Source organism: Chlorocebus sabaeus, chromosome 11 (assembly GCF_047675955.1).
Source record: "Chlorocebus sabaeus isolate Y175 chromosome 11, mChlSab1.0.hap1, whole genome shotgun sequence".
NCBI lineage: Eukaryota > Metazoa > Chordata > Mammalia > Primates > Cercopithecidae > Chlorocebus > Chlorocebus sabaeus.
This window is the reverse complement of record NC_132914.1, coordinates 34,847,517-34,991,695: the sequence shown is the minus strand read 5'-3', so window position 1 is coordinate 34,991,695 and position 144,179 is coordinate 34,847,517.

The following is a 144,179-nucleotide window of genomic DNA, read 5'->3' as shown; positions in this document are numbered from 1 at the left end:
CATTATGTAATGGCCTTCTTTGTCTCTTTTGATCTTTGATGGTTTAAAGTCTGTTTTATCAGGGACTAGTATTGCAACCCCTGCTTTTTTTTGTTCTCCATTTGCTTGGTAGATCTTCCTCCATCCCTTTATTTTGAGCCTATGTATGTCTCTGCATGTGAGATGGGTCTCCTCAATACAGCAAACTGTTGTGTCTTGACTCTTTATCCAGTTTGCCAGCCTGTGTCTTTTAATTGGAGCATTTAGTCCATTTACATTTAAGGTTAAGATTGTTATGTGTGAACTTGATCCTGCCATTATGATATTAACTGGTTATTTTGCTCGTTAGTTGATGCAGTTTCTTCCTAGCCTCAATGGTCTTTACATTTTGGCATGTTTTTGCAATGGCTGGTACCAGTTGTTCCTTTCCATGTTTAGTGCTTCCTTCAGGGTCTCTTGTAAGGCAGGCCTAGTGGTGACAAAATCTCTAAGCATTTGCTTATCTGTAAAGGATTTTATTTCTCCTTCACTTATGAAACTTATTTTGGCTGGAAATGAAATTCTGGGTTTAAAATTCTTTTCTTTAAGAATGTTGAATATTGGTTCCCACTCTCTTCTGGCTTGTAGAGTTTCTGCCGAGAGATCTGCTGTTAGTCTGATGGGCTTCCCTTTGTGGGTAACCCGACCTTTCTCTCTGGCTGCCCTTAAGATTTTTTTCTTCATTTCACCTTTGGTGAATCTGGCAATTATGTGTCTTGGAGTTGCTCTTCTCGAGGAGTATCTTTGTGGCTTTCTCTGTATTTCCTGAATTTGAATGTTGGCCTGCCCTACTAGGTTGGGGAAGTTCTCCTGGATGATATCCTGAAGAGTGTGGATGATATCCTGAAGAGTGTTTTCCAACTTGGTTCCATTTTCCCCTCACTTTCAGTCACCCCAATCAGATATAGATTTTGTCTTTTTACATAATCCTATACTTCTTGCAGGCTTTGTTCATTTCTTTTGCTTCTTTTTTCTTTTGGTTTCTCTTCTCACTTCATTTCATTCATTTGATCCTCAATTGCTGAAACTCTTTCTTCCAATTGATGGAGTCGGTTACTGAAGCTCGTGCATTTGTCACGTATTTTTTTGTGTCATGGTTTTCATCTCTGTCAGTTCGTTTATGGCCTTCTCTGCATTAATTATTCTAGTTATCAATTCTTCCACTCTTTTTTCAAGACTTTTAGTTTCTTTGCGCTGGGTATGAAATTCCTCCTTTAGCTCTGAGAAATTTGATGGACTGGAGCCTTCTTCTCTCATCTCGTCAAATTCATTCTCTGTCTAGCTTTGATCCGTTGCTGGCGATGAGCTGCGTTCCTTTGCAGGGGGAGATGCGCTCCTATTTTTTGAATTTCCAGCTTTTCTGCCCTGCTTTTTCCCCATCTTTGTGGTTTAATCTGGCTCTGGTCTTTGATGATGGTGACGTACTGATGGGGTTTTGGTGTGGGTGTCCTTCCTGTTTGTTAGTTTTCCTTCTAACAGTCAGGACCCTCAGCTGTAGGTCTGTTGGAGATTGCTTGAGGTCCACTCCAGACCCTGTTTGCCTGGGTATCAGCAGCAGAGGCTGCAGAAGATAGAATATTGCTGAACAGTGAGTGTACCTGTCTGATTCTTCCTTTGGAAGCTTCCTCTCAGGGATGTACTCCACCGTGTGAGGTGTGGGGTGTCAGTCTGCCCCTAGTGGGGGATGTCTCCCAGTTAGGCTACTCAGGGGTCAGGGACCCACATGAGTGGGCAGTCTGTCCGTTCTCAGATCTCAGCCTCCGTGTTGGGAGATCCACTGCTCACTTCAAAGCTGTCAGACAGAGTCATTTGCGTCTACAGAGGTTTCAGCTGCTTTATTTTTGTTGTTGTTGTTGTTTAGCTGTGCCCTGTCCCCAGAGGTGGAGTCTACAGAGACAGGCAGGATTCCTTGAGCTGCTGTGAGCTCCACCCAGTTCGAGCTTCCCAGCTGCTTTGTTTACCTACTTAAGCCTCAGCAATCGTGGGCACCCCTCCTCCAGCCTCGCTGCTGCCTTGCCTTTAGATCACAGACTGCTGTACTAGCAATGAGGGAGGCTCCGTGGGCGTGGGACCCTCCCAGCCAGGTGTGGGATATAATCTCCTGGTGTGCCCGTTTGCTAAGATCCTTGGTAAAGCATGGTATTGGGGTGGGAGTTACCGAATTTTCCAGGTAGTGTGTATCTCAGTTCCCCTGGCTAGGAAAAGAGATTCCCTTCCCCCTTGCACTTCCCAGGTGAGGCGATGCCTCGCCCTGCTTCAGCTCTTGCTGGTTGGGCTGCTGCAGCTGACCAGCACCAATTGTTCAGCACTCCCTAGTGGGATGAACCCAGTACCTCAGTTGAAAATGCAGAAATCACCTGTCTTCTGTGTGGCGCGCACTGGGAGTTGGAGACTGGAGTTATTTCTATTCGGCCATCTTCGCCAACATCTTTCTTAATGGGAAAACATTAAAATCAAAAAACAAAATATTTCTTATTATTGTTCTAAAGCTACTAACCAAAATGATTAGAAGAGAAGAATGTATCATTGGTACGAATTTTTGAAAAATATAATATTATTGCTAATATACAAATGATATGCTTTTGTTATTGGAAAATCACAAAGGAATCAAAACAATTTGTAAGTTTATTGCCAAAAACAAAACAATTACAAAAATTTAAGATACTTTCATAATAAGCCAACAAAAAATATACATAAATTTGTAGTTCAGATATGTAATTAATAGCTAAATAGAAGATGTAATGGAAGAAAAGATCACACATAATAGCAAATAAAAGATATAAAAGATAAAATAGAAATAAATATAAAATGGTTATGCATTATTTACATATAAAATAATAAACTCTCCAAGGTAGACATGAAATAAAATAGGAAGCATCCATGTTCTGGTACAGGCACATGATAAACATGTAATTATATCTAATTCATGTGTATATTAAATGCATTCTCATTAAAATATCAAGTGTGTTTTTAATTTCAATAGATGAGCTGATCTTACTTTAATATGGGAAAATAAATATGAATAACTATAAAACTTTTGACAAAAAGAAGAAGAAAGGAGTTTAGTCTAATTCATTAGATAATATTTTATTTTTGACTTTAAATTTTACATTTTTGTGGGTACATAATAGATATATATTTATGGGGTATGATGATTTGATACAAGCATGCAATGTGAAATAAACACATTATGGAGAATGGGGTATCCATCCCTCAAGCATTTAACCCTTGAGTTATAAACAATCCAATCACACTCCCTGAAGTTATTTTAAAATATGCAATTAAGTTATTATTGACTATAGTCATCCTGTTATGCTCTCAAATACTAGGTTTTATTCACTCTTGCATTTTTTGGTACCTGTAAACCATCCCCACCTCTCCCCACTTCACCCTCCCACTACCCTTCCCAGCCTCTGGTAACCATCCTACTACTCTCTATGTTTGTGAGTTCAATGTTTTAATTTTTAGATCCCACAAATAAGTGAGAACATGTGATGTTTGTCTTTCTGTTCCTGGCTTATTTCACTTTACATAATGATCTCCAGTTCCATCCCTGTTGCAAGTGACTAGATCTTATTCTTTTTTATGGCTGAATGGTCCTCCATTGTGTACATGTATCACATTTTCTTTATTCATCTGTTGACGGACACAGGTTGCTTTAAAATCTTAGCTATTGTAAACAGTGCTGCAACAAACATAGGAGTACAGACAGCTCTTTGATATGCTGATTTCCTTTCTTTTGGATATATACCCAGCAGTAGAATAGTTGGATCATATGGTAGCTCAATTTTTAGCTTTTTTAGGAACCTTCAAACTGTTCTCCATAACACTTGCACTAATTTAAATTACCACCAACAGTGCACAAGGGTTCCTTTTTCTTTATATCCTTGCCAGCAGTTGTTATTGCATGCCTTTTGCATGTAAGCCATTTTAAGTGGGATGAGATGATATCTCACTGTAGTTTTGATTTGCATTTCTCTGACTGAGCACCTTTTCTTGTGCCTGTTTGCCATTTGTATGTCTTCTTTTGAGAAATGTTTGCTCAAATCTTTTGCCCATTTTTCGTTGTTAGATTTTTTTCCCATAGAGTTGTTTGAGCTTATTATATATTCTGATTATTAATCTCTTGTCAGATGGGAGGTTTGCAAATATTCTCTCCCATTCTCTGGGTTGTCTCTTCACTTTGTTGACTATATCCTTTGCTGTGCAGAAGCTTTTTAACTTGATATGATCCTATTTCTCCATATTTGCTTTGGTTACCTGTACTTGTGGGGTGTTGCTCAAGAAATTTTTGCCCAGACCAGTGTCCTGGAGATTTTCTCCAGTGTTTTCTTCTAGTAGTTTCATAGTTTAAGTTATTAAAGTATTTAATCCATTTTGATTTGTTTTTTTCAATATGGTGAGAGATAGGGGTCTAGTTTCATTTTACTGCATATGGATATCCAGTTTTCCCAGTACCATTTATTGAAGAGGCTGTCCTTTCCCCACTGTATGTTCTTAGCAGTTGTGTCAAATATGAGCTCACTGTAGGTGTATGAATTTGTTCCTGGACTCTACATTCTGTTCCATTGGCCTATGTGTCTGTTTTTATGCTGGTACCAATATGTTATGATTACCATAGCTGTGTAGTATAATTTGAAGTAAGGTAATGTGATTCCTCCAGTTTTGTTCTTTTGGCTCAGGATAGCTTTGGCAACTCTGGGGTCTTTTGTGGTTCCATATCAATTTTAGAATTTTTTTTTTTCTATTTCTATGAAGAATGTCATTGGTATTTTGATAGGAATTGTATGGAATCTGTAAATTGCTTTATGTAGTATGGACATTTTACCAATATTGGTTATTCCAATCCATAAACATGGAGTTTTTTTCCATTTTTGGTGTTCTCTTGAATTTCCTTTATCAATGTTTTATAGTTTCCCTTATAGTGATCTTTCACTTTGACTAATGTCTAGGTATTAAATTTTACGTGTGGCTATTGCAAATCAGATTGTTTTAAAATTTCTTTTTCACATTGTTCACTGTTGGCGTATAGAAATGCTATTGATTTTTGTATGTTGATTTTGTATCCTGGAACTTCACAGGATTTGTTCATTACTTCAAATACATTTTTGGTGGAGTCTTTAGGTTTTTCCAAATATAAGATAATATTATCTGAAAACAAGAATAATTTGACTTCTTCCTTTCCAATTTAAATGCCATTTGTTTCTTTCTCTCATCTGATTGCTCTAGTTGGGACTTCCAGTACTATGTTGAATAACAGTGGTGGCAGTGGGCATCCTTATTGCATTCCAGATCTTAGAGAAAAGGCTTTCAGTTTTTGCCCATTCATTATGATACTAGCTGTGAGTCTGTAGTATATGGTTTTTATTATTTTGAGGTATGTTCCTTCTATTTCCAGTTATGTAGGGTTTTTATCATGAAGGAATATTTTATCAAATGTTTTTCCAGCATCCATCAAAATGATCATATGGCTTTTATCCTTCATTCTGTTGACATAATGTATCACATTGATTAATTTGTGTGTGTTGAACCATCCTTGCATCCCTGGAATAAATCCCATTGGGTCATGAAGGATGATCTTTCTATGTATTGTTGAACTCCGTTTGCTAGTATTTTGTTGATGATTTTTGCATTAATACTCATCAGAGATATTGGCCTGTAGTTGTGTGTTTGTGTGTGTGTGAATGTGTGTGCATGTGTCTTTGTCTGGTTTTCTTGTCAAGGTTAATACTGGCCTCATAGAACGAGTTTGAAAGTATTATCTCCTCTATTTTTCAGGATAGTTTGAGCAGGATTGGTATTAGTTCTTTAAATGTTTGGTATAATTTAATGTTTGGTAAAGCCATTGGGTCCCAGGCTTTTCTTTCCTGGGAGACTTTTTATTACAGCTTTGATCTCGTTACTTATTATTGGTCTGTTCAGGTTTTGGATTTCTTCTAGGTTCATTCTAAGTAGGTTGTATGTATGTAGGAATTTGTCTGTTTCTTCCTGATTTTCCAATTTATTGGCATGTAGTTGCTCATAGTAGCCACTAACAATACTTTGAATTTCTGTAGTATCAATTGTAATGTCTCCTTTTTTTTTATTTCTGATTTTATTTTACTTATTTGGATCTTCTGTATTTTTTTCTTAGTCTGGCTAAGGATTTTTCAATTTTATTTAATTTTACAAAACAAACAAAACTTTTTGTTTCATTGATCTTTTGTATTTTTAAAAATTTCTATTTATGTCTTCTTTGCTTTATTATTTATTTTCTTCTACTAATTTTGGGTTTGGTTTGCTCTTGTTTTTCTGGTTATTTAATCTGCATAATTAGATTGTTTATTTGAAGTTTCTGTTCTTTTTTGATGAAGGCACTTATAGCTATAAAATTCCTATTTAGTACTGCATTTGCTGTATTCCATAGGTTTTGATATGTTGTGTTTCTATTGTTATTTGTTTGAAGAAAATTTTCAATTTCCTTCTTAATTTCTTAATTGACTCACTGGTCATTCAGGAGCATATTGTTTAATTTCCATGTGTTTGTATAATATCCAAAATTCCTCTTGTCATTAATTTCTAGTCAGATAAGATGCTAGATATTATTTCTTTTTTTAATGTTTTAATATTTGTTTTGATACCTAACATATGATTTATCCCTGAGAATGATCCATATGTTGAAGAAAAGAATGTGTATTCTGCATATTCTGCAGCTCTTGGATCAAACTTTCTGTAAATATTTATTAGATCCATTTGGTCTATAGTACAGATTAAGTCTGATGTTCCTTTTTTCTTTTCTTTTCTTTTCTTTCTTTCTTTCTTTTTTTTTTTTTTTTTTTTGAGATAGAGTCTCACTCTGTTGCCCAGGCTGGAGTGCAATGGTGGGATCTTGGCTCACTGCAACCTCTGCCTTCCAGGTTCAAGTGATTCTTCTCCTCAGCCTCCTGAATAGCTGGTACTATAGGGGCGTGCCACCACACCTGGCTAACTTTTGTATTTTTAGTAGAGACAGGGGTTCACCATATTGGCCAGGCTGGTCTTGAACTCCTGACCTTGTGATCTGCCCACCTTGACCCCCCAAAGTGCTGGGATTACAGGCGTGAGCCACTGCACCCAGTTAAGTCTGATGTCTCTTTGTTGATTTTCTGTCTGGAAGATCTGTTCAATGCTGAAAGTGAGATGTTGAAGTCTTCAACTATTATTGTATTGGTGCTTATCTGTTTCTTTAGCTCTGATGATATTTCCTTCATATATCTGGGTGCTCCAGTGTTGGGTGCATATAGATTTAAAATTGTTATATCTTCTAATTGAATTGACCCTTTATCGTTATATAGTGTCGTTCTTTATCTCTTCTTATAGTTTTTGTCTTGAAATCTATTTTGTCTAATGTAAGTATAGCAACTCTTGCTCTTTTTGGCTTTTATTGGCATGGCATATCTTTTTCCATCCCTTTATTTTCAGTATGTGTCTTTATAGGTGATGTGTTTCTTATAGGCAACAGGTCAATGAGTCTTGTTTTATAATCCATTCAGCCAGTCCATGACATTTTATTGGAGCGTTTAGTCCATTTCTATTCAGTATTATTATTGATAAGTAAGAACTTACTCCTGCCATTTTGTTATTTGTTTTCTGGTTGTTTTACGGTCTTCTCTTCCTTTTTTCTTTCCTTTCTGTCTTCCTCTAGTGAAGGGGATTTTCTCTGGTGATATAATTTAGTTTCTTGTTTTTTATTTTTTATGTCCATTGTATGTTTTTTGGCTTGAGATTATCATGAGGTTTGCAATAATGGGTTATTTTATAACCCAGTATTTTAACCTGATAATAACTTAACATGATTTGCATACATAAACCAGCAAAAAGAAACCTAATAAAAACTCTATGCCTTACCTTCACCTGTCTGCTTTTTAACTTTTTGTTGTCTCTATTTATATCTTATTTTACTGGCTATGTCTTGAAAAGTTATTATTTTTGATTGGTTCATTGTTTAGTCTTTCTACTTAGAGAGTTTCGACACCACCATTACAGTGGCATAATATTCTGTGTTTTTCTGTGTACTTACTATTACCAGTGAGTTCGGAATCTTCAAGTGATTAATTATTACTCATCAGTGTCCTTTTCTTTCTGATTGAAGTACTCCCTTTAGCATTTCTTGAAGGACAGGCCTGGTATTGATGAAATCCCTTAACTTTTGTTTGTCTGAGAAAGTCTTTATTTCTCCTTCATATTTGAAGGATGTTTTCAACAGATATACTATTCTAGGGTGAAAGTTTTTTTCCTTCAGCACTTTAAACATGTCATGCAACTCTCTCCTGGCCTGTAAGGTTTCCACTGAAAAGCCTGCTGCCAGAATTATTAGAGCTCAATTGTATGTTATTTCTTCCTTTTCTCTTGCTGCTTTTAGGATAATTTCTTTATCCTTGACCTTTGAGAATTTGATTATTAAATGCCTTGAGGTAGTCTTCTTTGGGTTAAATCTGGTTGGTGTACTATAACCTTCTTGTACTTGGATATTGATATCTTTCTCTAGCTTTGGGAAGTTCTCTTTTATTATCCTTTTGAAAACTTTTTGCCCCTGTCTCTTTCTCTACCTTCTCTTTAAGGCCAATAACTCTTATATTTGCCCTTTGAGGCTATTTTCTAGATCCATTGTGTTTTATTTTCTTTTTTCTCCTCTGTGTACTTTTAGTTATCTTTAAGCTCACTAATTCTGCTTAATCTATTCTACTATTAAAGGACTATGACGCATTCTTCAGTAGGCCAATTGCATTTTTCAGTTCCACAATTTCCTCTTCATTCTTTTAAATTATTTCAATCTCTTCATTAAATTTATCTGATACAATTCTGAAGTCCTTCTCTGTGTTATCTTGAATTTCTTTGCGTTTCCACAACACAGCTATTTTGACTTCTCTGTCGGAACAGTCACACATCTTTTTCCCTAGGATTGATCCCTGATGTTTTACGTAGTTTACTTCATGAGGTCATGTTTTCCTGGTTAGTGTTGATGCCAGTATATATTCTTCAGTGTATGGGCATTAAAGATTCAGGTATTTATATTGAAATTGTCACTGTCTGGGCTTACTTGTAGCCATCCTTCTTGGGAAGGCTTTCCAGATATTTGAAAGGCCTTGGATATTGTAATCTAAGCTGTATCTATGTTTGGGGGCACCCCAAGCCCAGTAATGCAATGGTTCTTGCACACTCGTAGAGGTACCACCTTGATGATCTTGGACAAGATCTGGGAGAATTCTCTAGATTACCAGGCAGAGGCTCTTGTTGTGTCCCCTTACCTTTTCCCAAACAGAGAAGGGGTGGAGTGACACAAGCACTCTTCTGCCCACCACTAGTATAACTGGGCTGGGTCAGACCTGAAGCCAACACAGCTCTGGGTCTCACCCAAGGCCTGCTGTAACCACTCCCTGGCTACTGCCTATATTCACTCAAGACCCTGGGGATCTATAGTCAGCAGGTGGCAAATCTAGCCAGGGCTGTGTCCTTCCATTTAGTGTGGTGAGGTCACCAGGCCCTGGATGAATCCAGAGGTGCTGTCTAGGAGTCATGGCCTAGAGTCAAAACCTTAGAAGTCCAACTGGTGCTCTACATTTTGAAACTCAGCTGGTACTCAAACCACGAGACACAGTCCTTCCCCCTCTTCCTTGCCATTTCCAAAGGCAGAGAAGCCTCACCCTGTATCCACCTCCACCCCAGGCCACAAGGAATACTACCAGACCACCAGTCAATGTTCCCTTAAGGCCCTAGAGCTCTTAAATCAGCCTGTGGTGAATGCTGTCTGGCCTGAAACTTGCCCTTCAAGGAGATGGGCTCCCCTCTGGCTCAAGGCAGCTCCAGGAATGCTATCCAAGAGTTAAGCCCTAGAATTGGGGAACCCTAAAAGCCCACTAGGTGCTCTGTCTGTCTCCACCCTCCATAATCATGCTGGTACCTAAGGTTGAGGACAAAGTCTCCTTTATGTTTCCCTCTGCATTTCTCAAGCAGAAGGGGTTTTGTCCTACAGCCAACACAGCTAGTAATATACTAAATCTCTTCTGAAGCCAGCAAATCTTAGAGGCTCACTCAAGTCTCTTGATGTAGTACCTGGGTATCGCTGCTGGTTATTCAGTGCCCAAGGGCTCTTCAATTAGCAGGTGATGAATCCTGACAGTAATAGGTCCTTTCCTTCAAGGTAGTGGGTTCCCTTCTGGCCCAGGGTTTGTCTACAAATGTCATCTGGGAGCTAGGGCCTGGAAAGGGGGCCTCGCTGGCCTCTGTCTTGTGCTCTATCCTAATGTGGCTGAGCTGGTATCCAAGATGCAAGACAAAGTCCTCCCACTCTTCCCTCTCCTCTCCTTAAGTGGAAGGAAAGGGTCTCTTTTGGAGCCATGAGCTGGCTCTTCCAGGTCACTAGGGGTCCTTTGCAGTCAACTTGTTACAAAGTGCCTAGTGGGTCTTTGAAGTAGCATCATATTGGGGGCTCAGCAGTGGTCTCTGTTGCTGACAGGTTGGAAATTCAGAGACAGCAGTAGTTAGATCTGTAGTGGGAGTCCAAATTGTTGGGCCAAAAAGAGACTTCTTTTTCTATCACTGTGGTCATTCCACTTTAGTGCCCATCATGTCAGTAGTGGGGGTGACTAGTGATGCTGATGTTTTCATTTGGCTTGCTATAACAAAATACTATAGACAGGCTTATAAAACAGCAACAACAGCAACACTTATTTCTCTCAATTCTAAAACCTGGAAGTCTGAGACCAGAGTGGTTGGGTTCTGTAAAAGCCATCTTCTGGTTTGCAGATAGTTGTCTTTTCATGGTATCTTCACATAATAAGAGGACAAGAGAGTTCTCTGTGGTTCCTTTTATAAGTGCATTGATTCTGTTCATGAGGGCTCCACCCTTATGACTTAGTTACCTTCCAAAGGCCCCACCTCATAATACCTTTATATTGAAGGTTAGAATTTTAATATGTAAATTTGGGGTTGGAGGCACAAACATTCAGTCCCTTGAAGCTGGTTAATGTCAGTTGCCTGATTCATTTTGTTTACTGGGATGTTCTGTGCCACTTTAATGGTAGATGCTTTCTATGGGGCACTAACTTTAGTGCCCATTTAGAGACACAAGAATTGTCAGACTTTATGCCCACCCCCATATCACTATCCATATTCCTCTAACCAGACCTCCTTGTCCACCTTGTCTCATATTTTCCAGCCCTTGTCCTATCAGTCCCTTGATTAAAGGGCATGACCTTGCTTCAGGATTATAGGGACCTGAGTTGTCATTGACATCAATTAATACTACATCTTTTCTCACCATTGATATTTCCAACACCATGGGCTCTTCTAGATTGTATGACCCAAGTGGCAGGGCTGTTTGCACCACAGTATAGACTTGCTGAAGAACCCTGTTATGCTTTAAGCACCACTCAAAGCTGTCAGTTTTTGACATCACTTGGTATATGGGCTACAGAAATATTTCCTGCTGTCTCCATTTGTGTCTAGAACCCAAAGAGGCCTACTAAGAGCTGTTTCCATTTTTATGGTAGAATAGATGCAACATTTTTATTCACTTTGAAGGGGATAACCTTGTATGCTTCTGACTACTAGATCCCTAAAATTATCACTAAACTGGTAATTCCCTGAATCTTTGTAGTGATTACCTCTCATCTGTTGGAGTGTTTGTGTCATTCCAAGGTCTCAATCATACTAGTCACCTCTTGTCCATCCTGTCTGATCAGCATCATGTCTTCAGCATAATATACCCATGTGATGCTTGGTGAGATACCCATGAAGTTTAGATACCTTTGGACTATATTCCAAAGGAGATAGGAGAGTCAATATACTCTGAAGTAAAAAAAGAATTAAATATTTTTGCTTATTCTATTTTTTTTCTAATCACAATAGAAAAAAAATTCACCAAATGAATGACCACCTAACATATATTTGAGGCCTTATTAATCTCCTTCTGCAGTGTTACCACATTTGACAATGTAAGTGTGATCCATTCTACTATTGGTTGAGTTTGTGGTAGTCTTCAGTTATTTGCTCAGATCCATCTGGTGTCTGCAGAGGGCCAGACTTATTAATTAAACAGAAATATAGTAGGTATAGCTGCCTGTGTTTTTTTTTGTTTTGTTTTCATGGTGGCATGAACCTCTCCCATCCCCATGGGATACAATATTATTTTTAATTTACTATTTACACTAAAGAGAATGAGGAGCATTTGAGAGGTTTCTCTTTGGCCTTCTGAAAGGAGCTGGGCACATTCCTCAGCCCGGGGCTCAAGACTCCCTGAGCCTAGTACAAACACATTCCATCCTCCCATCCCACCACATATCGCCATATATCTCTCAAACTCCCTGAGCCCAGTATAAACACCACCTGGAAAGCCTCCGATAAGGAGACAGCCGTTCAAGGTTTTACTGAAAGCGCGGGAACCAAAAGAATTTCTTTGTTCCCCTGTAACTTTCGGGCTATAAAAAGCAAACGCTCGCATTGTTCGAGGCCCTCTCTTGTATGCTGTAGAATGGAGGGACCAGGTTCGAACTTGTAATAAAGATCCTTGCCGCTTGGCTTTGACACTGGACTCTGGTGGTCTTTGGGGAACAAACGGTCTGGGCATAACACTTCTCCATTACACTAGCTCTTATTCCACAAGCCAAGGACCCAAATGAGTTGCAACTTCATTATACACTCAGATGCTGGAAAAATAACCACTGTGTGGATCTACAGAAACAAATGGATTCAATATGAACTGGTAATGAATGGTCACAATGATGTTTTGGACTCCAGGTACCAACGTCAACCTAAGATTTGTACCCAACTGTCCTCTAAATATCTGTGTATTCCCCTTTCTCTTATATGCAGTTACCCAAGCAAATGGCTGTAGATCCCTTGTGGGATAAGGACCAAGGGAAAACATTGTCACATATACCTGCCAGAGGATTGCAGGGCCCTTCTTCCTAAGGGCTTAGGAACTGAGAAAGTTATTGTACCTTTTCTTGTTGTTGTTAGAGCAAATACACTCTGCCTCCTTCTCTTCTATTCTTGTCTTTTCTGGCTGTAGATATTAATCAGGATGCTGGTTGGCTGCCCATGCTCCAGTAATCAACTCCATGATTCCTTGATGGTCAATTCTCCTTGGATGTTGCTTCTACCTTGCTGGTCATTATGACAATTGTGTTATACTGGCTTCTGGAAGTTAAGAACTGCTACCTGGTCCCTATTACTTTATGGTCCTATCATCCACATGGATAGTAATGATCTCTGTGACCAACTCTCAGTCCTGGCTTACAAAGGACAGTCACCAATGAACTTCTGAGTGGTTCTGGTGGCAGTCTCACCAGTGCATTCCTGATGGCCCTGGTGAATGTGTATTCTCTGAGTCCTCTCATGGACCATGATCTTCTTGAAAAATCCTCTTCTGGCTTCACATAATGTATTTATCTCAACATTCTCTCTGCCATTAGCTTCATTATTTCTTTCTCTATTGTCTGTAAGTACAACTCAGACATTTCCACTTTACTCAGCATGAGTTGTTATTTTCTCTGTGCTTCTAGCAGTGACTTTGTCTTCCAGGACCCTCTGGCGTCTTTACCAGGATGTTAAATCATGTGTACCAAGTAAATGACCCCAACTTGACGAATTCTTTCTTATTCAGATTTGTGTTATTATCTCCTTGATTAAGCACCTTCAAAACTCAAACTAGCATTTGTGAACTCTCCTGGATCCTTGCAGATACATCTATTTAAATCTTGCAATCTCTTTGGCATATAATCTCCTTTCCCCCAATCAGGTCCAGCACACACTAAGCTAGGTTATGCTGAGATTTTTGCTGTGGTTGTTATACTCCTGGAAGTCAGAAAAGAAGGTGGAAATATAGGGGGATTGGCAACTTTTGGGGTGGTTGGAGGCTCTGCAGAATCTTCCAGCTTGAAGAAATGCAAGCTGTTACTAAGGAGAGGTGTTAGAGTTCTTATTAGATGCCTCAGAACCTGTGCAAGATGAGTGTATTTTGCAGAGCCAACATCTCCAGAGGCAGTCATCAAGATATTCCAGTTCCATATTTCAGGACTCATGATTGGGGCCCTGACCTGTCTTGGCCTAGAAGTCTCTGGAGCTCTGTGTCTCCATCAAACCCCAAGTGTGCTTTTTGGCCGTGGTCCCTCTTCTATCCTTTGTGGTGTTCCCCTACACTGGGATATTTTCCCAGATCACCATCTATGACATTCTTCAGGAATCAAGCTGCTGCCCTGAGCCAGGAGCCAGGTATACTCCCCTGACCACTCAGAACAGCTTTCATTTTGCACTGTGGGTGGTAAATGAGCCAGTCTCCAAATTTCATCTGACTGGCAGGCTTCTTGGACCACTCTTAGTACCGTATTGTAATTCAGGTTCTTTGCAAAGCAAATGCCAAATGGAATTGGATTGTGAGAGTTTCATTGGGAAAAACACCCGTTAACAATAAAAAGAAAGAATCAGGAATAGGCAGAGAGCACCTTCAGAGTGCACCACAAATCTGACACCTACTAAAGAAAAGGGGAAGGAAGAAATTGGGAGGAAGTGTCTCAGACTACAGGAAAGTTCAAATAAACTTTTCGCCGGAGGGAAGGTAGTTTTTGAGCCAGGATTGCTTGCACTAGTACTCCCCATTGTGTTCAGTCATTTACTGGGAAAAGCCCAGGAATAGCATGATCACTATGCAAATGAATTGGTAGATCCAGATGTGGGGGCTAGAGCTGTCAGTCAACTATTATTCCCAAGCTGAGAATCTGTGTGGCACATTTTCAAGGCTACCACATGCACCCAGTGTGACCAAGTATTCAACTGGGGTAAATACATAGTCTTAAAATTTGGATTAAAACAAAACAAATAATTCATTCATTTCTTACTAGGGTGAAAGACATAGTATGATAGAAGTTTATTTAATAAAAATCTCCTCAGATTTATTTATTCCTCAGGTTTATTGAAAACCTCAGGTTTCTTACTCCTCAGGTTTTCAATAATGCAACAATAGGGAGTAACTCCCTTAGACATGATTGGCATCTTACGCTGCCCTTGTTGGAATATTGCATCCAATTCCCAAAGAGTAATAGCCCTCCTGTTCCTCATACTCATGAGATGCCATCTCTGGTTTGTTACAAGTTCTGTGTGACAACTATATACAGAAGAAAACCAAGTGAAATTTTGTCAAACAAACAGTTGAAGGAAATGGAATGTTTGGTTGGCAGAAAAAAAACCACTGTCAAATATGTGAAGGCTGTCTTGTAGAATAAAGAAAAGACTTGTTTTGTTTTGCTCCAGGGAGCAGAATTAATAACAATGAGAGGTAATTACAGGAAGGCAGATGATAGCTCAGTAAAAGAAAAATCTCTGTAACAATTAGAGTTATCCAACATTTGAACAGGCACATCAATTGCATGCTAGGTTCCTGATCACTGCCTGGATGACCACTTCTCAGGGATGCCCTAGAATTGACTCATGCATTTGGAAGGCACTGAGTCTGATCTTTTTGTTCCCTTCCAACCCAAATGTTTTATGATTCACCAATTTAAATGGATAGAAAATCACAAAGCATTACTTGAATTTTCCTTTTTGGTCAACTGTAATCTCGGAAAATTTTGCTAATAGAAGAGGAGCTTGAAATATCTAGATCAAAAATTAGAGGTGAAACATTAGTTGTTGTGTGAACAGGTGGCATACACTTACTACTCTTGAAATATTAATGTTTTATGGTTTTAATAACATTTTTTCTGGAATAAACTTTAAAATCATTTGGTTCATTTTACAGATGAGAAAATAGGCTCTTACTTGATCATGTTCATGTATCAATTTAGTGGTTAACATCCTGAACATCAGATTTCAAATAAAAGTGAATATGTTCCCACAACACTGTGCTATTACTGTCACCTTTCTATAGAACAACGTTCTTGTTTGGATAGACCATTATGGGGCCAATAAATAAATAAATAATTTTTTTGAAAGAGATGAATGATGAATTCCTTATTAATTTAACTTAATACAATATGCATTTAATCAGCACCAATTTTGTGATCTAACATTATTCTTAGTATTGTGGGGGATATATTGCTTTATTTTTCTTCTTTAGAAAGACATTTAAGTGCATACAGTTTCTTGTTAGAGACATGGAACACACATAGAGGAATATTGAGAAAAACTTTCTACACTCTACTTTTACAAAATCTGTTAAGTAAATGTTTAAGTACTATTGAAGGTTTGGGAAAATTCATGTTGTGTATGTGTGCATGTGTGTGTGCAAAGCTTAAAATAAACATTCTGGCTAGGTGCAGTGGCTCATGCCTGTAATCCCAACTCTTTGGGAGGCTGATCTGGGAGGATTTCTTGAGCTCAGGAGATTGAAACCAGCCTGGGCAACATAGTGAGACTCTGTCTGTACAAAAAAAAAATTAACTAAACTGTGCCTTCGTTTTTGATCCAAACCCTTATTTTTCTGGGAACTGTTGCTTCTCCTCCCTCATGTCGTTTATCTGCTAGTTTCCTTTAAAGATGGGAGCAGCCATTTTTAAAAGAAGTGTTTTCTCTGGCCAAATTGATTCAGCCAGCACTTGCCACATAATCTATGCTTACCAAGTAGCTGTCTTTCCTGGCAATGTTGGTCTTGGGAAAGACAGAGTTAAATTAGATCAGTTTCTCTCATGTTGGTTGAAGTTGAAATTTGTAATTTGGAAATCCAATCTGGGCCAGGGTGTTTTCCACTATGTAGAAGGAATAGCAAAGAGAAAAGAAAAAAGGAACAGAGAGAAAGTCAGACAACAGAGAAAAGCCCTCAGCACTCAGACCCTGTGTTCCAACTGCTCCTCAGTGGCAACAGTCCTCCCCCTCTTTAGTCTGGTTGTTCATTTACTCTCTGGATTCTGGTTGTTCAATTACTCCTTGGATTCCCTTGAATTCTGCCAATAAATTATCTCTTTTTTCCCCTAAAGTTAGTTCAAGAGGAGTTTCTGAAATTCACCATAGTAAGGTCCTAAAAAAATAATAAACTATATCTTGAAAAACAAAGGTGGCCTGATGCGGTGGCTCATGCCTGTAAATCCCAGCACTTTGGGAGGCTGAGGTGGGTGGATCACCTGAGGTCAGGAGTTCGAGACCAGCCTGACCACTTGGAGAAACCCCGTCTCTACTAAAAATACAAAATAGCCGGGTGTGGTGGTGCATGCCCGTAATCCCAGATACACAGGAGGCTGAGGCAGGAGAGTTGCTTGAACCCAGGAGGCAGAGGTTGTGGTGAGCCAAGATCACACCACTGCATTCCAGCCTGGGCAACAAGAGTGCAACTCCATCTCAAAAAAAAAAAAAAAAAAAAAAAAATGACCCAATATATGTCACATAACCAAGTAGACACAATGCATCATAGTGGAAAGACTGCTGACTAGAAGTGAGAAGGTTTAGGTAATGGCTCCAGCTCTTCATTGACCAGGTAAGCTTTGATCCATTTTAAGATTCCTACTTGGCTAATCTGAAAAGTCAGAGGACAGGGTGGGGTTTTTAAAACTTTCTTAGTGGAAAACTCTCTTCAAATAAAATAAAACAGATAAATCAATGTATTAACCAGAGGGAGGATTCTCTGGTTTGAATGTTTTTCCCCTACAAAGCTCACATTGTAATTTAATCCCCAATGTAGCAGTATTGAGAGATGGGGCTTTTCAGAGGCAATTGAGTCATGAGAGCTCTGCACTCATGAATGGATTAATCCATTCACAGATTAATGGGCTAAATAGATTACTGGGTTATCATGGGACTGGGACTAGTGGCTTTATAAGAAGAGGTAGAGGGACAAGAGCTAACACACTCAACCCCCTTGGCATACAATGCCCTGTGCAGCTTTGGGACTCTGTAGAGAGTCCTCACCAGCAAGAAGGCCATCACCAGATGCAGTCCCTCGACCTTGGACTTTCCAGCCTCCATAATCATGAGAAATAAATTTCTTTGTAAGTTACCCAATTTCCAATATTCTGTTATAAACAACAAGAAATGGACTAAGAGGAGAACAGAATGGGGACAACGGGTCCAGGTCCTCTATCTTACTCCCCACAAAAAACTTCATGGAACAAATAGAAAAAAAGCACTAGACAATGTCTAAGTTCCAAATCATCCCTAACATACTGTGATTTAAAGAATTAAACAATGAGGAGTTTTAGTTAGGAAAGTTTTAGTTAGGAAAAACTATTCATAAATTCCAATGAGGAAAAGCAGGAAAAAAAATCCTGAGGTGGAACTAGTAGCTAATTATACTCAAAAGCTGCTTTTGAGAAGTGAAAGTTCCCAGGCAGGTTCTCTTGAAACAACCACAGGGAGAATGACTTCATTTTCTCACTGATGGCCTATTAGTTTTCCCTTTAGAGATCAGCTGAAGATTTTTCCCACCTGCCACTTGTAAAGAAAAGGCAAGTGATGCCTGATGACAATGTAGAAATGGGATCATCTAGACGAAAATAGAATGATTATTATGATCTGAATTCTCAGATCAAAAGTGGAAAGAAATTCTGAGGATTCAAAATAGTTAAAGGCATAAATAAAAAAAAAAATCCAACTTCAGGTCACTGAAGGCAAACGAATTGGTGCTCACCTGCTGATAATCGCTAATTGAATTTTTTGACCATAAATGTACATTGAGTTTTCTCCCACTTGTTTAAAGAACACCACATGTTATTTTAAAAATTATATGCTGTAAAGTGGCTTTAGTTCTCAGTTTATAAAAGCACACATCCTTTAGAGAAAATAGGTTTGCGATGCTTCCCCATTCTGACAGATTCATTTTCCTTCATGAGAGACGTTGTATCTAATTTTATTTTGTTTGAAACGCAATCTAATCCTTACATTTCAGTTAGTCTTACATTTCAGTCAGTCCTACAAGTCCTGAGCATATTTGGTTCTATTCAGGTAGCCTGAAAACCTCAATAGAATAGGCTCTTTCACGAGCTTAAAAATTTTTCGTATCTCATTGTTGAACTGGAAGAGTAATACCTTGTGTTTTCATTTTTTCCAACATCTTTTCTAAATGATGGTAGCCGTTTGTAGGTTTTTTGTCAGATATCCTGGAGATAGGAGAAAGTTTTAATGACCTTTTTAAAGCAATACCATAGGCAGCAATAGTCTTTTCATAGCAGATGGTAAAAACTGCTGCAAAAAAGAGAATGAGAACAATGCCTAAGGTTACACAGCAAAATCTGGGCCATGTTTAGGCTTATAATTTCTGTATCTGAATTTCTCATTAATAGTAAATGTGAGCTTCCATTGACTCTCAGAAAGATGGAAAGATCCAAGAAAACTGAATCTGTGTTAGATTTGGATCCTCAAAACTTAATTTTTTCCATATTCTACACCATGGTCTATGTTGTGATAAGAACTTATCATTCAATCTGTCAGTTAGTCAGTGTTTTTAATATTGTTGAAAATGTGTGCATAAAAATGCTCATAAAAATGAATGTGAATGTATAAGAATGAACTTTGTAGACGCATATATCGTGTGCACATATTACATACCTGCAATGTACAGAATATATTTCTTTGATTCTAAAATGAAACTTGTTTTTTGTTTCAAACATTTCCAAAATTTGAATGTACTTAAAATTGATGTTGTCCTAAAGTTGCTGTTAAGCAGGCAACAGTTGTGATTCATCAACGACTGATCCTGAGTAGAGAGCAGATCTAGTTTTCCATTCTACTATTCTTTGAACTTCTCTGTATCTTTAAAAATTTTCATAATAAATGCTTTGGGGAAATCTATTTAATTAAATAATGTAAATCAATCATTAATTAAATTAAGTAATTTAATTAAATAAACCTATTTAATTAAAATCTTTGTGGCACAGGGCATAATGTTTCATTGAAAAATGTGGACATCAATAGCTCTCACTATAAAAGTATTTTACAAAATTGAGACTCTGAATATGCAGAAATTTTAGGAATACCTTAACTATTTCTTTTTGCTTATCTGATATATGAGACATATAGTTTTAAAAATCTGAAAGAGTTCTTTTAAAAAACATAAAGTAACAATTCTCAGTGACAAGAAAGCATTATGTCAAAGGTTAACTGGCAGTGACTTTTTTCATCTTGGTGCTCCTGAAAATAAAGGTGAATTGCACAATATGAAATACTGTTAGGAATATTTCCAAAGCTACATGTCATAAAGAATTTATAGCCTTAACTTTCATATCTGAGTGTTAAATAAATATACTAGCTACTTAATAAACATCCATAATGTGCTAAGAAGTTTTTGTATATCATTTGACTTAATCCTTAAAAAATTATTTTCTTCATTTTACATATAAGGCAACTGAGTCAGAGAGACAGTTAGCTTGCCAGTTGTTCTATAGTTATGGAAGTAGTGGAGCCATTATTCAACACTCATGTCTACTTGGCCCAAAAAACTATCCCATTAAAAAAAAAAAAAAAAAAAAAAAAGACGTTCCTGCTGTCTGTGAAACAGGAAAAAAAAAAAAAAAAAAAAAAACTAAAAGAATATAAACAATAAAAATATTTTAAAACCCCCAAACAATTCAACTAATATTGCAGATAGTAGGTGGAACAGTCTTAAAAACAAACAAACAAATAAACAAAAAACTATGATGCAGGCAAATAAAACTTTCAACTTCCAAAGTTCCCTCTATTCCCTCTAGAGCAGTAAGTAGTTTACAAAACTGGCAACATATTAGAATTATCTTGTGTGCTTGTAAAAATACAGACTCCTGAGTTTTATATCTGTAGAGATCTCTGATTCAGATTATCTCTGAACCTCTGATTCGGTAACCTTGCACAAGGGACTCAAGGAATCTGTTTATCTCAATGTTTCCAGTGAAAATTTGGTACCTAGTCAGGTGTGAGTACCTCTGCTGTAGAAAAAAAGACATTTTGTAAATGTTAATACAGCTTAGGTTCAAATTCCAGCTCTACCACTAGCTGATGAGACCTTTGGCAAGTTACCTTGGTACTCTGTTTTGATGTATTCTTCTCTAAAATGGAGCTAATAATAGTAATACCTTATAGGGTCATTGTGAAGATTAAATAAATTAAATGTATGTGGCGTTCTTAGAACTGTTCTTGGCATAGAGTAACAACTGAATACTTGTTGGCTACTGGTAGGTGTTTGACATAGACTTTTTTCTTTGTGAACTCATGGCTATTACAAAGAAAGGCACATAATAGAACAAAATGAAATAAATACTGTGGAAATTTTTATGTGCACTCTGCATAATGAGAAGTTTATTTACCCTTCCAACTAAAATGTCTGAAAACTAGACAAAATATATGATGAAATATTTTTCTAAACACTGGAAAACAGAAAACAAATGACAGTGATCCCTGATTGATGGAGACAAAAATAAGGTGAGATCTATCATTGGTACTGTTTACTGCCTGAAAGAGCTTTCTAGACATGGCATAAGAAGGGGGGAATCTATGCAATGGAAGTAATTAGATCCTGGGGTGGCAGGGATCATGTGGCAACACTGAACCACTCAAGGAAAGGTGGGTGTGTTTACTATACAGGACAGCAGAGACAAAGCAGCAATTAGAATAGTCTGACTCATGCAAACCTATCACATTGGCTAATTGATGTTACAAGAAAAACTTTGGACTAACTAAATTTAGCAGAGTTGATCTGAGCAAAGAACTGCTCATGAATCCAACAGCCCTCAGAACGAGAAACGGTTCAGAGAGCCCCACCCAACAAAGTCGGCAGGCAGTATTTATGGACAGAAAAAGGAAGCGGCATACAGAAACAGCTTTGTTGGATACAACGGAGCATTTGCCTTGTTTGGTCATGATGTGATGAGATATTTGCTTTATATGAATGCGATCTGGTCAGTTGGTAGCCTGTGATTTGCTGAAGCTCAGCTGCTTTAATTGGCTAAGACTCAGCTACTTCTTAGGAGAAGATACTCTCAAGTTACATTGCAGTTTGTTTGCATAAAAATTAGGTTGTAGTTTGCTAGGCATTCCATGTAAACTAGCAGCTTTAGGACAAATGGATGTGGTATAATATATATGTAATTAGGAAGGCACTACCTGAAATTGGACAACTGAAGCACTATAGCCCCCTTTTGGGACATTTCTAAAGGACAGTGGTGAAAGGAATTTCAGTGGACAGAACTTCCAGCAGTGCACCTGGTTGTTTACTTTGCTTGGAAGAAGACATGACTACATGTGCAATTATATAACTATTGGCTAGGGGGTCAGTGACTTGGAAGAAGCATAATTGGAAAACTGGTATCAGGAAAGAAAAAGTGAAATTGTGTTATTTACAGATGACAGGATTGAGTATGTAGCAAATCTGATGGAATCCACAAAAAAGCTACTAGAACTTATAAGTGGTTTACCAAAGTTCCAGGATGGAGGATACATATGCAAATATAAATTGTATTTATATGTATGAAATGACAATTAAAACAAGTAAGTAAAACTGAATTTAAAATATCATTAAATAACAAATATTAAATGCTAAGAGATAATCTGAAAAGAGGTGTGAAAAATCTGTATACTGAAAGTTATACATATTAGTGAGATAAAAAAGACCCATTAAATGGAGAGATATATTATGTTCTGGATGAGAATATTATTAAGATGTTTATTCTCTATAAATGATCTATGTATTCACAAATCTCAATAAATACCAGTAGGCTTTTTGGAGTTAGAAATTGAAAAAGTAATTCTAAAATTTATTTGGAAATGTAAATGACAACAAATAGCGAAAACAATTTTTTTTTTTTTTGAGACAGAGTTTCACTCTGTTGTCCCGGCTGGAGTGCAGTGGTGCTATCTCAGCTCACTGCAACCTCCACCTCCTGGGTTCAAGCAATTCTCTGCCTCAGCCTCCTGAGTAGCTGGGATTACAGGCACCCACCACCACGCCCAGCTAATTTTTTGTATTTTTAGTAGAGGTGGGGTTTCACCATTTTGGTCAGGCTGATCTTGAACTCCTGACCTCATGATCCACGGGCCTTGGCCTCCCAAAGTGCTGGGATTACAGGCATGAGCCATCGTGCCCGCCAAAAACAATTGTTTTTAAAGAGGAACGAAACTGGAAACCTACTTCTACTTGATTTAGTCTTATTATAAGCGCATTATAAAGTTATAGTAACCAAATAGTGTTTTTTGGAGTGTTGATAGAAAACTTGATCAGCAGAACAGAATTAATGATTCCAAATATATACCCATAAATGTATGGATAACTGATGGACTCTGAAAAGATGCAGAAGCAATTCAGTGCATAAAAGATTGTCTTCTCATCAGAATGTGCTGGATAAACTAGATGTCCATGAACAAAACAAAGCAAAAGATTCTTACCTTGCAGGAAATACAAAAATACACTCAAAATACACCTATATGTACAAACTAAAAACCACACAAATTCTAGAGAAAACATAGAAAACCCTTTATGACCTTTGTTGAGTTAGGCAACAGTTTTTTAGATATGACACCAAAGCCATGATCCATAGAGGGAAAATGATAAATGGAATTTCAGCAAAATTTTTTCTCTTCGGAATAAGAGAAAGAAACTACTAAGAGAATGAAAATAAAGCCATAGACTAGAAGAAAATAGGTGCAAATCATATACATAATAAAGATTTTGTATCCAGAATATATAAAATGCTCTTAAATAATAGGGAAGCAAACAACCCAATAAAAAAGGAGCAAAGTATTTGAACAAACATCACTAAAGATATAAAAATGACAAATCAACACATGAAAAGATGCTCAATGCCATTAGTCTTTAGGGAAATGTAAATTAAATCATGTGATATCCTTACACTCGAATTAGAATGTCTAAAATTAAAGGACTGACCATAACAAGTTTTGGTGAGGATGTAGAGGAGCTGGAACCCTCAAGCACTGAAGGTGAAAATTTAAAATGATACAGCCACTTTGGGAAACAGTTTGGTAGTTTCAAAAAACTGAAACATACACCTACATATGATCTAGCCATTCTACTTCTAAATATTTAAAGGAAAGATATAAAAACATATGCCTGTACAAAACTTATATATGAATGTTTATGATAGCTTTATTTTGTAACAGTCCAAAACAAACAACTGAAATGTCCATCTATGGGTGAATATATAAACAATTATATTCCCACAATGAAATGCAATATATTCAATATATTCAATGAATATATATTCAATGTGCAATGGAATACTACTCTGCAATAAAAAAGTCTCACACTATCAACACAGGCAACTACATGGATAGATCTCAAAATAAATTGAGTGAAAGGTAGACAAAAAGACTAAATGTTGTGTGACTCCATACATATTCAATTCTAGAAATTGCAAGCTAATGCAAAGTGACAGAAATCAATTCATTGTTTGTTTAGATGAGAAAGAGAGGGATACAAAAAGTTACAAGGAAAAGTAGTACTTGTCACTGAAAATCTATATTGAAAGCCATAGGGACTGCTGTGTAAAATGGCTGATTGAAAACACACAAATCTAATTTTACTCCAAACCAAACTCCCACTGTTAGTTCAAAAGCATACTATTTTTTGAAAAATAAACCCATAGATAATGGGAAAACAGGAAAGGACAAAACATCACAAGAAAAATTTGGAAGCTGGGAAAACAGATGGGTAATTGGTAATTGACTAGCATGTTTGAGAAAGTTGACTCATTAATAGGGATTAATAAGGCTAAGATTCAGCATGGTTTATGCAGAGGATCACCTAAAGACAAAAAATGAGTAAGACCAGGTTTTACTGTGAGAGGAGATGAAGGGAAGGGGGATAAATAAAGGTGCATTACTTAAAAACATAATAAATGGTTGAACAGTCAGACCCCTTCTCTAACTCTTCACAGTCTAGAGATTTCTCACAATCCAGAAGAACATTTAATAATTTCCTTCTGCAGAAGGTAGAGGATCTTTTGTTTGCCATTTGTTTTTGGACTTAGTGACACCAAACACAATGGAAGTCCTAGGTTCTATCTTATAAATAGGGGGATTAGAAGAATGTGTACAGACTGGATTTTGAGACTCATAGATTTTTTCAACTTATTTGCCAGAACAATAGTAGCCATGCTTTCACTTGGCAGACAAAAAATTGAAAAAGTCTTGTTTACATAATATAATCATTCCAATGGAAAAAAGTTAAATATATTGACATCAAGATTTTATAAATAAACAGGCCAGTCTAATCTTCCATGATAAAACATATAGCTGACAAGCCCCAAACATGTATTACTCAATAGCTTTACAAACAGTATTTCATTCCCACATTCTTAAATATGAGCATATAACCAAGGATGGCCAGACATCTGAAGAAACCACTAATATGAAAGTTACGGCCTAAAGGAAATAAGTAGAAGCAAGCCACACAAGGATCAGGGGCTATTCTAAGAAAGTAAACTTCGGAGAGGTAAGAAAAGTTGTACTGTGAAACAAACAAATTGTTGAAATTGGGACCATTCAAGTTATTTTATGGGGAATGAACTGGAGATTTGATGGTTTCTGAAAATTTTAACCAATTAAAGTAGTTCCATCTTTAATTCACCCTTTAAAAATCCAGGTGCTGCTGATTCCTAAGATGACAGAGGGAGATTATTCAGTATAAATTGGGTTGGATTTGTCTTTTATCAATCCTTATTAATCAGATTTCTCAGATATGATAAGACAATTACTATTTGTTCACCATCTTTCAAGTTACCTCTTTTGATTTTTGTTTCTGTGTTTTCCCTTTCTCTTCTCTTTTTTGTTGTTAATGCATTTAAAAATGTAAATCTGGAAGTGAAAATCTCAATAGAAGTAAATTATAAAATTAACCCAGGATGTCCAATATTTGGATAATATGGGTTCCAAAAAGAGAGAGCAAAGGAAACCTAGAAGATATCACCTATGAAAGCATTTAAGGAAAAAATCACCAAAAAATAAGGGCATGATTTCCATATTTAAAGGGTCTATCAACACACACTGGTGAAAATAGACACATCCTATTATACATAATAGTGAAATTTCAAATGCTGGGGACAAATAGATACTGCTATATGGAAAAAAGTAATTAATATAAAACTAATTTGCAATCAGGATGACCTTGGAATTATTAATAGCATTAAGAAAAGCCAAAAGTAGATGAATTATTGCTTTTAGAATTGTGTAAAAAATAATTTTCAATCTAAAATTTTATATTCAGTCAAACCATCAAGAGTGAATGTAGAATAAAGCTATTTTTGTAGGTACCTATTATAAAAAAAAAAACCTCTCACAAACCTTTTTTAGTAAGTACTATCAGTCTGCTCCCATGGAGTAAACTGAAATTGAAAGACATGGCATACAGGAGAGTCATCACAAAAATTCCCATAATGAAAGCTGTGCACCAGAATAAGAATAATCAGTCAGGTTGACAGCTGCAATATGGTACTATTCAAGAGAGATGTTCTCAAGAAAAAAAATGGAACCAAAAGATTACCTTATGACTTCTATTTTATTGAAAGTTATGAATGAACATCCACAGATTGTTTGAGATCATTTGAGAAAATTCTAGGAATACAGAAAGCACCAAAATCAACAAATAGGAAAAATAATCTGAGAAAGAGAATGCATCAATGAAAATGGAACACAATTTTTTTTTTAAGAAAAATAGTAAGAGGAAGAGCAAAGGATAAGACAGAGGTCTAAGAACTTACAGAGAGGGAAATTTTTTTTTTTTAATTAAAATAAGGCTTTGATAAAACTGCTATGAATTTTTACAGACAATAGACTAAAAAAAGACCAAGATATTTGCTATGCACATACACACTCATATACATTCATATGTAGTAATTACCTTCATTAAGTGTGAGGATTATATGGCCATAAATAATGTGTGAACCCAGTGAGGTCAGCTGTAAACAATGTTTACACAGACAGCAATTTATATGCTGTATATTGAAATAACAGAAACTTTTGAAGAAATTTTCTAAAGAATATGGAGAGAGAGGAATAAAGTATAGATAGGACAGAAAAGTGCTAAATTCTTCTCTTCTGTGGTAGAATATAAATAGATTTGTCTAAAATTGAAGAAAAGGAATAGCTTACATTGAAAATGAATGCAAAAATCAGAAGAAAAAGCTAAAAATTAAGAATGATTTTCTCACAAAGTGGGGCTCAAGAATAGAGAAAGGTGCTTATTAGAAGCTTTATAGTAATAGTAATAAAACACAGATTAAATATACCTTGAAAATAAAAACAATAAGTATAATCCATAGTAGCCAAAAAGTGGAAACAACACGAATGTTAATCAATTAAGGAATAAACACAATGCTGGCCAGGCATGGTGGCTCACACCTGTAATCCCAGCACTTTGGGAGGCCAAGGCGGGTGGATCACAAGGTCAGGAGATTGAGACCACGGTGAAAATACAAAAATACAAAAAATTAGCTGGGTGTGGTGGCAGGTGCCTGTAGTCCCAGTTACTCAGGAGGCTGAGGCAGGAGAATAGTGTGAACCCGGGAGGCGGAGCTTGCAGTGAGCCGAGATTGTATCACTGCACTGCAGCCTGGGTGACAGAGAGAGACTCCATCTCCAAAAACAAAACAAAACAAAAAACAAAACAAAACAAAACAAAACAAAACAAAAAAACCCCACAATGCTGTATAGCTGTACAATAGATATTATTCAGCCATAAAAAGGAATGGAGTACTAATACATACTACAACATGAATGAACCTTAAACATGTTATGCTATGTAAGACACAAAGGCCATATTTGAAATGATTCCATTTATATAAAATGTCCAAAATAGGTCGATTCATAGAGACAGAAAGTAAATTCGTGTTTGGCCAGAGTTGACTGGTTGAATGGCAGTGACTATTAGTATGTATGGTGTTTCTTCTTGAGATGATGAGAATTTTCTGGAAAAAAATTCTGGTGATAGTTGCAGAAGTTAATGACTATGCTAAAAACCACTTGATATAGTTTGGTTGTATCCCCACTCAGATCTCATCTTGAATTCCCATGTGTTGTGGGAGGGACCTGGTGGGAGGAAAGTGAATCATGGGGGCAGGTCTTTCCTGTGCTGGTCTTGTGATAGTGAATAAGTCTCATGAGATCTCACGGTTTTAAAAATGTGAGTTTCCCCACACAAGCTCTCTCTCTCTGCTGCCATCCACGTAAGATGTGACTTGCTCTTCCTTGCCTCTGGCCATGATTGTGAGACTTACCCAGCCACATGAGTTCTCCATTAAACCTCTTTCATTAGTAAATTCCCCAGTCTTGGATATGTCTTTATCAGCAGCATGAAAATGAACTAATACCTTAAATTGGTACCAGTAGAGTGGGGCACTGCTGAAAAGATACCCAAAAACATAGAAGTGACTTTGGAACTGGGTAACGGGAAGGGGTTGGAACAGTTTGGAGGGCTCAGAAGAAAACAGGAAAATGTGGGACAGTTTGGAACTTCCTAGAGACTTGTCTAATGGCTTTGACCAAAATGCTGATAGCGATATGGATAATAGCGTCCAGGCTGAGGTGGTCTCAGATGGAAAGGAGGAACTTGTTGGGAACTGGAGCAAAGGTGATTTTTGTTATGTTTTAGCAAAGAGACTGGTAGCATTTTGTTCCTACCCTAGAGATTTGTGGAACTTTAAACTTGAGAGAGACAATTCAGGGTATCTGGCAGAAGAAATTTCTAAGCAGCAAAGCATTCAAGAGGTGACTTGGGTGCCATTAAAGGCATTCAGTTTTAAAAGGGAAACAGAGCATAAAAGTTCAGAAAATTTGCAGCCTGACAGTGCGATAGAAAAGAAAATCCATTTTCTAGGGAGAAATCCAAGCCAGCTGCAGAAATTTGCATAAGTAACGAGGAGCTGAAAGTTAATCACCAAGGCAATGGGAAAAATATCTTCAGGGCATGCCAGAGACCTTTGCATCAGGCCCTCTCATCACAGGCCTGGAAATTTAGGAGGAAAAGTATGGTTTTGTGGACCATGCCCAGGGTTCCTCCACTGTGTGCAGTCTAGAGAGTTGGTGCCCTGCATCCCAGCCACTCCAGCTGTGACTAAAAGGGGCCAAGGTACACAGTTAAGGGTGTTTCTTCAGAGGTTGGAAGCCCCAAGCCTTGGAAGCTTCCATGTGGTGTTGATCCTGCCAGGGCACAGAAGTCAAGAATTGAGGTTTGAGAACCTCTGCCTAGATTTCATAGGATGTATGGAAACGCCTGGATGCCCAGGCAAAAGTTTGCTTTAGGGGTGGGGCCCTCATGGAGACACTGCTAGGGCAGTGTGGAAGGGAAATGTGGGATTGGAGGCCCTACACAGAGTCCCTACTGGTGCACTATCTAATGGAGCTGTGAGAAGAGGGCCACTGTCCTCTAGACCCCAGAATGGTACATCTACCAACAGCCTGCACCGTGTACCTAGAAAAGCCACAGACACTCAATACCAGCCCATGAAAGCAACTGGGGAGGTCTGAGGGGCTATATCCTGCAAAGTCACAAAGGCAGAGCTTCCTGATGCCGTGGAAGCCCACCTCTTGCATCAGCATGACCTGGATGTGAGACATGGAGTCAAAGGAGATCATTTTGGAGTGTTAAAATTTGACTGCCTCGCTAGATTTTGGACTTGCAAGGGGCTGGTAACTGCTTGGTTTTGGCTAATTTCTCCCATTTGGGATGACTGTTGTTATCCAATTCCTGTACCCCATTGTATCTAGGAAGTAACTAACTTGCTTTTGATTTTACAGGTTCCTAGGTAGAAGGGATTTGCTTTGTCTTGGATGAAACTTTGGACTGTGGACTTTTGAGTTAATGCTTAAACGAGCTGACACTTTGCGGGACTGTTCAGGAGGCATGATTGGTTTTGAAATGTGACGATATGAGATTTGAGAGGGGCCAGGGGTGGAATAATACAGTTTGACTGTGGTCCCACCAAAATCTCACCTTGAATTTCCGCGTGTTGTGGGAGGGACCTGGTGGAAGGTAATTGAATCATAGAGGTGGGTCTTTCCCATGCTGTCCTTGTAATATTGAGTACGTCTGAGATCTGATGATTTTAAAAATGGGAATTTCCCTACACAACCTCTCGCTTTGCCGGCTGCCATCTACGTAATATATGACTTACTCCTCCTTGCCTTCTGCCATGATTGTGAGGCTTCCCTAGCCATGTGGAACTGTGAGTTCTCCATTAAACCTCCTTCCTTGGTAAATTGCCCAGTCTTGGGTATGTCTTTATCAACATCATGAAAACAAACTAATACAGTAAATTGGCACCCGTAGTATGAAGCACTAATATACCATTGATGTGTACACTTTAAAATGCTGAATTATGTATGTGAATTATATCTCAAGAAAGCTGCAATACAGAAAGAAAGGATAAAGAGCAATGATATAACTCAAGTTAAAGAATGAATAATGAGTCGGAAAAGTAAAGGGAAACTTTCCTGGACATTGAGGGCATGTACTGAGGCATGAGTCACGAAAAAATATGAAAGTTCAAGAATAATGAGAAATGTAGCAAGAGTTGTTCAGGGGATAAGGGAAAGGAAAGGAAAAGTGAGAAGATGAATGTAGGGGAGCTAAGTTCAGAAAAATATGTATGCTTTTACTGGTAAAGGCTCCTGAGATCATGAGAAAGTGTTTGGATTTTAATTTGTCATAGAGTACAATGGGAAATACACAATGATGAGGAAATGACTAGGGGTGAGAACCAGTTGAACCTCTTTAAAAGTTCTTTGATAAACTAAAGAGAGTGTGCATTGTGGCACGAGGTAAAGAGGTAAACGGGTGTCAGGGCATATAGTTTAGAGGACTATGTATTTATGACGTTAGAGTAAGAGATGGTTACAACGGAATTCCTGAAATAGAAATAGTATGATAGAAGAATAGTTAAAATTGGGAAATGAAGAGGGAAAGACAAAAGATGACGGAGGTTTCTAGCTAAAAAAAAGGAAATAAAATTTCAGATTATAGGAAGAAGAGAAGACTTAAGGATAACAAGTTTATTTTAGAGGATGTTAAGTTTGAGATTCTGTGAATTTTCCAATGGAGACTTTTCCTTCATGTCTTCAGCATATTTTGATTCACAAGTTTTTACTAAAATGAGGGAAGCTTTTCTTCAGAATATGAGTAAATGGGTATAAATGAGACAGAAATAAATGATCTTTCATTCTTCCGAATTCTCATGCACTTTAACACTTACTGTAGAACTCTTTACATCTGTATTGTAATTATGTATTGACGATTACAGGATGTCGGCTTGAAGTTTTGAAAATTTAGAATTCCTTGTGCAGAAAATCATCATATAAAAATGAATTTATGTCTCATTTAGTATTTTGCCACAGTAGGGATTCTACTTGTGCAAGGAAGCTGGAGTCCTGAAAATTCAAATGTATTTCCCAAGGTTATCCATTTAGTCAGGGAGAAAACCAAACTTCAAAACAAGCTGTTTTGTTTTGTTTGTTTAATCTGCTAGACTAGTGATATTTTTACTGTGTTCCTCTGCCTCTTTCAAAAGGCAAACTCCACTGGATAAAGAGTTGCAAAAGCGGTGGTATAAAATGTACATTTAATGCTGAGGTTTGATAATATGTGACTTTTGGTAACTGCTTCAGCCTTCTGAGCATCAGTTTTCTTCCATTAAAATGAGAATGTTTACCTAACCAATATTAACGTGGAACTCTGAGATTCTTCTTAATTAGCTTTTTAATTCGAGATCTCTTTTTTTTTCTAGTGAATGACTAGCAAAACAAGAACAAACCAAAATGAAACAAAATAAAAATTAGCAACTCATATCAAGCACACATGTGGCAGATATATTTTGTGATAGATGACCATTCTTATATAAAAACATACAGGTATGTATAGGTACTAAAATGTCCTGGACAGAAGCAAATCCCATCCCTTTCCCTCATGTCCTACCATCTTTATTACATGCATCTCTTTTTTACATTCATTTTTAAGATTTTGTCTTATTCATGCTGGCATTCTTTTCTTTAAGACAAAACATTTTTAAGCAAAAATGAGAGCATTTGTGCTTTTTCTTGTTTAGTTTTACAAATTCATATAATTAATATTTTTCAATATTAAAGACTTTTTTTGTATTTAAAAAGATTTTCATATTTCTTGTTATATAGTCAACGAGATATTCTGAAGCCATATTGTGGATCTGTTTGGCAACTGTGGAATGATACGTAAGCACTTTGGTGTTTGATAGCAACATTGACATCAGTACTTGGAAAATTATTTTTAGCTAGATCCTCTTCTTCAATATTTAGAACATTATGACAATGCAAGAAGCAGAACTACCATTATGACATCTCATTTCTCTAGTTCTAACATTTAGCATTTTCTTAGCACACAGGGCAAGTGAAACATGACATGGAGGTGGAACCTATATACAGATTGAAATGGAGAAATTGCCTCCAACCAAAGCAGAAACAGATGGGAAAGCCCCAGAGGAGCTGTATCCTAAAGGGAAAGGTACAACCTGCCATTCCCACTTACTGTTGCAAAATTGAACGCTAATTAGGATAGACTATTTTTTTTTGCAAAAGCTTTGTAACAAAAAATAACTATTTTGAGAAAATTATTTTCATGTCCTTTTTATAGCATTTTATTTTAAAAAAGTGTCTAAATTTGTTTATGACCATGTGAAAAGGATTCAATACCACCACACATAAAAATGGTTATTATTCTGATTCCTATAGATTTTAATTTTATATCTTGTTAGATTAGACAGATATATAATGAGAGCATTGTCTCAACTGATACCTTTTGACATGTTTTGGGACCCAGATTTCATAATTTATTTTCTGTATCTTCTGATCTGTTCTCCCCATTATTTTTATGTCTACCTCCTTCCAAATATCTTTCCCTTTTGCTAGAGTGATCTTTTAAAAACAAAAAGCTAGTCGTGGGCTTTTTATGTCTTGCTTTTATAAACCATCATAAATTTATTGAATCAATTATTTATTAAATGCCTCCAACTATTAGGATTCAGCTAGGCAATGTAGAAGACACAAATATTAGTAGAATACAGTATTTTTTTTTCCAAAAGATACAACATAGTAATAAACACACAAGAGATACCCAGGTCAACATTAACCTTTACATTATGTAGTACTTCATTATTACAAATGTCTCTTGTATATTATTATATGTGATGGTTACAATCTTTGAGGTAGGCAGGGCGAACAGATGTATTCATTTAGTTTTCCTGCCCACCGATATTGTGAGCACCCACAATGTGCCAGGAATTGATGGAGAAAAGGCAGAATCCACATTATTTATGAGTTTAGAGATTAGATGAGAGAAAGAAGAAAAGGACAATGACAGTCCTCCATGGCAAGGGCTCAACAGGGGGTGCAGCATCTTGTAGGAGCATGCAGAGGCTCTGAATTCTCATCCAGAGTTGAAACAGGGCTCTGCTCCTTAGGAATCACAAGACTTAAAACAGGACAGTTCACTTCCTCCAGTCTCAGTTTCTTATCTGTAAAATGCACCTATTTCATATAGCTACAATGAGGACTAAATAAGGTAATCTAGGCACAGTACCTGATATATGAGTTAGAACCAGCTCATCGCATCTCAAGGAACCTGTTGATCTACTTGAACTCTCTCTCTCTTTCTCCAGCTCCATCTAGTTCTAAGTGCTTTGTCTCTGCTCTCAATTGTCAGACATTTTGCAAGATAAACAGCAGCATGCAATGGGCTGGAGAAAGAAACAGCAGAAAGCAGAGTCGGAAGAGCCCAGGGAACCATCCATCACAAAGCCATCCTGCCTTAAAGTGAAAAGTGCAATTCCCTAAGACTCTGGTAACACCCATGACTGCACAGCCTGCTAATTTTAGCAAAATAATAAATATGAATAAGTCTTGTTTATGAAACTGACTGCAGCCAAATGAGAGTGGGAAACGTTAACTTGCAAAGAAATAATAACCGGAAACTCTTCCCTTTCAATTGAAACCATGATTAACAAACATTTGTGAAATCCAAGTTGCTCTCGAAAGATCAGAACTGGTGTGATTCAGTGATGGTAGCTTGCTATAAAATTTATTTTGTGCTTACAAAACCAGTGTCAACGAGGTAGGAGAGTTGAAAGAGGCAGAGAGGATTAGTGAAGGAGACAACTTGTTTAGGTTGGTATGGGCTAAAAACCCAATGAAATAAAAATTGTAACCAAGGAAGAACAACAGAATATTAAAGGAAAGCATTTTCTTCAATGTTACTGTCTGCTCAGCTTCTTGGAGAAAAAAAAATGAATATTTTTAGATCAGATTTAGAGAAATGAGTAATAAGAAAACGGATAACGATTTCTTTTTTAAGTGATTGTATCTTCTTTCTTCAACTGTGTTATAAGTTCCTGGAGGATAGGGTTTACAAATTTCTTTCTCTGTTCTTCTGTAGTGCCTGGAATAGGCCTGACATACAGTAGGGGTTCAACAATAAGTCCAGCTTGGCAGACAGCTATTAATAGAAGATAAGCAAAGCACTGGACATTGAATATTATCCTTTTATATGAATTTATATTGATGTTACTTTCTCTTCATTGAAAAGGATAGAGGACAAGAAATAGAAATGAAACTATGTCTTGTTACTTTATTTCACTTAGCACAGAGATCGGCCCACAGTGAATGTTGAGTAAACATTCATTGAAGGAGTTAATAAAGTAAACAATAGTATGCAGATAAACAGACATGAAACACTGCATTTCTGTTGCTTTGGTAAAAAGACAAATCCTCCTCTCATTTCAGCAGATGGACTGGCAGCAACAACAGCAGCAGAGGTAAATGCAGCTGCATATTCTTAAAATAGGACCATAGGTCTCCAGGTTAGAAACTGTGACCTCCTGAAGGGTGTGAGTCACCAGTTCTGCCAGTGGTTAGCACCTAGCTGGGTTCTTGACAACACCTGTGGAGTTGATTGAGTCATTTATTGTAGTTCACCTTTCCTCATCTCATTTCTTATCTGCCCATGTTCGTTCTCCAGGTTTACCTGAAAATTTCTCCATTTACTCCAGTAAAAGCAATCAAACAAAAATTTCAACTTTTTAAATATTATATCCTTGTAGATTTATTGTCTTTCTTTCCTGATCCTAATATGAGCTTTTGGAAAGGAAGCCTTTTGTGAGATACGGAACATGGACCTCCCATCCACTTTCAAAGCCTCACACAGCAAAAGCCTTGAATTTATGATGTGTTCACCCTGGATTTCAGGCATGTCTGGGAATGTCAGGAGAACTTTTTGTTTTGTTAAAAACAAAGATCTACTTACATGAGTTATCATGTCTCTCTGATCAGAGAGTTCATTCACTCAGTAAACAAGTATTTATTGAGTACCAACTAGGTAGCAATGTGCTAGGCTTAGAAAGCGATGACCTCTGCCCTCAGAGAAGATATACAATGAACGAGTAAAGTAAGTATTTCAAAGAATTATGAAATACTATGGAAGCATATTACAAGACAATCTAAGCTAGTTTAGGGCAGGGGATCTAAAATACTTTCCTAGGGAAATGATATTTATGCTGAAACCTGAAAAGTGAACTGAGTCTCACAAGTGTGGGTCAAAGAAAGGGCAGTGCGCCATGATTAAGAGATGAGATGTGGTTTTGAGGGCAGGATGATGTCTGTCATGTCGGTCCTATCCTGGATTAGTTTACTTCAATTGACACCTGAGACCAAGTGCAATGTCAAAATAAAGAGGGTGAGGGCAGGGAAGCTGGGGGCTGGGACTAAATCTGTAAAAACTAGAGACTCTCCTCTGAGTCCGGTGTCTATGGCTTCCATGTTGAAAAGAAATTATTGCAATGACTTTTGTAACTCAGAGACACAGTGCACATATTAGTGGGCAGGAGGGCTCACCTTTTGTAAGCACCAATTGTAATACATTTACCACAGCAGCAAGTCAAACAAGTGCAGGGAAACAGACAAGACGGTAGTGTGATGATCACATACTTCAAGGCGATCATTCTCACATGCTCCACATTGCAGTCACTGATATTTTAAAAGCACAGATGTGATAACAGATACATTGTCATGCACCTGCTTATTTGCCCTCTCTTTGCTCTAGGAATTAATTCCAAACATGGCTTATAGTTCTCTTTATAACTTGGTCCTTTGATACATTTATAAATTTGAATATATTTAATATATATTCATAATAATATAAATATATTCCTATTATTTATATATTAAATAGTATATTAATATATTCAAGTATGTAAATATCAAGATTTATTATTTATTAATTATCTTCCACTTTTCTATCCATCCACCCAACATACACACACACACACACACACACACACAAAGTATATCCTGTATTTCATTATTCATCCGTTTTTAACTCTGTTTACTTCTCTGGAATCACCATACTCTCTCAACTGCAGACTTGTATTTGTTGCCTCCTTTCCTTAGCGTTTCTCTGTCCCTCCTCCCTTCTGGCCCCTCTGGCTTGACAAACAACTACTTGTTCTTTAAAATCTCCTCCAGAAATCCTTTCCTTCAGCCCCAATATTAGATATGGTACCCTCTTCCTGCTTTCAAAGCACCCTGCACACGTTTCTCATAATGTGTATGCTACTTCATAGTAATTGTATGATTACTTGTCCATATCTCTTATAAGACTATAAGCTCCCAAAGGACAAAGGCAGTGTCTTATGATTCACAGCATCATTCCTGTCACATGTTAAGTGCTTCCTATATATTTGTTGGATACATGTCTGACTGACTCCCCCTACTTTTATGACAGTTACTGCCATGCCCCATATCTGACTTGATTCCATTTGTATCTGCTTGTATTTGCTGCCTGCTTGTCCATGTTGGAGAGAGGAAGCCCAGAGCTTTGTTTGCCTAACAGAAAGATGGGTATAGTTTTAGTTGTTTTTCTAAAAATGGCATCTAGTGCTGCCAAGTTATCTTAAACATTCTGTCAGTGCTTCAGAAAACATTTCTTTGTTGGAAATTTGATCTCATCATCAACAGATATATTTAGCTCTCAGATCTGATAGATGTCTTTTTGAAGGACTATTGAGCAAAGATAACTGAAATCTCCAGGTGTGCCTCTCCCAAAAAGACCTGCTAAATAAATCTGTTAGCTGGTGGAGCCTCTTCCACTTGTGCTTCCTAGGGGATGCTTCTTGCCTCTCTTTGTGGCCACCACCCCTGAGGAGCTGGGGTGACTCACTTAAGTGGTAAATTTGGGAAGAAAAACCAGGATACTTGGTTAACTGTGACTGTTTTCCTCTTGGGTGCAAGCTGCTCGTAAAGAACCAAATGCTCACAGGAAACAGAAGCTCTGTTTTTCATGGGGCCAGGCCCTGTCTCTGAGCTGGTGGTAGTAGAGTTGGCTTGGGTGAGAAGTCTGTTAAATTCTGAGATCTGCTATTAGAAAGGCCACTGGATGTCAAAGTCAGCTATGTGCTCCAACTTGGCCTTTACCAAGGTTGTGCTTCAGTTTCCCAGCTGCCGTTTGTCTTGTTTCTCAATTTGTTTAAAATATAAATGAGAAAGACACTTTCTCAAAGACCCCAAGTAAAGTCCAATCTTTAAAAAAAAGTGCTTGGGAACTCTGATGATTTTGCTCCTAAGCTGCACATCCTTTCTTCGGAAAGTTACTCATGAACAGACATTGGACTTCCTATATCTGGGGATTTATTCCAGCTTCAGCAAAAGGCAAAAATTTGGCTTATGGTGTATACAAAAGTAGGATTTAATTTCATTGACTCCAGCGTCTGCTGGCTTGATGGGTATCAGATTTTTTGCCTTTACTTAAACTTCAAGGTTTGTATGTACCTAGTACATGAACACTTGGCTGAGTTCTAACTCATTGCCCTGTCTTTATTACTGATCTCCCGGCAAGTCTCAGGTCCCGACCACCTCCGTATTTGCTCCAAACATTCGTTCTGAGTATTTTCCTAGTCCTCCTGGAACTGACTTTCCACATATCTGTATTCCATCACTCCCACACACCTGGCATAGTGAAATTAGAGACATCAGCTGTTATGTTGCTTTTTATAAAAGACAGCATGGCATAGAGAGAAATACCAGGGACTTCACCACCAGAAACATCTAGTTTGAATTATATTCCAACATTTACTTGTTCCACGATCTTACACAATGGTAATGGCAACCACCAATTACTGACTGCTTACTCTGTGCTGGGCATTTTCTGAGATATGTTATGTCTAATATCTGTCAATCAGATATGCCAGCTTTGCAATATATTTATATCATCACCATTTAAAAATGAGAAAGCCAGAGAGGCTATGGATTACATATACAAAGTGTTTTAGCATAGCTCCTGCCACATGATAGGCATTCAAAAGAACAGAAAAGATTGCTTAACTTTCCTTCTTGTTTTATTTCTATAATAGTTTTACATGTAGCAAATTCAAAAATCATAATGGTAAGCAATATATGTCCTAAGAAATTTTGATCCCTTCCCTGTCCTCATTTATCCTATTCTCTTTCATTCCCTGTACATAATCATTTTGTATTTTAACCATTTTGTGTTTTTTGTTTATACTTATACTATTTATTTATGCAATATAGGAAGATATATGTGCATACACATATATATTTTCCACCTTTGAAATAAGTTGCAGCATAATATGTTCTCTATAAAATATCACTGTTTTTTCATTGGAGAAGTCCAATATCTTTGTGTTAACCCTGATTTCTCTTTTCCCTCATTCCCAACATACAATCTTTTAAAAATCTTGTCTACCTTCAAAATGTAAATTCTATGACCATTTGTCACTTCCTCCACTCGGCCAAGTCACCACCCTCTCCATCCTGGATTGTTGCAGTAACATTCTCCTTCACTCTGGTCCAGTTCACTCCCATCTCTATCCTGGATTACTGCAGTAACATCCACAACAGTCGCCATGGGTGTGCTTGGTCTCCACAGTTATTCTCACAGTAGTCAGAACAACTGTTTCAAACTTAAAGTCAGATCATGTCACTATTCTCCTAAATCTGACAGTAAAATGTACCCCATTAAACTCAGAGTAAAATCTAAAGTTATTACGCTGGTATGCCTGTTAGTTATTGCTGTGCAAAAAACCACCCCAAAATTTAGTGGCTTTAAACAGCAACCATATGTTTCTTCATGATTCTTTAATTTGGGTTGGATTTAGCTGGGTTTAGTCTTCTGCTGGACTAACATAAGGGCCCCATGGGGCTGCCAGGAGTCACTTATCTAGGATTCACCTGGAGCTGATGACTTCAGAATAGTTTTATTCATACATATGGCAGTTCTCTAGGGTTGTTGGCTCAGATGCCTCAGTTCTTTCTTACATGGGCTTTCCAGTAGGATAATCTCTAGTAGGATCACTTCTTTGTATGGCCTTCTTAACTTCTTCATAACTTTTTTTCCCCATAACTTCTTCTTTCAGGAGTGAAAACATGAAATTAGCAAAGTCTTTTGAGCCTAGGCTTTGGAACTCAGATAACATCACATAGGCCACATTCTATTTGTAAAACCAAGTCCAAACTTCCAGCTACAGTCAAGGTTTGTATAAATATGCTTCATATCTCGAAGAGAAGTTTCAATCTACCACAACTAGCCTATGAGCACTTCATGATCTGCCCCCTGTGACCTCATCACATATTCTCAGCCACACTCACTCTGTGCTAGCCACACAACTAGCCTCACCGTTGTTCCTCATAATGACCAGGGCTACTCCAGCCTCAGGTAAGTTTCTTCTGCATGGGCCGGGGTTTGTCTGCACATGGCTAACTTCCTCATTTCCTTTAAGTCTCTGCTGATATGTCCCCATTCAATGAGGTAAACCGTTTTAAATCATAGGTGTCATTCATTGAACATCCTATATACATGTTCTTTACTTCTTTTTTATTCATAACACCTACTGTTTTCTTTTATGTAGGCTAATAGCTTACTTATTATGCCTACTTTTCATTTTTTCCTCTTCCTGGAGAGTGTGAATATTTTTTAAATTTTACTTTAAGTTCCAGGATACATGTGCAGAATGTGCAGGTTTGTAACATACACATACATGTGCCGTGGTGGTTTACTACACCTATTGACCCATTCTCTAAGTTCCCTCCCCTTACCCCCTACCTCCCAACAGGCCCTGGAGGGTGTTCCCCTCCCTGTGTCCATGTGTTCTCATTGTTCAACCCCCACTTATGAGTGAAAATGTGCAGTGTTTGGTTTTCTATTCCTGTGTTAGTTTGCTGAGGATGACAGCATCCAGGTTCATCTATGTCCCTGCAAAGGAGGTAATTTCATTCCTTTTTATGGGTGCATAGTATTCCATGCTGTCTATTTACCACATTTTCTTTATCCAGTCTATCATTGATGGGCATTTGGGTTGGTTCCATGGCTTTGCTATTGTGAACAGTGCTGCAATAAACATAAATGTGCATTGTCTTTATAGCGAATGATTTATATTCCTTTGGGTATATACCCCGTAATGGGATTTCTGGGTCAAATGGTATTTCTGGTTCTAGATCCTTGAGGAATCGCCATACTGTGTTCCAAAATGGTTGAACTAATTTACATTCCCACTAACAGTGTAAAGTGTTCCTATTTCTCTGCAACTTCACCGGCATCTGTTGTTTCTTGACTTTTTAATAATCACCATTCTGACTGGAATGAGATGGTATCTCATTGTAGTTTTGATTTACATTTCTCTAATGATGAGTGATGTTGACCTTCTTTTCGTATGTTTATTGGCTGCGTAAATGTCTTCATTTGAGTAGTGTCTGTTCATATCATTTCCCTGCTTTTTGATGGGGTTGTGTGTTTCTTTCTTGTAAATTTGTTTAAGTGTCTTGTAATTTCTGGATATTAGACGCTTGTTAGAAGGTTATGTTGCAAAAATCTTCTATTCTGTAGGTTGCCTGTTCACTCTGATGGTAGTTTCTTTTGCTGTGCAGAAGCTCTTTAATTAGATCCCATTTGTCAATTTTGGCTTCTGTTGCAATTGTTTTTGACTTTTTCATCATGAAGTGTTTGCCCATGTCTATGTCCTGAATAGTATTGCCTAGGTTTTCTTCAGGGTTTTTATGGTTTGGGGTTTTACATTTAAGTCTTTAATGCATCTTGAGTTAATTTTTGTATAAGGTTTAAGGAAGGGGTCTAGTTTCAGTTTTCTGCATATGGCTAACCAGTTTTCCCAGTACCATTAATTGAATAGGATATCCTTTCCCCATTGTTTGTTTTTGTCAGGTTTGTTGAAGATCAGAAGGTTGTAGATGTGTGGTCTTATTTCTGAAGTCTCTGTTCTGTTCCATCGGTCTGTATGTCTGTTTTGGCAGCAGAATCATGCTGTTTGGTTACTGTAGCCTTGTAGTATGGTTTGAAGTCAGGTAGCATGATGCCTTCAGCTTTGTTCTCTTTGTTTAGGATTGTCTTCTTTGATTCCATATGAAATTTAAAGTAGTTTCTTCTGATTCTGTGAAGAACGTCAATGGTAGTTTGATGGGAATAACACTGGATCTATAAATTACTTTGGGCAGTACGGCCACTTTCACGATATTGATTCTTCCTATCCATAATGATGGAATGGTTTTCCATTTGTTTGTGTCCTCTCTTATTTCCTTGAGTGGTGGTTTGTAGTTCCCCTTGAAGAGATCTGTCACATCCCTTGTTAGCTGTATTGCTATGTATTTTATTCTCTTTGTAGGAATTGTGATTGGGAGTTCATTCATGATTTGGTTCTCTGCTTCTCTACTGTTGGTGTATAGGAATGCTTGTGATTTTTGCACATTGATTTTGTATCCTGAGACTTTGCTGAAATTGCTTATCAACTTAAAGAGTTTTTGGGCTGTTTTGGGCTGATCGGATTTTCTAAATATAGAATCATGTCGTCTACAAACAGAGACAATTTGACTTGTGCTCTTTCTATTTGAATAGTCTTTATTTCTTTCTCTTGCCTGATTGCCCTGTCCAGAACTTCAAATACTATGTTGAATAGGAGTGGTGAGAGAGGGCATCCTTGTCTTGTGCCAGTTTTCAAAGGGAATGGTTCCGGCTTTTGCCCATTCAATATGATATTGGCTGTGGGTCTGTCATACTTAGCTCTTGTTATTTTGAGGTATGTTCCATCAACATCTAGTTTATTAAGATTTTACATGAAGGGCCGTTGAATTTTATCAAGGCCTTTTTTTTTCATCTATTGAGATAATCATGTGGTTTTCATTTTTGGTTCTGTTTATGTGATGGATTATGATTACTGATTTGCATCTGTTGAACAAGCCTTGCATCCCAGGGATGACTTGATTGTAGTAGATAAGTTTGTTGATGTGCTGCTGGATTCTATATGCCAGTATTTTATTGAGGATTTTCACATTGGTGTTCATCAAGGATATAGGTCTGAAGTTTTCTTTTTTTGTTGTGTCTCTGCCAAGTTTTGGTATAAGGATGACGCTGGCTTCATGAAATGATTTAGGGAGGAGTCCTTCCTTTTCAGTTGTTTGGAATAGTTTCAGAAGGAATGGTACCGGATCCTCTTTGTACCTCTGGTAGAATTTGGCTGTGAATTTGTCTGGTCCTGGGCCTCTTTTGGTTGGTAGGCTTTTAATTACTGCCTCAATTTCAGTACTTCTTATTGGTCTATTCAGGTCTTTGACTTCTTCCTGGTTTTGTATTGGGAGGGTGTATGTGTCCAGGAATTTATCAATTTCTTCTAGATTTTCTAGTTTATTTGCATAGAGGTGTTTATAGTATTCTGGTATGGTAGTTTGTATTACTGTGGGGTGAGTAGTGATATTGCCTTTATCATATTTCATTGTGTCTATTTGATTCTTCTCTCTTTTCTTCTTTATTCATCTAGCTAGTGGTCTATTTTGTTAATTTTTTCAAAAAACCATCTCTGGGATTCATTGATTTTTTTGGAGGGTTTTTCATGTTTCTGTCTCCTTTAATTCTGTTCTGATCTTAGTTATTTCTTGTCTTCTGCTAGTTTTTGGATTCATTGGCTTTTTCCTATCTCTTTTAGTTGTGATGTTAGGATGACGATTTGAGATCTTTCTGTCTTTCTGATGTGGGCATTCAGTGCTGTAAATTTCCCTCTTAACAATGCTTTAACTGTGTCCCAGAGATTCTGGTACATTGTCTCTTTGTTTTCATTGGTTTTAAATAACTTCGTGATTTCTGCCTTAATTTAGTTATTTTCCAGAAGTCATTCAGGAGCAGGTTGTTCAATTTCTATGCAATTGTTTGGTTTTGAGTGAATTTCTTAATTCTGAGTTCTAATTTGAATGCACTGTGGTCTGAGAGACTGTTCGTTATGGTTTCAGTTCTTCTGCATTTGCTGAGTGTTTTGGTCTGCATTTGCTCAGTGTTTTACTTCAAATTATGTGGTCAATTTTAGAATAAGTGCCACGTGGCACTGAGAAGAACATACTCTGTTGATTTGGGGTGGACAGTTCTGTAGATCTCCATTTGATCCAGAGCTGAGTTCAAGTCCTGAATATCCTTGTTAATTTTTCTGTCTAATATTAACAGTGGAGTGTTAATGTATTCCATTATTATTCTGTAGGAGTCTAAATCCCTTTGTAGGTCTCTAAGAACTTGTTTTATGAATCTGGGTGCTCCTGTATTGGGTGCATATATATTTAAGATAGCTCTTCTTGTTGAATTGTTCCCTTTACCATTATGTAATACCCTTCTTTATCTTTTTTTCATCTTTGTTGGTTTAATGTCTGTTTCATCAGAGACTAGGTTTGCAACCCCTGAGTTTTTTTTTGCTTTCCATTTGTTTAGTAAATGTTCCTCCATCCCTTTAATTTGAGCCTATGTGTGTCTTTGCATGTGAGATGGGTCTCCTGAATACTGCACACCAATGGTTCTTGACTGTTTATCCAATTTGCCAGTCTGTATCTTTTAATTGGGGCACTTAGCCCATTTACAATTAAGGTTAGTATTATTATGTGTGAATCTGATCCTGTCATCATGATGCTATCTGGTTATTTTGCACACTAGTTGATACAGTTTCTTTATAGTGACATTGGTCTTTATATTTTGATGTGTTTTTGCAGTAGCTGGTACTGGTTTTTCCTTTCCATATTTAGTGCTTCCTTCAGGAGCTCTTGCACGGCAGGCCTGGTGATGACAAAACCCCTCCACATTTGCTTGTCTGGAAAGGATTTTATTTCTCCTTTGCTTATGAAGCTTAGTTAGATAGTGAGGATGGGAGATTCCAGTTAAACTGAGTTAGCAGGATTCTTGCTAAAACTGGACAATAGAGAGACAAACACAGAAGCCCAAAAGCCAAGTCCTAGTTACAAAGATAACCCAGAAGAGCCTGATCAAAGTTTGATTTAGGGGAGAATCTTTGTTAGTAGTCAGAAACATTGAAGCTAAGTAAGATTTCCAAAATGCATATGCATACCTAGCCACCTAACTGAAATGATGTCATTTACTACAATATTTTCCACAATTCAGCTTTTAGAACATATTTGTTTAATTTGTGATGCTCTTCTTAAAGATTTAGGAAACTGAAGCCAAACAGTGTTTTTTGGGGGAGTGGGGGTCTTTCTAGCTGTGTTACTAGACAGAGGCTTTGTAAAACACTGATTATGTTTACAGTATTTTTACTGATTATTCTTTCGAAGACAGGAATATAGCATTTTCTATAGGTCGTAAATGCATGCACTTCAGAAAAAGCCAAGAAATAAATTTATATTGTATAAATGAGGTAGTCAAAGCCACTGTGCAGCCTACCCTGAAACTTGTGGAACAAAGAGCATAATTCAGGCCAGAGGTGATTCTAAAGGAGGCACCAGCCCCAGAATATTTCATCAAAGAGAATGCTATGTGAAAGACTAAGTACTCTGTTGAAAAAAGCACAACTGAAAATACTAATTAATTCACTCTAAGATTAAAAAGAATACTGATGATTTGTTGTTCAAATTGATTGAACTTAATACAGCTAGGACATTTTCAAGCCCTGGGAAACTAGCTTCATTTTTAAAAATTATTGTGCATGATTTTTTTTTTTTTTTTGGCCATTTCTTTAATGACTAAGAGCAAAGGGATTAGACTAGAGAGATTTAGAGAAAACAAGTTAATATCAGACTGAGAGGCACCACTTTTCTTCTGTACTTGTTCTACAGGTTTCTGGGAAATTAACTTCAGCAATTCACTAAAGCCATAAACACAGTAGGGTTTTTCACAAGAGCAACCATAAAGCCACACCTTAAAGAAGAAGGGAGTTAATAGGGCAGACTATTGAACATCTTAATTTACACTAAAGATTTCCCTTTGTGAATAAAAATGTACTGATTAACTAACTGGCTATGTTGAACAAAAAAGAAATAGAACCGAGTAAGAGAATTAGGTGTGGAGATACCAGATCAGAACAAATCCATAAGACAGTCACACAAGCACAAGCCTGCTAGTCACACATATCTAGCATATGAGTTCAAATAGATGTTATTATTTTCATATATATTAACATTACTAAGAAATAATTTATCTTTAACATTAAAAGTAAAACATTTTATAACACATTTTTGAGGATTCTGGGATTACTTAAAGTTGGATTCTGTTGTTTATGTTTTTTAAGTTGAAAGGTTCAATACAAGAGTCAATAAAATACATAAAATATAAAATAAAAACCACAACTCACCCATTTAGTGACTGTCATAGAAGTATACTACAACATTGAAATGTGTTACCAGTGTGGTGATCTAAGATGCCTACTTTTTGATACATGGATATAAACTATTTTAAAAATTAAGATATAAGAAACTGAAACAAAAAGAAGGCAGAAAATGAGCTTTTGAAATGAGAATTTTCAAATTGTAAAGACAGGTTCACTGTAGCCTCTCAATCAAACATGTATATTACCTAAATATTATGTTGTAAAGATAGATACATTTTATGTTCTGATGACTCCTGCTTATAAAATATGTATATAATAACAAAACAGAGCAGATCATCAAATTGAGGCATTAATTGACAAAGATACAGATTTTATTTCACTGTAATTTTAGGGTTTATAGCTACAAAGTTCATCAAGCCAATATTTTGAATGAATAACTTTCCTTCTGAAAGGCTAATAACATTTTCTGTTTAACAGTAATACTTCAAATTATACTATAAGACTACAGTATTCAAAATAGTATGGTGCAACTCTGGGCATATTGCCCACGGGTTAGCCTGCTCCACAAAGTGTAGTAAATAATAATAATAGTGAAACAGTATAAGAAACAGACACATAAACTAGTGGAATAGAATAGAAAATCTAGAAATAAATTTGCACACCTATAACCATCTGATATTCAACAAAATTAACAAAAATAAGCAAAATAAAAAGAACTTCCCATTCAATAAATGGTGCTGGAATAACTGGCTAGCCATACGCAGAAGATTAAAACTGGGCCCCAACTTCTCATCATATACAAAAATTAACTCAAGATGGATTAAAGATTTAAATATAAGGCTTCAAACAACAAAAATCCTAGAAGAAAACCTAGGAAATACCCTTCTCAACATAGGCTTTGGCAAAGAATTTATGGCTAAGTCCCCAAAAGCAATGCAACAAAACCAAAAATTGACAAGTGGAGGCTAATTAAACGGTAGAGCTTCTGCACAGCAAAATAAATTACCAACAGAGTAAACAGCCTACAGAATGGGAGAAAATACTGCAAACTTTGCATCTGACAAAGGTCTAATATCCAGAATCTACAAGGAACTTAAACAAATCAACAAGAAAAAGCAACAACAAAAATCTAGTTAAAAAGTGAGCAAAGGACATGAATCAGACATATCTCAAAAGAGGATGTGCAAGTGGCCAACAAATATACGAAAAAATAACTCATTATCACTAATCATTAGAAAAATGCAAATCAAAACCACAAAATAATCTCACACTAGTCATAATGGCTATTAAAAAGTCAAAAAAACAACAAATGTGGTTGAGACTATAGAGAAAAGGGAAGGCTTATACACTGTCAGAGGGAATTCAAACTAGTTCAGCTACTCTAGAAAGCTGTTTAGAGATTTCTTGAACTTAAAATAGAGCTACCATTAGACTCAGCCATCCCACTACTTTGGGTATACTGGTATATACCCAAAGGAAAATAATTCATTCTATCAAAGACCCACACACCTGTATGTTCATTGCAATGCTGTTCACAACAGCAAAGATATGGAATCAGCTTAGGTACCTATCAAAGGTGCATTGAATAAAGAAAATATACATATACACAATGGAATACTATGCAGCCATAAAAAAGAACAAAATCTTGTCCTCTGCAGCAACATGGGCGGAGCTGGAGGCCATTAACCTAAGTGAACTAATAATGCAAGAACAGAAAACCAAATAGTGCGTGTTCTCATTTATAAGCAAGAGATAAACAATAAACACACATGAACATAAACGTGGGAACAATAAACACTGGAGACCACTAGAAGGGGAGCAAGAGAGTGGGGCATGGGCTGGAGAACCACCTGTTTGGTACTATCTTACTGCCTAGGTGATGGAATCATTAGAACCCCAAGCCAGAATGTCACGCAATTTACCCATGTAACAAATGTGCATGTGTACTCTTTAATTGATAATAAAAGTTGAAATTTTAAAAAAATAAGTGGACCAAAAATGCCAAATAACCTTTCTCACTCAGCAATTAATTGTCCATTGCTAATCCAGTTGATAAATTCTCTCAGTCACTCCTACTACTGAGATAGAAGTTTAGTTACCTTTTTTTTTTTTTTATTGAAACTTTTTTTTAAGAGATAGAATCTCACTCTGTCACCCACGCTTGAATGTAGTAGAGCAATCATAGCTCACTGCTGCCTCGACCTCCTGGGCTCAAATGATCCTCCTGCCTTAGCCTCTCAAGTAGCTATGAAGTTAAGCAACTTTCAAAGACAGTCAAATTATAAAACTTTTCAGTTGTTTCTTGAGTCTGACCAAGGATTCTCACTCTTGCATCCTTTCAGTTTCCTTTTACCCGACTCCCCCCGCCCCCAACATTAGTAAGACAAATGGAGAAAGTTCTTTTAGAGTGGGACAGAGAGGAGACAGTTTTTGGCAACTCCACAGTACATAAAGGATTTGGATTACAGAATAAGGATAAGTATAGAGTCAAAAAAGTTCACGCTAGTGAAATTTCAAATGTGTAGCCAGAGGAATGTTACTGTCACATAGATGGAGTTTCAGACTTGGCTTTTTTGGTAAGGTTTATGTGCACTATCGACCTTTGAAATCTGCTTCTCTTTTTTAGGCAATTTTTATAATTCAAAGGAAATTAAAGCTAATCTCTAATGTATGCAGAAAGATTGACAGGCTTTCATGTTGAACCTATCCCTTAATTTTCCAGCTCATAAAAGTATGCCACCCATTTTATTATTTTAGGATGTTCATATTGTTGATTTACAAGATGTATGAGACTATAAAAAGGATTCAGTTCTGTTATCTGGCCATGGACTTGTCAAACTTCCCATGCAATCAAACAACTGCATAAACAGATGGGTATTGAGTTTTGTCAAAATAAAGTGGGAGGCTAGTTCTGGAGATAGAAATCATCCTTAGGGAAATACTACTCTACTGACAGTATTGTAGAATACAAACTTTGGTATGAGAAGTGTGTTTGTCTGGCTTCAACTCTTTAAGGTGTTATAGAGACAGCAATGTGACTTAGCCAGTTAGCAGCCCTGACCACAAACATGGAGAATTTAATGATGAAAATATGTATCTTACAGTACATTGAAATTAAGTCAATTTATACATTTTTTAAAAAGTGTAACAATCAACTTTGATTTAAATGCTCTGGTGGGTAGGTACAAAAATGATATGACAGTCTGTTTTTTATAGTTTGAAAAACATGTAAATCAAAGTATTAGGTTGGTGTAAAAGTTATTACGGGTTTTGCCAAAACATTGGCAAAAACCAATCTAATCTAATGCATAGTACGTAAGCTTAATTAAGGTGTGCAAAATGTGTCCAACATAGTGATTTAGAGAAAGCACAGAAAAAGCTCTTGCTCCAACCAGATGGGCCCTGTTCGCCCAAATCCACTCAAATTCTGAGGGACATTAGGTCTCTCTGTTTTTCTAACCTAAATTCTCTATTTTATCCCTCTCTCATTCAAAATTTCTGGCTTCTGATTTTTCAATATAAAATTCCAACCACTTCTAAGGCATATTACTTTAGCCCTCCATAGTCTCTCTCTCTTTAGAAACACTTAACATTGTACCAAAAAGAGGACTTGGTACTTAGAAGGCACTCAAGAAATATTTCCTGAATAAAAGAGTAAACATACATAGTGCTTTACAAAGTGGTCTTATACATAACTATGCTTTTGATACTAAGAGCAATCCCACATGCTGGGGATAAGACAGATATTATTCTTTTATTTTTATACTGGCTAACAAATTCAGATAGCTTTATGCCTTATCCTAGAAAGAGCACAGCCCAGGCTGGAACATAGTTTTTGTAAAACCTAATGTAGTTCTCTCACCCCTTCTACTGCTAGCCCTTCAACCTGGATTATTTGCATCCTGAAATTGCATGCAATAATGTATTCTTTTAAGAATGAAGTTATTCTGAGAGCATCCATTTTTTTCTATAATATTTTTAGAGACTAAATAATTTAAGACATTGCCTCATATGGAAGTAAAAATAGATATATTGAGGAGAAAAATTCACAAGTCACATTATTTGAAAAAAAGATATATCAAAGATTGACATGGGAGAAGCGTGTATCTTTTAGGGAGCTTTCCTCTTCATATCTGTTTGTGCTTTTCCAGAACAGGCAGACAGACAGACACACACACACACACAGAGTTGAAGACAGTATTCAGCCCAGAAGAGAACCCAAGAATTATGTACAAAAAATGTAAATACAGAAACAAGAAATGAAAATGAAAAACAATGAACCCTAACTGCATTCCAGGGAATGACTTCTACTCGGGTATAGAAAAAATGCAGAACATAATAGAGGGAATTTCAAGGTAACTCTAATGACCACGAAAGAAAATAAAAGTCAACAAAAAAAAATAATGGAAACATAATTTTATGCAAAGTGGAATGAACATAATAAAGCCTTCCTTATGCTAGCCATGAGTCAGAGAGGGCAACGTCTCATTCTGATTGTCTGCTCTACCCCATGTATACCAGAGGGAAGTCTTCCTTTGGACATAATCCATTCTTTATAGAGAAGCCCCAGTCAGTTCCCATTCAAAAGAGAGACCCATTTGGGAAACCCGTCTATATAAATATATGGGGATCCTTTCTAAGCTATGTAAATAATAAACCTGGTCTTCTATTTGTTAACATAAACACAAACCAAGAATAGCAGACTTGAGGAAAAACAAAAACCCAAAAGATGGTAGGGGATCCTAGGTTGAATCTGGGAATAGAAGAAGGACATTAGTGGAAACACTGGTGAAATCTGAACAAAATTTGTAGTTGAGTTAATAGTAATGTACCAATGTTTATTTCTTACTTTCGATAAATGCACTTTGGAATCTTAGAGGAAGATGAGTGAAGCATATAGGGGAAACTCTACTATATTTGTGATTTTTCTGTAAATCTAAAATCATTGCAAAAACAATTAAGGATTTAAAAAAATCTGAAAGAAAGGATTATGTGAACAAATGGCTGACAACGTTTATTAAAAATATAGATCCTAAATTAAAAATAAGTCTAACAGAATGATAACCATTCAAGTTTAAATTAGGGACTGAAAAATCAAAAGAAAGTCTCCCAAAATATAAAACAAGAAGAAAAATAAATAGAAAATATTTAAAAATATTAAGAAACATAAATAGTTAATTCAGAAGGTCCAATAGCCATCTAATAAGAGTTATATAGGCGAGACCACAATAAAAAAAAAAGTATATTAGAAGAACATTAATATTGGGAATTTTTCAGAAATTAAAGAAGAATAAATCCTCAGAATTAAAGTTTCCATTGAGGCAGTATAAATAAAGATACACATTTATATATTGGGTTGCAACTTCAAAACCTCAAGGATACACCCCCCCCCAAAAAAAAAAGAAATGTTAAAGCTTTTGTAAGAGTAGAGGAGGCAGCTTGCCTGCACATAAGCCAAAATCAAATAGTTATCAAGAATGTGACTTGACCTCTATTTCAGATGACACTGGTTTCAATTTCAATTGTACCACATCTTTGTCATAAAATAGTGAACAAACCACTTCTGTTTGTAAGCCACATTTTTTTACTTTAATTATGGATAATAATAGAACATATTTAATTGGTTTAAGTATTAAATGATATCAATTTATATGCATAGTAACCTCGCTCTTTGTGAACTGTTGATAAATATTACCTTTATTACAATGATTAAGAATTCTGTTGAGTGGAAAAATATTTTTTAAAAACAGGAAAAATGATTTTGAAGCTAAATTTCAATAAGCAGCCAAATTATTACCAAACACGAGAGAATAATAATAATTTAAATTATAAAGAGGCTCCAACAGTTCAACATTTGCAGACTGTGTGAATTCCCTACAGATTTATAGTATCCAGATGAAAAATGAACCAAGAAAGAGAAAGACATGCAATATGTAGATACAATAAAGTGGCAAAATCAGAGTTGACGCTTCCAAAGATAGAGAGGGAAAAAAATCAAACCATGAAATACAGGAACAAAAAGACCATTGAAGAAAGGAGACTACATAAAGGTCTAAAATGAAGAGACAAATATGAGCAATTGCTTCTAAAGTATATAGAACGAATTGCAATGGAAAACAACCAAACACTTAATGGAAGAAAATTATTTATAAACGAATGAAAATCAAAAGCTTCAGATTGAAAAAATCTATAGAATTACAGAGAAAATTAATTTTAAAATCTTAAAATTTCAAGATATACCTTAGTGATATTGTTAAATTATAAATTTTAAAAGCTGCATAAAAATAAGAAGGTGTTCACTTAGAAAGTATATATGGGGTGGTATGGCTAGTAGTAGTAGATTAGAGAGTTATTGTCAACAATTTTGGAAGCCAGGGACAATGGAGCACCTTCTCTAGATTATAAGTTCTTTAAATTTGCTACATCCTTCATGATTTGTCTAAAATATATTTCTAGTGAGGTTTAGTCTGATTATTTACCATTTAAAACTCTAGTTTTTATATACTTTCTCACATTTCACTCTTTAATCTCTGACCCCATGCAACTTGTTTTCTAATATGTAATATTATTTACCTATTTTCATGTGCATTGCTTTTTGTCAGTTTCACTCTACTAGAATGCAAGCTTTTGGGGGAATGTGCAATATGCTTAGGACCTGGCATAAGTAGATGTGCAAGTTATTTAGTTATTCATTAAAGGAATGATTAAATAAGCATACACTGTTGGGAAGAGTATAGGAAATGGGTTCCTTCATACATGGCTGGTGGGCGGAGTGTGTAAATTGTAAATTGTTAGAGGCTTTCAAATAGCAACTTGATAACATATTAAACTTTAGAAGTGCTCATATTACCCTATTAAGCTTTTATGTTTCTAAGTCTGCATTCTAGAAAATACGCCACATCTACAGAAAAACTTGTAGGATGATTTTTCATTGTAGCATTCTTTGCAATTGCTAAATATTGAAATCACCCAAATGTTCATAAAAGGGAAAAAAAACTATGGTATATGTAATCTAGGTAAAACACTGTAGCATGTTTAAATGAACTATTTACATGAAAATAAAATAAAACAAAGCTGAATTATCTGGATATGCATATACAAACAAATATAAGTGAATAAAAAAGATCAGGAAGGGCACAGATCAAATAGTTAAATGGTTACTTGGAACAACACTAGAAGGGTAGAGAAGGATTAAGTGATGAAAAGTGTAGGAAGACTTCCACTGTTTACTACACATCTATATATTTCTACATTGTCTGAATTTTTTACAATGAGGATTTTTCAGATTTTATCGTGTAATATTTTTATGATTGAAAATAAAACAAATTCTCCATCATAAGAATGTTTTCTAATGAATGATAAAAATGTTTATGATAATATTAATGTCTATTGTTTGTAGTAGCAATGTTACAATAACATATAGCCATTATAATATTATCAATTCTAGCTTTTGTTAAATTCTTATAGTAAGGCTCCTTGCAAATGAATCTGTCTACATTATTTCATTTGGTCTTTAAAACTATTCTGATACTATTGTAATCCTTTTTTATAGGTGAGAATACTGGGGTTTAGAGAGGTTAAATAACTTACCCAAAGTTCCATGGTAAGTATGCAGCAAATTAAGGTATGAGTCATATACCATTTTTTTTAACTTTCGAAAATCCTACCTTCTAAGCTGTTCTAGTTCTTGTGGGTTTTTTTTGTTTTTGTTTTTGTTTTTTTGTTTGATTAGGAACAAAAACTATATCTTATACAAAACTGTGCCTCTACATATAGGAGAACTAAATAAAGGTCTTTGGATTATGACTTGAAAAGTGCATAAAGGATATCTATACTATTTTTATGAACATATACTGCACAATATGATTCAATGCAGGTCTTTTAGAATGGCATGATTTTCTCTATTTTAATAATGTCATAACAAAGATTGACTAACAGTTATATCTACACAAGATTAGGATGCTGTTGGCTTTCCTCCCTGAAAGTTTATATTTTCAACCTGTGGTTACAACACTGAGTTAAATGTACATTTTTTAGACTTACATTGAACTTTTCTGATGTTCCTAGTTAAATAATGAAACTTAGAATTAATGCTTTAATTTTCCTAAGCTATTTATTTTGTCTGTACTTTCTCTTAATAATGCTTTAGTAATAAATTAGATTCCAAACTGTATCTCTTACTTACACTTAGTTGCAATTTGTGGGATTTGCTTTTTCTGTTTTAAGTGTGTGCATTGCTTTAGAAAAGCAATAAGGAAATATTAAAAGCATAAATTAAGGCAAACACAGGGTTCTGAAGGAATTTCCAATATTAGATTTGAACACATTTTAAATGAAGAACATGTTTCAGGCTCTAAATAGAACCAAATGATAGAAAAGAAACAGCACATTTATAGTCAACCAGTGGCCTCAAATTGAGGTTCAAATATTTGCGATGCTGAATATTGAGTCATCAATCAAACTTCTGATTAGTGGATACTTTCACTCCCATTAATTTGCCCAATAAAATCAGTGACTATTTCATAAACATTAATAGGTTGTATTTTCCTTTTCAATACAGTGAGTTTACGGAAGGACCATGAGTACATGTTTGTATGTTGCTTTTTTGGTATCAACAATTGCTTCCAACTATATTGTGAGTTTCTTGTTGGATCCCTGACAAGTCTCTTGACTGGCTGAAGTCAGAGGTTGGACCCTTGATGATGAAACTGGGTAAAAGTGACTGGTTCCCAGAGGTTTTCATGGCTAACCTTGACTTCATTGGTTAGAAACTAAAATCATCTAACTAGTTTGTAATAGCTTGACTATTTTTATTAAGATAATTTCCTTCTGAAAGGAGGGATGCTTTCTTTCCTCTTTGTAATTTCTCATATTCTTCTATCTCACTAGGTGAATGAAAATATATTTAACATAGTCCTCTTTAAGCCTCCCTTTGTTCTTCTCTGATCAAATAGGATATCACTTTCTCATTATATTCTGAATTTATAGGACCTTAAAAGAAAGTTAAATAAAACCTGAGTTTGATGAATTATCCAAATATACTGAGTTAGGTGGTATGGGAGTTGAGGGAAAACAAACAGACTTTTATTCTCTATTTTCCTCCTTTTGGCCTCTCCATTTCTTGGAATAAAAGATGCAAAATAATTAAAGGTAAAACTTTATCTTTTGAAAAGTGAGATTCAAGTTTTAAAGTATGTAGTAGGAAGAAGAGGGGGGAAAGGGGTGATGTAAGAGATCTAGATCAATGATTTATGCCATAGTTCTATATTGCATCTCCTTGTTGTAAGACTATTTCCCATGTGCTAAACATCTTTTCTGCAATTTTTAATATGGGTACTTACTTCCTATTGTTAATTCCTTTCTAATTCCCAGAAATAGATCAAGAATGTGAAAAGAAGTCTAATACAGGAGCAAAATAATCAACAAACAGTTTTTGAAAATGCATTAACTTTTTTTAAATGATAGAAATTCAAATACTGTCTGGTTTCTTGAGTCTATGAATAAATGTAGTCAAAAGAGTGATGCATTAAGTATGTGTGGACAGGAAGGCTGCTAAGGAGTGTCTCTCCACCCATGATCATGCTAGGCAAGGAAAATTGATCTGAGATCAAAATGGGTCACAGTGTCTCACTTGCATTTGTTTCATGAGGATATTATCTAGGTTGTGATTTTAGGAGAGTCAAAGGCCCTAAAGTGCTTGCTTCAAGTCAGTCTCTGGAATTTTCTATAATTAGAAAACATTTTTAAATAATTGAAGATATTTTGCTTTCAGAAAGCTTTTGGCTAAATTTTCTGTCTTCTATCTTTTCTTGCTTACTTTTTTCTTCCTTTATTTCTCCTCACAAACACTTATTAAGTATTTGCTCTATGCCAGAATTTGATTGGAAGTGAGGACTGGAAGTCATATAAAGCCCCAGCACTCAACTGTAGAATACAGAGTGGTTCAGATTTGTAAATAAGTAAACAGTAACATTTTATCTGTGATAACATGGTTGTACCTATGTAGCACATCAGGATCTTAAAGGAGAAAGGAACCTGAAAGTGTCCTCTAGGAGAATTAGCATATTGTCATTAGTGAAGCACAGATTAGCTTTCATCACAAAACTAGCACTAATTAATTTTGGCAGGAACTAAAAATATTTGTTTAGGAAATGACGTAAGGAATAGGTTAGGGTAGGTCAGTATCAGAGACATTTACAAATATATGTATTTTGTGCCCCCAAAAGTGATTAAATTAATAAGAGGTTTCAGAAGGATGCCATCAGAATGCAAAGGAGGAAGAGGTTCCTTCCAGCAAGGAAATATGAAAAGATTGTACACAAGAGGCAGAATTTTTCTCTGGATCTTAAAAATTAGAAATAATATAGATTTTTGAAATTGAGAAAGAGAACTTTTAGGCAGTGGGGAGATTACCAGAAAACTACACAAACCTATACGTTGCCGCATATGCAGCAACAAATAAAATTGTTCATTTTTTCTGAATAAAGGATATAGAAAGCAGCATAGTAGGGAAAATACTTGGAAACGATAAAGGGAAATTAAGTTATTTGACTGATTGCTTGATAGTATGGCACCTAGTATATATATTGATTTTAGCATTCATCATATTTGATTCACCATATCTTAGGAATCATATTTGTAATTACTTGTTCATATATCTGATTTTCTCTCAGAACTGGATATTTTCTCAAGATTTGGAGCTGACTATTCTTTGTTAAAATTATAGAACCCAGCTCAATCTCACAAAAATTGTTGACCACTTACTATGATGGAGAGTGCTGAATACATTTAAAGGGACAATTAAAAAAAATGGAAAAAAATTTCCTACTGGGAAAATATAGAAAACAAAAATAAATGATTAAAATATATTTCAAGGGTGGGAAAATTATACCTTTAAATAGGAAAGACCTCACCATTAAGATGCCATTTGTGCTAAGACTTGTAAGAGAAGGAGTTATTCATACAGGTATTTAGCAGAAGCAAAGCCAGGCAATGGGAATAGCAGGCGCAAAAACTCTGGGGCTTAAGTCTGGCTAACATCTGAGGTTGATCGAGAGACTGGTATTGATTACATCAGTTGGTAGGTACCATAAGATGAAGTTGGAGAGATAATGTGTAGTAAGAAAAGAGGGTAGCAGATTGTGTATGTTGATTAAAATGTGATTCAGTTTACTCTGTAATTCAGAGTAAAATGTGGCTTTTACTCGGAATAAGATGGGAAGCCATTGAAGAAGTTTCAGGAAAAAATAAAAAACCAAAAACAAAAATTGGTTTGACATATTTTATAAAGATTAGTCAAATCTTTATAAAGGGGTAGATGGCAGCTACAGCAATGTGTGTATGTGTGTGTGTGTGTGTGTGTGTGTGCCTGTGTGTGTGTTTATCTCCTTGAAACCCTCCCTGTACACCCACACACACATGCAAAGATATAGCAACTAGACTAGCAAAACCACAACCCATAGACAGCATCTGCAACTAAACCAGGGGATAAGATTTCCATACAAATTCCAAATCATGAATGAATGCAGAAAAATCACTGACAGCAACAAGGTCTGCAGTGTATCAGCAACTATTCAGAAAAAAAAGAAAAAATGGAAGGCAAGCAAAAGCATTATGCAAAGCGTGAGAACTAGAAAACTCCCCATTTGAAAGGTTTTCACAGGAAAGCTCAGTGGGTCAATTTGCGGTCAGCATCCAAAACTGGGAGGTGGCTTTGTCAGGTTATATTTCATGGATGAGTGCAAGCTTGGAGGAAGATGGAGTTGTCTGCACCCTGAGAATTCTCCTTTCTAATCTAAGGCGCTGTATTGAGGAGAAATTCCTGTGCGCTGGCCTTTAAGGCAGACCGGGGCAAGGAAAGAAAAGAAACAGTTAAAAGTAGGGGAGAGGACAGAGCTAGAATATCTTAGAATATCTTAGTTACTTCCAAGACATTTTTGAACACTTTAAGATAACTGAAGAGAAATCCCTAGAATGCGAGGCTTAAAAGACGTCCCGCCCATGTTTTCCTTTGAGAAGAAAAGCCCATTTTCATTTAAACATGAATAGTCCATGAAGATGCAATAGAATTTCACACAAATTAGTTTTTGGAGGAGGAGAGAGATAGAGAATGAGAGAGAGAGAATAAGTAGAGTAACATCTCTTCAGTCTCTTATGTCTTGGGACATAAGTCATGTCCCAAGTTAGTTGTGTCCACTGAAAAGTACTAGAAACAATATCCATCAAAGAACACTAGTAGTGCCTAGATTACTATCTCCATAGCACATTTACCCCTAAAAGGTAGCAGGGCTCATTTAAATGACTGATTCTAGGTTCAGAACAAGGAATGTGCAAAATGAGCCTGGAAACTGTCGTATCAGAAATTAAGGAAGTTAAAACCTACTAGGCTCATGCAAAATGACTTAGGAGCCATCTTCAACAGGTGCCTACTGACCAACTATGTTACAATTTCAGCATCAATAAGAATAATAACTTCAATAAATACAAACCTTATAATTTGTGAATTTGTATTGATTTAATTGCCATTCAGAATGGCAATTATTAAAAAGTCAAGAAACAGCAGATGTTGGCAAGGTTGCAGAGAGATAGGAACATTTTTACACTGTTTATGGAAATGTAAATTAGTTCAGCCATTGTGGAAGACAGTGTGGCAATTCCTCAAAGACTTAGAACCAGAAATATCATTTGACCCAATAATCCCATTACTGGGTATATACCCAAAGGAAAATAAAGCATTATATTATAAAGATACATGCATGCTTAGGTTCATGGCAACACTATTCACAATAGCAAAGACATGGAATCAACCCAAATGCCCATCAATGAGAGACTGGATAAAGAAAATGTGGTACATATACACCATGGAATACTATGCAGCCATAAAAAGGAATGAGATTGTGTCCTTTGCAAGGACACGGGTGAAGCTGGAAGCCATCATCCTCAGCAAACTAACGCAGGAACAGAAACCAAACACTGCATGTTCCCACTCATAAGTGGGAGCTGAACAATGAGAACACATGGACACAGGGAGGAGAATATCACTCACTGGGGCCTGTTGGGGGAGGGCAGGGAGGGGAGAGAGTATTAGAGAAAAGAGCTAATGCGTGCTGGGCTTAATACCTAAGTAATGGGTTGACAGGTGCGGTAGAGCATCATGGTACACGTTTACCTATGTAACAAACCTGCACATCCTACACATGTCCCCAGAACTTAAAAATAATGGCATATAATTGTAAGTAAAAATTTAAAAATTGCTTATTAGAGTCGAGCCTCATTCTGTGTTTTCCCTTTGAGAACACCTAACCAAAAGTCCAAATGTATGAAATACCTTACTTGTGAAGTGTTTACCTACTTTACAAGTTTATTACTCTTTCTTTGTTGTAAAAATTAAAAGTAATATCAATATATTAATATCAATATATTAAATATATCAATACTGTATTGATAGATACAGTATATTGATCAATACAATATTATGTATCAACACTGTAATACTGACATATATATACCAATATAACAGTCTTGATATCAAATATTCACTGTGACAGGATATTTGAAAAATACAACTTTTCATGAAATAACTTCACTTGGGGAACTGATTTTAGTTTTTGCCTAATCACAGATATACTTTATTTTAGTTCCAATCATAACATGATACAATTTTGCAACACATCTGTTTCTGTAATAATAATATAAAATAAACACTATTATAAGAGGTCAGATGATTTGGTCATTGTTTTAATATCACATAACCTTGGATCAAGTAGATATTGATTAATAATTTTCCTTTGATTTTTCTGGTGGCTATCATTTTTCTGTAATATTAAAAATAGCACCTCTCTCTTCCTCTCTCATTCATGCAGGTATTTTAAAAAATTCTTTAGATGATTTTCTGTAGCATACATTTTCTAAAACTTAGCAATTATAAAAGTGTTCGTGAAATTGTCAAATTATTTTCTAAAAGGTTGTGGCCATTTATATTCCCTTATAGCAATGCGTGTGTACCAATTTGTCCGTACCTTTGCCAACCTTGCTTATATTGTTAAAATATGCTTTCACAATTTCAGATTTTAGCTCAATGTTTTAGTTGTATTTATTTATTTGTTATTTATTTAATTGTAAGACAACCTTTTAAAATTATTATGTTTCCTCTTGTGAACCTCATGAACATTATCTATTAGTATGTTAACGTTATTTCATCGCAACTTGTATGCCACCTTATATTAATCTTTGTCCTGCTTTCTGAGATATTTTTTCAATCTTAGCAGGGAATTATTTATTTTAACGAAAGATTCATAATTAACTTTCATAGTCATGTAAAACCTCACCCTACTTAAATAATAATGTATACACAACTTTCCATATACTCAGCAATTGTAAAAGAGGACATTTATAATCTAGTATATCATCTATGTAGTGACTTTAGCTCAAAATTCACAAGTATTGTAATGGCAAAAATATATGGAACACCGGTGTAAATCTCTTTCATGTATTAAAACTCAAATATCACAACAGCCCTCTGAGCTAGGTATTATTAACACTAAATATGTCAAGGTTCCCAATTAATAATAGAAAATAGATCATCAGATGCCATGGATACATAAGTACTCAAAGAATAATTAGACAATACAAAAGTCACTTTTTGGAGGAAAATTTTAAAAGCATTTTTATTGTTGATAGTCAGTCTTCTGTACATAAAGAAAAGAAGCAGAATTTGAACTGCAGGAATCTTGTCCTTTTCTTATTAGGACGTAGTGGCCTTTAAACAAGTACCACCCTTGTTCTCATTTCAGTGTTTTATGCAGTAATAGCCATTTCTCCAATGTCTTCCATTACTGATGCTTTACTTTGTACTGCTGATTTGCAGTTGACAGAGAAGTTAGATATACTCTAAATCAGGCAGTTATGAAAAACTTTGAGGCCAGCCATTTGCCATATAAAATACTCTCACTGGGGCTCTTTATTTTTTGTTTATCAACAAAGCTTCAGTGTGGAGAATGGTCTCACTTAATCCTCTTTCTCTGGTTTATCTGGAATGGAAAGTACTGACCTCAGTGCCACCGAGCACTGAAAAGAAAAGAAACAGATTTGGATCTCTTGATGTCACTGGGAGTGAATGAGAAATGGACATTTTTAACTAGGACTTCGGCAAACTTGTCAGATAAGCAAACTCCTTTAAAAAAAAAAATGCCCTTTAAAGCACGAACTACTTTACATAAATAAAACTGCTTGACTCCCTTTTTAGTAACATTTGCTAAATACTGCAATCCAAAGTCAGATATTTGTAAAATATATTTTTTATTTGAGACTGAAGTCCTTGCTATTTTGTTTCTTTTCTTTGGCTGAAAACATGTTGGATACTTTTGCAGTGAATGGAATTAATTATTATTAATCAAGTACTATTGGCATATTCTGTGCTGTACACAACTTAATAGAGGAACCCTAAATACCTTTTATTCTGTGTTGGACAAAATGACAATACACTTTGTACCCAGTCCTGGTAGTATTTTTACACTACAATGTGGTGTAAGATTGTCATTTCATTTGGCTCACACCCATAGTTTCCTTTATTGGACAATTGCTTGGCAGTGTTCAAGGACATAAATTGTGAGGAGTGTTCTGAACAGTAAAGATGAAAACAAAATCAAACAAACAAAAAGCAGTGTCTGAGGTTCCCAAAGGAAGATACTGGGTCATGAGTGATGTAAGTAGGAGGAGTGGTGAGAGAAACCTCAGCTAAAGTGGAAAGGAAGCATCGAAGCGATTATGGAACAAAGAATGAGGTAGTTTTCTTACAAGAAGTTGAAGAAAGAAAAGTCTTATTCAGAGGTTGTTTTTTAATTCTTTTGCCTATCTCATCCTCTGTTTATTTAATTCCTTCTGCCTGTTACGTAAAGTATCATCATCTAAGAGTGCTAAGCATTTTACACAGTTCTCATCATTTCTTACTGTTTAATTTTAAAATATCTTTTAAATTTAATCACAATTTTTATCAAGATAATATCTGCTTAGTTAGGAAAATCAAACAGTAACACGAGCCTGTAATAAAAATCAAAAGTCTTCTATAATGGCCACTCCCAGAGATGACAAAGTATAATTTTCAAAAGTGGTAAAATCATGTCCTTCATCTAGATATAAAATGAATATATAACAAATATTTTATTTAATTCATTAATTACTAAGGCAATCATTTTTAGAGGAGAACCACAAAACCAGACAAATATGTAAACTCATTAGAAATTATTTGAATTATTGTTAGTTTCCTGGAAATTTCTTCTTTCTCTACAGAGGTGCAAAATAGCTGAAAGTCAGTGAAAGGCAAGAGCCCTGTGGAATTTTATTATCTGGAAGGATATGCTCTGAACAATACACATTCATTTATTGATGTCACCTCATGATTTTTTTTTCAGTCCTTCCGCAGTCTTTCACAATTTTTCCTCACAGAGACCACCATATTCTATTCTTGTAGCTACTTTAGTATTTAGCTCTATATTTATTTTATTTTATTTATTTTATATGTTCAACTTTTATTTTAGGTTCAGGGGTACATGTGCAAGTTTGTTATATAGGTAAATTACATGTCAAAAGAATTTGGTGTATAGATTATTTCATCACCCAGGTAAGACACATAGTACTCAATAGGAAATTTTTCAATCCTTTCCCTCCTCCCACCCTCTACCCTCAAGTAAGCCCCAGTGTCTATTGTCTCCCTCTTTGTGTCCTAGTGTATTCAATGTTTATCTCCACTTATAAGTGAGAACATGCAGTATTTGGTTATCTGTTCCTGTGTTAGTTCACCTGAGACAATAGCCTCCAGTTTCATCCATGTTGCTGCAAAGGACCTGATCTTGTCCTTTTCTATGGCTGTATAGTGTTCTATGGTAAATAGGGACCACATTTTCTTTATCCAGTCTATTGTTGATGTACCCCAGATTTTATAATAGCACACTTTATACAGTTTTTCCATAATTGTTCAAGTTTGCATATGAGTTATTGACATTTGTTGTCCAGAAAATGAGGATTAACTCTCATATGTGACTCTTCACACAAGCTCTTCTTTCCCTATCTCAATCATCATCAAATTATTGCCAAATTTGGTCGATTCTCTATGTGGCTGCCATTTTGGGACTTTTCTTTACAGAATACCTAGGAATTAATTCCTTCTACCTGTTTCTTCTGCTAGGCCCTCTATTTTCGTGATCCTGTATCTTCTTTTTTTTTTTGGAGTGAACTTTTTAAAATTATCCTTTGAGTTCTGGCATACATGTGCAAAATGGGCAGGTTTGTTACATAGGTATATAGGCGCCATGTTGGCTTGCTGCACGCATCAACTCGTCCTTTACATTAGGTATTTCTCCTAATGCTATCCCTCCCCCAGGTTCCCACAGCTGACAGGCCCCTCCCTGTGTCCATGTGTTCTCATTGTTCAACTCCCACTTATGAGTGAGAACATGTGGCGTTTTGTTTTCTGGCCTTGTGATAGTTTGCTAAGAATGATGGATTCCAGCTTCATCCATGTCCCTGCAAAGGACATGAACTCATCTTTTTTATGGTTGTGTAGTATTCCATGGTGTATATGTGCCATACTTTCTTTATCCAGTCTGTTATTGATGGACATTTGGGTTGGTTCTAAGTCTTTGCTATTGTGAACAGTGCTGCAATAAACATGCGTGTGTATGTGTCTTTACAGTGGCATGATTTATAATCCTTTGGGTAGATACCCAGTAATGGGATCGCTGGGTCAAATGGTACTTCTAGTTCCAGATCCTTGAGAAATCTCCACATGGTCTTCCACAATGGTTGAACTAATTTACACTTCCACCAACAGTATAAAAGCATTCCTATTTCTCTGCGTCCTTTCCAGCATCTGTTGTTTCCTGACTTTTTAAATGATAGCCATTCTAACTGGCATAGGATGATGGTATCTCTTTGTGGTTTTGATTTGCATTTCTCTAATGACCATTAGATAGTTTTTTTCATAGGTCTGTTGGCTGCATAAATTTCTTCTTTTCAGAAGTGTCTGTTCATATCCTTTGCCCACTTTTTGATGAGGCAGTTTGTTTTTTTCTTGTAAATTTGTTTAAGTTCTTTGAAGATTCTGGATATTAGCCCTGTGTCAGATGGATAGATTGCAAAATTTGTCTCCCATTCTGTAGGTTGCCTGTTCACTCTGATGATAGTTAATTTTGCTGTGTGGAAGTTCTTTGGTTTAATTGGATCACACTTGTCTATTTTGGCTTTTGTTGCCATTGCTCTTGGTGATTTAGTCATAAAGACTTTGCCCATGCCCGTGTCCTGAATGGTATTGCCTAGGCTTTCTTCTAAGGTTTTTATGGTTTTAGGTCTTACATTTAAGCCTTTAATCCATCTTGAGTTAATTTTTTATAAGGTATAAGGAAGGGATCCAGTTTCAGCTTTCTGCATGTGGCTAGCCAGTTTTCCCAACAACATTTATTAAATAGGGAATCCTTTCCCCATTGCTTGTTTTTGTCAGGTTTGTCAAAGATCAGATGGTTGTAGATGTGTGGCATTATTTCTGAGGCCTCTGTTCTGATCCATTCATCTATATATCTGTTTTGGTACCAGTACCATGCTGTTTTGATTACTGTGGCCTTGTAGTATAGTTTGAAGTCAGGTAGCATGATGCCTCTAGCTTTGTTCTTTTTGCTTAGGATTCTCATGGCTATGCAGGCTCTTTTTTGGTTCCATATGAAATTTAAAGTAGTTTTTCCAATTCTGTGAACAAAGTCAGTGGTAGCTTGATGGGGATAGCATTGAATCTCTAAATAACTTTGGGCAGTATGGCCATTTTCACGATATTGATTCTTCCTGTCCATGAGCATGGAATGTTTTTCTATTTGTTTGTGTCCTCTCTTATTTCCTTGAGCAGTGGTTTGTAGTTCTACTTGAAGACGTCCTTCACATCCCTTGTAAGTTGTATTCCTAGATATGTTATTATCTTAGTAGCAATTGTGAATGAGAGTTCACTCATGATTCAGCTCTCTGTTTGTCTGTTATTGGAATATAGGAATGCTTGCGATTTTTGCACATTGATTTTATATCCTGAGACTTTGCTGAAGTTGCTTATCAGCTTAAGGAGATTTGGGACGGAGACGATGGGATTTTCTAAATATAGAATCATGTCATCTGCAAACAGAGACAATTCGACTTCCTCTTTTCCTAATTGAATACCCTTTATTTCTTTATCTTGCCTGACTGCCCTGGCCAGAACTTCCAATACTATATTTAATAGGAGTGGTGAGAGAGGGCATCTTTGTCTTGTGCCAGTTTTTAAAGGGAATGCTTCCAGTTTTTGCCCATTCAGTGTCATATTGGCTGTGGGTTTGTCATAAATAGCTCTTATTATTTTGAGATTGATTCCATTGATACCTAGTTTATTGAGAGTTTTTTTTTTTTTTTTTTTTTTTTTTTTTTTTTAGCATGAAGGGCTGTTGAATTTTGTTGATGACCTTTTCTACATCTACTGAGATAATCATGAATTTTTTGTCAATGGTTCTGTTTATGTGATGGATTATGTTTACTGATTTGCATATGTTGAGCCAGACTTTCATCCCAGGGATGAAGCTGACTTGATCATGGTAGATAAGCTTTTGATGTGCTGCAGATTTGGTTTGCCAGTATTTTATTGAGGACTTTTGCATCAGTGTCATCAGGGGCATTGGCCTAAAATTCTCTTATTTTATTGTGTCTCTGGCAGATGTTGATATCAGGATGACACTGGCCTCATAACATGAGTTAGGGAGGATTACCTCTTTTTCTATTGAATGGAATAGTTTCAGAAGGAATGGTACCAGCTCCTCTTTTGCCTCTGGTAGAATTCAACTTGAATCCGTCTGGTCCTGGACTTTTTTTGGTTGGTAGGCTATTAATTACTGCCTCAATTTCAGAACCTGTTATTGGTCTATTCAGAGATTCAACTCCTTCCTGGTTTAGTCCAGGAATTTATCCATTTCTTCTAGATTTTCTAGTTTATTTGCATAGAGTTGTTTATAGTATTCTCTGATGGTAGTTTGTATTTCTATTGGATCGATGGTAATATCCCATTTATCATTTTTTATTGCATCAATTTGATTCTTCTCTCTTTTCTTATTTATTAGTCTTGCTAGCGGTCTATCTATTTTGTTGATCTTTTTAAAAAAATATCAGCTCCTGGATTCATTGATTTTTTGAAGGATTTTTTTGTGTCTCTATCTCCTTCAGTTCTGCTCTGATCTTAGTTATTTCTTGTCTTCTGGTAGCTTTTGGATTTGTTTGCTGTTGCTTCTCTAGTTATTTTAATTGTGATGTTAGGGTGTCAATATTAGATCTTCCCTGCTTTCTCTTGTGGGCATTTAGTATTATAAATTTTGCTCTACACACTGCTTTAAATGTGTCCCAGAGATTCTGGTATGTTGTATCTTCTTTCCCATGGGTTTCAAAGAATATCTTTATTTCTGCCTTCTTTTTGTTGTTTACCCAGTAGTCATTCAGGAACAGGTCGTTCGGTTTCCATATAGTTCTGCAGTTTTGAGTGAGTTTCTTAATTCCGAGTTCTAATTTGATTGCATTGTGGTCTGAGAGACAGTTTGTTGTGATTTTTGTTCTTTTACATTTGCTGAGGAGTGTTTTACTTCTAGTTATGTGGTCAATTTTAGAATAAGTGTGATGTGGTGCTGAGAAGAATGTTTACTCTGTTGATTTGGGGTGGAGAGTTCTGTAGTTGTCTATTAGGTCTGCTTGGTCCAGAACTGAATTCAAGTCCTGGATATCCTTGTTAATTTTCTGTCTCATTGATTTATCTAATATTGACAGTGGGGTGTTAAAATCTCCCACTATTATTGTGTGGGAGTCTAAGTCTCTTTGTAGGTCTCTAAGAATTTGCTTTATGAATCTGGGTGCTCCTGTATTGGGCGCATATATATTTAGGATAGTTAGTTCTTCTTGTTGAATTGATCCCTTTACCATTATGTAATGGCCTTCTTTGTCTCTTTTGATGTTTGTTGGTTTTAAGTCTGTTTTATCAGAGACCAGGATTGCAACCCCTGATTTATTTATTTATTTGTTTATTTTGCTTTCCATTTGCTTGGTAGATCTTCCTCCATCTATTTATTTATTTATTTATTTATTTATTTATTTATTTATTTATTTATTTTTGAGACGGAGTTTCGCTCTTGTTGCCCAGACTGGAGTGCAATGACACAATCTCCCCTCACTGCAACTTCTGCCTCCTGGGTTCAAGCGATTGTCCTGCCTCAGCCTCCTGAGTAGCTGGGATCACAGGCATGTGCCACCATGCCCAGCTAATTTGGTATTTTTATTAGAGATGGGGTTTATCCATGTTGGTCAGGCTGGTCTCAAACTCCTGACCTCAGGTGATCCACCCGCCTCAGCCTCTCAAGGTGCTGGGATTACAGGTGTGAACCACCGCACCTAGCCCCATTTCTCTATTTTGAACCTATGTGTGTCTTTGCATGTGAGATGGGTCTCCTGAATACAGCACACGAATGGGTCTTGACTCTATCTAATTGTGCCTTTTAATTGTGGCATTTAGCCCATTTACATTTAAGGTTAACATTATGTGTGAATTTGATCCTGTCATTATGATGTTAGCTGCTTATTTTGCTCATTAGTTGATGCAGTTTCTTCATAGCATCGATGGTCTTTACAATTTGGCATGTTTTTGTACTGGCTGGTACTGGTTGTTCCTTTCCATATTTAGTGCTTCCTTCAGGAGCCCTTGTAAGGCAGGCCTGGTGGTGACAAAATCTCTCAGCATTTCCTTGTCTGTAAAGGATTTTATTTCTCCTTTACTTATGAAGCTTAGTTTGGCTGGATATGAAATTCTGGGTTGAAAATTCTTTGCTTTCAGAATGTTGATTATTGGTCCCCACTCTCTTCTGGCTTGTAGAGTTTCTGCCAAGAGATCCTCTGTTAGTCTGATGGGCTTCCCTTTGTGGGTAACCCGACCTTTCTTTCTGGCTGCCCTTAACACTTTTTCCTTCATTTCAACCTTGGTGAATCTGATGATTATGTGTCTTGAGGTTGCTCTTCTCAAGGAATATCTCTGTGGTGTTCTCCATATTTCCTGAATTTGAATGTTGGCCTGCTTTGATAGCTTGGGAAAATTCTCCTGGATAATATCCTGAAGAGTGTTTTATAACTTGGTCCCATTCTTCCTGTCACTTTCAGGTACACCAATCAATGGTAGATTTGATCTTTTCACATAGTCTCATATTTCTCAGAGGCTTTATTTCTTTTCACTCTTTTTTTCTCTAATCTTCTCACTTTATTTCATTAATTTGATTTTCAATCACTGATATCCTTTGTTCTGCTTGATCGATTCGGCTACTGAAGCTTGTGTATGCTTCACGTAGTTCTCACACTGTGTTTTTAGCTCCATCAGGTTGTTTATGTTCTTCTCTACACTATTTATCCTAGTTAGCCATTTGTCTAATCTTTTTTCAAGTTTTTTAACTTCCTTGCAATGGGTTAGAACATGCTCCTTCAACTCAGAGAAATTTGTTATAACCCACTTTCTGAAACCTACTTCTGTCCACTCATCAAACTCATTCTCCGTCCAGTTTTGTTCCCTTGCTGGCAAGGAGTTGTGATCCTTTGGAGGAGAAGAGGCATTCTGGTTTTTGGAATTTTCATGCTTTCTGTGCTGGTTTCTCCCCATCTTTGTGGTTTTATCTACTTTTGGTCTTTGTTGTTGGTGACCTAAGGATGGGATTTTGGTGTGGATTTCCTTTTTGTTGATGTTGATGCTATTCCTTTCTGTTTGTTAGTTTTCTTCCTAACAGTCAGGTCCCTCAGCTGCAGGTCTGTTGGAGTTTGCTGGAGCTTCACTCCAGACCCTATCTGCCTGAGTATCACCAGCAGAGGCTGTAGAACAGCAAATATTGCTACCTGATTTTTCTTCTGGAAGCTTTGTCCCAGAGGGGCACCGCCAGATGCCAGCCAGGGCTCTCCTGCATGAGGTGTCTGTTGGCCCCTACTGGGAGGTGTTTCCTAGTCAGGCTACACGGGGGTCAGGGACCCACTTGAGGAGGCAGTCTGTCTGTTATCAGAGCTGAGACTTCATGCTGGGAGAACCACTGCTCTCTTCAGAGCTGTCAGGCAGGGACATTTAAGTCTGCAGAAGCTGTGCCCACAGCTGCCCTTCCCCCAGGTGCTCTGTCTCAGGGAGATGAGGGTTTTATCTATAAGTCCCTGACTGGGGCTTCTGCCTTTTGTTCAGATATGCCATGCCCACAGAGGTGGAATCTAGAGAGGAAGCGGACCTTGCTGAGCTGCGGTGGGCTCTGCCCAGTTTGGTCTTCCCAGCGACTTTGTTTACACTGTGAGCATAAAACTGCCTACTCAAGCCTCAGTAATGGTGGACACCCCTCCCTCTGCTATGCTTCAGCCTCCCAGGTCAATCTTAGACTGCTGTGCTAGCAGCAAGAATTTCAAGCCAACAGATATTAGCTTGCTGGGTTCCGTGGGCAAAGGACCCACTGAGCCAGGCACTGGAGGGAAGCTCCCATTCTGCCAGTTGTGAAGACTATGGGAAAAGCACAGTAGTTGGGCAGGAATGTACGTTGCACCTGGTATAGTCTTTCATGGCTTCCCTTGGCTAGGAAAGGGAAATCCTCCAACCCTTTGCACTTCCTGGGTGAGGCGACGACCTGCCCTGCCTCGGCTCACCCTCTTGGGGTACACCCACTGTCCAACCAGACCCAGTGAGATGAACAAGGTACCTCAGTTGGAAATGCAGAAATCACCCGTGTTCTGCATCAATCTCACTGGGAGCTGCAGACCAGAGCTGTTCCTATTCGGCCATCTTGCCAGAAATCCTTTCTACTTTTGCATTTTAGCTTGTCCACTTCTGTCACGTTAGTTACAATTTAAAGTATATTGCTTATTGTAGAACTAAAGATATAATAAGAACTGATGAGACAAGATCTAAATGAGTATGAGGTTTTCTCAAGTTCCTGAAATCATCCCTGTAATATGATGTTACACCTACTCTGCCTACATGTGACACTGAAGATGTGGAGACATCTGAGATGTCTGAAAAGGAGATCTCTGAGGCAGAAAGAAACCATTCCTGCCCATGCTGGTAATGTATCTCAGAAGAAGTGGTCATTAAAATACTTTTCAATATGTATTTTGAATTTTTCCATTTCAATATTACATATCCATAAACTCCTCCTTTTTCAGAGGAGCATATCAAAAAAATGAATTTAACAAAATTAACCCAAATGAGTAGAAATGAGCTGCTGTTCCTTTGGGCCATGTATTATAGAAACACAAATGCTGAGAATAGATTCTTGGAAAGGGAAGATAGCAAGGTGCTTCACCTATTCATACCCAGGACAAAGAGGATAAAAATAATTAGATAGACTCTTACAGGGATTCTTTACTCTTAATTAGGAGCATAAAAAGAAACCTGAACAAGGTGTATTTGGTCTGAAGATAACAAGAAAAAATTTTCAGGGAAACAGTGAAACTTTATATCCTGAAAAATGTAAAATTATTCTGAAGAACATACTGAAAATTATACAATAATAAGTGATATTGCCTTGAAGATAAAATGAAACAAATGTATTCATTCTTTTTCTTATATTTGTGACTTAATAATATATAAAAGCTTGAGTGCTTTTCCACAATAGCCTCTCCAGCCTCAGCTTCTTTCCATTATTGTGCTTCCAGTCCTTGCCCTGGGCATTCCATCTGCACCACGTGAAAGACGAGGGACAGGGACTGGGGGCAGTCCTGTGGTGAGTGGATCTAAGGAAGGCTAACTTGTTTGGTAGTTATCATCAACTACAGATAATTAGAATGTGAGAAACACATCTCCATGTAGCATCCCATCTGGCATTCTCTCCATTTTATTATGAATACAAATCTGGAGTTGTTAGTGTGTAATTCCAAACAAATATTTAGAGTTGTTTGTAGTTATAGAGCTGTTGAACATATTTATTTTGTTTAATAGAAGTCTTGGGAGAGAAGTGTTATAAAAGTCATCATGGAGAAATGTTGGTAGCATAATTAGTAAATTATTAGCTACCAGAGGCATTATCATCATTTCACAAATCTTGTAGGACTTACTTTTTGGTTTTAACTTGCTTTCTTTACACATCTTGATTTTAGTTTCAACGGTCCTTGAATCTTGTTCAGAAAACTAGTACTATTCCATAAAATTTCTTTTTGCTTTGTCCTGCAAAAAGGAAGCTCTCTGGGTTTCCAGAGTGGTATCACACATCTCATGTTTTACATACTCTTTTAGATATTTTCTTTAGTTATGGTGTTTATTCATCCTTTCAATAGAGAGAAAGAGGGAAGTTCTGTTGGCTGCTATTGACTTAGCATCAGATAGATATTCAGCTGCATTTTGTTAGAAAGCAGTGCAAGTTCCCATCCAAATATTTCATTGGGATTTATTTACTTACACTCAAAGTACACCAGGAGCAAGATATTTTTCTACATTTGATATGGTCATCCCTGCCATGGCACAAGCCAGGAGACCCTAACCATACTACCGGTGTCCAAGTGCTTGAATAAATGGAAACTAGCTATATGAATATGATTCTAGGAGTTACAAAATTGCTTATCAATGTGAAAGAAGTAAGAATAAACCAGGACCCCAGTATTGGAGAGTCAGGAAAGTATTCATTGAGAAAATGACATGAGGTAGCTTTTGAGCAATGATGAGACACTTCCCAGGCAGAAAACATAGGCTGAATCTATCCTGGGCAAAGAAAGTGGTGTGAGAAAAGCAGGGAGGTATGAAACAGCATGGCACATTGAGGGAAACGGAAGCCATTTAATGAAGCTGGAAAGCAGAGGGGAGGAGAGAGTTGGCAAGAAAAGAGGCCAAAAAACTAAATGAAGACTGGATCATGCAGTTCTCATAAAATGGGCTACTGGTATGTTAAAACATGGGAATACTTCCGATTGGCGAGCAAGTGTGTTTGTGTGTGTGTGTGTGTTGTGTGGTGTGCGTGTGTTTGAGATAACCTACAGTCACATTTGACAGGTGTTCAAATTAACCCGCCCAGGGGATGTCTTGTGATTCATGGAAACATCCTGTCTCTGAGTAAAGAATCTTATTGTGAGTTCCCCGAATTGTTGGCATACTGATTAATTCATGACCTGCTGACATTGAAAAGGACACTGATTTGTTTATGAATCATGAAGCTTTACTGATTACTTTGCAGGTGAACATTTTAGCTTAGCTATTTTCATCTATTAATATATGTTACAAGATGTAGCTGATGATTGTAACCTCAGTATTGTAGCCTCCAATGAAAAGGACAGTTCCAGTATCTGGAGTCCTCTTCCCTTTTAAACTTTCCTCTGAAAGTTTTCCAATATGTAGCAGACTCTGGAACTCCCAATTTTGTTGGTGTCTTCCTGGGTTGATAGTCACATTTGGGTTCCAATAAATCTTTATCAAATTATTTCTGTTTCACCAGTCTTAGTTTTGGTTGACCTATATAAAATCATATATTATCTATAATTTATATAGAGTTTATAATGCAGAATTTAGCTTATTTAGAAAATAAATTGGAATGTATTTATTTTCTATTGCATTATTTGTTAGTAGTACCATAAATTTTGTTGAATGTTGTTAATATCCTCTGTTCTTAGCCATACCAGGGGTAGGGTGACTAAGCCTCTACTGTGCCATCTTTTAACATTTTAAACACAGTGATATATGCACATGGGTCACCCTTCAAACTTTTTTAGAAAAGGTTTGTACAGAAAAGCATTAATTTCCCAAAGGTACTGTGGAAGGGATCTTTCCTAACTCCCAGTCTCCCTTCCAACCTCCAGACATGCTTCCTTAGGAAAAGCATATCTAACTCTTTCAGTAGTTAATTAAGAGAATACTCAGACAGTAAGAAGAATTTTTGCATGGTTGTTAAAATATATAAAATTATTTCCTTTCTGTATCTCAGTGAACCAAAATCCCTCACTACGTGTTTACCTAAATAATTACAACATGGAGGTATGTTGCAGAACAACTTATTTTAAATAAATGTGCAAACGTTGATAAAAATTTGGGGCCAATGAAAACCAATATGTGCCCTAATTACACAGTACATAACACTTATTGAAGTTCTGTGTGTGCCAGGGACTACATGAGGCATCTTTCTTATATTTAATATTTCATTTAATATTTGTAATTATCACATAAACTAGACTTTATAAGCACATTATAGGTCGTAAAACCTGTTCATTGTGTAGTAAGTCATTACTTGATTGTTGGTCTGTCACTTAATTTCTTAGAACTGTTCCATTTTCTAACACTATCCAGATGGTCAACAGTATGTCCACAATTGGTTGATCTAATTCCTCTCCCCAGGACCCTAGACCCTTTCTAGGACCAGAAAGATTTCTGTACTGTTTGGCTCCTGCCAACCATGCTTCTCCAGATTGGACCCTGGGCCGTATTGTCCACATGAATGGAAGAACCTGTAATTTTCTGGGTATTTTCTAACATAATTACCTGCCCTCATGACTTACAAAGGGAGTTTGCACCTGGGATGTCTCTCTTGACAGTTTCTGTTCACCAGATTGGACATCTTTGTATTGATGATGGCATAAAACCTCGCCACCTTACTTGAGGATTTTTGTATTACCCAGTTACCTTCTCTGCATCTCATCTCTGAGGAGGGTTCTTTTCTACAGATCAGTCCTATATTCTGCACTCAGTGTTAGCTTCTCCCAAGGCCCTGTCAGCCGCAGAGATTGACATATGAGAATGTTTCATGTTCAAACTCATCCAAGTCTCATCAAGCAGAAACTGCCACATGTCACATGCTAAACATATTGTTTTGCTTATCTTTTCTCACAATTAATGATTATTTTATTGCTAGTAAACTCCTTTAAAAAATTGTTGACTTTTCACTTACTTTTGAATGTCCTATTGTTCTTTTCCTACAGGTGGTTCAGATGAACATATTAGGGTTTGTTGATTCACACATTTCCACTACGGTTTGCTGATCTGGAAGAGTTTTGTTGTCTTCAAGTGGTGCTTGTTTTAGAGAGTGTGTGTGTGTGTGTGTGTATACACAGTGGTGCAGCCCCATGGTCCTGTCTTGATTTTAAGCTTCTAGAAGACAGGAGTTTTACACTTTAAATGATGCATATTTATATGATGACCTGAAGTAGGTGGTTTTTTTTTTTTTCTTTTTTTTTTGAGATGGAGTTTAGCTCTTGTTGCCCAGGCTGGAGTGCAGTGGCACCATCTCAGCTCACTACAACCTCCGCCTCCCAGGTTCAAGTGATTCTCCTGTCTCAGCCTCCTGAGTAACTGGGATTACAGGCGCCTGCCACTACATCTGGCTAATTTTTTGTAATTTTAGTAGAGACAGGGTTTCATCATGTTGGCCAGGCTGGTCTCAAACTCCTGACCTCAGGCAATCCACCCACCTCGTCCTCCTAAAGTGCTGGGATTACAAGCACGAGCCACCACGCCCATACAGTATTAGTATTCTTACCCTGGCTCTACCATTAACCATCCTTGGGTCTGTTAGGATCCCTTAAATTCTTTTGACGTAAGTTTTATTATGTACAGAATAAGGTATTTCTCCCTCATCCTCCTAATTTCCCTCCAGCAATACAGTCCAGTCCTTCCCATAAGACTGTTTCTCCAAAACATTTTTATGAGCATCATGAAATTGGAAGGCTTAAATACCAAGTCACGACAAAGATGGTTAAATATTATATTAACCATTCCTATTATTTATATGTTTCAATTTCTTTCAAAAGCATCTGGCTTTCCAGAGCTCAGGTTTTGTTCCCCCGTTGTATCCTGTGGTTCAGGAACCATATTTTTAGTTTTGCTAAACTGCTAAGCAGGTAGCCCAGAGGATTTAGGCTAACTGATAAGCTAAAAGTAAAGTTGCTGGTGCCAAAAAAAAAAAAAAAAAAAAAAAAGTTTCTCCTTGATTTCCTCTCATAATCCTCCTAAGAAGACATACAATCTCCAGACAGGCTAGTTTAAAGAAAAAACCTTTTGTCAAGACAAAACACCTGCCCTGGAACCAACTGAACAGATTGTGCAGTTCTACTCCATGACAGCTGTAAGAAAGAAGCTTGGAAACTGCTAATTCAATCAAGATCAGTTTAATGCAATTTGAAAGATTTCCAATATAAATCAGGCCATGTTGCTATTTGGAAAAAAATGTCCCTTACAGAAACGCATAGCTTAATGACAAGCACTGGCAGACTGAAAATTTTGCGGGGACTCCTGATGAAATTGAGAGTTAATAGACCTGGTCTCCATCCAAAGCAAATCTATAATGAATTGGAATGAAGTAATTAGAAAAGTATCTGATGGGGAAAGTCAGAAACTTTCACTACATATAAAGGCAAAACATTTGATGAACTGAAAATTCCACTAAACAGTTAAGCCCATACACTCTCCCCTTCATATTTCCAGGCCCCAAACCAAAGAGTAAATCTGTTTGGTTTACACAATATAAGATAATAAAACCACCGGAGAAGTCAGTGACTCATGATCTGGAATCAAGAAAGAATAATAAATGAAAAAATAGGCTCCTTCTATACAAAAGTACTGAGTATCTCAGACATGTAGGGAAAGTTCCTGAGATTGAATTGTCTCTCTTCAGTTGATTAGCAAATACCTTAACCCAGGAATTGCAAATTTAAAGGTCGAATTGGTAAAAATAAATGAGATAAGCATAGAAATGGTGGGATCTGCTAGCACAAAGCCTGTCTCAAAGTGACAGCCACTACTTTGTTCCAGCTGTTTGTGGTCAAGGGTATATTTGTCCCCAGTGTGCCAGATCTTCTGAAATTTTAAGAGAAACTAAGAACCCATAATTTCTGTGAAACATTCAAATTTTAAATGTTGGCTTAAATTTAGAATATAACAGAAACATTTTTTGAGTGAAACCAAGCACACTTGTGGCCCTCTAGCTGTGACTGCTCCAGCCTCTCTACTTCACAGACCTCATTCACAATAGGGACAATGACTTCTTCACATTTTTTGCAAAAGAAATTTCTAGGTTTGAAAGTGGTGGGGAAAGAATTTGCATGTTTTAATACTTTTGTTGTATATTGTCATATTGCCTCAGCAACTGCAAAACAGTTTATACTCCCACAAGCAGTATAAAAAATAGCTACTCTTCATTCTCTGAACAGTACTGGTACAAATGGGCATATATTTGTAAATTCATTAATGATTTTTTAAAATTAAAGCATCCTTATTTCTAATTATAATTTTTTTCTTTTTTATTATACTTTAAGTTTTGGGTTCATGTGCAGAACGTGCAGGTTTGTTACATAGGTCTATATGTGCCATGGTGGTTTGCTGCACCCATCAACCCATCATCTACATTAGGTATTTTTCTTAATGCTATCCCTCCCCTAGCCCCCCAATCCCTGACAGGCCCCACTGTGTGATGTTCCCCTCCCTGTGTCCATGTGTTCTCATTGTTCAACTCCCACTTATGAGTGAAAACATGCGGCGTTTGGTTCTCTGTCCTTGTGATAGTTTGCTGAGAATGATGGTTTCCAGCATCATCCATGTTCCTGCAAAGGACATGAACTCATTCTTTTTTATGGTTGCATAGTATTCCATGGTGTATATGTGCCACATTTTCTTTTCCAGTCTATCATTGATGGGCATTTGGGTTGGTTCCAAGTCTTTGCTATTGTGAACAGTGCTGCAATAAACATACGTGTGCATGTGTCTTTGTAGTAGAATGATTTATGATCCTGTGGGTAGATACCCAGTAATGGGATTGCTGGGTCAAATGATATTTCTAGTTTTAGATCCTTGAGGAATCGCCACATGGTCTTCCACAATGGTTGAACTAATTTACACTCCCACCAACAGTGTAAAAGCATTCCTATTTCTCCACATCCTCTCCAGCATCTGTTCTTTCCTGACTTTTTAATAATCACCATTCTAACTGACATGAGATGGTTTCTCATTGTGGTTTTTATTTGCATTTCTCTAATGACCAGTGATGCTGAGCTTTTTTTCATGTTTGTTGGCTGCATAAATGTCTTCTTTTGAGGAGCGTCTGTTCATATCTTTCTCCCACTTTTTGATGGGGCAGTTTGTTTTTTTCTTGTAAATTTGTTAAAGTTCTTTATAGATTCTGGATATTAGCTCTTTGTCAAATGGATAGATTGCAAAATTTTTCTCCCATGCTGTAGCTGCCTCTTCACCCTGATAATAGTTTATTTTACTGTGCAGAAGCTCTTTAGTTTAATTAGATCCCATTTGTCTATTTTGGCTTTTGTTGCCATTGCTTTTGGTGTTTTAGTCATGAAGTCTGTGCCCATGCCTATGTCCTGAATGGTATTGCCTAGGTTTTCCTCTAGGGTTTCTATAGTTTTAGGTCTTACATTTAAGTCTTTAATCCATCTTGAGTTAATTTTTGTATAAGGTGTAAGGAAGGGATCCAGTTTCAACTTTCTGCATGTGGCTAGCCAGTTTTCCCAACAGCATTTATTAAATAGGGAATCCTTTCTCCATTGCTTGTTTTTGTCAGGTTTGTCAAAGATCAGATGGTTGTAGATGTGTGGCATTATTTCTGAGGCCTCTGTTCTGATCCATTCGTCTATATATCTGTTTTGGTATCAGTACCATGCTGTTTTGGTTACTGTGGCCTTGTAGTATAGTTTGAAGTCAGGTAGCATGATGCCTCTAGCTTTGTCCTTTTTGCTTAGGATTCTCATGGCTATGCAGGCTCTTTTTTTGGTTCCATATGAATTTTAAAGTATTTTTTTCCAATTCTGTGAACAAAGTCAGTGGTAGCTTGATGGGGATAGCATTGAATCTCTAAATAACTTTGGGCAGTATGACCATTTTCACAATATTGATTCTTCCTGTCCATGAGCATGGAATGTTTTTCCATTTGTTTGTGTCCTCTCTTATTTCCTTGAGCAGTGGTTTGTAGTTCTACTTGAAGAGGTCCTTCACATCCCTTGTAAGTTGTATTCCTAAGTATTTTATTTTCTTAATAGCAATTGTGAGTGCGAGTTCACTCATGATTTGGCCCGTTATTTGTCTGTTATTGGTGTATAGGAATGCTTGCGATTTTTGCATATTGATTTTATATCCTGAGACTTTGCCGAAGTTGCTTATCAGCTTAAAGATATTTTGGGCTGAGACAATGGGGTTTTCTAAATATACAATTGTGTCATCTGCAAACAGACCATTTGACTTCATCTTTTCCTAATTGAATACCCTTTATTTCTTTCTCTTGCCTGATTGTCCTGGCCAGAACTTGCAATACTATGCTGAATGGAGTGAAGAGAGAGGGCATCCTTGTCTTCTGCCAGTTTTCCAAACAAATGGTTCCAGTTTTTGCCCATTCAGTATGATATTGGCTGTGGGTTTGTCACAAATAGCTCTTATTATTTTGAGATTTTTCCATCAATAGAGTGCATTGAGAGATTTTAGCATAAAGGGCTGTTAAATTCTGTTGAAGGCCTTTTCTGCATCTATTGAGATAATCATGTGGTTTTTGTCATTGGTTCTGTTTGTGTGATCCATCACAATTATAATTTTTTTAAAAGAATACTCATTGGAATATAGAAAAACTGGATGGGAAAACATTCAAATCTTTAATCTTTCCAAGTGATTCCCTTCACATATATTTAGACACACACACACACACACACACACACACACACAAATACACAGATGAATTTTATATCAATGAGGTTATTTTGTAAATATTATGTTGTTATGTGCTCTTTTTCACTAAGTAATACGTCAGAAAGTTAATTCTGTATCACTACCAGTATAGCTATACCTTATTATTTTAGTAGACTTTAAAGAATTCCAGGATAAATATCTTTACTCAAATAAATTAAAATACAAGACTATCATGGCTGGTTATTTAAGAAGACCCTGTTTGTGGACATTAAGTTTGTTTGCAATAGTTCACTGTTAAAACAATGTAACAATAAGCATTCATATATTAGACATATTTAACCACTTGGCAATTATCTCCTTGGAATTATTTCCTGAGTCATAGTGAATATATATTTAAATTTTGGTGAATGTAGTCAAATGATCTTTTAAAGATTTGCATTAATTTACATTCTTACCAACAAGATAGGATACATTCACAATTTTGTGCTTTTGTATACCTTTTTGTTCTTTAGGGGGAGGTGGGTCCATCTGATAGATGAAAAGTATGTAGTCAATTTTGTATTTATTTCATTTTCTCAGTTAGCCAAGTTGAATTTTTAAATAGTATATTAAAATTGCATTTTTTTGTAAATTGCCTGAATGTTTTGTGCTTTTTATTTTAGAGCTATTTGCATACTATACTAGAATTATCAATTTCTTGTCCATCAAATGTGTAGCAAATATTATTTTCCAAATTTAGTATTTGTATTACAATTTTTTTAAAGTCATACATTTGCCATAGATAAATTTAATTCTTATTTACTTATTTTTATAATTAAGTCTACCAAAGTTCTTTGCTCTCTGTATTTAGTGATATATTAAAAAGCCCTTCCTCATCTAAATTCTGCTTTAAAACTTACCATATCTTGGGGAAAGATTTCTGACCAAGTTCTGAAAAGTAACTGCGATGAAAACAAAAATTGGCAAGTGGGATCTAATTAAAGTTCTGCATAGCAAAAGAAACTATCAACAGAGTGAACAAAAACCTATAGAATAGGAGAAAATATTCACAAACTATGTGTCTAACAAATGTCTAATATCCAGAATCCATAAGAAATTTAAACAATTCAGCAAGCAAAAACAACCCCATTATAAATGGGCAAAAGACATGATCAGACACTTCTCAATAGAAGACACACAGTGGCCAAGAAACACATAAAAAAAGTTCCACATGATTAATCATTAGAGAAACGCAAATAAAAACTACGATGAGATATTATCTCACACCAGTCAGAATGGTTGTTACAATAAAGTCAAAAAACAACAGATGCTGAAGAGGCTGTAGAGAAAAGGGAACATTTATACACTGTTCATTGGGAATGTTAGTTCAGCCAGTATGGAAAGCAGTTTGGAGATTTTTCAAAGATAAGATGGAACTACCATTTGACCCAGGAATCCCGTTACTAGGTATATATCCAAAAGAAAATAAATTGTTTTACCAAAAAAAACACAAGCGCTCATATATTTATAGTACCACAATTCACAATGGCAACAATGTGGAATGAACCTAGGTGCTTAATGGTGGTGGGCTGAGTAAAGAAAATACAGTATATATACACCATGGAATACTATGCAGCTGTAAAAGAGAACAAAATCATGTGTTTTGCAGCAACATGGATGCAGTTGGAGGCCGTTGTTCTAAGTGAATTAACACAGGAACAGAAAACAAAATAACATACGTTATCACTTATAAGTGGGAGTAAACATTGGATAATTGTAGACATGATGATGGCAACAATACACATTGGGGGCTATGGAGGAGCAAAGGAGAGCAAGGTTGAAAAGCGATCAGGTACTATACTCAGTTCCTGAGTGAAAAAATCCGCTGTACACCAGACCTCATCATAATGCAATATACTTAAGTAACAAACCTACACCTGAAATCGTACCCCTGAATCTAAAATAAAAGTTGAAATTATAAAATAAAATAAATTATCAAAAAACCCTCATATTTTTTCCTATAATTTTTGTTTTAATATTCACATTTAAATCTGTATTCTTTTTTAAATTTAAAAACTGTTTTATTGAAATCTCTTTTGTCCCATATATGTCTATTACAGTACAAAATTAGCTTAGTTACTAAAATTTTACACAGTATATTTTATAAATGAGGAGAGACAGACTTAAAGTTTTTCAGTTTTTCAGAATTTCCTGATTTCTCAAAAATGTATACTTTTGGCTGAATTATAATTTTGTCAGGAAAAAATTACATCTTTTTCACTGAATTTTTATCATGCTTAGAGATTAACAGTCATGTATTTATATTTATTTTTTAACAGGGTTATATTTTATGCTTTAATAGTGTTTATTATAAGCACTTATATTTATAGTGTTGCAACTTTCTTGTCAAGAATAAGTTATATTTCTGTAGTGATAGACATATGTATGTCCCTTAATACATTTTAATAATTTTCTTCATATGAGTTGTATATGTTTCGGTATGTATTTGCTGAGTTGTTTTGTTATTTAGAATGACATATTTTACAATTTCTTTTAAAATTTGCAACTGGTTACTTTTAGTTAGTAAGCACTTTCTTTTGAATCTTTTAAAGTTTTTCTGTCACAATAAAGTGGTTTCACATATATATTTTTTATTTGAGCCTAATTTAATCAGAAGATGGTATAGTTGATATAACCATACAAATGACTTTCAAATATATGGAAAGTGATTTTAATTATATGCTGACTGCTCATATTAAAATTCTGTAAAATTAATTATAGCTACCATTCATGATCCAGTAAAGTCAGTAATTTATAAAGAAAGCAGGAAAGAAACATATACACCCACACACATAATATATACATACACATACAGTCCACTTGGCTCTCTATTTCTTATTCTCAGTTGTGTAAGGGTGAAATGATGAAATTAAATTATCTTTGTTTCATAAAAACAAGGGAGGCAGCTGCCTCCCCATTCTCCCCTTAGAGTGTCTGTTTGTAAACATGATAGGCTTAATATGAAGCTTGAACTTTTTATTTTAAAGTGCAAAGTCTTGGGCCTGTCTGTTCCTTGGGACTGCAAATATACTTCCAAATCAATTCATGATTTCATTATGTACTTTACAGGAGATAATCACCAGGTACATCTATTTATCTTTCAAGAAGATACGAGACATTTTCATGTGTTTTTCTTCTACTTTACTCAGTAAATTTGTGTGAAATTCAGTCCAGAGTTTGTAGTCACTTTCATGCTACCTTACATCCATATAAATCTGACAATGCTTCTCAATAACAAATTGTGTTCTTTCTTCTGTATTGGTATGAAAGAATTTTTTTCTTGGCAATATTGTTTTATTTTCCCAGCATTTGATAAGATATGCATGTAGTGGCTTTAAAACAAACATCACATGTAAGAGTAATTTGTGGAATCAGAACATTAGATCCAATCAGCATTATTTCAAATTCTTCTGATAATATAATCTAATAAATGTGATCAATTTCATTTTGGAGTAGTCATTTTTTCTTTAATAATATAATGCTCCTTACAATTTTATTAGTGTGTATATATGCACATCCTTGTTGTAAATGTATCCTAAATAACATAAACTTTGCCTTTTATATTTTCTGTTCCAGAAAATATTATTGAAAGTTAATGGTGTGTTTTCCTGCAGCACTAATTAAGTACTTACATAAGCCAAAGCAACATCATTATTTCTAAAATCCCATATTTTATCTTCTCAAAAGAATTCCTCTTGGCCCAGGCAAATAACTGAAACTTCCAAAGCAGTGCCAAATTCAGATGAACTCTGTGGATCACATAATGAATTTTTAATTGCATTGGGTAAAACAAATACCTGGGAGCACTCAAAAGAAAAACAAAAATGTCTGGGTGGGTTTAAAACAGATGAGGAGAAAAATCAAATTACACAAAAATGATTAATGATTAAAATAAGCTAACTCTGAATTTTTTGTTTATCACTTTGGGGCTTTGAGCTGTCATCTTGAGATCACACACCTTTGGAATATGGCTCCCATGTTGAATCTGATGGGTTCGATAGTGACAGCTGTAAAACTTTGCCCAAGTAGCAACAGGTTTTTAATCCTCACTCACTAAGAGATCTCAAGGAGAACCACATTCCATCCCTAGACATCAGTGTTTGTTCTTCTTCTTTCCCCTTCTCTCTTTCATAATTACTAAAAGTAAAGAGTGAGTCTCAGAATACAGTACTATGTTATAGGAGTCAGATACTCACAATTGGGAAAAACAGCTTCTTATGATGGAGCTAACTAGAATTCATTCACACATGAGATTAGTTGATTACATATATCTTTCAAAAAATAATATACTTTGAAACATGACTTATGTGTATATTATTAATGAGGTGGATGTGCACTCCTCAATATTACTAGGCAATCAGGAAACTATCAATTCACATATAATGATACAATTAATGCAAAATAGGTTGAAATCCTGAAAATGACCACATGCATTGGAGTCATATTAAAGTAATGGAGAAGGTTTTGTAATAAAAGAAGAAATACATATTGTCATATACTAGCACTACTAAAAATGGGGATCTATGGAAAAATGATAATTATGTAGGTCCCCATTACCATCTAGAAAATATTTTTGCTAACTAAGCGATATTAGGATTTTTGTTTCTTTTCCAAGTATTCTTACAGGAAACGATGATGTACCAAGTTGCCACAACATTATAAAAACATTTTAAAAATTTTCAACCACCTTTTGCTTTCTGACATTGTTTTTCCATTGTTGAAGAATGTTCTGGAAGAGAATTTTACACTTGCTGATATGTGTGTTTGGTTATTTTGACAGTATTAATTTCAGAGGAAACAACTACGTTGTTATATGGGTTTATGAATAAGATTCATCTGAGTTGAGCATATGATCAGAAAATGATCAACTTACAACTTAATAAGCTAGCATTTTGCAAACTTGCTGAGTAATGGAAGTGTAAGATAGCAATAAAAGAGCAACATAAAACAACCCCAACACACGTGCATACACACACACAGAATAATACCTAACACTAATATGACACAAATTTCTAGACATTATTCTAAACTGTTTTTCTTTAAATAGTTTGTCTAATCCTTACAATAACCTTGTGAGTTCAGGGCTAAATTATTAGTAAGTAATAGAACAGAATTCACACCCAAAGTAACCTGGTTCCACAGTCTGCACTAAACAAGAGACTCTACTGTCTCACTTCCATATAACTCACTTTTTTTGCAAAATCTGCAACTATACTATATCTCTGGCAATAACATAAATATAAGTTATGGGGTGCAAATAAATGTTTGATAATAGTCCCCTCCACTCCTTGCAAAATAATCGAACCTTCTTTGGTATTCTTTTTTCAATATTGAAGTTGTTTGAAGAAAGCCCACATTAGTTTTTAATTGTTAATTCTTATCTTCTTTTGCAAACTTCAAAATCTGTGTAGGTCAGCTAAATCTCTGAACAGTTCTTGGAACTTTTTGTGGCTAGAAATTGATGTAAGGCATTGTAAAACTTATTTTCTGACTTCTTTCAAATCCCAACTCTAAATCATAAGGCAATCCTATTGGTCCTACCTTCAAAGTATATCCACAAACAATTTACCACCATCCCCACTGCTATCCCCTTGTCCAAGCCTCCATGATCTCTCACCTCTGATACTCTAATCATTTTCTAACTGGTCTCACTGTGTCTACCCTCACCTCCCTAGAGAATACTCTCAATGCAACAGGCAGTGGGATCTTAAAACATCAATCAGATGGTGACGCTTCATCTCTTGAATCCTCCAATTGCCCCCAAATGTAGGTCTTTCCAGGGATTTACAAGGTGTTTTCCCTTTGACTTCACCTGTTGTCACTGTCCTCCTGCTCCGTCTGCTCCAGGCAATCTGAGATCTTTAATACTCTCACACTGTAGGTGGACTCTTGCCTGAGAGTTTTTGCACTGGCTGTTGCCTCTATCTGGATAATTCTTCTGCTAGATACGTGCATGGCTAACACATTTCTTCAAATCGTGTGTTAAATTCATCTTTTCAATTAGACTTACCCTGACTACTCTGTCTAAATATGTACATTTATCTCATCCCTAATCATAACACTGCCTAGGCACTCCTCCTTCCCTATATTTTTCCCATGGTAATAATTATACTCTCTCATTTATTAGGCTTATTGATTATTGTCTGTCTTCCCCTTCCTCAAACTAGAATATAAACTCTGTAAGAGCTGGAATCTTGTTTGTTATGTCAACTTTTATAGCCTAAAGCCTTATAACAGTGCCTGGCACATGGTAGGTGATAAATCAATTTGTTGAGTGAGAATGATACTAATGAAAACATAGTAATACTGATCAGTGCTTACTTGTTTTTAGAAGAGTTCTAAGATTCTGTCTCTATAACATTGTCTAATCTTCAGAACAAACCCCTGAAGTAAGTGTTATATTACTCAGTTTCCAGATAATAAAACTGGCACAGATGGGGACAAATGTATACCAATTAATTATTAAAATTAACTAAGGTTTTCAGTAGAGTGTTAAACACAGAGACAAAATAATAAAAGGAAGGAATAATTATCAAATGAGATGTCTAAATTTCTGGGTCCTGGATCTGAAAAGTGTTATTTTAGTCTATTTTGATTTATAAAATATGATAATTTTTAAACATTGAAAGTATAGAATTACTATATTTATATGTACTCCAAAGAACAGCTGTATTCTAAACCTAGATGTCCCACTTACTTGTTTCATAGACTTGACCAAGGACTCTGCTTTGGCCTGAATGTTTGTATCCCCCAACATTTATAAGTCGAAATCCTAACCCCCAAGGGGATGGTGTTAGTAGGTGGGGCCTCTGGGAAGTGATGAGGTCACGTGGCTGAGCCCTCATGAGTAAGATTAGTGCCTTTATAAAGAAATTCTGGAGAGCTTGTTTGCCCATTCCACTGCGTGAGGTCTCAGGGAGAAGTTGTCATCTGTGAACCAGAAAGTGATTCCTCACCACACACTGAAGCTGCTGGTGCCTTGTTCTTGGACTTCCCAGCCTCCAGAACTGTGGGAAATAAATTTCTGTTGTTTATAAGCTACTTGATTAAGGTTATTTTGTTACAGCCATCTAAGCAGACTAAAGTAGACTGCTTTATTTCTTGTCTGTTAACTGACATGAAGACACATAGTATAAAACAAAAAGGAAATTTTTGTGCCACTTTATAAGTATAAAATGCCACAGGTAGCAGATGTAAATTTAATCTTTGATCTGGTTTGTCAGAAGCAAAGAGTTATATATAATAGAAATAATAAAAATGGTATTATTTTTGAAAACATTTTGGTTTACCATGTGCTTTCATGTATGTTATCTAATTTTATCACAGTAATTCTTTGAGAAAATTAGTAAGCATTGTCACTTCCATTTTCTAGATGCAAAAATACAGGTTCAAGAAAGCTTAAGCTGCTTCCCTAAGATCACACAATTAGCAGAGCTAGACTCAGAAATCAGTGCTTTTTCCAACAAACCAATCTCACAAAGACTATTAGAAAATATCCTGAAACATATAACTGCATTTCTTGCTCAAAGTTATAGGTGGAATATCTTGAAATGGATTTGACTTTAAAACTCCAAAGCATATCTACTAACAAATATTTATTAAAAGAATGAAGCTGGGAAATAAAGACATTCATAGAGAGAAGACTGGATGGCTTAGGTATTTTCTCAATGGTGGTAGAAATGACAGCTATGGTGATTGTGTATGTGGGAGGTGGGAGAGAAGATGTAATTGTTGTGTGTGTCAGGGTGTTTGGCTCTGTCTAAGGAATTTACTGACTAAGAACATTCCCAATCTGTCATTCTGACTATTTGCCAAATGCAATTAGGAAAGGGAAGCTTGGTTTCTTCTTTGCATTCATAAATAGCAGGGGACTCAGGAGAAACAGATTTCTGCTGCATTCACACAAAAAAATGCCACTTGTGCAGCATCAAACTTGTTATATCTGATGATCTGGGAGAGAATTTTTGTTCTCTCTTAAAAATCTGTTTCTTCTGAATACCGAATGCACTTAAATTTTTTCTTCTATATGTCTAAGATGTCGTCTGCACATTGTCCTCCACAGAACACCATCAACATATTGCACCCCTGATTCCATATTTGCAAAGCAGTGGACTTAAATGAATCTTCTCATTCTAAAAAGAGAAAGAATACATTTATGATCAAGAGACATCATTATCCATATTGTACACTATGCACTTTTTCATCCATCAGGGCATCCCCTTGGTAACAAAAGAACCATAGTGTTTTGTGTGTGTTTGCTTTTTAGCATCTAACATAATAAAGGGGGTTACTGAGGGACTGTTCTATTCCCTTTCATTATAATTAAAGTACCATTAGAAGTCATCAATTTTTATGCTGTATCTCAAGGGTTGGTCTGTTGCATTTAAACTAAAGCCATTAAAAGTCAGAGTTTATTAGGTTATTTTTTTCTGAAGTAAGAACAAATGCCATATGCTTCTTGTTTTCTTCTCCTGTGGAGTTAGTAGGAAAGATATACTGTAGAAGGAGTCTCTAGCTTTAATGCTGGCTCAGCTGAGCCCATGGAGAGAAGCAGGAGCAAACCTCCTCCCCATCAGTATCTGAGGCAGTCCTTGCATTGACTGAGCTCCAGAGTCAGCTTGTAAGTGCACCAACGCAGGGAGTCCCTCTAATCGCTCCACAGCCTTCTCTTCTATTAGGATAACATGACATATATCAGAATGTACAAGCTGCTTTTCAGAAACTGATTTCCCTTAAGGCTGTTTGTCTCTATGGCTCAAAGTATAGGTCACCATCGTGACTCATTTTAATGTGTAGTCTGTGATCAGGGCTTGAAACATTCCCCACATGATTTTAAAAATATCACAGGCAACCTACTTTGCTGATTCCATCAGGAAAGCAGTGGGCTGTTTTAGGGAGCTTACAGAATTCATAGTTTACTCTGTACTATAAAACTTCCAGTATCAGAAGCTCATACCTCCCCACTTCAGAGTCTTCCATAAGAAGTATTGGTGTGGAAAACTTAGAATGTTATTTCAGATTATGTAACTCCAAAACCTTTCTATTTTCAAGTATTTATAGAAAGCTCTGATTAGTCCCAACTACTGTGATGAGCACAGTTATATTGCCTAGAACACCGATTCATAACCTGGGATTCAAGAACACCTAAGCGAGTCCTTGAATGGGTTTCATGAGGTCCATGAACAGCTGAAATTTTACATGTATTTGCCCATGTGCATTTTTATAAGATCCATAGTTTCCACTGAAATCTCAAAAGGCACTGTGACTCTAAAAATGTTAAAATCACTACCTGAAGCCTAAGTTTTAAGAAACATGCATTTTTAACTTCTTACTCTAAACAATTCAGAATGAAATGGCCAAGTGTTCTTGATGAGCAAAAGCCGTTCTCATAGTGCCCTAGAAATTTCTGTGTGTTTTTTTCACAGCTAAAAAAGATGAGAAATGTAATATTAAATCTGCCAAAAGAAGACAGAATACAATTTAAAAAAAGAAGCTTTAATTTATTGGAAGGAAAGGGCATGTTATTCAAGAAATGTAAATACTTACTATTTCTAAGTAATACAAGCATGAATGAGTGAATAGGAAGGTTGTCCATTTCTGTGTCCCCAAATTTACTATTCATCTAAAGAAACAAGAGTGAGTGTTGTGAAAGAAATATTAACAGTAAATGTAACAGAGTATATGTCTTACTCTGCTCAGGCTGCCATTAAAAAATACCATGGGTTTAGTGATCTAAACACCAAAAATTTTTTTTCTCACAGTTTTGGACTCTCCAAGGCCAGGATCAAGGTTCTAGCCTATTGAATTTCTTCCAGGCTGGCCAAGGGCACATGGCCGGATGTGGGAAGTGGGGCAAGCGGGGAAGGGTGGGAAGCACTCTCTGGAGTCTCTTTTTTATGATAACACTAATCCTATTGGATTAGGTCTCTACCTTTATTACTTCGTTTAACTGTAATTACCTTTTTACGTGTCCTATTGCAAAATAAAGCTGTACTGAAAATTAGGGCTCCAACGTGAATTTTGCAGGAGATATAAACATTCAGTCCAGAACTGATCTGTAATAGAAAAATATCTTTGGAACAAGCAAAACGAGGGATAATGGCTAGAGAAAATTGTGTGGAAGGGGTGGTACTCAATTTGGGCTAGTAAGGTGAGCTTATTTCAAAATATTCTCTTTATTTTAAATGTATGACTTTCCTTCCAGAAAGTATAGGTATATTTGAAAACCTTTCTTTAACAAGAACTTCTCATCAGTTTCCATGGAATATACTTAACAAGGAAAAGCACCTCACTTTATTGGACAGAAGCCACACAATGTGGTGATGAGGGAAGTGAGATATATTAGAAATAAGCTCCTCATACCTCCAAATTTGGGATAACAAAAATGCGTGTATGTTCGTGACACATATGCATACATGTACACATGTATGTAGGCATACATAGGCAGTTTCACTTGTTTTAGGTTTTTGAAGACAGAAATCTTGGCTTATACAAAATTTTAATTTGCGTCTAAAATACGTGGATTAACAATTTGTTCATTTATGCAATGTTCAGACCAGTATTCACTGAGTACTCATTATGTCAGAAACAATGAATACAGTATGTAAATAGATGAAACACAGTACAACTCAGTGAGTATATTATTGAAGCCTGAATATTGTGAGGAGAGGACATAGAAAATAGGCCAAAGATGTGGAGAGGATGTAGAAAACCCAGCAGAGAAGATGGCACTTCAGCCAAATCTGGTATGAAGGGCAGGAAAGAGTAGGAACAGCTATTTCAAATAGCAGAACAGCCTAGGCAAAGCTGCAGTCATGAAGCGTAGGCCTGGGTAAGACTGTACATGTCTCCCAGTTGTAACAAGCCCCAAACTCTATATGTATGCCCTTAATTTACATCCATATGCAAAACAAGGAAAAGGGCTTAGATTTTCACTCTTGAATACTTCTGGTGTGTCACTTAAAAGAACTACCTATAAATTCAAACTGCACAGGTTTAAAGCGTAGTCTTAGTATTTAACCTCTCTGGGCTTATTTTTTAATACTAATGAAAATGATGACTGTAAATGGAACATACTTTGTTTTATTAAGGAAGTAATATTTGAAAGAGGACCCAAAAAAGGTAGTTTTTAGACAAGTGGGTATTTAGAGGAAGAATATTCTAGAAAGAGGGAACCCTGGAGGGAAGGTCATAAGCATCTGGTGTGTGCATGGTAGGAGACTACTGTGGTTAGGGCCAAGCAAACAGGGTGAATGGCAGTGAGTGATGAGGTCAGATCACATAGAGCCTGATGGAGCATTGTAAGGACTTTGGTGTTTGAATGAAATGAAGAACAATTGTATGATATTGACACAGGAGAGACAAGATATGACTTAAGTTTTTAAAGGATCACTGTGCTGCAAAGAGATTGGGATAAAAGTAAGATTAGAGTAGAAAAAGGAAGACCCATTACAAGTCTATTAATCCAGGCAAGACGTCTGGTGGCTTCAACCAAGTTGAAGGCAGTGGAGATGATAAATGGACAGGTTCTAGATGTATGTTAAACATACATGGACAGGTTCTAGCTGTATGTTTATGGACATGGATTTAGACAGAAAGAGAGTAATCGAAGATCACTCTAAATTTTTGATACAAGCAACTGGAAGAATGATGTTGCCATATATACATGTGTGTATGTATGCATGTGTATATATATGCATGCATATATATATAAAATCTACTCAGAGACATTATACACATATATTATATTATATATATATATACTACTTCCATATATATGATTTACTCTTTACCCATAGGGTTATTGTGATGACAATTTAATTACTTAGCTCATATAAATCACTCAGAATAGTGCTTGGCACATAACAGGAATTCAATAAATATTGGCCATTTCTATTCATGTTTGCCTTATTATACATGTCTCTTTAGGGCCAACTTAGCTATTTTCTTGTGGGACTTTGACTCATTAATAGCTTCTGGGGCAGAACAAAGCTACCGTATGACCTAGAAATTCAGCCTGCTGAGTGGAAAAGAAACTGTAAAACTTTGCTTTAGCGGGTATATTTCATAGCAGGTCTCCTGGAAAGAGCAAAAAAAAAAATCACCTTTGGAGAGGAAATGCCAATACCTAACAGATAATAGCTCATGGGCTGCTTCATCTATAGAAACAGTGTTGCTGTTATCATCACAAAAGAGTAGGAGAGAAGGTGGGGTTATGCAGCTCACAATGAAGGCCCTGACATGAGCCACAAGATTAAATTGGTGTTAGAGGAAGTCTCGTATCTTTTTACTCAGACAGGAAATTGAGAGAGTGATATGACACTAAGTCAAAAAGTCAAAGGTCGAGAATCCAAATAAACTGATACAAATGTCAACTCACAATCCTAGACCACTAACATAGCCATTTGGGATCTCACCTGTATTTTTGGAATATCCATATTTGTATTTAATCCACACGTGTATTGTTTATGTCAAATAAAGTCACAGTATCATTTCCCACACCTACACAGAGGCAGCTGCTTTTTTTTGAGACAGAGTCTCGCTCTGTCAGCCAGGATGGAGAGAGGCAGTTGTTTTTATATCTTGCATGGGAATACTCTGAATAACTTGACAAAGCAACATAATGCTTGGAAATTTCACACATGGTTTCAGCTACATAAACACCACCTAGACACTGCCAGAAAGGATCAGGGACAGATTAGAATGTTTTCATGAATAGCCAGATCAAATCTAGTGTGTGCTTTCTTTAAATTATGAAACCAGAAGTAAGAAATTGACCCCAATTTGAGCAATATAAAAAAGAAGCTGCAAATAGCTAGCTAAAATTCAGCCCAGAGTAGAAATCAAACAGATTATTAAGTCACAGAAGAAACTCTAAACACTCTTTAGTTTTCAAATTATAGATCTATTAGCAGACCTCCCTCCTAGGCAACTTCTCTGGACTATATATTATACTCTGAATCACATATTTTTCTCTTGACATTTTAGTGTCATAACAGGGGGTAAATTAAAACTTGAACTACCTGCATAATGGATTTTTGTTCTGGTAATTAAAAATAGCAGCTGGAGTTTTGACTTCTATTGATATATTTAGGAAGAGAAAGAAAAATGATCCTTGACCAACATGCTAGAATCTCAGTCAGGTAAAGTGGTTTTCCACAGGTGTAATGATTAATCTGAACTCAGAAGAGCTCTTAAAATGCTTGCTTCTCTGTAGATTTGATAATTTTGTGTTTCAAAATATTCATCTGTGACAGAGTTTACAAATAACATGGTCTTGTAAGATGCATGATAATCAGAATTTACATTAAAAATTTTCTATGTCCAAAGGATTTGGAATACTGATTCGAAAAACAAACCTGGATCATCCTAAACATAAGTTGATTCTATCCATCAATCTCACAAATAGAACTGTGAATTTATTTTTTACTGCAGCCATAGGAAAGAAGAACAACATGATGCTCACAAGGAAATTGTCTTTCCTCTTTCCTTTTTGCACCCAACTGTTTCTGGAATCTAGATTTCAGTTTTATTAATATAATTGGTCAGATGGTAAAGAATGTCGGAACATCAATCTGATTAATTCAAGTATGTGGATGGAAGAGTGACACTCCTTGGCTTACCTTTTATGTCATCATACTGCAAAGGTTAAGTTGATTTGACCTGCTATAATCAAAAGCAGCCTATCGACCACTTCATTTTAATTACAGCTCTTTAGGACTATTTTGATGCTAAGGAAGATTCTGAACTTGCTTTACGAGGAGCACAATTGAAGTTGTCAGTCCTCAGACATCAAAGTGCATGAAAACAGAAAAGAATGGGTTGCTTTAGGTTTCTATTTAATTGAGACATAAAAAGAATTAAATGTAGATGAGGTATATTCAAGTATTTGATTTGCAAAATGCTAGGGACTCTTGAGATAAAAAGGATTGTATAAACCTAAGTTATTATCATTGATTTTCTGAAAAAAAATGCAGAAAAAGATTTGAGAAAAAAATAGAAGCAATGAAAAGGAATGCATACTAATGGACTCATGAGTGAATGCTCGTTTGACTTTCTGGTGCATCCCCAAAATTTTGCAATCCCACCCCAAAGTCAGGAGCATTGTCAGACTAACTTTTTGTAACTGATGGAAGTTATTTATATTACTTTCTACTGCCATTGCAATTCTTCTGCCTCTAAGATCAGTGATAATCTTTGGACCCATGCATGTTTTTGAGAAGGCCTATGAAAATGAAAGCTTCTGGATTCCATGGTAGTCCTATTTTAAAATTTTTGTGTCTTCATGGTTATTTTAAAGACCACGGAGAAATTTAAATATCCTTGAATAAGAGAAAAATAATGGAAAATTTAAACTACATTCACTAAGAATATCAGTATTCACATGAATCGACAAGCAAAGAGAATTATAAATTATCATCATTCATTAAATATAAATTAAACACTTACTAAGTAGTATTCCCTTTTTAGAAGCAGCAAACACACATGAGTTAGATAATATCCTTGCCCTTAAGAATATCATTCTTTCAAAGAGAAAACATAGGTTTTCTAAAGGGAGCAAGAATTAAAATCTAAGAGTGGCTTGCCTTTAAGGATTTTTGTTGTTTTGATTAATGCAGAGCCTGAAAGTCCAACTTCTTTCCCACCAAGACAGAAAAAGGCATGAGGAATAGATTTAAGAAAAATAGCTCAGGATCCAGAAGAGCCAGAATAACAAAACCTAAAGAATTCCTTTAAACATGGGATTTGATAGTTTATGGTAAGTAGGTCAAGGACTCTTACTAAGGAGAGTTTTCAGAGTCTTAATAAAATACTTCCCGTATTCCACAAACTGTAAATACATTGACTTCTTTTCACCATGTGGTCCAGAAAAAAAAATGATTCTAATTTCTGATTAATTAAATTTGAGGCAAAAGTTTAAATTTATACATAAGTTACTGGCACCAAGAGAAATGACACTGATAAATAAGGTAGAGCCAGTAACAACATCATAAGCCAGAAAATATTTCCAAGGTAGTACAGTTATGGAAAATTGATCTTAATAAGGCCAGGGTAAAGGTTATGTCTTCACTGTGTCCTTATGAGAAGTATAACCTACAAGGATAAAACTCTTTTAAGTTCTTTATTGAATCTAGGAGGAAGTCAGATTTGAGCTTAAAAGTTTACTCTTGCATCTGCTGGGAAATTTAGCTATGGATTTTACTCCCCAGCACTCTCTCCCACCACATATTCATCTAAGTCAAGATTTGAATACCTAGTGCATTTACCTACTTAGTGACTTTTAAGAACCCAGATCAAGAAGACTCCTAAGCTCAATTTCCTTCTTGCTTCTGGCTGGCATTAAAATGTCACTGAGTTTTTATGTTCTCCATGTAAACCATGTTTACTGACTACTTCATGGGCTAAAATGAATAAACAAATCCTGACGTATACATATAAATACACTTCAGGTACCCTAATCACTCAGGCAACTCAAAAAGATAGCTCCACTGGGTAGTTTGACAGACTCAAGAGTGAGATGTGAAAGCAGAGAGCCTGCTTTGTCTGCAGAGTGCATAAAATGCTATAATCACATGTAAGTGTTTTCTTACTGGTTGCTAAAATGAAAACCAACTATGCAGGTTTCATCATTTAGATAAGTTGCTTGGAGACAGATTTGTGATTCTAACATCTCCTTGTTGAGAAGGAAGGCATGTAAAAAGAAAGACATGAAGAAACTCTGTTACTCTTACCACTACTACTACAACTAACAATAACTGAGTGCTTCCTAGCTTCCTATCTTCTAAGAATTACATGCATATCATCCTGTTTAATCCTTACAATAACCTTACATGGTAGGTATTATCATTACCTTTATTTTTAAGATGTGGTAACTAAGGCACAGAAAAAGTGTGAATTACTTTACTCCAGATTAACAAAGCCGCTAGATGATAGAGATATGATTCCAGACATAGGAAGTCTGACTCTATTCTTACCTTTATTTTGCTAAAATCTCTTGTAATCTGTTTTATTTTGGCACTAAATATTAACAAGTACTCATAGACAATTGGTCTCTGAAGGAAAAAGATGAAACCAAGTTATTTTTGCTGTTTTAAAATAATTATTCTCTAGGACTAACTTACACCCCACAGCAGAGGACATATGTCAAGTAAGCAATGCAGATTGCTCCTCTCTGGAATCTTAGGATATTGCCTAGCGCAAAAGAAAGACTTTGTGTGGGATCCTTTTCTGATGCCAGAATCAAGGCAGGGAAGATGCTCTGTTTCATCACTTCCCTTTAAACAGTACAGGCAGTTCTCTCTAAGGCACACGAAATTGGACTAACTGATCATTAATAGTAATCGTTAGGATTTCCTTTGATATTAAGACAGGGAAGTGAGACTCCATATGCTGAATCTGTAAGACTTAGGTATTTTGACAGAAGACATCATTATATTCTAAATTTTATTCAGCTGTTCTAATTTCCAAAGTCGGTGAAACCAAGGAAATATTTTCTACATTCTTTTGATTCTAGAAATGAGGTCTTGATTGCTTGACTTGACAAAACTCATCCAGTAAGTTGTGAAATCTATGATTATACCCAGGTTGAGGCAATTCCAAAAAGAACAGGAAGAACAGTATAGGTGGTGTCTTAGTTCTTCTTCTGCCGTGATAACAATACATGAGACTGAGTAATTCATAAAGAATAGAAATTTATTTCTCACGGGTTGGAAAATCCAATACCAAGATGCCGGCATCTTGTTAGGCCCCTCTTGCTGAACCCTCATATGGTGAAAGGCAGAAGGGCAAGTGATAACAGCATGCTGCATGAAGTTTTCAAATGCCTTAATTCCATTCTTCTTGAGGGAGGACCTGTAGTGGCTGATCACGTTTTGAAGACCCTACCTCTTAAAACTATCATACTGGCAAACCTGAATTTTGGAGGGTACATATGGTAAGGATCCAGTTGTACTTAAGAAAATAAATAGAACTGACAATAAATACATCTGTGAATGCCAATCAGAAGATACAGCAAGTTAAGAGTGGAGTCGTTATGCTGGGAATATGATTAAGAAGTAAAATCAGATATGACAGGGGTTAATGAGGAAGTTTGTAGATTGCATACTCTGTGCCAGGCTTCACTGAGTTGTTTTTGTTTTAAAGACATGCATTTTGACTTTTAATATTCCCATCAACCCGGTGAGATACCTATGATTATATCCATTTTATAAAGAAGGAAACTAAGACAGTAGGTGGAAGATCTAATATCCAAACCTAGACTAATTCACATAACCATGATAAGATGATGACTGTTATACCAAATAGTTTTTGCAGACAAAAGAGAATTGCTTTTCAGTGAGCTTCTTCATACTCAACAAAATTGTCTAAGACTGTGCAAGGGTTAGGAGTGCAGGAGCTGTAAGTAGTACATATGTTTATGGTGAAACTGTCACACAGTTTAATTCCCACTGAAGTAGTTATAGAAAATCTCAGAAGTTTAGGACTTCACATTTTGAGGTCACTTTAAAAAGATTCAGATTACTTAGCTGCAAGGGAATCCCATCATAAATTGATGATAACTCTACTTCAAGGAAACAAGATCATAAATGTTTAAACAACAGTAAATAATTCATCAATAGTTGAGCTTTCTGCATTTCTCTATTGAGCAGTGCCAATTAAATAGCACCTCGGAACCCAACTGCTTGAATTGATCATACTAAATGTTGAGACTTCAGTCTCAACACATACTTCTTGCAACACAAGCTTATGGGAAAGTTGCAATGCATTGTTGCATTGGAATGTTGCAAAAGAACACTTTAGAATTGGTCAAACTGAGTTTGAATGTCGACTTTAACACTAGTAGCTGTATAATATTAATGAGTTTTATTCTCATATTACAATTTATAGTACTCATTCATTGTTATAAGCACAGATTAAATTAAATAACATGTATGCTTGTATAAAACCTGGTAAATAGTAAGCAAGAATAAACTGTGACTATTATTATTGGACAAATGCTAAGGTATAAAAGAAATTAGCCTAGGGGAATCTATTTTAGTATATGACAGATTCTGGGTATGTCTATTACCTCCTGGGTTTATCAAGGGCCAAGCATGGTAACTGGTTCTCCATAAATTCTCAATAAATGATGTGGAATAAATGAATAAATAGAGATGGCTGAATTGCTCAAAAGTACAGTAGTAAACCACATCCTAAATTAGTGTCCTTCACTTAGGGCAAAACAGCAAGTAGGTTAAGAGCAAGTGTGGATTTGGGAGCTTAACATGGATTCAAATCCTGGATTGCCATTCCCAGCTCTGTGACTTTGGGGGAGTCAAAGTCTCTGTTCCTCAGTTTTCACACCTGTATAAGGAAGATGCTAATATTAATAATCTATATCTCTTAAGATAGTTATAGGGGTTAGGGATATAATCCCTGTTAAGTCCTTGGAATAGTGCTTGGTACATAGAAATTGCTTAATAAATGTTAGCTATTCAGTAGGAACTGCAAATTCAGAATATGAAGCAAAAAATTGAGACTACTGTCTCAAAAAGTTGGAAAGGAGTTTGCTGTTCAGTTAAGAGCAGTGGCATCTGTTGTATGAGACTTAAACATAGTCCTTGGTTTACTGTCCAAGGGACCAAAGGATGGTCTGGAGACAGCAAGTAGCACACTCAGATAAATGATAGCATGAATGCTCCATACGAAATGTAAAACTGGTTGGAGAAGTTTCCATTTAAACTGATTATTTCCTGAAAAGTATTCAGTATTTTTCAGTCTACTTCTGGCGCTCTCAGGTAACATTCTAATTAATTTTTCATTCCTGTAGAAACTATAAGGGTAGTTTGTTCACCTCTCATCATGTGGGAATAATGGGGACTTCTTAGTACTGTGCTGACTTTTTAGAAAGTCCTTTGAAATGGAGAAAATATCTAGTCTGCAGGCAGAGCAACATTAGAAACTGACTGAATTAAATGCTAGATTCTTGCTCTGTTTTCACCAGAAAGATTCCTTCCTTACTGGTTGACAAGTTGGAAAAAGTAACCCCTAAGCTTTATTTCAAAGACAAAAAAATTAACTATGATACGATTCTATGGATTGCCATAGAAATCTTATTTTCTAGAGGGATCAATAAAACCAAAACAAATTTAAAACTTAGATGAAAATTTAATTCCAGATATTTTTAATAGAGGGGATGGTAAGTTTGACTACTATTATCTATTTTTTTTGAATCAAAAATGTTTATACCAATATAAGGCAGACTATATACATTCATATGAATATCAGAAATTTAGACAAATGAACAAACATGGAAAATTCCAAGTTTAAGCAGATAATTCATAGTATATGCAATTAAAGCAATAAATTCCTGGGGTATCAGCTCAGAGACTGAACCTCACTCAACATCTCTGGATAGTGATTTCTCCACCATTAAAAAAGAATAAAAATATCAGCCCTGCTCACTTTACAGAGTTATTAGAGAAAAGGTAATAACAGAGGGAAATTCTTTGTAGTGTTACCCATGTGCAATCTGGGTTTAGTGTGCTCAGCCTTGAAAATCAATGAGGAGTAATTAAGTCTTTATGGAAGATAGAATATCTCGACTCCAAATCTCACTGCTCTGGGCTCTTATTCAACTTGATATCAGTATGTTCCTGTAATTATTTGCCTCCAATATTCCTGGGACTTCCCAGATGTGTTTATATATGTAATAAAAATGTTCTCTATTTTCCACTGTTCGAGGGTCTCGGAGAAAGACATTAACCCACAAGAAATCGCTGGGAGCAGGTGTAGGTAGGACATAGACAAATAGCTCTCAGTGAGTGGGGTGGTCGTCTCATGCAGAATCAACCCACTGCTGTTGCTTTTTCTCCTCTTCTGCTCTCCTTGGTTGCTCTGCTGTGCATGTACTGCCCATTTCCTCTAAATCAGCCAGGAACATGCTGATTATTGCTCTCCTTCTGTTTGTGCTTTCAGGATCTCTGGGTTCTTCCCAAGTCTAGGATTTCCTTCTGGTCACTCCCCAGTAGAGTTCTGCAACTCCCGCCCGTGGTAACCTGAACTATTCTTCAATGTTAGGGCCTTACCCATACTCAAATCATAAGAGCACTTGCATTGGTTGATAAGCTGGGAAACTGGAGGGAGCAGAACAGGCCCCCTTGAGCAAGAGCCTCCTGTAGACATGCTTTCTGAAACTGTGCTGGCTGATGTCATCAACTCTTGTTCACTCAGAGTAATTACCTTTGTTCTCCTGGGTCCAAGTGCCATCTTCTTCAGGTGACCTACATTCAGTACAATTACAAACTTCCCAGGTGTGAATGGGATTAATGTTCTTTATCTCTTGGGCCCATACAAATCACAGAAGCTGTTGTAAACACCAAAGCACGTATTTTGCATTCTGACATTGCAAACACAATGTGTGAAACAGTCTGAGAGAGGAAATTCTTCTGCCCAGGGCATACAAAGGGCATCTGGGGAATGGTGGGGGCTTATCAGAGTCTATTTAACCTAATGACCTTATATATATATCATCATACACATGATTATTATTTTCAAATGAAGAGGTCACGTGTGACTCTAAGACCTTTAGTAACAGCCATGACACAACCTGGTAGCACAAATTCTCCCCTCTTCTTTCCATGCTGTGAAACCATTTGCATTTATTGCATAACTCCTACTTACGGCCAAATACCAGAGTAACATAGTGCCACTCCCCAAAACCTTCCAGCCAGAAAACTAGACATCAAGTAAGCAAAGAAAACCACAAACCATTTTTCATTTTAATCTATTTTATCTATTTTCCCATATGAATAAAGCTTAGATTGTTGACTTAATTTAAGAAGAAAAAGACTTATGTTAAAACAACCTGGAGTTCACAATGGCATTACAATTTTTTTTTTTTTTTTTTTTTTTGAGACGGAGTCTTGCTCTGTCGCCCAGGCTGGAGTGCGGTGGCCCAGTCTCGGCTCACTGCAAGCTCCACCTCTTGGTTTCACGCCATTCTCCTGCCTCAGCCTCCCGAGTAGCTGGGACTACAGGCGCCCACCACTACGCCCGGCTAATTTTTTTTGTATTTTTAGTAGAGACGGGGTTTCACCGTTTAGCCAGGATAGTCTCGATCTCCTGACCTCGCGATCCGCCCGTCTCGGCCTCCCAAAGTGCAGGGATTACAGGCATGAGCCACCGTGCCTGGCCTGGCGTTAAAATTAAATGTTAGTACTAGGTTGTAGGATGCAAACTGAAGCTTGGTCTCAAGGAGTTAAAAAGCTAATGCAATTTAGTCTTACAGTAATGATACTATCAAGATAGAAAATGAAATTACTTTGATTTGAAAAGTCATGATGGGAATAGGCACTTATTACAAGAAATAAAAGACTGGAATACTTAATTCCAGTTGACGCCAAGATCCATTTAGATATGGCACTCCTTAATAATCTCATCACTGAAATGTGAAGGAGAGTTACTACTTACCCTATACCTCAAGCAATTTTAGATTTAGACAGGCATGGTGCTTTGATAATGGCAGGATGTATTCAAAGACTAAGGCATTCTCCACTTATCCTATCTGTAGCTGGCGGCTCTGCGGGAACAGCTTCTAATAAAATATAAGAGAAGAAAAAGTAGAGAAACTTTTCTCTTAGACACCATTGGTACTCTGGGATTACTGGCTTCTTATTTTTAAAATATTTTTCCAAGGAACTATAGTCATCAACATTAATTCACTTCTAAATTGTGACTGAATAGTCCTGCATGGGCTTTTTATTACCTTCTGTTCTGCAGTCTAAGGGTACAAAAAACAGGTAATTTTATATCATTTTTAAATTGAGAAGGTAGATGTGGGAGGTAGAATATTCCTAGAAAAAGAAAAAGTTTAAGTGTCTCCTTATCAATACTTCATCTAAAGTTCATCACGATCATTCTATCACTCTTATTCATATGTTCATATTTATTTTCTTCAAAACTCTTAGGTCTATCCAAAATTACAATGCTGTTTACTATTATCTTCTCTCTCTGTTCACTGGAAGATTTGATCCTTGATTGCCATGGGCTTTTAATTTTTTCATTATTTCTCTAGTTAATAATACATTCAGTAGAGTCTCAAAAACATATTGAATAAACAAATGATAAATGAATACTTAATATGTTCAAGAGAAAAATTGCATCACAGAGGAGCACTGTCACTGCAAATAGCCTCAGTGCTAAGTTAAAAAAAAAATAATGTCAGGGATCTCGGCTTCTAAAGGTTTCTTTCAAACTAATATACTGATTTATGATTAATTGATCAACTACCTGGAAACTACTTAATTTATATTCAAATGTCATTAGTTCAATTGTACATTATCAACTCTAAATATTATGATGCCTTTAAAGTGTTAAGATAAAGCCTTATGCAGCTAAATAGAAATGTGTACATACTATAGTGTTAAATACAATAACTGTATAGTAAAAAATGTTGCCTAATCTTATAAAATTATAGAAACGAGAAAGTAAAATTAAATCAAAATGGTTCTTTTTGCTAAAGTGATGATGTTCAGGATGACTTCCTGTTTTCATTTTTTAACCTGCTATTTTTGCAACAATGCTTATTTGTGTTTTTGAAATATGGGCATTAAAAATCTCTTGGGACCTGTCCCAAGCTGATTCAGCATTTGAATTGACCATATATATGTGTGTGTGTATATATATGTGTCACTTATATATATAATTATTATATATAATATAATATATAAATATTATATATTATAGAATTATCATATAGAATTATATATATTATATATAATTCTACATTATATATTATATAATATTTAATTATACATTATATAAAAATATTATATATAATATAATATAGAATATAGAATTATATATAACTCTATATTATATATAGAATTATATAATACAGAGTTTTATATATAACTCTATATTATACATATAGCATAGAATTCTATATATAATGTAGAATTATATAATATGGAATTACATATAACTATATTATATATAGAATTATATAATATAGAATTATATATAACTATATTATATATAGAATTATATAATATAGAATTATATATTAAATTATATAATATAGAATTATATATTATATATAACATATATAATAAATATAGAATTCTATATAATATGTAGTTTAGAATTATATAATTCTATATTATATATAATAATTCTACATAACAATTCTATAATATATAATATTCATTACAATATATGTAATTAATTTATATTAATTTAATATAGTTTATTATAAATTATATATTATATAATTTATATTAATATTATATTAATTATAATTACATATATTATATGTAATAATTATATATATAATTCTCTAAAAATCTCTAAAATTGACTACTTTCTTATATATTTATCTAAGCAAAATATCTGTTGCCTCCAATATTGGTGAACTAACAACTGACATTTATTTAATGCTCTCAGTGTTTTTATCCCATAGCAATTAACTCCATTACTGCCTCTTTCTACTAATAACGTCCTCCCTACTCTTTCTTGTTTTTACTCCAAGAATAGCTGTCACAGACATTATCTTCTTAAAACCGTCATGGAAATTATGTATGTGTGGGTCTATGTGTGCGAATGTTAAGAAACGTTAAGAAACACCTGCCCATAGAAACAGAGCAACCCATGTAATTCTTTCTCCAGGAGCTGTTATCAATTTCAAAAAAAAAATTCCTTTAAACATCAAATATTGATAAAATGCAAGTGATTTTTCCAGTAATTATAAAAATGATAGTAAATACTCCATGTTTGGCATTATCTTACTGAACACACACCTTCTTGATGTTTTATTTTCTTTGATACAATAGCCCCAGGAGAGAAGTGAAGCAAGCATTCATTAGTTTTTCACAATGATTTTAATAAATATATCCATACATAGGTTCTGTAATACATTTGTTCTTTCTACTGTTTGCCACTGACTTTCTTTTTCTAGTGGATATTATATAAATCCATTTCTCTAGTACTGATGTCTTATTTGCTCTTTAAAAGATCAGCTAGAGCACGCTGCATTTCCATGAAATTTGTTATTGTGTACACTTTAACATTAATGAACCTGAATGATTTTATGAAGCACTTGATTTGCACTCTCAAGAAATTGTGTTATAATTAATATCACTATGGATAATTTATCTTCAAGATGATTTAGATTGGAATATTAAAGTTGTTTACTGAAAAGTCAGGGATTAATCATTTTGGCTGCAATTATTTATATAAAATGACTGGAAGGACTCTCAGACCTTCAGTGTATTTCTGCAAAGGAGACCTTTATATGAAGATGGGATAAATTTGATCTCACATGGTTACCCACTAGTTTAATTAAGGTTTATAGTCCTCTAAGAAGAAAATAATTGACATTCATAATTGTCAAAGAGGAAAACTGAGACACAAAAGAATAAACTTCAGAGAAGGTCATACTTTGAGTAAATAATGGCACTCTGAGATTCCACCCTTTAGTCTGCCTCTGTCAGCTTTCTGAGGGTGATAACTATGCTGACCTCCTAAATGTACAGCACTTAATATATAGCCACACATATCCTAGACTCCTAATAAATGCCACTTGTCACCTGGATACTTCTTCCTTCATGGGAGCTGTGCTGCCTAATTAGTTCTGTTATACTCTCCTTAAGTGTCCTTAGCCTCCTTTCCTCTTCTCTATCCTGCTCTCAGGTAACACTAAATATGCCCAGTCAGTGTACCCCAAAGTGGGTTGTGTGGTGGTCCCAAGAAACATATGTCTACATGGTAATACCCAGCCCCTGTGAATGTTATTTTATTTGGAAAAAGTGTTCTTTGCAAATGTAACTTAATTAAGGATCTTCAGATGAGATCATCCTGGATTATTTGAGTAGGCCCTAAATCCTGACACGTGCTCTTGTAACAGATGGAAGAGGAGAAGACACAGACACAGAGGCGAAGTCCATGTGAAAATGGAGAAAAAGATGAGACTTTCCCAGTCATAAGCCAAAAAGTGCCTAGAGCTGCCAGAGGCGAGGCTAGGCAAGGAGGATCCTCCTCTAAAGCATGAGCAGAAAGTGTGGCCACCCACACCTTTGATTTTAGACTTCTGCTTCCAAAATTGTGAGATAATTAATTTCTTTTGTTGTAAGCCATCCAATTTGTGGTACATTGTTGCAGTGGCCCTACAATACTAATATAAGTGGCAATGATAGCTGATAGAGAATCGGTTTCGAATAGGTAAAATAGGAAATATTCTAAAATTTATGTATTTAATTTAGGCAATAATCCAAGAAAAAAGCACACAGGTATATGTAATAAAGTAGAACAGAGCTACATTTTAATAAATTGATCTGAGACAGGAATAGATTTGCTACAGATGTTCAGCCCACTTTTACAATTGGTTAGTTTTTCTCCTTAGCAGCCACTAGTCTGCACTGAGAAATCAAGCAAATAAAACTTCTCTATTGCTCTAAATTAAATAATAAATGGATATTTAGTATCTTCAAATAATGTTTCCTCCTGCTTCAGATTTTTCTGGCTGTATGCATAAAGGATAGTGGTTACCATGATGATCAAAAGTTCTCTTTTTTTACTGGAGAAATAAATTTAAATTTGCTCTGCAGCAGAAAGGTTTGAGGATTGTCCTGTATAAAAATGAAGCTAAGAAGTTGAATTATTTACCGTGTAAAAGTTATTTGTTTCCTAAGGTTGTGGTCACTTGATGTTATTCCTAGAAAAGGGCACAGTTGTCTGTATATTTTAGAATATAAAACTAAAAATAACATTTCTAAAAGTAAAGTGATTATTTTTCCATCTATGAGATGCACTGTTTAAAACTGTAATCATGACATACGTTGATTTACAAAATAATAAACCCTCAACTGGCCACTCTAACGTGAACAAGTTACTATAGAGATAGAACATTGGCTAATCAAATAAGTCACTGGCAATTTTTTTGAGGGGGTGGTGCATAATGGTGGTGTCGCTGAGAGACTAGAGAGCCCAGCTGTATCTGCCTAAGCGTGTTTAACATATCTCCATCAAGTGTGAACAGTTCAAGTGGAGTCTAGAGGCCCTTCTCAAAGGGTTCTTTGTCTATGATTTTCTTGCTGTGGTCATTTGATCAGGAGACTCAATTTCCAACACTTTGGGACTCCCCTGCTGAGAACTCCAGTGCTGAGAGTACAGCTGTGCAGGGCACCTGCTAATCGTGCCGTTCATCAGTTATCTCCATGTCGTTGTCTTTGCCACCAGACTCTGAACTCACTTTTTATTCCTATATTGCTATGCTCTTATAACCCACTTTTGAAAATTATTACAACATTGTCACTTTAACTTTTAACGTTAAAATGGCAACAGGAAACTCATGAACAAAGGAGATGTACATAGAGACAGCCTATTCATTAAACCCTGGGAGTTGCATACATTTCCTCCCCACCTCCCTCTACTGGCTCTTCCAGGGCCCTGTGCAAGATTTCCCTTTTCTATTCCTAGTGAAGCCTTTGACATATAAACCAGCCCTTAAGGAAAGCTGACAACGTTGCTAAAGAAACAAATGAACCAGGCAATTCAGAAGAACCAGAAGCCAAATTTTCCCTCAGGATAACAAGTTCGGCTCCAGTGACAGTTCAACTGAAATTACTAGAAGGATATTAATTCCCTGTTGGTCTCTTTAAAATGAAATTAACAGTCTAAAATCAATAATTTCAAATCTATACAATGACAACCTACCACATGTGACAGAAATATAGAGATTCCTCAGTTCTAAATATGGTGACTAATTATAAATATTTCAAAGCCTCCAGCAAGACTCCAGGGTCCAGTGGACAATGAGTCTCTAAGTTATTGAAATTCCTCTTGCACTTGGCTGCAATCATGTTTTGCCCAAGTGGAAACAGAAGGCTTATTTTGGGGTCTAGGGTGTCTCAATCTATTTTTCTTAGTAAGATCAAAGGAGAAGACTTCTCGGACTGGGATTATGACTTATATAGATTTTAAAGAAAAAAAGTGGAGGTCATCCTGCACTGGGAAGTTTCTACAACATACAAAGGAGAGGAACTTCATCTGTCAACCAATACTTGATTAGATCTTAAACTCTTCCAAGAAGAGAATGATGTCATCTTCCACAACATACAAAGAAGAGGAACTTGATTCATCAACCAAGACTTGATTAGATCTTACACCCTTTCAAGAAGAGAATGACATCCTCATTTTCAATAATAAACCTGTCTTTCAAAAAGAAATAATCTGACTGTATGATTCCCATTTTAGGAAGACTTTTTACATATCTTTTTTCATCTGAAACATAATTAGAAGATTTTCATGAGCAAGTTAAGCCCTTCTAAAGCATATCCAGAGCATATAGGGTTTGACTGTATTTCTGAAACCCTAGGTTTTAATATCAGATCTGTTGTAGGTAATGTGTGATGTTACATCACTACAGGATCACACATACCCTATAGCAGATCTGACATTAAAACCTAGGGTTTCAGAAATACAGTCAAGTGCAGCCACAATGTCTAATCTCTGGTAAGAAATTCTTTTTATGAGGATCTCTATGAGGCTCCAATTGTATTTTTTTTTTTTTTTTTTTGAGTTGGAGTTTCACTCTGTTGCCCAGGCTAGAGTACAGTGAGGTGATCTTGGCTCACTGTAACCTCCACCTCCCACGTTCAAGCTATCCTCCTGCCTCAGACTCCTGAATAGCTGGGACTACAGAAGCTTGGCTTTTTTTTTTGTTTTTTTTTTGTATTTTTATATTTTTAGCAGAGATGGGGTTTCACCATGTCGGCCAGGCTGGTCTCAAACTCCTACCCTCAAGTGATCCACCTGCCTCGGCCTCCCAAAGTGCTGAGATGACAGGTGTGACCCTCCAGTTGTATTTGAAAGATAATTTGACACAATAATATTCCAGGTCTTGACCTTAGCGTCATCTTCTTGGAAACCTCAGTGTCATGAGAGCCAATTGGAGGAAGAAGCAAATGCACGAAAGGAAGAAGTGCAAAAGAAGACAAATGAGGCAGCGGTCCAGTAAACTGCTTAGCTTGTGTGCCCATGAAAACCACAGAAGCAGAAACATGGAATGCCAGAGGCTGGAGATGCTGTTACAAGTTGATGGGCTGCATGCTACTTGCGATAACTTGTCTCTCAATGGATCTAGAATGTCCATCGCCATCTGGTTACTGAGACCACCTCTGAGAGAGACCATCTCTGAGAGATCCACCTTGCTTATATTCAAACAGTCCCTGTTAGTCCTTTGCCGTGGACCTGCGATGTTCTGGACTGTTTCTGTGTTCAGTTGTGGCCAAGTGTAACAAGTATACAACAAATCACCTCTTTTGCTGTCTTAGCTGAAGAATCAAAAAAAAAAAAAAAAAAAAAAAAAAAAAAGAAAAGATTCTTTTGTTATTATTTCAATAGTTTTGGGAGAACAGGTGGTGTTTGGTTACACGGATAAGTTCTTTAGTGGTGATTTCTGAGATTTTGGTGAACCCACCACCTGAGCAATGTATGCTGCACCCAATGTGTAGTCTTTTATCCCTCACCCCCCTCTCACCTTTACCCCCAAGTGCCCAGAGTTCAGTATATCATTCTTATGTCTTTGTGTCATCATAGCTTAGCTCCCACTTATAAGTGAGAACATATGATGTTTGGTTTTTCATTTCTGGGTTACTCCACTTAGAATAATGATCTCCAACTCCATGCAGATTGCTGCAAATGCTGTTATTTCATTCCTTTTTATGACTGAGATGTATATCTATCTATCTATCTATCTATCTATCCATCTATCTATCTATTTATCTTTATCACATTTTCTTTATCCACTCATTGGTTGATAGGCATTTACACTGATTCCATATTTTTGCAATTGTAAATTGTGCTGCTATAAACATGTGTATGCAAGCATCTTTTTCATATAAAGACTTCTCTTTTTCTGGATAGATACCCAGTAGCAAGATTGCTGGATCAGGCGGTATATATTCCTTAAAGAACTTTTTTAGTTCTTTAAGGAATCTCCACACTAGTTGTACTGGTTTACATTCCCAACAGCAGTGTAAAAGTGTTCCCTAGAAAAAGAAGATTCTAGTTTAACAAAGATCTTGAGAAATGTGCTAACATTTCATTTATTTAGCCAGAAATCCTTGGTATCTTAAGTATTTTATGTCTCTAATGTTTTCCTAAATCAAAGAAACCAATTTCTTTGTGAATCAAAGTGAGCAAAACTCACCTACTACACAAAATCATGTAAGGTATTGTTAAAAAAGTTCTTGAAAGAGTTGAAAAGGAACTGACTGTGTGTTGAAGACTTAGTGTAGACCATCAGGCTATCCCATTACACCATTCAAAACACTGGGATGTGTTAGTCCTGTTATACCCAGACCGTTTGTTCCCCAAAGAAGACCACCAGAGTCCAGAGTCAAAGCCAAGCGGCAAGGATCTTTACTACAAGTTCAAACTTGGTCCCTCCATTCTACAGCATACAAGAGGGCCTCGAACAATGCGAGTGCTTGCTTTTTATAGCCTGATGTAAACAGGATATGTAAAGTTACAGGGAAAAAGGTAATTCTCTCGGTTACAGCATTACAATTGGTTAACATTGTACATTTAGCATTCCTTATCGGAGATTTCCCAGGTGATGTTTTTCTGAAGTTTGAAAGAAATATGGAGGAATGTGTTTGTGCTGGGCTCAGGAAGTTGGGAGATATATGGGGGATGTGCCTCATTCCTTTCAGTCCTTATTAATTCTTAAGCATTGGTCATTTTTTGTGTTCATCTTGTTCTCGTTTTTCTACCAAGACTGTCAAGAGATTCATTTGTGAAGGTACTGAAACAATCACCTGAAACATAAAGCACTGGTGTTTTCCTTTTTAAAATGAGCCACCAGGGACATTTTCTTCACTCTCCTCTTAAAATGAGCAGTGATTTAGGGACAGCTGAGGAGGCCAGAATCTGGAAGTCTGCCTAACAGGTCATTTGTTTCCAGTTTTTGGAACATGAGACAATCACAATGATTGATGCTCTCATGTACGGGCTTTTTTGTTCTCGTGCAGTAACAGTGAGGGCATGATTAGCCATCTTCACCAGCTGATGTCTTGTTGGCACACCTGCCTTGTTACCACTCTAATTAACAGGCCCGTGTCAGCAGCTCCGCTTCCTCCTGACAAGCTCCGAGCACAGAGGACAACCCGATCTGAAACTCTTACGGATACCAACAGCAACAAAAATGAAAGCGGTAATGGTGGGGCAAGCATTAATCTAAAAATTTTAATAAAAGGCAAGCTTTTTTATATTTGACTCCTTCTAATAATAAGGATTTGGTGGGGGCAGGGGGGAAGAGAAAATAAGTGTCAATAAGATTTTTCCTCAGGGGAAGCAAACTTAGTTGTTGAAGTTTAGATTTCCTATGTACTGAGAAATTAATATTTTAGTAACTTATATTCAGTTGAGCCAGAGGGAACATCTTTTGAGAGAACATTCTCCTTTTTACTGATAAATACTGCTTTTTCTTTTGAGATGGAGTCTCACCCAGGCTTCCAGACTGGAGTGCAGTGGAGCAATCTCAGCTCACTGCAACCTCCACCTCACAGGTTCAAGCGATTCTTTTGCCTCAGTCTCCTGGGTAGCTGGGATTACAGGTGCCCACCATCATGCCCGGCTAATTTTTGTATTTTTAGTAGAGACTGGGCTTCACCATGTTGGCTGGGTTGGTCTCAAACTTTTGACCTAAAGTGATCCATTTGTCTCAGCCTCTCAAAGTGCTGGGATTACAGGTGTAAGTCAATGCCCCTGGCTCAGAAAAACATCTTTCAATTTTCATAATTTTATATAAGACTGCTAAACTCCAAATTTTATCTTCAGGAATTTAAGCTAAAGCTAAGTACTCTCCTAGCCAATGGAATTTCTTTTTCTCCCTTTCCTCTCAGTAGTCGTAGATTTTCTACTAATTTAACCATTTTATTTCTTTTTAATTTTATGTTTTTATTGTGCTCTTGTACAAATTGATCATCAACAAATAAATCAATCATGAAATATTTATTGACAGACACTGAGACAAGGGAGAAAATATGGGCTCTGAATTCAGAAGACCTGAGTTCAAGTCCCACTTTGTCATTATCTGCTTGTGTGATTTCAGGCACTTACTCTCTTATCAAGTTCCTCATATGTACAGTAGTGAAGAAAAGGAAGAAGTTCCACTTCTTATAGTTACTATGAAAACTAGATGGAGCAAAACTAGGTGTCTTAAGTATAAAATTAAATAAGATCTATGATGCATATTATGAATTATATAGTACACATAGTTGTTAATTTTCTCTATCAACTTGGTTAGGCTATGGTGCTCAGTTGTTTGGCCAGATACTAGTCTAGATATTGCTGTGAAGGTATTTTGTAGATGTGATTACTATTTACAATCAATTGATTTTAAATAAAGCATGTTACCCTCCATAATGTAAAGGGCTTTATCCAATCAGCTGAAGGCTTTAAGAACAAAAACTGAGGTTTCCTGGAGAAGAAGAAATTCTCCCTCAAGACTATAATGTAGAAATCCTGACTGAGTTTCTAGCCTCCTGGTCAGATATCAATGAATATCAGAGTCAAGACTGTAACATCAACACTCACCTGAATTTCTAGACTTTCTGTCAACCTGCCCTACATGTTTTAGACTTGCCAGACCCCACAGTCATGTGAGATATGAGCCAGTTCTTTATTAAAAATCTCTCTCTCTGTCTGTCTGTCTCTCTGGAGAATGCTGATACAGTACTTTTCACAATTAGCAAAACCTTATTGAGTCCTTGCTCTATGGTAGACTTTATATGAATATCATTTTTTTTTAAGTCCTGCATGGTAACTACTAAGTAACAGAGCAACTTTATTTTTTTTTTATTCGTAAGTGGTGGTTACACCAGATTTAACCATTGTCCCAAAACTCCAGATATTTTCCCTTAAAACATACTGAAAAATAACAGAACTAACTCCATGATCTTGAGCACAATTTATCTCCAAGCCATGTGAAGAGAGATGGGACTTCAGAAGAATTAATTGAAGACATTGGAGGTGCACATGGGAAGGAGACATTGGAGGCTTTTGCAATTCAGCAACCTCAGTACTTGCTGCCTTCCATGTGGGGAGGGTGTGAAAGAGTTTAGAGTGTTTGTGAAAGCGTGGAGCTTTTTTCTAAACACAAAGACTGATGTTTGCTTCTCAGCTGGAAATTCCTGAAGTAAGCAGCTTGTTGAAAAGGCCCCAGAACCAGAATAACAAAGTGCTGTAGTGTAGAATTCCCCGGGGGGCTAGAGGTGGTTGGGGAAGATTAGGGCACCTCTATCCCAGTTATCCACAGTCCTTGAAGAGGGTACAAAGCCAATTTGTACGGCTTCGCATATAGGAGAAAGGGGAATAGAAGGAGAAATGAATCCATACACCTGTAATGTCAATCACAGATCATGTGAGAAGATACCATACCCTGTAAGGATTTGGTGCTGTGGTCAAGATTAAACGCTAACATAAATCTCTAAGAAGAGCTTCTTTCATCAAGAGCACCAGGTCAATTTGAACACGGCCCTAAACAACCATACACATAACTGCAAAGGTCACTAGCACCACATAGAGCCAGAAAGAACTAGAGTAATGGTGACATTACTTACTATATACCACAAGGGCACATTAAGAATGATCAACACTTCTAATAACAACTTTTCATTAAACTCTGATGTTGAATGCTTTATATGCATTATCTTGTCTAACCACATTAACATACTAATGCCAAACCTGTGGATAGGTAGGTTTTTCCTTGATTTCACCTTCCTGCCTTCTTCCTGTCATCTACAATCAAACAACTTAGCTACATAATAGGAGATGAATATATGTGATTTGAATATATTCATGAAGGATTAATAAAATAATAACTATAAAGTTGACAAGCAGCACATATTGACTTTCATGCTATCATTTAATCCCTCAAATAAGCCTCTGCTTTTTGAGTACTCAGCAAATATTTGCTGAAATAAATTACAAAAGAGTTATCATTACCAAGAGAAATCTATCCTATTTTAAGAATTGCCCAGAAGAAATCTACATCATTTTCATTTTCAATATATTGAAATTGTGTATTTTTAAGTTGGTGTCATCCCCTCTGCTAATCTCAGTAACTAAGATTTTAAGTGACCATAATTATCAAGGGCCCCATGACTTATCCTATGACTCAACATTCTTTCTCTGAGCAAGTGAACACACAGTTTATTGAAAAATAAAATAATATTATTCTTCATGGATGAAATTCAACACATTCTTGTACCAGCTTCATTAATCAAATAGTTCTTTCTTATGCCAAACAGATTTTCTTCAAGTGATTTAAGATCTTTCTTGTTCCTCTTTGTTAATCAAATTAAAATGATCAAATAAAAATCATTTTTATTTCTCAAATTCAAAGTAAAATGTTTTTTAGTTAGGCTAGGTTCAATTTCAAGCAACAGAAATTTAACTCTGGCTTAAACAATGAGGAAATTCATTATTTCATTAAACAGGAAATCCAGAAGAAAGGCAGGCTTCAAACTTGGTTGCTCTAACAGCTCAGTCTTCCATCAAAGACCCAGGTTCTTTTTTGTTATCGTTTTTTGTCTCCCTGCTGTGCTGGCTACAGCCCCCAACTGAATCCTAAATCAAGATCTGACCCAGCCACCCCATTACTGGGTATATACCCAAAGGATTATAAGTCATGCTGCTATAAAGACACATGCACACGTATGTTTATTGCGGCACTATTCACAATAGCAAAGACTTGGAATCAACCCAAATGTCCATCATTGACAGACTGGATTAAGAAAATGTGGCACATATACACCATGGAATACTATGCAGCCATAAAAATGGATGAGTTTGTGTCCTTTGTAGGGACATGGATGCAGCTGGAAACCATCATTCTTAGCAAACTATCACAAGAACAGAAAACCAAACACCGCATGTTGTCACTCATAGGTGGGAACTGAACAATGAGATCACTTGGACTCAGGAAGGGGAACATCACACACCGGGGCCTATCATGGGGAGGGGGGAGGGGGGAGGGATTGCATTTGGAGTTATACCTGATGTAAATGACGAGTTGATGGGTGCTGACGAGTTGATGGGTGCAGCACAGCAACATGGCACAAGTATACATATGTAACAAACCTGCACGTTATGCACATGTACCCTAGAACTTAAAGTATAATAATAATAAAAAATAAATAAAATAAATAAATTAAATTAAATTAAATTAAAGCCACAGTATGTAGGATGGATGCAACATCTTTGTGATGCTTACCATCCCCTTGACTCTCTCACCTCGTCTCCCTCTGCTCCCTCTCCCCTATTCTCTGTTCCTGGTTCAGTGATCTTCAGGCCACACTGTTGCTTGGGGCCTTTGCTCTATCTGTCTCCTGAGTCTAACACACTCTTCCCTCACATCGCATAATCATTTGCCCAATTCCATCATGTCATGTTCTTCAAGCCTTTGCACAAATCTCACAGCCTTATTCTGACCACTTAATTTAATTAAACAACCTATCCCAGGGCACTCTCAATTCCCACTCTCCCTTTATTTTACACAGTACTTGTCACCTTCAGATTCATTACATAGCTTACCAATTTATTATGTTGACTGATTATTTTCTTACTCCTATGACAGAAAGTCAATCTCTGCAAAGGTAAGGCTACTTGGTTTACTCATTAGTATATCCCAAGTGCCTAGCACAGTCGTTAGGAAATAATAAGTGCTCTATTCAATATTAGTTGAATATTGTTGAATGAATGTTTATAAAATGGCTGCCTGTACTAATTAGGTCCATAGGCTTCCTTGTTTATTTACAGGAGGAAAAGAGAACTGGCTTCTTTTCTTCTGAAGAAAGCAAGGAAGCATTTTAGACTAAGGCTCTTTAGAACGAGAAAGCTTCTATTTCAGAAAGAACAAGCAGGACTCTGCTTAAATCTCATTGGTTAAAAATTAGATTACACACCCTTTCCTGAACCACTCCAGTGGAAGAAATATAATTACTAATATTGGTTTAAATTAATCAGAACCTACTTTCTAAGTTTGGTAATGGGTTGAAGTCATCTAAACTGAGTCACAAGGGTTTTGTGAGGAAGAGACAAATACCTTTACAAAATTCAGCTTTTATAGGAAGAAGAGAATAGATCCCAGTTAGATAATCAACCATGCCCACTACATTTCCCACATGTGATGCTTAATTGTTCTTCTAATAGTTCTTATTTCTGTCATGGTCCCTCAGAAAATAAACCTCAGAATTATTTTTTTTTTTCAGTCCTCAGTCTGGCTACATGTTTTAATCACCTGTGGAGTTTTCAAAACTCCCACTGCCTAAGCTGTACCCAATAACAATTAAGTTAGGATCTGTTGTGGTGGTACAAGACATGAGACATTTTTTAAGCTCCCAAGTGATTCTGCAAAAGAAATTGAAATGGACCCAGTAAACAAACAAGGAAGACTTTATTTAAGGCTATTGCAATTAGGAAGAGATTGTATCGCAACAGAAGAGAGACACTGAACTCAACTTGCTGAAACAAAAGGCAAGGAGCATTACTAAGCACTGAGGTGAGCTAGTGAAGGGAGAAGTGGTACTGGAGGATATTAGGGGAGAGATTGGTCTGTGTGATGAGGCCCTCTTTGTTTGCTAGTTGGTGCTTATTAAAGTTAGGCTCCCACCCTCCTGCAGAGACAAGAGAGAGGGGAACTATCTTTCTTGATGATTATGTTTCAAAGGGATGGTTCCTCTGTCCTTAAGAAAGACATTCCTGGGTTGCAGAAGACTTACATCTCAAACAGACAGAAAAAAAATTCATTTGCAAGTGTTTTGAAATAAATCCTCTATCAAAAGGGAGGTCAGGGATCCATCTTCAGGAAAAACCCTATTTAAAGTTTAATCAACCTGAGGGTACTATTAAGGCCATCTGGGTCAATTCCAGTGTGCAGCTTGTTGAGAGCAACCACTCTGCCCCTTTTTCTTCCTCAATAACCATACACATTCAGTTACTGAGTCTTCTTAATTTTATAATTGGTTGGTAAAATTAGGTATCTCTAGTTCGATTCCTTCTTGCCATACATTTTTGCCTGGATTCCTGAAAGGGATTCCAAACTATTCTTCCTAGCTAGGTTATCTTGCCACTTCAGTAAAATTGCAACTGACTGCAAGAGTTATCTTATTAAATTAAAATATATCTCTTTATATCATTTTCCTACTTAAAACCCTTCACTCCTTCCCATTAGCCTAAGGATATCATCAGATTCTCCTAACATACTTTGCAAGGATCTTATGACGCAATCTATGCCCTCTATTTATTTGTCCTTTTCCAAATTATTGAAGGGTTACTATTTCCTTTAGATCTAGATCCAGTTTCAGCTTCTTTGGGAAGTCTTTCTAGACTCTGCCCAAATTCCCATGACAGGTGTTATTATTATGACAATGATAGTTATTTGCCTTGCCCTATGTTTTCCATGCAATTTTTGTGAGCTCTTTTAAGCTAAGTATTCCTCCTCCACATCTGTTTGTTTATCGCCACACTCACCTGCCTCTAGGGCTAACACATGTTTGATCAAATGGCTTAAAGGTAATTTTGACATTACACTATATCCCATACATGTATATATAACTAGTAAGTGGTGGAGCTGAGATTAGAACCTAAGAAGACTATCTCCAGAAAATGTATTTGTAATAAAAATCTCTATTGTTCAGGAGTGAAGATGACATGGAACAAAGACTAGGCTGCAATACAATGTGAATGAGAAATCAACCTTTGTTGTTGGCTCCATTTGTTACTGAGACATAACTTAGCCGAAGCTCATTGATACAACTCCCTTTAGCTTAGTGTGTGTGTGTGTGTGTGTGTGTGTGTGTGTGTGTGTGTGTGTTTTAATGTTGTTGTTTTCTTTTTTTTCCCCCATGGTGGTTTTGGCTGTTGTACAAGTGGTAAATTCTTAACACATTGTTAAAAGACCAAATTTACAATTCAGTTAATTAATGTTTTAATTTTGCAAATAATAAAAGAATTTCTTATGAATTAGTTTTTCTTTCTTTTATTTAGAATTATAAACATAAGAAACTAATGAATCAAGCTAGGATTCTATCTTTTCTTTGCCTGGTTACACGGGTGTTTCCACTTTTAAGAAATTTCAGGGAAGCCTGCTTACCAAATGTCTGACTCAGTGCTTCGTAAGTAGCTAATGGAATCACAACTATACATTTTTTTCACTGGGGAAACAGTTTTTTATATGTGGGAGTTTTGAAGTTATGTCAGAAAGTTCACACCTTTACTCTTGGATTGGCATTGAACTTGAAATTTTGCCTTCTCCAGACTCAAAGAAAAGCTGACTTGAGTCAGAAAGGCAATTGCCATAGAATGTACTAAAAGAGAATAGCCTCTTCAGGTTTATCTGTGCATTCACTGCTGCTGACTAATTCTGTTCTGCTAATTGCTGTCAAAAAGAAATGCCCATGTTCTTCTGCCAACCTGGAAAAGGCTGACATATTTCTTGGCTCAGATTCACAATAGCCTTTGTAACAAAATGTTTTGATCTCCCTTGAAGTGAATTTGACACAGAACTATGTAGCTTGCAGTTAGATGCTTCATACTCCTACATATAGACAGAAACTTCTCAAATACTAGTAGCTTCATTGTAGCTAGTCTGTAGCAAAAAATCTTTTACCCTCCGTTGACATATGAAATCACCTATGGTATTCTACTTATGTACTTTCTTGACATCTTTCTTTTCAACAATAAACATTTATTTGGCTTAATTATTTTTGGTATGTGAAAATCTAGCACTCTCTACTTTTTTCTTAAGTGTTTTTTATTTCTAGCAGAAACCTGCTTTGTAATTGAAGCCTATAACTACTGTCCATGCTCCAAAAAATATATTTTTAAAAAAATTGCTGTGCTTGGCTTTTGTCTGAGCTTGGTGTTTCTGCCCTGGCAGCTGGGAGAATATAATAATGGTTGAATACTCACTTTTCTTAAAAAGTTTTCACTGTGATCTTTTATTCTTTGATTTTTATGGGACTTAAAATGATATGGTCCCACTCAGGGTTAAAAATAAGAACACAATTAATGTGAACTACAAATTAATGTTTGAAGTGACCATCATTGTGTATTATCGATATAACAGCTCTCTACTTGTTCAAATAATTTAAAGTGACTATGTGTAATATTGTTCCTAGAATTCCAGTATTAATCAGTAAACAGCAGCTGTGCTGTGGCGAAAGTATGTTGAATTGAGGCAGGTATAGGGAAAATGGCTACAACATTATAATGGAAGATACTGCTGTAGAAAATCATCTAGGCAGATAATTTTGGTTTGTGTTTTCGTCAGAAGGAATTCTTGTGTTATTAAGAAAGTTATGGAACCAGAGCAAGCTCTCCACTATCCAGCTCAGTAATTATGTGAACCCAAACATCACGAAAATTGTCAAAGTCTTCCGTAAAACTTACAGGCTGGGTTAGACACAACTTTCTGTCTTCTACAGCCTGTTTCACTTAGAATGTTTTAAATCATGCGTTAATTTTTATTCTTGTTTGATTATACCTTATATTCTGTTTCTTAAAAAATAAAACTGCTATCTTTTCTATTGTCTTTTAGCCTCTAATTCTATGATCCTGCTCGTTTTCAGTAGATCGTTTCTCCTTTCACTTTGTTTTTCCTTCTCATTTTATATCCCCTCTTCTCGAAGTTTCTCATTTTGTTTTCTATTTTATTCTAATCACTGGACCTTTCTTCTTTCCTAAAACTGACTTCTCCCTTGGAACTCTTGACCCTATGCCCATCTGTCAGTTATGTGATCATGCTGTGTTAGCTATGCCTCTGTTTCCTCATTCCCATTCATTCTTCAAAACCCATAGGACTTAATTTGCCTCCATGAATCCAATGAGACCATTCTTTGAAAAATCGTCAATAGCCCCACCAGTACACAGCCCGGCAGCAGGGTGTCAGCATCTGACCTATTCAAACCCTCAGCAGCATTTCATTTACATTCTCCTGCGTGTCATTTGATCAGTTAAGCTGCCGAAACTTGGATTCCCATGAGTCTTTGGGATCATCTTAAGTTCATTTTACCAGTCTCTCATTTGAAAATATAATACGTATTAGGTTGCTTTAAGTGACTGCTCAGAGCTGCTCTGTTACCCTCTCCATTCCTCATGTTGGTGTGGAGCACATTCAGACTATTCTCTTTGTTTCAAATGCTGTCTTGTCTTCTCTTGCTCACACTATAGCGAGACACTATTGTAATATTCTTGAACACAGCTATGATTATTTCTCTCCTCTTCGCAAAACACTCAATAGTTCTTGATTGAATAGAAAAGAAAGTTTGAATTCCTAACTAATGTATGAATATCCCTCAACAATTTGGGTCCAACTTTCCTCTACAGTCTTTTTTTCTTACTATGCTTCAACCTACACAACATATATGATACCAATCACCCACCTCAAGGCATTTCCCAAATATGACTTATGCTTTTTAATTATTTTCCTTTGCTCCGTCTTCTCTCTTTCTTGAAATGTCCATTTTTTCTTTCATTAACTGATAATAATCTTTGAACCCATGGGGCATATAAAATGTCTTGTCCAAACTGAAGCCTTCCCTGATTAAGTCAATGAAAATTAATGTTGCTTTCCCATAGTCTGCTAACATTTTTCATCAATTATTTGTTGAATATTATACTATATTTGAAGAACTAGCAATACAATGATAAACAAAATGTCATGATTCATGAACATTGATTGTTGATAGAAAATGTTATAGTTTGCTTTAGATTATAGTTATTTGTGTATAAGCCTGTCCATCTTACAAAATTATAAGGCATGGCTTCCTAAAGGATCATAATTTGCCTTTCACAATACAAAGCTCCTGTGTTAGATTAAATGCATTCAATAAATATTTGTTAAATCAATTCTCTTTAATTAATGTTCAATCATGTGATTCATAACAAATAGGAAGACACTCAAGCAATCTGTATGAATGATTGACTTTAATTTGAAAATCTGAAAGATAAAACGAATAACTAAATAAAAAATGTTGATCATTAATTCATTCTGTACCAGCACAATACTAAAGATGTTTGATTTATTATCTTTCTTACTTTCACAAACAACTCTATGAGATCATCACTTTCATTTTCATGTTTCATAAATGAGAAATAGAGAGATAAGGAAATACAGTAACTCTGTTCTCTGATTCCTAATCACTAACAGCCAATCACTAACTCTATTGCATAGACTGCCTATTAATATTTAATAGTAATAAATATTCAACTTAATTAAAGACACAATTTGTTTTTACATTCTGCCACATCTCATCAATTTAATGTATCAGTCCAATTACAGATGAAACCTAGGTAAAAGTATTCTTAAAGTTGTCTTTTTTCTGCGTCAGAACGAGTCATATGGCACCACTTAACCACAAGAGGTCCAGGAAACACATCATCCTTGTGCCTCTAAGGCAGAAATTTGGAAAAATTGGTGATCAGCATTCCCTAAGACTACCAAAGTTTATCCTCCTGGTCACCAAATATTAGACTACTGCCCTTCCTCCCCTAGGCAAAAAATACACTTATTCATTCCCAAAGGAAGACAACATTAAGCTCTCATCCAGTCTCAGAGTCAAACAATGTCCAAATATCTGAATGATGCACAGTACTATTTATATCAGATTCTAGTGGTATAGGGACAGAAGAATACCCTCCTTTGGAAAAGGGGGTGAATGAGGAACACAGAACTGTCACACATCCCTAGTAATTCTGAAACCCTGCTTGTCAGGTGGTATAAGGACTCTTACCCAGAGGGTGGTTAATGTTCCTTAATTAGACTGTGAATCTGCTTCTTGACAGTAACTCCTTACCCATAGTTTGCCATGGCCTCTGAAAGCTCCTTTAAGGAAATTTCTTCTTTTTCATCGTTTTTCTTGGTCATATCTGAATTGGGCATTAGAGAAAAAAAAATCCTCCTTCATAAATTAGTAGTTTTCTCTAAGCACCATTTTAAGATAGTGACAGATGCTTTTGATTCAGCCTATTGATATTTTTGATAGTACAACTCTCTCAAAAACATATTGAATGTTTCTGATTATTTAATAGTTTCTTTCACTATAAATATGTATTTTCCATAATATTTTCTAATCTATTATTGCCAGAGTTTAGGAAAACTAGGATTTTTTGTGTATTCATCTTCTATCTAGTTATTTTTTAAATATTGTTATTAATTTGATTAAACTCTTAGTAGATTTCCTTGTTATCTGCAATTAACACTTAACTGCTTTCCTTCTAATATTCTTTATTAACTAATTTTCTTGTCTGATAACATATTTTTGATCTTCCAACATAATCTGGAATGTAGCTATGACAGCACATATTTTTGTTTTATTACTGATTTTGTCAATATGTCTAATGTTTCACCATACATTTTTTAGTTTCCCACTAGATATTTTTTTACATTTAATAAATAAAAATTTTCTTTTATATCTTAGCTTTCTAGGAGTTTCAAATATGTAACAAATTACTTTTATCAGTTTATTTTGATTATGTATTTAGATTATAACATACATTTTCCCTTTAATTTGTAAATACACTAAATGACATGGTGGATTTATTTCCATTATTGAAGCATTCCTTTATTACTGGAATTAAGCAAACTTGATAATTTTACATTTTTTTCTGACTTTGACTATGTGCACAAGTGAGATTTTCTCTACATTTCTTGCATTGCCTTTATCCAGTTTGCTACTGCAATTAGGTTAGACTTGAAAGATAACTTTTTATATTATGGAAATAATCTAATTGTTAGAATAAAATAGCCACATATTTGAATGATAGTGTAATTGAATGTGGAACTCTGGATTCTAAGCCATGGAAGATATTATTCTATAGTATTTTTGCCTCCCATGTGGCTGCTAAGATATCTGATAATAATCTGACTCTTGTTCCTTTACATTTAGTATCCCCCCTTTCTTTGGTACCTTTAAAGATTTTTGTTATCATTGATATTTTAAAATTTTACTATGATCTGCTGAGAACCGAGATTTGTTTATACGTTGTTTTGTTTTTGTTTGCTTTTTAATTTATCCCTTTAGCACTTAATCTTTCTTCACCATAAGCAAATTATTTGCCACCTTCTTTAAGTAATGATTTCCTTTTATTGTCTTTATTTTCTCTATCTGCAACATTTATAAGATACATTCTACAATTTCTGTGTATGTCTTGCATGTATCTTATATTTTTTACATATTACTTTCATTTCAGCTCAATAATTTGCTATTCAGCTATATCAATTTTGCTATTCGACCATAAAAAATGTATGGATTTAAGTCCCCACCTCTAATTCATTCTTTTTATATGTAACAGTTTTTTGGCATGAATGGCATATACTTCCTGTTCTTTCTAAAAATTCTACTGATTATACATTCTGTACTTATTTTTAATTAACTCTCCATCTTCAGATTTATGTTCTTGTTTGAAATCTCTTTTATTCAATATGTTAATGCTACTCACATAGTTGGTGATGTGCGTATCATTTTAGATGCTGTAATTGTAGGCTGTCTACTGCTGTGTTTACAGAACTTGCTCTGAATAGGGCCAGAACTCTTGCCCAGCTTGTACTCTATATCAAGATAGTGAATACTCACCATGAAATGATATTAGTGGTTCACTTCCATGGCTTATCTTCTGATTGTTGATGCTTTTTGTTCTTTTGAGATATCATCAACCATTTGGATCCCTGTCCTCTCATTTATCCTCAGGTCCGCCATTTATTACTCTTGTGTGTAGACAGTTAACCATTATTGCCTGGTTCACTTGGAGTTGGGGGTGAGGCATGTGTCCAGGAGACACCCATAGCATTTGAAAGTCTTGCGCGTTTCCATGGCAGAATACAAATGAATTCCCTGTGAGATCCCCCGGGTTTTCTCTTGCTCTTTTCTTCCGCAACTTCTATGGCGTTATTTTTTTCCTGCAACTTCTGACGTTTTTTTCTTTAGTAATGTCTGCTTTTAGGATTTCCAGGAATTTTGCAGGTTCAAGTCCTAGCAAATTATCCTCCTTGTGTTTGAATAGCTATGAAGCTTTTATGTAGAAAGGGGAATTACATCATGTGCTTATTTTACCATCCTAAATATTTTTCCAGATTGCTATCAAAATTTAAAAAATTCTCATATATAACCTTCAGATTCCTGAGGTCAGGTCCTCAGATCTAAATTTTTTAAAACACTGCACTTTACCACATGACCTCTAAGTTAAAATAGCACAATGCTTTTCTTCTGCAATTGGAATTGTTTTAGTACTGTTTTGACAAGCATCTCAAAGCAATCTGGAAAATATTCCTTTTCGTGAAAAATCTTCCTCACCTGCACATCAATTTCTGAAACAAAGCAGGTGTGAAAAGCACAAAGCAGGCCAATTTACACAGATGGTATGGAGGTCAAGTGAGAAAATGTTACATTCCCCAGAGTTGACAGTTGTGCATAGTGTTAAAAAGCCAGTTATAATGTCTTGCTAATAATCAGTTATTTAACAGGTTTGTGTACTCAATGGCTCTCCAGTAACATTGTTCTTTAAAATCGAATAGTTGGAAATGGTGTCTTAGACAATACTGGAACTTCTTATAATGAGATGGAATACCAACCAAGGATAGTTGTATACAGAGACTATTTAAAAGAATAGAAATATTGGACCTAATTTAGTGAGTTTTGTGAAGGCATCTTGTACATTTTTCATTATCAAACAGCATTCCATTAATCATTTAGCCAAGATTCTTGAGATAGCCGCCAAATTGATGTATTGAGTTGCCAATATAAAAATGAGCCATTTATAATTAATTATCCCTAAAGCAATCCTTTTTAACATCAACACATTTTCTTGGGCTTATTAACTTTATAATAAGTCTATCAATATTTTCACTTGGTAACAATCTGCAAGAACTGGACATAAGCACATTTTGCTAGAAATGTTAGTAAAAATTACATAGTACCAAATTACCAAAATTTTAAAAATTTAATTCTCATTTAAGACATTACATAAGAGATTTGCAGAATTATCTGCAATTTATATACTTTCATTAGATTCTTCCTACTTTGCTTTATGTACTTTTGGGTTACAGGCTCTGGGTAGCACTGCCTTTTTGGCTCAACATCACATGGGTGCAGTGAAGCATCACAAAAATTTCTTCACTTTTATGGCTATATTAAGCTCTTAAACCTACTTTGGGAAGCCATCTATGAATATTCTTGTTGGAAAAAGCATTTCTCCTTTACCATAAAGTATTCACCATGGAGGATCAAAGGAAACATATCTCATCAAATTTTAGGGGAACATAAATTAGTATAAAATCATTTGGGGTATGAAAGTAACCTTGAATTTCTGTATAGTATGGTAAGGGGCAACCACATCACAAAATCCAAGAACTAGAATTTACAGAGGAAGACTGAAGCACAAAATGGTTTTACCATCAAGCATGGATATATCTGCTGTTTGAAACTGGTACTTATCTGGCTAGTTCATTCATCCATCTATACCCTTAAAGAAAATTGTCATTTAACAACATCGTGATGACTACTCATTCAACTGCATTTAGACCTAGAGATTTTGCAGTATATTTACAAATTCTGATAAAAACTAAAATGCTTTTGACGCTAAAGGCTTACATGGTGGTATTTATGGTATCTGTTACTGCTTATTTAGCCTTTCTCACAAAGGTTTGTTAAAGGTTTATGACTGTAATGAAAGACAAATACTTTGACTTTTGTTCTGAGATGTTTACTAAGTAGTTCATCTTCTCAATTTTAAACCAGGTTTTAGTTCAGTGAGCAGATATTATGTCAGCTCATAAGTGCTTTAATGCCAGTTTCTTGAGAGAGAAACATTACTGGCTCCCCCAGGAGTTTTGTTTGTTTGTTTGTTTTAGACTTGGGAAAGTTTCACAAGTATAGAGTCTCAGATCCAAAGTAATATTCTTAGAGTCAGGACAAATAGAAAACCTCTAAAATGGTCCCCGTCACTTGTTACTCTGCATTTAGACAGCCTCTGAGAGCACAACAAAATGGAATTAAAATAGATATTGTAACTGGAAAGTTTTTGTCTTAATTCCACATTTTGCTAGCTTTGTTATCTTGTAGAAACTGCTTGGTTTCTCTGTAACTGGATAGACTCAAGTTTTTGGCTTAATTCCACATCTTACCACCTTTGTTATCTTGCAGAAACTGCTTGGTCTCTCTGGGTCAGTTTCTCATTCTGAAAAAATTAGTAGAATGTGTAATTTTCATGTCTGCCTGTATGTGTGTATAGATATAGCAATAGCTTCAAGAATTGTGAGTACTTCATACAAAATCTTGTTTAATATTCACAACACTCCTGTAGGTAACTACTATTGTTGTATCCTATTTTACAAAGAAAGAAGCCAAGTTCGGAGACAATAAGGAACTTGCCATAAATCAATGAGCAAATAATTTTTGACACTGGGGTCTATTTAGAGTGCCCTCACAATTTTCTTCTATTTTATGGTGCATATTTGGGCTTTGTAACTCCTAGGGCAAAGAAATTCAAATGACTTCTGCTTTCGACTGCTGTACATACAAAGATTGAGCCCATTGGATCTAAGTTCCAAGGGCCACAATATATCAAAACTGGCAGTCCTTGGAGCCAAGCAAGAGAACTGAATTTCCACCAAATGAAACTTTTTAGCAATATAGGGAGACATGTGGGAATGAGAATTACTTAAGTCAGGATATGTCAATTATGCAAATGTGTAACTTAAAAACAAAGGAAAAGACTCAGTGGGGTACCACAGACAGATACAGTCATTGCCAGTGGGGAAAAAAACCACTTGCATTATCAGTCTTTGGTCCTTCCCCATCCTGCCTCTTTCCATAAAATCTTATTTTATCTTCAAAACAATCTTATGATCCAAATAAACTTATTCCACTTTTTAGATTATAAGTAGACTCAAAAGGTAACTTTCCCAAGGTCAGAGAATTGTCAATAATGCACTTAAAACTCAACTTTGATGACCTCTGTGGTTCTGGCCATGGGTTTATCTAAATATTTTTGAACTTAGCATTACTTACTTACATATATTCTGAATGGTAGCACGTTTAAGAATTTTACTGCCATTATGAGAAGATGTGCTTTTATCTTTGGTTCTGAAAATTATTTCAAGGCGCTGATATGGAGGTAGAGGTGGCAACTAGAACAAGAAGAAAATAATAGAATTAATGAGATATGGTGTTATGATCGGAATATTTATGTCCCTTCACAATTCATATATGAAACCTCCCTCCAAGATAATTGTCTTAAGTTGTGGAACCGTTGAGAGGTGATTAGATCATGAGGCTTTACCTTTATGAATGAGATTAATGCCCTTATAAAAGTGCTTGAGGGAGCTTGTGTGCTCCTTCCACCAGGTGAGGACACAGCAAGAAGGTGCCATCTTTGAAGAACAGCAGTCTTCACTAGACACTGAATCTCCTGGCACCTTGATCTTGGACTTCTTAGCCTTCAGAACTGTAAACAATAGATTTCTATTGCTTATAAATTACCAGTCTAATCTAAGGTATTTTGTTTTAGCAGCTGGAACAGACTAGGACATAAGAATTTTCTCTAGGCCTTCATTCCATTAGGTATAGATTGTTTATATATATATATTATATATATATATACACACACACATATATATGTGTATATATAGTTTTATATATATAAATATACAAAAATACATATTTATATATATTAGAAGAGAATTCAACTAGACCATTCAAAGTCCATGGAGATCTATTTGCCTGTGGAAGAGTCCTAGAAGGTTTGTAATCCTTCTGATAGAGGGAAAATTATATGTGTATTTAAATATCTGCAGTTGCTTTAGGGCGAGAAACCAAGTGTAAAACACATTTTTGTTAGATACCTAATGTGGGCTGTGAACTGTGTTTGTTCTAGGCTTATGGTGGTGACTTTTAAGAACTACAAAGAGTCTGAAATTTTACTCTACTTACAAGCTTACAAGTTAGCCTGGCACAGGTGCATGAATACTGGCATAACACATGAAACTCTGGTCAGAAACAAAGGGCAGTTCATTATTCACAATAATAACATTAGCTGAACTATAAGCATTTGTAGCAGCTCTCCAGGCCTAGATTGTCCTTGGGTGCTGTAAAGATTGCCAGGTAGGTAGCAAATGTACACACAGTGGAATGTGTTACAGGCAAGGACTCCTGAGCTTAGGAAAGTCTAATCTTTTATAATGTGCAGTAAGCATGCCTGACCTTTGTATTATATATACTACACTGAACAGCAAGAATGACTGCTTGAGATACACCATGTTACATATCTTAGGAAACATGCTTGAAAGATAGGAGAAAGGTAGTCGATGTTTCTGCTATTGACATGTGCAGAAACCTGAGACACTCATGGACACTTGTCTCCCGATAATAGCCAAAAGACATTGGTTATTACTCATCTAGTTCCTGCCTTCATGGACACTTTTTTGTCTTGTTTTGTAAACAAATACCAAACAAATATATAGGCCCTCATATCGATGAGTTCTACATCCATGGATTCAACCAACCGCAGATCAAAAATTTTTGAAAAATAATTCTGATAAAAAGTAAAATGCATTTGACGCTAAAGGCTTACATGGTGGTATTTATGGTATCGGTTACTGCTTGTGTAGCCTTTCTCACAAAGGTCTGTTAAAGGTTTATGACTGTAATGAAAGACAAATACTTTGCCTTTTATTCTGAGATGTTTACTAAGTAGTTCATCTTCTCAATTTGTACTGAATATGTTCAGACATTTTTCCTTATAATAATTCTCTCAACAAATGTACTGTATACGTGCAGACTTTTTTCCTGGTAATTATTCCCTCAACAGTACAGTATAACAACTATTTACGGGGGCGGAGCAAGATGGCCGAATAGGAACAGCTTCAGTCTCCAACTCCCAGCGCGAGAGACACAGAAGACCGGTGATTTCTGCATTTTCAACTGAGGTACTGGGTTCATCTCACTGGGGAGTGCCAGACGATCGGTGCTGGTCAGCTGCTGCAGCCCGACCAGCGAGAGCTGAAGCAGGGCGAGGCATTGCCTCACCTGGAAAGCGCAAGGGGGAAGGGAATCCCTTTTCCTAGCCAGGGGAACTGAGACACACAACACCTGGAAAATCGGGTAGCTCCCACCCCAAAACTGCGCTTTAAGCAAACAGGCACACCAGGAGATCATATCCCACACCTGGCCGGGAGGGTCCCACACCCACGGAGCCTCCCTCATTGCTAGCACAGCAGTCTGTGATCTACCGACAAGGCAGCAGCGAGGCTGGGGGAGGGGCGCCCACCATTGCTGAGGCTTAAGTAGGTAAACAAAGCTGCTGGGAAGCTCGAACTGGGTGGAGCTCACAGCAGCTCAAGGAAACCTGCCTGTCTCTGTAGACTCCACCTCTGGGGACAGGGCACAGTAAACAATAACAAACGCAGCAGCTCTGCAGACGCAAACGACTCTGTCTGACAGCTTTGAAGAGAGCAGTGGATCTCCCAACACGGAGGCTGAGATCTGAGAAGGGACAGACTCCCTGCTCAAGTGGGTCCCTGACCCCTGAGTAGCCTAACTGGGAGACATCCCCCACTAGGGGCAGTCTGACACCCCACACCTCACAGGGTGGAGTACACCCCTGAGAGGAAGCTTCCAAAGCAAGAATCAGACAGGTACACTCGCTGTTCAGAAATATTCTATCTTCTGCAGCCTCTGCTGCTGATACCCAGGCAAACAGGGTCTGGAGTGGACCTCAAGCAATCTCCTACAGCTATAACCTACAGCTGAGGATCCTGACTGTTAGAAGGAAAGCTATCAAACAGGAAGGACACCTACACCAAAACCCCATCAGTACATCACCATCATCAAAGACCAGAGGCAGATAAAACCACAAAGATGGGGAAAAAGCAGGGCAGAAAAGCTGGGAATTCAAAGAATAAGAGCGCATCTCCCCCGGCAAAGGAGCGCAGCTCATCGCCAGCAACGGATCAAAGCTGGACGGAGAATGACTTCGACGAGATGAGAGAAGAAGGCTTCAGTCCATCAAATTTCTCAGAGCTAAAGGAGGAATTACGTACCCAGCGCAAAGAAACTAAAAATCTTGAAAAAAAAGGGGAAGAATTGATGGCTAGAGTAATTAATGCAGAGAAGCTCACAAACGAAATGAAAGAGACGAAAACCATGGCACGAGAAATACGTGACAAATGCACAAGCTTCAGTAACCGACTCGATCAACTGGAAGAAAGAATGTCAGCGATGGAGGATCAAATGAATGAAATGAAGCGAGAAGAGAAACCAAAAGAAAAAAGAAGAAAAAGAAATGAACAAAGCCTGCAAGAAGTATGGGATTATGTAAAAAGACCAAATCTACGTCTGATTGGGGTGCCTGAAAGTGAGGGGGAAAATGGAACCAAGTTGGAAAACACTCTTCAGGATATCATCCAGGAGAACTTCCCCAACCTAGTAGGGCAGGCCAACATTCAAATCCAGGAAATACAGAGAACGCCACAAAGATACTCCTCGAGAAGAGCAACTCCAAGACACATAATTGCCAGATTCACCAAAGTTGAAATGAAGGAAAAAATCTTCAGGGCAGCCAGAGAGAAAGGTCGGGTTACCCACAAAGGGAAGCCCATCAGACTAACAGCAGATCTCTTGGCAGAAACTCTTCAAGCCAGAAGAGAGTGGGGGCCAATATTCAACATTCTTAAAGAAAAGAATTTTAAACCCAGAATTTTATATCCAGCCAAACTAAGTTTCATAAGTGAAGGAGAAATAAAATCCTTTACAGATAAGCAAATGCTTAGAGATTTTGTCACCACTAGGCCTGCCTTACAAGAGACCCTGAAGGAAGCACTAAACATGGAAAGGAACAACCGGTACCAGCCATTGCAAAAACATGCCAAAATGTAAAGACCACCGAGGCTAGGAAGAAACTGCATCAACTAACGAGCAAAATAACCAGTTAATATCATCATGGCAGGATCAAGTTCACACATAACAATCTTAACCTTAAATGTAAATGGACTAAATGCTCCAATTAAAAGACACAGACTGGCAAACTGGATAAAGAGTCAAGACCCATCAGTCTGTTGTATTCAGGAGACCCATCTCACACGCAGAGACATACATAGGCTCAAAATAAAGGGATGGAGGAAGATTTACCAAGCAAATGGAGAACAAAAAAAAGCGGGGGTTGCAATACTAGTCTCTGATAAAACAGACTTTAAACCATCAAAGATAAAAAGAGACAAAGAAGGCCATTACATAATGGTAAAGGGATCAATTCAACAGGAAGAGCTAACTATCCTAAATATATATGCACCCAATACAGGAGCACCCAGATTCATAAAGCAAGTCCTTAGAGACTTACAAAGAGACTTAGACTCCCATACAATAATAATGGGAGACTTCAACACTCCACTGTCAACATTAGACAGATCAACGAGACAGAAAGTTAACAAGGATATCCAGGAATTGAACTCATCTCTGCAGCAAGCAGACCTAATAGACATCTATAGAACTCTCCACCCCAAATCAACAGAATATACATTCTTCTCAGCACCACATCGTACTTACTCCAAAATTGACCACGTAATTGGAAGTAAAGCACTCCTCAGCAAATGTACAAGAACAGAAATTATAACAAACTGTCTCTCAGACCACAGTGCAATCAAATTAGAACTCAGGACTAAGAAACTCAATCAAAACCACTCAACTACATGGAAACTGAACAACCTGCTCCTGAATGACTACTGGGTACATAACGAAATGAAGGCAGAAATAAAGATGTTCTTTGAAACCAATGAGAACAAAGATACAACATACCAGAATCTCTGGGACACATTTAAAGCAGTGTGTAGAGGGAAATTTATAGCACTAAATGCCCACAAGAGAAAGCAGGAAAGATCTAAAATTGACACTCTAACATCGCAATTAAAAGAACTAGAGAAGCAAGAGCAAACACATTCGAAAGCTAGCAGAAGGCAAGAAATAACTAAGATCAGAGCAGAACTGAAGGAGATAGAGACACAAAAAACCCTCCAAAAAATCAACGAATCCAGGAGTTGGTTTTTTGAAAAGATCAACAAAATTGACAGACCACTAGCAAGACTAATAAAGAAGAAAAGAGAGAAGAATCAAATCGACGCAATTAAAAATGATAAAGGGGATATCACCACCGACCCCACAGAAATACAAACTACCATCAGAGAATACTATAAACACCTCTACGCAAATAAACTGGAAAATCTAGAAGAAATGGATAATTTCCTGGACACTTACACTCTTCCAAGACTAAACCAGGAAGAAGTTGAATCCCTGAATAGACCAATAGTAGGCTCTGAAATTGAGGCAATAATTAATAGCCTACCAACCAAAAAAAGTCCAGGACCAGATGGATTCACAGCTGAATTCTACCAGAGGTACAAGGAGGAGCTGGTACCATTCCTTCTGAAACTATTCCAATCAATAGAAAAAGAGGGAATCCTCCCTAACTCATTTTATGAGGCCAACATCATCCTGATACCAAAGCCTGGCAGAGACACAACAAAAAAAGAGAATTTTAGACCAATATCCCTGATGAACATCGATGCAAAAATCCTCAATAAAATACTGGCAAACCGGATTCAGCAACACATCAAAAAGCTTATCCACCATGATCAAGTGGGCTTCATCCCTGGGATGCAAGGCTGGTTCAACATTCGCAAATCAATAAACATAATCCAGCATATAAACAGAACCAAAGACAAGAACCACATGATTATCTCAATAGATGCAGAAAAGGCTTTTGACAAAATTCAACAGCCCTTCATGCTAAAAACGCTCAATAAATTCGGTATTGATGGAACGTACCTCAAAATAATAAGAGCTATTTATGACAAACCCACAGCCAATATCATACTGAATGGGCAAAAACTGGAAAAATTCCCTTTGAAAACTGGCACAAGACAGGGAGGATGCCCTCTCTCACCACTCCTATTCAACATAGTGTTGGAAGTTCTGGCTAGGGCAATCAGGCAAGAGAAAGAAATCAAGGGGATTCAGTTAGGAAAAGAAGAAGTCAAATTGTCCCTGTTTGCAGACGACATGATTGTATATTTAGAAAACCCCATTGTCTCAGCCCAAAATCTCCTTAAGCTGATAAGCAACTTCAGCAAAGTCTCAGGATACAAAATTAATGTGCAAAAATCACAAGCATTCTTATACACCAGTGACAGTCAAACAGAGAGCCAAATCAGGAATGAACTTCCATTCACAATTGCTTCAAAGAGAATAAAATACCTAGGAATCCAACTTACAAGGGATGTCAAGGACCTCTTCAAGGAGAACTACAAACCACTGCTCAGAGAAATAAAAGAGGACACAAACAAATGGAAGAACATACCATGCTCATGGATAGGAAGAATCAATATTGTGAAAATGGCCATACTGCCCAAGGTAATTTATAGATTCAATGCCATCCCCATCAAGCTACCAATGAACTTCTTCACAGAATTGGAAAAAACTGCTTTAAAGTTCATATGGAACCAAAAAAGAGCCCGCATCTCCAAGACAATCCTAAGTCAAAAGAACAAAGCTGGAGGCATCACGCTACCTGACTTCAAACTATACTACAAGGCTACAGTAACCAAAACAGCATGGTACTTGTACCAAAACAGAGATATAGACCAATGGAACAGAACAGAGTCCTCAGAAATAATACCACACATCTACAGCCATCTGATCTTTGACAAACCTGAGAGAAACAAGAAATGGGGAAAGGATTCCCTATTTAATAAATGGTGCTGGGAAAATTGGCTAGCCATAAGTAGAAAGCTGAAACTGGATCCTTTCCTTACTCCTTATACGAAAATTAATTCAAGATGGATTAGAGACTTAAATGTTAGACCTAATACCATAAAAATCCTAGAGGAAAACCTAGGTAGTACCATTCAGGACATAGGCATGGGCAAAGACTTCATGCCTAAAACACCACAAGCAACAGCAGCAAAAGCCAAAATTGACAAATGGGATCTCATTAAACTAAAGAGCTTCTGCACAGCAAAAGAAACTACCATCAGAGTGAACAGGCAACCTACAGAATGGGAGAAAATTTTTGCAATCTACTCATCTGACAAAGGGCTAATATCCAGAACCTACAAAGAACTCAAACAAATTTACAAGAAAAAAACAAACAACCCCATCAAAAAGTGGGCAAAGGATATGAACAGACATTTCTCAAAAGAAGACATTCATACAGCCAACAGACACATGAAAAAATGCTCATCATCACTGGCCATCAGAGAAATGCAAATCAAAACCACAATGAGATACCATCTCACACCAGTTAGAATGGCGATCATTCAAAAGTCAGGAAACAACAGGTGCTGGAGAGGATGTGGAGAAATAGGAACACTTTTACACTGTTGGTGGGATTGTAAACTAGTTCAACCATTATGGAAAACAGTATGGCGATTCCTCAAGGATCTAGAACTAGATGTACCATATGACCCAGCCATCCCATTACTGGGTATATACCCAAAGGATTATAAATTATGCTGCTATAAAGACACATGCACACGTATGTTTATTGCGGCACTATTCACAATAGCAAAGACTTGGAATCAACCCAAATGTCCATCAGTGACAGATTGGATTAAGAAAATGTGGCACATATACACCATGGAATACTATGCAGCCATAAAAAAGGATGAGTTTGTGTCCTTTGTAGGGACATGGATGCAGCTGGAAACCATCATTCTTAGCAAACTATCACAAGAACAGAAAACCAAACACCGCATGTTCTCACTCATAGGCGGGAACTGAACAATGAGATCACTTGGACTCGGGAAGGGGAACATCACACACCGGGGCCTATCATGGGGAGGGGGGAGGGGGGAGGGATTGCATTGGGCGTTATACCTGATGTAAATGACGAGTTGATGGGTGCAGCACACCAACATGGCACAAGTATACATATGTAGCAAACCTGCACGTTGTGCACATGTACCCTACAACTTGAAGTTTAATAATAATAAATAAATTTAAAAACAAAACAAAACAAAACAAAACAAAACAAAAAACAACTATTTACATAGGTTTTACATTGTATTAGGTATTATAAGTAATCTTGAGATGATTTAAAATATACAAAGGATGTACCTACAAAGTATTTGATAGGTTTATGCAAATACTGTGCCATTTTCTATAAGGAACTTCAGCATCCATTGATTTTTGATATCCACAGGAGGTCCTAGAACCAATCCCCAACAGACACTGAGGAACAATTGTAATTATAAATTGTGATAATAATTCAGAAGAAAAAAGAGCAGTATGCTATCAGAAATGCAGAAGGATGAGTTAGATTCAAGGAGCTTAGAAATGGCTTATCTGAGATAGGGACTTTTAACCTGAGGTGTGAAAAGAAGTTAGGCAGGTAGAATTGAGAAGAGAGCATCTTAAAGGTGCTCTCTTTAAGAGAGAGCATCTCAGCATATTTGAAGGTCCAGATTCCCTAGAATTCAGAGATTGTTAAAACAGCCAGGATAGTCAGAATATTCAAGGGAGGAGATGAAGGAAGGAGATGTGATTAAATGGATAGGCAGAAACAGATTATTATGTTCAAACAGCAATGAGAAAGGCATGGAGTGTTTAATTGGAGAGCCTTGTCATCTGATTTACATTTTAAAAGATATTTATACTATGTGTGGGTTGCAGAGGAGGAAAAATTAGTGGAAGAGGAAAACCAGATAGGAAGCTGCTGGACAATAGTTGTTTGGCAATGGTGACGGCAGTAAAGATGAAGATGAGTGATACTCAAGGCTGTCTTTTTTCCCTTAACCTTCTATTTTCTGGCTGTTAAAAAAATTGAATATGTTTTAACTTTTCCATTTCCTTCCCAGTTTTTCAGTTTACTACTGAATAGAAGTAGTAAACCATGAGGGAGGCTAAGCCACACTAAAATGTGGGATCTGCAATGGCATGATGATCAGAATGTTATTATAAATCCAATTGTTAACAAATATTCCCAGGGTTAGGTCCAATTTGCATGTATGTTTTGTTTCCTAGTTGCTGCAACTAAATATTTTGTACCTTTATACCTCATTTCCTGGAATAATGTTTTGTTTAGTGACCTTAAATATTTGCAAAGTAAATTAATTAATTCATGAATCATGGATGAAAGCATAAAGGATCTGTGATCATCAGGATTTATTTTCCTGTTTTTATGAACACTCTTAAGAAACAGGATGGATCTCCAACCCCAAATTTGGTTCAGATATCAAAACTGATGATACTACACTCATACCGTGAGGGTAAAAAAAGATTTATTAGTCACACAATGAGGCTTTCTGGGTGGAGCAGGGCATGCCTAATAGCTGGTCCAAAAATGTCTTGAGAAAACAGGGGAAGGAGACTGGTGGGGTTTTTATGTAGTTGGGGGTGGGAGTGAGGTGAGGGTTCACATGCATAGTTTGAACTTCCTGCCTGCGCAAAAGGAGGAAGCTGGGGGGGCTTTGCCAGCTGTAGGGCTTCCGGGAAGAGGATAGAGTGAAACTTAGACACTATCAGTAGTCGAACATCAAAAAAATGGGATTGGACTCTTGATTATACTTATTTACCAGAATGAAACTTGAGAGACAAGTTTGTATATGATGTATATGTACTGGGGTATGGCAATGTTCACTCTAAAGTATAATGTAGTTTTTTTTCGCCATTAAACTCCTGGTCAACAAAGAGGACATTGAGTTCAAGTATCTCTCAATACTTCACAATAAGTAGTTATCTTGCAGAACAAAGTTGATCTTGCTAGCTAGATATTAGTTTGTTATTAACAAAATTACGGTCATTATATTCCTATCACAAAATTATATTTGTATTTAGTAGGGAGCCATTATTATGTATTGTTATCTTGTTGTAGGCACTAAGGAGGATTGGCAGGACTTTCAACATAAACACCAGTGCATTATACTAGGAAATTTGGCTAGGGAACAAAAAGAAGCTCTAGTCGACATTTCTTTCTCAAAGCTTAATAATCAAAGCAGACACATTTAAATAGTTCACCTTTTCTGGGCAGTAAACAGGTTTGGCAGGACTGAAACAAATTTGATGTGCCCATCATAATCAACTTAGAAAAGAAAAGAATGGGAAAAATGCCTAGAAAGAAGACAATGTATTAATATCAAATCTTGCAAAAAATTAAAAATATTTAGAAACAGAATGTGTGCTCAATTACAGCCCAAAAAGTGGAAACAAAATAATTGAATGGGGCATTTCCTCAGCACATTTGCATATTTGAAAAAACACACCTCCATTTTTTTTCTGGTATGAGGATGTGATAGTCGTTCACATTCTTATAAAGATGAGACCATTGCAACCTATGATTATTCTGGAACTGAGTGTCAGTGTGGGGGTTCTCTACTCCTATTGCTTCTCTCTCCCTTCTCTTTTGCTTCCTGCCTTTTGGCTGCTTCTCTGACCACTACCATTTATTCAGTAGTGAGTATCTGCAAATGAAGTAATAAAGGAAATGAAATTCAAGTGAGTCTGTTGGCTACCTACTAGCATGTTGGCTAACAGGATTAATGAAGGTAAAAATGGGTTTTTCTGTCTGCAAAAAGATTTTACTTTTCTATGCTGTTGTCCCTCAATCATCATGGATGATTTAGGGCTGGCTGCATATAACTGAACAAAGATTTTTGTCTCTTCTGGCTGTACAGACATTCTATGGGGTCATAGATACTGGTTTCAATGATTGTGTGATTTTGGAGAAAACAAAAAATCATAAGTGCATACTTATAAAACCAATCAGGGATTAGATATAGATACCTGTCAAATAGCTACAATTATAGTAAATTAATGATTTGGTGGTTTTATAATTGGCATAAATAGTAAAGGATACTTATAAATATTTGTATGGAAAATCCTTTGACAAGAATTAATACTATTTCTCTAATAGTATTTTATGCAAGACAATCAATACTTGACAGGTAAGATCAGATACTTCTCTCTTGACTTCTTCAACATTTAGCTTAATGGAATTTACCACCATTGAGATGCACTGAGAAGTAAAATGGTAAAGAAAGACTGGAAAATGATATCTTAAAAAGAATTGATTAGTGTTATAAAATGTTGCTGTATGTTAAGATTTTGTATTGTAAATTTGATATTGCTTAATATTTTTACTTTTAAAAATGCATAAGAGTAATAGAAATTACAAACAAAATATGTGTTTTTCCCTTTCTATCATTTTCTTGGTCCTCCTTAGCTGCATCTACCTATTTGAAAGATGACATTCCTCTCCCTTTCTCTGAGCCTTTGGCTTCGCGCCATTCTTTGTCTTTACTGTGTTAATTATTAGCTACTTAACATTTATACTGAAGATCTGACAGTTCCTAGGTCTCGAAATTTCTTGAGTTTTCAATTTCAGGAACTTCCTCCCCATGTCATATCAAATCCTTATATGCATTGTGGCACTTTGAAATCATCCACATGCAATCTTATGATCTTAAACGCTGACATCTCTTTTTCTGACTATACCATTTGTTACCCTGATATCTAATGTCCAGTCTATGTTTATATTCGTTGTAAATTCCAGCTTCTAAGAAATAACAATGCTAAATTATTTTAAAAACATATACAATTTTTTTCTTTTGAGACAGGGTCACCCTGTCACCCAGGCTAGAGTGTAGTGCGACAATCTCAGCTCATTGCAACCTCTGCCTCCTGGGATAAAGTGATCCTCCCATCTCAGCCTTCCAAGTAGCGAAAACCATAGGTGTGCACCACCACACCTGGCTAATTTTTGTCTTTTTTGTAGAGATGGCATTTCGCCGTGTTGCCCAGACAGGCTGTGAACTCCTGGGCTCAAGCGACCCACCCACCTCTGCCTCCCAAAGCGCTGGGATTACAGGGGTGAGCCACTGCATCCAGTCAAAAAAGATATATTTGAAAGTAAAAAATGTCCATTAAAGCCAACAAAATATATATTTATAGACAGGAATGAAATCTCATTCATTTTTACTCCTCCAATCCTGCTTCCAGTAGCAAAACATCTTTCTAAAAGTTTGAGACACCTCGTTTTAAAATTTGGCTTGTACAGATTTTGGAATCAATTTACAAATAATATCTAGATTCTTAATATAATTTTATTTTTAACCCTTTTTGGGGTCGATTAACCTTCCTTGTTTGGCTTTATTAGCTTCTCTAATCTGCTTGGACAAATCAGCTTATCATTAATGCTATAGATGAATAGTATAAGAATAATCTGGGAGTTTATTAAAAATGCAGAATATCAATAGATGCATTGAATCAGAATCTGCATTTTTATAAGATCTCAGGGACTTTATTTGCATATTAAAATTTGATAAGCATTAATTTTTGCCATATTTCCACCATGCTCCTAAAAAATGTAACCACAGTGGTGCCAAGCACAAAATGTGAATACAAATCAACATAATACAAATTCTGCCTTCACCACATACAGGCCTACCCCAATTTATTGAGCTTTGCAGATATTGAACTTTTTACATGTTTCTAAAAGTTTTTGGCAACTTTGCCTCAGGCAAGTCTATGGAAGCTATTTTCCAATAGCAAGTGCTCAGTTTGCAATTTTTAGTGATAAAATATTTCTAAATTAAATTGCATACATTTTTTGGATATAATGCTACTGAACACCTAATAGACTACAGCATAGTGTAAACATAACTTTTACATGCACTGGAAAACCAAAAAATTTGTGTGACTTGCTTTATTATAATATTTGCTTTATTACAATATTTGGTTTATTGCAGTGGTCTGGAACAAAATGTACAATTTCTCTGAGTTATGCCTGTATTTATTTCATGACCCTGAAAAAGTTATTTCATCGTTCTGTGACTCATTGTATGCATCTATAAATTGGATGAACAATTATGGATGGTATAAAGATTGGGCGAGGTCATATGTGTAAATATACTAAACAGTACCTGGCACATAGTAAATATACAACAAATAATAACCACTATTATAATGTTTATATTCTCCTTCTGAATGATTCAATCTTATGTTCCCCCAAACACCCTTAATTGTATGTTACTCAAAAATTTTCCTTCAAATCACTGCAACAAGAGAGAATCTTTAATAAATGATGTTGGTACAACTATTTATTTGGAATAAGATAAAATTAGATCCTCCATACCTCAGACCACACACAAGAATAAACTCCAAGTGAATTATGGAACTAAATGTTAAAAAAAAATCATACTAGAAGAAAACATAGGTGAATTATTTTTAAATATCAATTTAGGGAAAACCTCACTAACTATGACACAAAATCCAGAGACAATATAAGAAAATGACAAATTTGACTACAAAAATATCTCAAAATTGTAGGGGCACAAAACTGTTAAAAAAGTAACACAACTGACAAGCTGGGAAAAAAATACTTGCAACCTATATTACATAAAAATTGCTAATATTCCTAGTATGTAAAGAACTCTTTCAAGTTGAGGACAAAAAAAGACCAAAGCTTGTTTAAAAAAAGGGGGACAGGGCATGAACAGATAATTATTAGAAGATATAAAAATGTCCCATAACTGAGGCACAGCTTGCAGTGAGACAAGATGGCACCACTGCACTCCAGCCTGGGTGACACAGCAAGACTCTGTCTCAAAAAAAAAAAAAAAATGTCCCATAGCCACATGAAGTGTATGTTCAAAGTCACTCAAAATTAGAAAAATACAAATGAAACAACACTAAAATGTGACTTTCATTAATAACTTGAAAATTAAGATGTATGGCATGGCAACATATTCTGTTGCTTAGACCCTGGGGAAACAGGTACTCTCATACATTGCTAGTGAGAATGCTCACTGGCACAAATCTTCTGGAGGGAAATCTGGCAACATCAAACAAAACTACATATGTAGTTAGCTTTGGACATAGCATCCTTATTTTTAAGAACATATCTCCAACAATATAAAGATGTACATGTACAAGAGTATTTGTTGATGCAACATGTGTAATTTCAAAATAATGCAAACAACCTCCAACATACAAAAGTGATTCCAAAAATTGTGGTACATTCCATAATGGAATATTACGCAGTTGTAAAAAAAAAATGAGGAATATCTCTATAAATTCATGAGGAGTGATTTACATGCTTTAATTTTAAGTTGAAAAAGGAAAGTGCAAATTGTTATGCTACATTTATATAAGAAATAAGAAATATGAATATACATGTATATGCTAACCTGTACAGAAAGAAATACAGAAAAAAAAAAGCAAAAACTAAGAACTATTGAGATTGGGGGGTAGGAACTAGGTGAAAAGAACAATGGTGTAAGAACAAGTTGAATGGGCTCAAGGAGATGTACTCTGCATACACCTTTTTGTATAGGCCTCAATTTTGGAATTATGATGATATTTCACTTATTCCCCAAAATAACAATCATCAGCATCATCATTGAAAATGTGGGAGCAAACCAAAATGAAATAAAAATAATAACGAACTGATATGGTTTGACTGTGTCACCACCGAAATCTCATCTTGAATTGTAGCTCCCATAATTCCTACATGTTGTGAGAGGGACCCAGTGGGTGATAATTGAATCATGGGGGTGATTTTCCCCCTACTGTTCTTGTGGTAGTGAATAAGTCTCACCAGATCTGATGGTTTTATAAGGGGAAACCACTTTCACTTGGTTGTCATTCTCTCTTTGCCTGCTGCCATGTAAGATATGCCTTTCACCTTCCGCTGTGATTGTGAGTCTTCTTCAGTCACATGGAACTGTGAGTCCATTAACTCTTTTTCTTCTTTATAAATTACCCAGTCTTGGGTACATCTTTATCAGCAACATGGAAATAAACTAATACAGTAAATTGGTGCTGGTAGAGTCAGGTGCTGCTGTAAAGATACCCGAAAATCTGGAAGCAATTTTGGAACTGGGTAACAGACAGCAGTTGGAACACTTTGGAGGACTCAGAAGAAGACAGGGAAATGTGGGAAAGTTTGGAACTTCCTGGAGACTTGTTGAGTGACTTTGACTGAAATGCTGATGATAATATAGAAAATGAAATCTAGACTGAGGTGGTCTCAGATGGACATGAGAAACATTTTGGGAACTGGAGTAAAGGTTACTCTTGCTATGTTTTAGCAAAGATACTGGCAGCATTTTGCCTCTGTTCTGGAGATTTGTGGAACCTTGAACTTGAGGTGATTTAGGGTATCTGGCAGAAGAAATTTCTAAGCAGCACAGCATTAAAGAGGTGACTTGGATGCTGTTAAAAGCATCCAGTTTTAAAAGGGAAATGAGTATAAAAATTTGGAAATTATGCAGCCTGGTGATGTGATAGAAGAGAAAAACCCTTTTTATAAGGAGAAATTCAAGCCAGCTGCAGAAATTTACATAAGTAATGAGGAGCCAAATGTTAATCACCAAGACAATGAGGAAAATGACTTCAGGGCATGTCAGAGACTTTGTGGCAGCCTCTCCCATCACAGGCCCAGAGGAATAGGAGAAAAAAATGATTTCATGAGCTGGGGCCCCAGGCCCTCATGCTGTCTACAGCCTAGGGACTTGGCACCCTGTGTCTCAGGTGCTCTAGCTATGGCTAAAAGGGGACAAGGTACAGCTTAGCTGTGGTTTCGGGGGTGCAAGTGCCAAGTCTTGGCAGCTGTCACATGGTATTGAATCTGCAGGTGCACAGAAGTTAAGAATTGAGGTTTGGGAACCTCTGCCTAGGTCTCAGATGATGTATGGAAATGCCTGGATGTCCAGGCAGAAGTTTGCTGCAGGGACAGGGCCCTCATGGAGTACCTCTGCTGGGGCAGCGCAGAAGAAAAATGTAGAGTTGGAGCCCACACACAGCGTTCCTACTGAGACAGCACCTAGTGGAGTTGTGGGAAAAGGGCCACCGTACTCCAGACCCCAGATGGCAAATCCACTGAAAGCTTGCACCATGTGCCTGGAAAAGCCACAGACATCAACACCAGCCATTGAAGGCAGCCAGGAGGGAGGCTGTACCCAGCAGCTCTGCCACAGGGCAGAGTTGTCCAGGATCATGGGAACCCACCTCTTACATAAGTGTCACCTGGATGTGAAAAGTGGAGTCAGAGGAGATTATTTTGGAGCTTTAAGATTTGACTGCCCCACTGGATTTCAGACTTGCATGGGGCCTTTAGCCTCCTGGTTTTGGCCCATGTCTCTGATTTGGGATGAGTGTATTTATCCAATGCCTGTATCTAGGAACTAACTAACTTGCTTTTGATTTTACAGGCTTATAGGCGGAAGGGACTTGCCTTTTCTCGGATGAGACTTTGGACTGTGGACTTTTGAGTTAATACTAAAATGAGTTAAGACTTTGGGGGACTGTTGGGAAGGTACGATTGGTTTTGAAATGTGAGGAAATGAGATTTAGTAGGAACCAGGGATAGAATGATATAGTTCAACTGTTTCCCCACCCAAATCTATCTTGAATTGTAGCTCCCATGATTTCCATGGGTTGTGGAGGGACCTGGTGGGAGATAATTGAATCATGGAGATGGTTTTCCCCATACTGTTCTTGTGGTACTTAATAAGTCTAATGAGATCTGATGGTTTTATAGGAAGAAATCCCTTTCACTTGGTTCTCATTCATTCTTTGCCTGCTGCTATGTAAGATGTGCCTTTTTCCTTCCACCATGATTGTGAGGCCTCCCCAGCCACATGGAGCTGTGAGTCCATTCGACCTCTCTTTCTTTTTTAATAAATTACCCAGTCTCAAGTATGCCTTTATCGGTAGCATGAAAATGGACTAATACACACATGAACTTAACTATAAGAAAAATGAATAACATCAACACACAATAAGTTGTCCTGGAAAAACACTAACTTAAATACATTTGGAAAACTTTACTTTGACTATATACCATAAGGCTAAAGACAAAGAGAACTGAACACAAATATTGCACTCCAGTTAGTACATTTGCTTTTCTTTTTTTTTTTTTTTTTTTTGAGACGGAGTCTCGCTCTGTCGCCCAGGCTGGAGTGCAGTGGCGCGATCTCGGCTCACTGCAAGCTCCGCCTCCTGGGTTCACGCCATTCTCCTGCCTCAGCCTCCCAAGTAGCTGGGACTACAGGCACCCGCCACCACGCCCAGCTAGTTTTTTTATATTTTTAGTAGAGACGGGGTTTCACCATGTTAGCCAGGATAGTCTCGATCTCCTGACCTTGTGATCCACCCGCCTCAGCCTCCCAAAGTGCTGGGATTACAGGCTTGAGCCACCGCGCCCGGCCAGTACATTTGCTTTTCAAAGGGACATGAGTTAGCAATCTTAAAATACTTTTACATGTATTCTAGAATTGAGGAAAAACATATTGTGAATAATATATAATAATTTTCTAAGTGCTGGATGTTGAAATCACAAAAGAGAAAGAAAAGCTAGAATTAATCCTTTGCTCTTAAATTGGAATTTGAGATTTTAGTATAAACTCACAGTTTTTAAAACTGATAGATGGATGGATAGATTGATAGACAAATATACATAGGAATAGATACTGAGGTAAGTGTATATATGTAGCAATTTTAAAATATGGCCACAAATTATTTGATATTCTTCCCTTGAAAAAGCAGAACATTTCTCTTCCCTTGAGTACAGACTGTACTTAATGACTCACTTCTAATGAATTGAGAATGTCAGCAGAAGTGACAATGTGTGACTCTGAAATTAGAACATAGAAAGCACGTGGTGTCTTCCATTTCTCTTCTCTTAAACATTTTCTCTGAGAAAAGCCTCTGCCATGTCATGAGAACACTCAAGCAGCCCTGTGGAGAGGTCCATGTGTCAAGGAACTAAGGCCTCTTGCCCTAGTCAGCAAGAAACTGAGGCTTTTTTGATAAGCGTAATGTCACACGAGTAAGCTGTATTGGAAACGGATCCTCCAGCACTGGATGAACTTTCAGTTGACCGCAGCTCAAATTGATATCTGTATTACAATCTTGTAAAAACGGAGTCAAAGCCACCAAACTAAGGTACTACCAGATTTCTGACCCATAAAAACTGTGAGAAAAAACTGTGAGAAAAACTTTTTAAGCTGCTAAAGTTTGGGGGTAAGTGAAGGCGTTATGCAGTAATAGCTAATTAATACCGATATTGACACTAGGAAAGGGTGCTGCCATAACAGAACCTACAATGTTGGAATGACTTTAGAATCAGGCAATAGGTATAAGCTAGAAGAACTTTGAGGAAAATGTTGGTGAAAATCTAAACACTATTTTAAAGATTGTGAGTAGAAATCTGATGGCTTTCGAGGAGGCTGCCAATGAGGGTTTAAAGAAAGTGAGAATATTATTGGAAAGATACTGTTAGAAAGGGAGTCCTGCTAAGCAGTGGTGGAAAGTTTTGTGACATTTTTTTTCTGGTGGTAATGTGGAAAGTAGAAAATGTACCAAAGTGTTTTAGCTAAGGATTATTTCCAAACAGAGAGATGAAGATGTACCAGATTTCTTCTTGCTCTATACAGTAAATTTTAAAAGAAGAGAGATAAGGTAAAGTGTGGCTTGTTAACAAGGAACCAGAATTTGATAATTTTGAAGATTCTCCAGATGGCAAACAATATTACACATAGGAAATGGCTTCAAGATCAAATCAAGGGCATGACAGGGAATATTTGATCTAGTGATAAAGCTAGAAATAAAGGGTAGGACTCTATAATTCATGGGAAGACCTTAAAAAAAGGCAGTATCTCAGAAAACTGTTCCGTCAATAAGTCTTCTTAAAAGCCTAATAGTATTGGCCCTCAGAATTTTCAGTAAAAGGTCAAAGTAAAAGATTAACAAAACAGATTTTGGGGTTAGCTTTTGTTTAATAAATATCAGTATGATTTATACAAGATCCACATGTTTTTAAGAGAATTATATTATTATAAATTGAGCTAAAAGGGAAAGAGGCAGACAATAATATATGTACAAGCCATTTAGACCTCAAAAACTTTATAACAGCAGACATTGGCAATATTTTGTGGTATTTTTATTTACTATTTAATGTCACACTCCTTCAGGCACAAAGATACTCACAGGGCAAGTGTAGATCCTCACAGGTGCCTGGGGCATGAGGGGCACAATGTGTCCAGCTTCAACTCTCCTTATGCCGAGGCCAAGCCCACACTGCAGGTGGAGGGCAGTAGTGGTTCCTAGGTAGGATATGGGAGTGGACAGCTGAGAACCTCTCCTAGGGAGGTGGGGTGGTGGCAGGAAGTGGGATTAAATGTGGGCCAGGGATGCAAGTGTATGTTTCATTGTCCTGTCAAACTTCATTTACAAAACAAAAAGTTTAATAACAAATTTATTTTATTTTATTTTTGAGACAAGGTCTCACTGTCTGTCCAGACAGGCTGGAGTGTAGTGGCATAGTCATAGCCCACTGCAGCCTTCAGCCTTGACCTCCCAGTCACAAGTGATCCTCCTGTCTCAGCTTTCTAAGTAACTGGGACTATAAGAGTGCACCACCATGTGTGACTAATTATTTTTGTATTTTTTTTTATAAAGACAGGATCTCACAATATTGCCCAGGATAGTCTCAAACTTCTGCGTTTGATCAATCCTCCCACCTTGGCCTCCCAAAGTACTGGAATTACGGGCATGAGCCACACTTCTGTATGACAAATTTATTAAGAATATAAAGATATTGACCACAGAAGACTAAATCCAAAGTGTGAGGGTCCCCTCACAAAGAATAAATGATGGCACATTTGTTTGTGTGTTCGAGAGAAGAGGAACAAGGAGAAAACCATGGGGCATACCACAGTTTATTGAGTAGAAATAAATATAACAAGAAGACTAAAAGGGTTGGTCTGAGAGATTGAGGCAGAATCAAAAAAAGGGTAGACAGTGAATTGAGATTTTCAAGGAAAAGATAGTGTTTACTGGTGCTTAATGCTGCAGAGTGGTTAAATAAAATGAGTACTGATTCTTGCCAGAAGAACTACCGCAGAGTCATGATATAAAAGCCTAATTGAATGGATTTTATGGGTAAATGGGCATATCACAGAAGTAGAGATA